This window comes from Brachyistius frenatus, unplaced genomic scaffold (genome assembly GCF_029030835.1).
Source record: "Brachyistius frenatus isolate BFR_SWC_R1_liver_20210118 unplaced genomic scaffold, ASM2903083v1 Contig_9, whole genome shotgun sequence".
Taxonomy (NCBI): Eukaryota; Metazoa; Chordata; class Actinopteri; family Embiotocidae; genus Brachyistius; species Brachyistius frenatus.
In genome coordinates this window covers 3,693,537-3,837,715 of record NW_027210608.1, presented here as the reverse complement: position 1 = coordinate 3,837,715, position 144,179 = coordinate 3,693,537, and the positions used below count along the sequence as shown (strand labels likewise).

Here is a 144,179-nt window from a genome sequence, read left to right as displayed (position 1 = left end):
CCTGTTGTTGTTTTGCGCAGACTTGATTTTATTCAAGCCTCAGGAAGTGGAATAATTTCAATGCAGATGTTTTTCACTGTGAACAGCCGTAGCGATCTGGGGGGAGTCGGATGATGAAAGCGGGCATCGGGGAGAGTGAGGAGTGTTTTCCAGAGGTGGAAAGCGTGCTGAAATGTTTTGCTCAGGCACCGTTGGTGTTGCTTCATTTGAGTTACAATTAAAACAGAGAAGGGGAGTTTGTCCGTAGAATGGCTCAAGTAAAATTGTCTTCGTTAGAAACTTTGACGAGCACTCTGTAGATTGAAACAAAAGCTGCATTGTGACGCGGTGCCAGGCCGAGGCTTGTGAATAGGCCTTTAGCTTGAAGTCCACTGTGTTTTTACCCATTGGATCGATTAAATGTTATTAAAGCCTTAAAGAAATAAATGTTTGGTCATTTAGGTTTAAACATCAATCATCTCAGAAAAGTCAGCTTCATCAATCAAAGTCAAAATTCACAATTTAAATCATTAATATTAGTGCACTTGTCAGGATGTTAAAGCTGAAAGTTCAAAGAAGTGCCAACTGGTAAATATGTGCCTCATGTTTGAGCTTTAATAAAAAAAATAAAAGTATTTCTTAATGTTAATGCACGATATCTGTTTTTAATAAGCTTCATTGGCTTTGTCAACCAGGAGAAATCAAATTAATAAGCTGATAAGCATTTTGAAGAGTATCAGAGTGTAGAGACCATCCCGACATGCACTTCTGCTATACCCTTTATTAATAATTTTTTTTTTTTTTCAAAGTTAGATACCAGTTTTGAGTCAATAAGCCGATGAAGAGACTGGTGGCTGTTGATGTCTTGTTGAAGATTAAACTTGGATCCGAGGCTATTTTTATTTGCTGAGGTGTTACGGTTAAATCAACAAGCACTGACCAATGCGTCGTGCAAACGCAGCAGCAGACTCACTTGATTAATGAGCTGGCATGATGTAACCGCAGGAGGAAATAGGTTAGCGCACCTGGTCGTTTACACAATTTTTCATTCATTTGGAAAATGGCGCAAACGGTCAAAGAAAGCAGCCACTACTCCGAATTGTGCATTTCTTTTAAATGGCTGAATGATTGACTTTCTGCTAATGTTGGCACGACCTTCCCAATAAACGTCAATCCTTTTGACAGAAATATAGCTCATAGGTCATGGCCTACTGGTGTTCTGTGCAGCTCCAGCACCCACACACACACATTCACTGTTGATTTCCAGTTGTCTGAAACACACATGAATAGTTGCGGGGGACGTGATCGCCCCTGCGTGCCTCGACGTGTCGCCTCCTGCAGCGGAGATGCATGGTGTTCAACCAGCCGCTAATATTGCTCTGTCATATATTGCTTTTCTTTTGTCTTTGTCAGTGGTCATCAAAAGGTCAGGGAGGTGACGTGAAGTTGTAAAATGGCCTGAGCTGGGCTGACCTATGGCTGCCTGAGCATTCCTAATGCAATAGTAAGGCCCGCGGGCCAGGCCTGCCAATACCGGGCTGATTATAACGAATCAGGTCCCCCTTAACACAATAATGTGATCAATTTCTCATTCCGCTGAATAAATAACATGGCAGATAGGGAGCTCTGTGTGACCTGCCGTTAACCCCTTGCCTCATTATTCATATCAGTACCTCAAAAGAGAGAGAGAGAGAGAGAGAGGCAAGGAGGCCATGAGAGAATGAGATAATTATTGCTAAGACAGAGTTGCTCTGCTAACTGCTACTGATTGGGTGAATGTCCCGGGACTGTTTTTTGACATCTGCCATCTGAGTGCCACCAATGAAACGGCTTTTCTTTCCTTTGGGGATTTAAAAGGGGTGACAGATGCTTTGCTATCAGCGGTGCTATCAGGAGCTCACGCATACATCCACAGCAGGCTGGACAGGCCAGGTTCTGCTCAGTAACACAATAGGACTGACGGCTTTCTTCCTGCTGTGTGCTTGTTCTGTCTTGGTGCTGGTACACTTGGTAACATACCTGTTCACCAGGTTCACAAAGATATACAGACAAGAGTGCTGCTAATAGGATCATAATTATCCCTGTCAGCCTTGCATCATACATAAGAGGGCTCCTCTCTGACACATTTGAGCTACATAAATCGCAACGCTTCTACATTTACTTCAGGCAGGCACTTACTCTTCAATCTTTGTTCCGGCCTCAGTAATAGAGCTGGGCCTGAGCAGGCAGGATTTCTCTGCATTGTAACCAGAGGCCCCGCGCATCTGTGGCGGGGCCCATGTGGGACCATACGACACTATGGGGTGAAGCTTTGAGCTTTACACGATACCCAGTCGAGCTCGACCGGGAGGATGTGACACGGTCATCGCTCTTCATTTATTTACCTGTGGGTTCTTTTTTTTTCTTTTTGTTGTCACAGTCCTTCTCTGAGTCTGCGTGCGCTTCACCTGACACCCAATATCTAGACCTATTGCTTTCATCTCCTCGAGTATTGGTCTTCACTTATCTCACTCTCATCATCTAACTTTAATCAAGCAAATGGGTGCATTTAAATGTTGCTAATTTCACTTTGGTAATTGCCCGTGTTTAATTAGCTTTGATCAAAAGAGCATTTTAAGTAATTTGAAGTTACGAGTGCAAAGTTCCCCCAAAATCAGAGCACATCTATAAAAACCTTAAAGCCAATGTATTGCAATTTCCTGCATCAGAGGGTAACACTTAACACGAAGGGGTGTGCATTCGACTGTCATGAAGGGATCTTTGTAAGTGTTTATGCCTGTTGTCATGAAAGTGCATTCGGTCATTTGCATAATTTTTTAATGCAAAGTTTCAATTGTTTGAGTTTTTTTGTTATGAAAACTTAATAACCTTAATATTTCCTTGAACCCCACTACAGTGGCACGGGATATAGGGTTTAGGGTCACATGCAATCTGTATGGCAGGTTGTGTTGTCTTTATTAATGTCAAATTAAGAACAAACACATCTCAAACAACGTAAAGTTTTCATTAAACCTGACAGAACTGACAGAATGACTCTTAATCACAACATTAATGAACATTGAAAAATACTCCTTTATGGTCATGACAGGCCTCATGTCGGTCTTACGTTCACTGCTTCAAGAAAGTCTCGTCTGATGTAGAAACTTGGTATAAAGTTGTCATGAGCCGAGTATTTCAGGCAACAATCTCCTCCCCTTTTGCTATCAGTGTGTTACCAACTTCAAAATCCCTGTCACTACGGAAACTGCAGCAACAACCTTCGAGCAGCAACCTTCACGCTGAGAATTACAAGTTTCATGTAACGAGGCAGGCCTGTTTATTTGTTGACAGGGAATTCACCATTTTAACATCAGGGCTCGGCGCTCTTCGTGTTTAACAAAACAAGTTTATCCCAACACTATTTTTCATAGGACATTGTTGCCGCGTGCGTCCAAGGCTTACGACTCCAAAAATGATTGCGATTGGTACCCAACATAGCTAGTAATTGTAAAACAGCTGTCGTTTTATAACCAGTAGATGTCCAACAAAAATGTCATGTCATCTCTCAAAGTCAATGAAAATTAGCATTTTTGTTTGCGTTTGAGTTAACTGTCAAAAAGTTCCAAGAGATTATTGAATCAAATTTTGGCTTGTAATGCCAAATACCAAATTTGTACCAACTAATAGTAAATCATCATCAATCAATCAATCAATCACTCTTTTCTGCGTTGATATATGACTTTGCCTTACAGTACAAAATCCCACCAGATGTCTGTGTCCTGCTACTTTATATCCAGTTCTGTACAGTAAATCCCTCTTGTCTCTCTGTTCACACACAGACCTGATGATCTTAGCATCTGGCCACATGGCTGAATCTCTCTGTGTACACCCCCCCCACCCCCCCCCCACACACACACACACACCTCCCCCTTCTCCATTTGCCCCTTCCCTACTCTGACTGCATAATTCTGAAGCATGTAAAAGGCCTGAATGACGTTGCCAAGGCCCTACACAATTTTATTTAAGCCATTACAGTTCCTGGGAGTATATTCGGGGGAGGTAGGGGGCTCAGTTCCACATGAGAGGACTTCCTCCTCACCAGGCAGTGTTTAAAGAAGAGCAACAGGTGGCTGCTGGCGGAGGGAACCTGAGGCTAAGTGGATGTCAAAGTGAAATTGTGGCTGAATCACGGCTATTTATTTGACCCTCCTCACATCTGCACTCTTCCCCTCTGAGAAGGAGGAGGTGGGAGGGAAGACGAGCAGAGGGGCGTTTTGTTCGGCTCTTCTCCCCAAGTTAATGTGCGGTTGTGGAGGATGTGTGCGTGTGTGCGTGCGTGTGTGTGTGTCTGGTGTGGGGGATAGGAGAAATTGTATATGGTATTAATTACAGCCCTGTGTTCACATGTCCGCTCCCACTTTGTGTTTATGTATGAGAGTAACATCATATGCGCACAACATGAAGAGGGTCAGTGGGATGGAGGTGTTTTTCCACGTGGCAAATGAACATCCTGTTAATTCACTCATGTTCTGATGATGTGAGGAAAAAGGGTAAAAAAAACAACTAAAAGTATATATGTAAATAAATAATAAATATAAATGATACGTTTGTAATTTTAAATGTTACATTTGTAAATTTAGAATTTAAAGGTCATACATTTTAAGCAAAGAAACTTAAAACCAACTTAGACGCTGCCCTTCTTCTTTTATTTTATTATCTATTCAAATAAAGAAAAGTTTATAGGACCTCAACATGTGTCTTTATGACATCACCCTTTCATTTTTGTCCACAGGCGTTCACATTTTCCCTCAGAGTCTCCTTAACCTGCATTCACGAACCAGTTTATTTGCTAACAGTCTGGCAAGAGACTTTCGAAACACCAGTCGTGTCGAGGTTTTTTGGCAGTGAAGAGAGAACAGTGGCCAGGTCTGGGAAGGATCCCTGTCTTTCCTGTTGGCCTCAGTGTTTCCATGCTGTTATCAACCCAGCTGATAATGCGGAGCTGCGGGCCCTTTTTCTCAGGACCCACTGCACACCGCCACACATTCTGATGGCGTGACACAGACCTCCACCACAGAGCCCCCTCTGTCTGAAGCAGCGCACACTGCCAGGCCGAGGCCCGCAGCTGGTACGCATGTTGGTGAAAGGCTCTGCCAGCCCACCTCCTGTTAGCGATATCGGAGGATACAGTCTGTCTGGATGTGTCGCTCAGGTTGCATCTTTTGAAGAGTCTTGGAAAATATTGACGATCGTCACATTAATAGAAAAGTAGAAGAAGAGTCATCAGCACTAAGCAATAATGTGGGAGGGATTCAAAACACAAGCAGAGTGTGCCCTTAAGCTGTTGATCAGCATAATGCAAACATACAGCTAAATAAATATAATTACATTTTCCATAAAGTAAAGATATGTTTTTACCCTTTGACTAGTATCCCTACTGTTTACATGCTTGACATTAATTAAGGGAATTGTATTACAATACATAACTACAACTAATTTCAGTCTTTTTATTTTTGAAGGGTTAAAATGTGTTTAATCAAACGTAAACACTTTACATATCCTTTTTGACTGTCAGTAAGAACTTTTCTTTTTAAGAAACGAGCAATTAATGCTGTTTTCAACTGTATTTTGTTTTGTTTGAAAACAATGGTGATTGCCACATTTTCCTGCTTCCCACATGGGTTGGCATGGCAACCTTGTCAGAACTGAACAACATAACTTGGACCAATCAAAATGCTCCAGTATCAGATTACTTTGTTGAAAATCCTCATACAATACTTTAGACATTACAAGACAGCATAAATGGTTTATATAGACATAATAGATAGGCTATTAAAAAATATTTTTCAATAAACATAAAACAACAAAAAAGTCTCTGGTCATTTCTTTGTGTAAGTAATAGCAAATTATGTAACTTTAGATTCCAAATGTAACCTACTCTATAATGGTTTTTAATTGTTGCCTTTTTCTTACATAATAGTGACCAGAGTATCTTAACTAATATATGATAAATAATATATAATTGAATAAACTTACAATGTGATTATGGTATCAGGAAATGCATGAAATGTTTTGCTTCAGGACTTGACTCAGTTTCAGATTTTTCGAAATAATGATTACAATAGTAAGCTGTGACTGATTAATTATTGATTATCGGTTATTAGTTATATATTAGGTCTATTTCATTGCTGAATTAACAGTTAATGAGTCGTTCTCCGCTGCTATGGCCTGCTGCCTTCCTGCGTGTCTGTAACTAAGTGGGAGGTAGCTGCCAGACTGAGGCACAGTAAAGTTTATTAAACACATCAGCTGGTTTGCAGCAGACCATTACTGAAATGTTATATTCCAGCAATGAGAAATCAACAAATAGGTCTGGGAAATTACAAGCAAGGGGACTTTGGTCTTTTAAACCAGAGAGCATTATGCTAACTTTGAAGGAGGAATTTATTAAATCTCTTACAACAACTGAGGGGCTCTATATTTAACTTTGCCAGAGTACTTCGGACAAGTATTGGCTGTGGTTTCCATTTGGCTCTGAGAGCATGCAGCCTGGTGGCTGCAAGGCAAACTTCTGGAGTCCCCGGATCCTAAATTGAAACAGCTGCAGAGTGTGACACACTGAGAGCGGTGGGGCGTAGGGAGGAGGAGTTTTCATGAATGAAGTCAGTGGGAGGGGGAGGAGAGAGGAAGCTAGATCGGGGTCGAACACTACTACGTAGGTGTGTCATTAAAAGGGTTGGGGGGTGGGAGGTGGGTACAAAGGGTGTGGACTCAGACATGGGTCGTATAAGTTCAGCTTGATTCATAGTATGAGAGGGGAAACGATGTTGTTGTTTACACTGGCTCAGGGTGCACAGCAACCCACTGTGTAATTTGTAGTGTAGTTTGCACAGATCTGCCCCCAGGGAGCCATGAGAGGCTGTCCTACATAGACTGCTCCCCCGCTGCCAGGGCACTGCGTGTCCCAGCACCGCGCAGCCGGCAGAGACAGAACAGAGCACCACTTGGACCACGCAAAGGGATATTAAAGTCCAACGTTGAAATTAAACTTCAGAGTCTGACTTTAGATGAACCTCCAAAGCTATCTAGCAGCCCTCCTCCAGTCGGTGCCAAAACAATATCTGTATAATTAATAACCACAGGAAGAGAGAGAGAGAGAGAGAGAGAGAGAGAGAGAGAGAGAGAGAGAGAGAGAGAGAGAGACACTTTGCCAAGCCAAAGCAGAGCCATGTGTATGACGGTATGGAGCTCGCACACATTGTTTGGATTGGTGAAACAAAAAATGCACTATAAAATACTTTCTGCTGAATCTGTGGAAACTTGCGGAGAGAAGCAAAACGCTCTTTGCGTCTACCTGTCCAATCAGTGGCAGCATGCTAGGTGGGAATGGCATCCAGCTGGTGTTAGAATGTGAGTCACAAACCAAACACAATGTAGTGCAGCAGCATGGTCGTTGTCTAATATACACGTTAGGTGTTATTTCATATATCCAGATTCCTCTTTTGCAGGCAGAAGTTTAAGAAGTTGGTAGAAGTTAAAAGTTCACTTGAAAATAGTAACATTAGTTTTGCATCACACGCGACTGTTTTGGTTTCATACACCAAACCAAATTATTACTTTTGAACCCAAATCTTTTGACCAAGCAGGAAGCTGGCAGACACCTTCTGGTTCCTGTAAATACACAGCTTTTCCCTAACATGCTTTAGCCTGTATACTGCAGGTCTTCAGCGATGGTTACATCTGCATAACATATGCCAAACGTATCTTACAGTGGCGCGAGTGCATTGCTTACATTTTTGGGACGGGTGGTCTCAGTGGTATTTTAAACCATTATTTTTATGAACCCGGGCATTCTTTGCACCCTGCCGGATCCCCCTTTTCCTCCTTCAGTTTTTTAAGTACCTTGTTTTCTAACTTACTTGCATGCCTCTTTTTCTTGTTGCTTTTTGATCATTTTAATATATAGAAAATAATAACACCAAAGCTTGCGTTGCAACCTCTTCACACGTGCCGAGCTGTATGCGACCGTTCTTCCCCCCTCAGGCCGTGCAGAAATGCTTGTGCTGTCCTTGTTGGTGTGTTTCTATCTATCTCACACCTCTCCTCAAGCTCTCCTGATCAATATGGTGAGCCAGTGGTCATCATCACTCATTGGGAACTGACACATGCAAGTGTATGTGCGCACACTCACTCACTCACTCACTCACTCACTCACTCACTCACTCACTCACTCACTCACTCACTCACTCACTCACTCACTCACTCACACACACACAGCATGGCCTTTTAAACCTCTGTGTCTCCTAGAGTAAGCAACAGGACATAACCCATAGAGCACATAATCCATCTGGCTTTGATTAATGGATGTAACATCCATTTTCAGACCCATACAATGCCCCTGTATGAATTTTATCAGCGTACAGTGACAAATAGTGGTTCTGTTCTCTGCTAAGAGCCCTCATTGTTCCTCTGACTAAGAGTCATGCAGATGTCACCGCCTCGGCCAGGCTGCCCAGAGCGACTTGTTTAGAAAATATAAATGTAACTGGCTGGTGTATGACATCATTGTCCCAACAATATAGATGCCTATTTTGTCAGCAGATAATCGGTATAAATGTATGACTTGATACTGTTATGCCGGTGAATATCTATTAATGTCCGGGGTGGTGGCGTAATGGTGCGTTTGTGTTGCTGTGGGCCAAGATCAGCTCTCATGAAATGAAATGTCAGCATTTTCTTATTAAAAAAAATATCAAGAATACAAGCTCACTTTAATGATTTTATTTACATGCAGAACGAAAAGAGTCAAAGTAACTAAATGTGTGCATTAAGTTGACATCCTCTCGGTGTTAATTTGGAAAGTTGCAGAGTTAGAGATGACACCGTCTTTACGGAGTCTGTTGACTGTAATATCAGTAGGCTATGAAGCACTGATCAGGATGGCATGACTGGCTCCTGGATCTGGGTGTCCTGACACTGAATAATGCAGCTTTTTCCTCTGAGGCCTTGTATCCTCCAGGCCCTGTCATTGAAGATGCCCTCTCATCTCATCTCTCAGCGACACATGGAAATGTTCTCCAAGTAAGAGTTTACATCACCCTGAGAGGCTCAGTGATGAGGTTTTTACAATGGTAAACGTCCCGGCCTAAGTGCCGTGCATCTCCCTCTGAGTACGTCTCCTGACTGTCCTCCTAATGACTCAGAAAATATGCACGCCGCTCCATTTATGGGCAGTAAAAACAGTCATCCAGCCGCATGCTAACAGACTGTGAAGAGCGCCATAAAAACTGTCTCCGTCATATTCACTTAGAGCACAGTGCAGACTGGCAGCTCAACTGGCTGTCATAACATTCAGGAGGATTGTCACAGAGCGCCGCGCCATACCTCTCTGCCCGTCACGAGCAGCCAAACATGAAGTAAAACAGCAGGCGTGCCCTCCCCTGCTACACAGGGTGACATGAACTAGCAGCCCCGTGCATAGGAAGTGACACAAACAAGCAGGCCCCAGAGAGGAGGGCCATCAGTAGCGATGATGAGCGACTCTCTGGATGCTCCTTGACATGTGTGGCTGCAGCAGAGAGAGGGTGAAGGGAGCAGAGGAGGGAGGCGGTGGGTGTATGAGTGTGTGTATTGGGGGAGGAGGGGTGAAGGTGGGTGTTGCAGGGGGCATGCGCTAGAACTATGCGCACGACTGCATTATCCGGCTGATTTAGTTATGACAGCTGGTGCCCAAGAGGAACGCAGCAGAGTGGGGGATAGGATCACCCAGGCTGCAGACAAATGATGATGAAGAGATCACTTTAAAGAACAATCTCCATAATATTTCATGCTCGCTCGGCAGCTCCCAGGCAGCCCGGGCTGCAAGGCTAACTGCTCTATCAATTGATTTGATTCACTGCCGGAGCTACTCCTCGCACATAGTATTTCAAATAAATGACACAGCAGATAGGAATGATATCTACATCAATATTAACCCTGAAAAGAACTAATGGATGCCGGCTGCAATTTGAGCTATATCCTGAGTAATGCATGGGAGGCAGAAGGCAGGTGATGGAAGAGTTATAACTCAGGCTTTTCCTGTCTCCCCCCACCCTAAGGCACAAGAGGATACAATTTGACCTACACCCACCCCACCCAACACAAATATACAAGCTACATCTTTCCTCCTCCCTAGGCAACCATTTGTTTTTGTATTTATAAAGCGCATTATGCCAGAGCGGGCTAAACTAAACCATCTCTCAGGCTTGTGGAACATAAAAGCAGTTTATCAGATAAATCACCCTTGACCAGTTGGCTATTAGAGCAGCCAGGAAGTGCAGCCCGGGCACGTATGGTGCTTATAATGATAGCATAGTTGGCTTTTATTAATGCGTGGACATGATGCATGCTCCCGTGTTGCAGTGGTTTAACATGGCTCAGCAATCTTTAACCCGATCCTACTTACTAACCTGCTGTATTATGAATTCAGATCAGGTACGAAGGAAGATATACAGATTATTCCCAATAAAATGACCACAGAGGCTTTCCATACACAGGTCACGACTTGGAGACAGAGTTAGACTGCATGTTAAAGTAAATAACTATAACTGTATTTCTTTTTTGTTGTTGTAAATTAATAACATTTTAAGGAACCCACACTCAAGACAGCAGATGTATTACTTTTTAAAATACCTATTCAGGTAGCCAGGTGTTTAATTCATTGCTGTGATGTATATTTAGGTGGTAACACTTGGCTTAAAGTGATGCCAGAACATTCATCAGCCTGGATGATGTTCACTGAGTAGCTACTGATCACTCCTGTCCTGATATCTGACCCCTGCTCTAGTAAGAAGAGAACTGAACCACACACACACACAGATAGTGGGAAGTTTGTGGCTCGGCGATAAGATGGTGATTAATCACAGTGGTGATGAGTGTGTGTAGGGTTTCCATCCGTGATGCTTAATGAATGTCATCATAACACAAGCGTCTCTGATCGCTCAGGTCAGTGAGTGGTGTTGGGGTGTATGTGATGAGGGTGAGGTTATGTGTGTGTGTGTTTGGGGGAAGGATGGGATGGAGGGGGAGAAGGGGGGGGGGGCGCCTTAGCTGAGACCCCGACCGCTGAGCAGTCAGCTAATGAGTCCACTAGAGACCCACCCAATACCTTTGATTGTGATGCCATGGAAGAGAGAGGAGCAGTGCAATCTTTAGCTGGATTAAGTATCTCTTAAGGAGATCTACTTTCAGCCACAATGTTATCAACCCTTGAGTGTGTATTAATTAGGCCTATTGCAGAGGCGAAACAGGCGAATTTGCAGTATTCCCTCTACTCTCCCGCAGACACAAATGGGAACACGAGCATGCACGCAGAGCAAAACAAAAAAAATTCCTTCGCACATACAAATACAAGGGTACTGTATAACTTTGGAGTGTATTTTAAGGTGAAGAAGCAAACATGTTTAAAGTGAAGCCTGCATGCATGTTGCTGCACACTGATTCGACACCCTGTTACATGTTACAGCCACACATTTGTATGTGTCTTTTGGTATTGTATGCATCATCCTGTTCTCATTAGCCAGGCTTTTGATATGAAGTGATGCATTATCTGCGCACCATACAACAGTTGATTGACTGTGGGCCGGTAATACTGTTTAGCCCCACTTAGAGCAGGCGGACTTTGATGTGAGTACATATTTCCTGGTGAACGGGTTGTTATAATTTCAAACATTCACTGACTCATCATATGGGGTGCTGACATTGTCGCGGTTCACTTGCTTTTTTTTTCTTTTTTTTTATCTCTCGCATGTGGTTCCTGAACGTGAAATCCACAATTTTGATCCTCCCTGCAAGTCATCAAGAGAACCTCTGTTAACTGGCCTGCAGGTACAGTATATTACTTACCTTTTTATCCTGTATGGATAAACCCCCTCAGCATATGCTAGCAGGAGGTATTGCACAAAGCATTGATATACTATCCAGCATGCCCCCCTCCCCCTCCTCCTCCTCCCTCACCCCTCAACTCCATCATAACCCGGATGTTTAAGAAGCATGTCCAACTGGTATGTTTTGACTTGGTTTAAGTGGTGTTTAATGACAATGGACTGACTGTTCTGTTCCAGAGCCGTGTTAAGAGTTTCTAATCAAACGTTCTGCTCCATCAATAATGCAGCGCTTTGGATCCCATGGAGGACTTAATTGTAGGTGTAGGGCTGATAGGGAGAGCCTTGGCTCGGGGTGTCTCGTTGCACTCTTTAATTAGAGACCCCCGTCATGTCAAGAGCAGGAGGCCTGGGTGTTTACTATGCAGCAACGTGCCCAGTACTACTTTGGCAAGAACCCTACTGTAACCCTGCCATCAGCTACCACTCATAGCTGCAAGAGAAAAGGAGGCCGGTGGGGGGAGAGAGAGGGAGAGATGGTGAGGGAGGGGGCAGAGAGGACAAGGAGGAGGGACGAGGAAAGTGAATAGAAAATACAAAATATGTTGAGTTTCACTTTTAAATTTGTATCTAAATTCCCTAAATATTTTTTTTTATAAACCTTTGGAATCGTTGGCAGCAACTAAAATTTATATTTCACCTGGAACTTTGCATAACTTACATTTCTTCTGTAGATATGAGATACAGTCAAAAATTAAAACATTCAGCAAAGGTGACAATAGTGTTTCATTTAGAGTTTGTTGAGCGGCTACAGAAAACCATAGTACATAAGGGGTAGATGTAAATGAGTAGCATTTTAAAGCTTTCTAAAAGTACTACACAATAACTGGGTTTTTTTTTCAGATTTAGAAAGTAGAAAAAAAATCTACAGACAGAAGGTAGACGAATAATAAGTCAATGTTGTCATTTTCTTCAGCTTCTGGTTCCTCTTTCACAAAACTTTTGATGTTGAAACAATCATTTTTTTATTTGTTCACTTAAATACTTCTCTCATGATGTAAGCAATGTGAACATGCCCAGATTCCATTTGAAAGAGTATTGTAGGAATAGAGAGGAGTTGCTATTGCACCAGGCCAACTGTAGAATGGGAAGGAAATCAGAACAACCTAAACCTGTGTTGATCATCTTGTAGTTGTTTGTTCGAGTTACAGTAGGGGCACTGTAATTCATGTTGGGGCTACAGCCCCATGCATTTCCAACCTTGCACCACCTTTTGTATACTACTGCAGAACCTTTATGTTAAATGAGCAGTTAACAATTTTATAGGTTTTTTTGTACATACTTAACCAATGACATACATTTAAAGGGATGTAAACTGATTTTAAAGTTTAAAAGTTTGTTTACAGGTCTTGGAGAGAACTACAACATATGTGAAAAAAAAAACTTCCCATTAATTCCCCTCAAGTGACGTCACTTGAGGGAAAGTCAGTTGGGGCAGGAAACTTCTGATTTGAAATCTGAATTTTAGAGAGAATCTGATGGTGTGATGTAAGAAATAAATGAGTTTACCAGACTTTTGTAGCTGGTACCTCATCTCTGCAATGCAAGCAAAAAGATGGAAAAGAACCAAACAGGCCTGCCTTATGGCATGACCCAAATCTTTTGCAAAAACTTGCAGTTTACGGAGGTTGTAGTTGTTTCCTACAGTGACGAGTATTTTGAAGGCGGAGAAGTACGCCTGAAAAAGTCACCCAATGATATGTTTATAGCAGTAAGTAGCAATAAGTAATCAATTAACAGCAAAAATACAACTATATGATAATATATAATGTATTATTTAGACAATGTAACTAAAAAAAACAAAAACAAATATTGATTCAGATGGAGTGTTTACTTGTTTTATTACAGATGCATTTAAAAATATTTTATTTCTAAAAGTGGCCCAGATGTCTAGTATTTTAGGGAATTTGATCAAATGTATCATAAATGCGTGTAAACTTAACACAATGTATAGATATAACAAAGAAATACAAAAATTAAACAATGACTTCCTTTCACAGTTACAGGTCCTCTTCTTTGGAGTGATGATTAGTTGACTGTGAACATGTCTTTTTTTTTAACAGTAATAAACAAATAAACAATAAACTGACAAAATTAAGTGATAAAATTTCAGAGGGCAGAAAACAACATAAATTCAAGGTGTAAATAAAATCATTAAAATAAAATTTCCTGAAAAGTCAATTGTCCGATATCGCACTCTCTGAGAGAGTCGGGCCATGCTGCGCTTTTTGCCCCCCCCCCCCCCCTCCCCCGTCATGGTTATTAGAGCAATTATCGATAACAGGCAAACATTCCACTTCTGGAGTCTCAGCTCCATGTTTTTTATAAAATCAATATGTCCCCCTGGCCCTTATCTTCCATCCAAACGAAAAATGACAGAACAAATTTGGAGTATGATGGATGATGGTGCCTTCATACGGTCCATGTAATGGAGCTGACGATAAGAAGAGGAGTGGACTTCCAATTAGACAGCCTCTCTTCTGGTGATATGGATTAGTGTATTGTTTGAAATGGTGACCTGACTTCATTAAATCTGACGACTGAAATGAGTGACAGAAAAATTGGGAGCAAAATAAGGACACCTGGATGACATGGCAGTCACCAAATCTGTTGTCCAACCAGAAGCGCAGAACCCATCACTTTTAATATATCCCACAGTGAACCTTGACCTAGTTGTTGCCGACCCGATGTTCTGCTGAAATGCAGAGATACATGCGTTTTTCCGTGAGAAACTTTAAGCAACAAATTACATAATTAGTTTGTTCCCAAATTCTCTCACATTTGACCTGGTGGCCTCGATCCATCTTAATGTTTGCTGGCGGCAAAATGGTCGAGATGAAGAGCTGCAGAAGAAGATATCATTCAGTGTCTAATCATTCTATCAAGCCTCGACGTGCCTTGTGTTTGTGGGGTGTCAGAGATGCAGGGACACCCCGGCCAAACATCAGGTGTCACACTCAGCGCCAATGAATGGACAATGGTTATCCATCAATCTTCTATGTCAGCTTGTCTCACGGCCTGAAACCAACTACAATGTCCATCTCAAGGCAATTTGATCCCTTCAGCTGACTCATTCATCAGCCTGGCCTCATTTGCAATCCAGACTAGTTTCCTGGAGAAAGGAGAGTTGGATTTAAAGGAGAGGATGGGTGCAAAATATTGAATTTGAGTTAACCAATGACCAGTAGTCCAAAATATTGCTCGAAGCACAGTAGGTGAGCGATGGTCTTTATCTAAGTGCCACAGTGGCTCATTTATTTCGTTGATGGCGTGTTTATCAGTCAGGCAGAGTAGGCATGTATTTGAGTAGCTGGAGGGGAGTTCAGAGGGGTTTTATGCTGCAGCGCTGTAGAACAGCCATGTACATCCCCTTCAGCCAACTGACCTCGTCGGGTCATCAGGACTTAAGTAAGAGTGAAAGTCGCTTTAAATGGAGCGAGGCTCCCAGGGACTCAGCCTTGGCTGAGCAGCTGCTGCTTGGCCGGCGACTATTACTTTTCCAGGGGCTGACTTTGATGTTTTAACAATCCATACATATTGATTCAGACTGATAATAAACAATTTGATTAGCCTCTTTCTATAGGCTGTCATTTCAATCACTTTCAGAGCTCCGATGGAGTGGAAGTGAGGGGCTGCCGAGGGAGGGAGGGATGAGGGGAAGGCAAAAGAGATGGAGAGACAGAGAAAGCGACCAAAGCTGAAAGAGAGGGTGGAGGGCGCGAGCCCCCTCCTCAGACAGAAAAAGGAATCCAGCCCTGATTAGGCCTCTGCCTTTGGTGAATTGGACAAGACAGCTGAGCTGCCAGGTTATTAACTCCCTCAGAAAATTCTCAGCCCTCTCTCAGGCCGGCCTGAATACTGCGATCTGGATCGATAAGCAATCTCCGGTGTGTACCAAATGCCTGCTGGATTCATTTGTCTCCCAGCACCCTCTCCCTCCGCTGGACAATACACCTGCACAACTGAGCCCCGCTCCTTCCCTCCCCCTTCCCCCGTCTCTCCTGCTCCCTTCTTTCTCGACTGCTGCTCCCTCTTTCTTCTGCACCCTCCCTCCTTCCTCACCTCTCTCTCTCACGTTCACTCACTGGAGTCTCTGTCACTTTTTAAATAATGACCCTGGGGCTGAAGGAACAACTGCCTACCTCTATTTCATCACGGTGAGTCACTCTCCTGCAGGCCCGGGCGAGCAAGCTGTCCAGGAGAGAGCGAGAGCGGGGGGGGAGAGACAGAGAGGCTGACAGAGCGGGAGGGAGAGAGAGAGAGAGAGAGGGGGAGAGGACGAGTAGAGGAGGGTTTGCCCACAGCGATGGGGAAGGCGGGGGGCCACAGCAGCATCATGACTGACAGAAGCACAGATGTCACCATCAGAGCTCAATCTAGGCATATAAATGACCAGCCCATGGCAACTTTCTAGTAAACATAAAAACACACAAAGTAGCTGTTGTTATGATCGAAATCATACAGATAGAATAAGTCTATCATTATATGGTGCATTAAGAATCAGCCTTACTTCATGTCAGTTTTATTGAGCTGCTCTGCGCTGCCAGTGTGGCAGAGTTTGTTGAATCTGCGGAGAATGTGGAGCTCATTTGAGAAAACTCTCGGCACTGTGCTGAGAACTGTGTTCTGAATCATATACTTTAATGTGCTGTGGTTCAGCAACTAGCCACAGTTGCCAATATTGTCCATTTTGTCGCACATTCGGCTCTCAGAGAAGGCAGCTTCACTCATACTCGGAGCTCTATTACTCTCAAAGCAAGCCCGTCTTTTGTGGAGAAAGTAAAGAAGGATTTACATAGTGATTGTGTTTGCTGATTTGGCAGCGCTTCAGCTGATAACTTTTAGTGATTCGTTGCGGCATTGATCTCCTAGATGGATTTATTGACAGGGTTGGACGGCTGAAGGTGGGGGGTTGAGTTGGTGGGAGAGGAAGGCAGGAGGTGGGGGGGGGGGTGCTTGCTGGTGAGGTGTTATGAAGAGAAAACAGTAGATAGCCACTCAAGCGAGGTGGACAGTGGATGAGCTTGATGTTACCTGCCTTTACTTGTCGGCGGAGTTATTCCCCCGAAGGAGTTAAAAGCCATGCTGCTTCTCGCAGCTCATTTCTGTGTTTTTGTCTTTTCTATTGTCTTTCTATTGTGTCTTGTGTGGCTGCAGAGTTGCGACCCCAGAGGGAATTGTCTGTCAGCATACAATAAAGGCAAGGCCAGCGACCGAGGTCTCCATTCTGCAGGGCTAATTGTCAGAGACATTGCATGCCGCAGAAAACACACTCTATGAAGGATAAACCTGGCGGATGTTTAGATTTTCTTATCACTGCAATCTCTCATCGAGCAAAATCAGGCTGGAGCTGCAGAGATGGTCATAAGCTGAAAGACAGAAAAAAAACAGAGGGAAATGCAGTTATTAAAAGGAGCTCTGTAAATATTTGAGAGGACTTTAATGTAGCAAAATGCAAAACACTCCACAGACAGGCTGCTGTTCTGCGGCAGGGATGTGAGACAGACCAAACAGGAAGTCCCTCAAAAATGTATGTTGGAGTTTTTAATCAGTCAAAGATGGCATTCTCATCAAGGGTTGATTGCACTGGAACAGTTTTAGTTCATAATGTTTTTTCCTTTGAAAGATCACAGGCTGTGATATCATCAAAGAAAAATCCTAATAATGTAATTTGGCTGATAACATGATACAGAAAAGTGATCTCTTGATTGTTGTAATTGCAGTCCTGCCTAACCACAACGTTATCACTGCCATGTGATGAGTCTGATTCCCAAGTAAGCACATTTCACCTAATAAAGTTGTCTATTGTGCACCCCACAGTGCTGCTTTAAAGACACTGAACCTCACCAATTTACTGGGAGTCAAGGCCCTACGGATTCTCACTTTGTACCTTTATCAGCCGTTTTAAACCATTTTAACCCACTCTGTAACTCTATCCCACAGAGCACTTTTTCATTAGCATCTCTTTTTTTCCCCTCTGTTCAAGGTCATTTGTAATGTGGAATCTATAAACCTCTCAATGGAGAAAGTTATTTGAATTCTTAGATTTTAATGACTGAGCTTAAAAATTCCCATTTCAGACCTGCAGTTTTAAAATGATCCTGCAATGTGTATGTCAGCAGATGAAATTACTGAGGGTAATTGCTCTCACGCCACTCTCCTCTCCCTGTCTCTCTCTCTCACACACACACACTTACAGTACAGTGTGCACACATGTATAGCGCACACTCTTTCTATTACATTCTCTCCATAATTTTTGTATTTAGCCAAATCATGTTTTACATATACTCTCATCTCTGGCATCGTACAAGCAACTCTGGAGAAAAAGCTCAAACAACTTTGAACTCGAATTTCCGCCTTGTGGTTGTATGTTTCCACGAATCAGTCAAGTTTACATCCATGCCAACATTCCTACATTTCTAATAGTAGTTTTGCTTGAAATGCCCATCCATAGTAGTTATCAACAAAAACAGGATTTTAATGTTGTTTATGGGATCATGATTAATACAACAATGTTACTGACATATTCTGCTGCTGTTGTCACCAAAAGAAGTTTCTCTTCCTGCGCCTCCGTGTCTTTTTGCACCCCAGCCAACCGCCTATGTCGCTGATGCCACAAGCCGGTCCTGCTTGCTCTTGGTGGTTACCTTGGATGAAGAAAACTCTGTGTTTGTCTCCCTCTCCCTCGCTCTCTCATTGTCCCTTCCTGACAGTGACGGTAATGCGTGAGTAGGTGAGCCACCCTCAGGGCTCTGTACATCCACGTCTACCTCAATATAAATCAGCACTTGTCATCACAGACTCATATCACACGCTCTGATCCCACGTCCCCTCTACAGATTCCTCCTTGTTGTTCGATACCATCCGAGATGCCAGTGGCCAGAGTATTAAACCTGTCCAGTCTCACCGGCAGTGTCTCCCTCTCTGTGTCGCTTTGTTTTCTGCCTCCTAGACCTGTAGGTGCTCCCGCATGGTGAAGTTAAGCAGATGTGACTGCATTAGATTCAGCCCGGACAGCAGCACACCTCTGCTGCCCTGAATCCATTCTATAATTATCCGCCACACCTTGTATCAGGAAGTCAGCTCATGTCAAAAGTGCAAGTGAAAGCTGGGGTCACTGTCAGGAAAATGAGTCTGATGGTGACAAAGGGCCAGAGCAGCCACACAGGAGTGAAATGAGATTTAGATAGTATTGCAGGAAACATGTAGTCTGACTGCAGTAGCGGCTTGTTGGCTGCCATTTTAGCCAGCAAATGTTGGGTTTTCATTGTAAATGTGCTGTATGTGTGGTGTTGTTTATTTCCTCTTGTACTGCTTGTGATGTCCTGATGACAATGGAACCAGTCACTAGGCCATTTTAGAAGTAATTCTGATTCTGACATTATGTGTGTTACCCTTCAGATGAGATGCTAACATGCACTCACATTATATTACACCAAGATTCAAACTATGTTAGCTGTTTCATTGGGCACTAATTAAGCACCACAGCGCTTTGAGCTAAATTCTAATGTTATCATGTGAACATGTTCATGATGAGAATCTTAACATGGTCAGATGAGGCAAGTATAATGTTTACCATCTTAATTTAGCACGTTAACATGCTCATGTCAGTCCATACTAGGAATGACTTTCAAATTATTGAATTGTCCTCCTCCAAAAATAGAAAATTGAATAGTTTATGTGACTTGTTTGCCAGAAAGTGGCAGTAATGCACCGAAAGCTGTTTGCCAACTGCTATTGAATGCTACCAGGCTCCGCTTCGGAGATTTGTCAGGTAACATTGATTTTATATGAACCTTATGGTGGTACTAGAGCAAATGTCAAGGGATCATGAAAGCCATAAGGATTTTGAGAGCAAGAATATATGTACATTTAATGACAATCCAACTAATAATAGTTGAAATATTTTAGTCTGGATCAAAGTAATAAACCAACCAACAGGCCGACTACCATTATCATCCGTTCAGCCACGCCATCAGCATGGTTTCAACAGAATTCATATAGTTTTTATAACAACAGTTTAAGTATGTTGTGCTGTGGAAGCAGTGGGTACATTTAATACTGAAACATGTGGACGTGGTTGAAGACTTGCAGGTGGAAAGTGTTGTTGTGTGACGTCCCGGCACTGTTATAAACCAGGGCCCTTCAAGTGGAGACTGGCATTTTACTGCACAGTATGGACTGAATTGATTTGAATACAGTTAATTTCAAAATAAAGACCGAATGCATTCAATAAATTCTAGTCTATTGTGGGGGAGATAAGGGCTGCAAATATAAACATCATCAAGAATTAAAATTCATTTTATGCCTCAGACATTATGGAGGAGGAGCAGCTGCCTTGGCCCAGATTTATTTTGCCATTCTGATTGTAGCCGCTGATTGATTTTTAAGTTAGGAGGAGGCAATCAGTAAATACCACCCAATCAGGGGCCGAGAACATTGAAAAGATTAGACAATTTGAGGTAATCAATGAAAATATTCTCTGATTTGTAGGTGCTCAATGACTGCCATAAATCAGGCATCATAGCATGCAAGTTAGTTCGCAATAAAAAACAAAGGCCAGTGACAGACAAAGTATGAGAGATGAATTAAAGGTCCGGGGGAGGAAGTGCCGACTGCCGTGGTAATGAGACAGAATTACAGGCCAGAGATTCCGGCCTGCTTCTCTTGCAAAGGCTGTCAACAACTAATGGGCTGCAGCGAGTGATGCTATCTGTCATCCTGCTTCCTGTCCACATATTTACTCACTTATTTATCACCTTGATGCAATATAATCATTTTTAATGTTAAACACCCTCCACTTCCAACAAACACAGACCCCTTCTTGAGAGGACTGGATATGAATACGGACAGGATATTGCTCCTGGTAAGTCAACAGTATTTTACTTTTGAGAAGCCGGCCTTAAACTCTGGAATCACGCCTTAATAAATAAAGGTGACTATCAAATTGGGTGACTTCTAGGTTTTCTTCAGCAAGTTCAGAGTCACAAAACCAATGGGTCACAACATGTGCGGGTCAGCTGCAGAATGGCCAATAAACAAGACATTGACTACATTGTTGGACTGAAGACAGGAAACTTCATGTTTCTCTCTCCTCTCGTCTTCACGGAATATGTTCCCACTTAGGACAGTGGAGTTTCAAGCCGTCTTGGCAGGGAGTTGAAGCCCCCCACGCTCAGCCTTAATGGACTGACTAGACAGATGATTCTGACAACGACCTGCACAAGGGCTTTTGATTCTATCATCCGCCATGGGGTCGGGCAGCTTTATCAGAGGAAGTACCTAAAGTGCCTCTTATTTCATCATCCAGAATGTCAACGAGACGGCATTCTTTTAATTTATACACACCCCAAACAATCACCGCATCATACATCACTTAACAGCATCTGAAAAATCGCTGTTAGGAGCCTAGGCCAGGTGCAGAGTCATTAACCTACGCCATGGATTGAGAGCAAGGTCATGATAGAACACTCCTGTAATGTTTGTCTGAGAGCGGCTTTTGTTACTTGACCTCTTCTTTATAACACTATCTGCACAGACAGAAGCATGCATCAATAAACTCATTTCCTTCTCCCCTCGGCAGCTACAAAGGGTCAAGGAATGTGATTTTGAACTCTAACCCAGCTCAGTTCGGATGATACCTCTTTAATAGTTAACTCAAGATAGTTCCTCAAGATTTTCTTTTTCAGAAGGGCACTTTCTTCAGCTACTAACTCCATTTTTTTTATCATGTCAAAATTGTTTCCTCATTGACTTACCATAGCACAGCATAGCAACTTTGACTAGGCGCAGCGTTTGACACTGTAGATCATAACATCCAGACTGAAAAGCAGTGGGTGGGTGTTTCCTGGAGCACCCTGGACTGGTGCTCTGTTGGATAGGAGTTTTTCTGGGGTGTGCCTCAGGGTTCTTTTCTGGGTCTTTTTTTTATTTCCATTGTATATGCCTTCTCTTAAGCCAATTCAACAGTATTTCTTATCACCATTACGCTGACGACATGCAATTGTATGTGTAATGCAAACCTGATGAGACGGATGATCACCATTTTGGAAAGTTATCTGACTACCATTAGGATGGCAAACAACTTTTTACAGTAAATGCAGACAAGATTGAGGTTCTTTTTATAGCCTCAGACAGCACAGCCCCTAAAGTCCCTTTCTTCAGCTGTACAGTCCAATCATAGAAACCTCTGTGTTATATTTGATCAGGCTATGTATTTTGATCAGCATAATAAATCATTGACACATACGTGTTTCCTACATATAAGAAACGTTGCCAAACGTGTCTGTTGTATTGCAACCGAAACTGGAAACCTTGGTACCTTGTGCGTATCTCTGATACTTTGACAAAATAGTGGTATTTAATGCCAAGGAAAAGAGAACGGGTTGGTAGCTCTAAGTACTATTCTTATTCTTTCGTATATATGATTAAGTGTCCCTTAACAAGGGCACTTTTAGGTTTAGTTATACTTTACCTTACAGTTGTGTTAAAAACTGTTCAGGCTTATGCTCATATGTGAATATCTGAAAAAATCTGCGGAGAATCATAGTTTGAAAGGGACGTTATGCTTATTTGAATTTGTTAAAGTGGCCATAAAGATAGACATATAGAAACGTATTCTCACAGTACACACAAATATAAACAAAGACTACACATACAGTATGGACAGAAAACACCATGACATATGTGTTAATCATGTGGGTAGAGGCATGTATTGGTACAGTACTGACTCCTCTGACTTTGCTTACCCTTGGAAAGCTTTCTGCGCCCTATGATCCAACATCTGAAGAGCTGATAAAAACCCTTCAGTTGCCTCAAAGCAGCTGCGAGGCTTAACATTGTCAAAAAGGGTTTTTTATTTCCCTACCGTTTCGACCTCCTGTGTATATTTTATTGAGCTGTTCTCATCCCACAGCGGCGCACGGCAGCCATAAGCTGCCGAAAATGTATTTCGAAGCTCATTAACACAGGATGGCATGCTTGGTGCATGGAGCATCGTTTTTCAGAGACACTTGTGAAGGAGTGTGAGGGCCACGGCGAGGGGCTCAGAAATCGTTGTTTTTGATATTCAGCGAGCTTTTCATCTTTTTTTCTGCCGCAACACTACATGAGAGGATTAGGAAAGTTAATGAATTATCCTCACAGGGGCCAAGACAGTGTGTGTAAGCTGCACTATCCCACGTCTCATAACATGGAGCTGTTTGAATTTATTGAACCGAGGGCTGAATTTTCCCACACTGTTCTGACTCAGATCAAGATTACACCCAGTCCCCTTTCTCTGTAATCAAGATGACAATATGAAAGTCTTCTTAATCTTCGTAAGTCAGAAATATTGTTAAACTTAACCTAAAGTGAAGGTTGACTGCATAGTGTAATGCTCACAGTATCCTTTCAACTACTCTACAAGTAGCTTGGTATCTACAGCAGTTTCTCTGATCAAATCAAGTGTGTGTCTTGTGTATGTGTGTGTTGGTGGGAGCTGGAGTCGGTGGATCCCCTGGGCAGCTAATGTTGGAGATTATATTCTCCTGAACTTCTCTTAAGTGAAAACAGTCCACAAAAGTGAAATATCGCTTTAAGATGTCGCCTCTTGCTATTGCCGTCTGTTTGCTCACCTCCCAGAGGCAGCCCAGTATCAAATGCACCAGCACAAATGATAATAACACAGCAAGACCTTTCTATTTTTCCAAATTAGGTTGAGCCCCAGATCGGTGCCCTTGAGGCCAGTACAAAGGCTCTAATTCTTCCCCGAAGATTTTTCTCTTCAGTTTTCGATCATATAAAGCAAATATCTCAAATGTGATTTGAATTTTGGAAAAAATTAAAGCTGAAGGGCGCCAGAAGGAGGACCAGTGTAGTGCGGTGGGTGACAAAACACCGCCTCGCTTGCACTCTTTTTTGCAGACATCGATTGAGTCTGTTTAGCTCACTGTCAGCTGGCTACACTGCAAAGCAAACCCTGGAGAGACTGTGACCAGAGTAACTGAGCAGCAGACCAAACTGCCCCCGGGGTTAATTGAAGTCCCTCAAGTGACTCAAGTGCCCTCTCTTTAATGGGTCAACTCATAAAATGTTGGATATCTGAACAGCAATGGGGAAAAATGTATCCTCTCATGTACCCTCATTTTTTCTCATCGGCCCTTTTTCTTGAGAGGGGATCTCGGATGTGGCTGGGCCTAAAAACACTTAACTTCCTGAACTCGAATAACAAAAGAAACATCTTGAGCAGGGTTAGGTTGATGATAATATGGCTGTGTCTTGCTTCCTGTGATTTCTTTTTTTCTTTTTTTTTTGCTGTTACCACAAGTATCTCCTCTTGGTAATAAGGCCAAGTGGACTGTGCTAAGAAGCAGTAGCTTGTGAGACAAACAAAATACCTGAGTAGCCTGGGAAAATCATGGTGAAACTTAATGAAGAGTCTTTATATTGCAAAAGGAACAGTTTAGCCTTATTCAAATTTATTTTATTTTCAAGAGTTAAACAATGGGTTCAGCACCATTCTTATATATGTACCTCATATATGGAGCTGGAGTTCAAAAGCAATTAGTCTAAACTAGGAAACAGCTACTCTACCTCTGCAGACTGGTACCACACCAAAGCATGTAATAAATCGACTGGAGGATACCGTGTTAGTTGGGATGGCAAAAAAAATGTATTCGTTCAAGTATTGTGGTTTTTTTATTTTACAATTTTGAAAGTCAATTATAGTTCCTCAATTGCTATTCAATTTACTATTTATAATGAGCTTGTCTAATAAAAGCTAGCAGCTAACAGTTAGGCCAGGAGCTAGCTGGTTAGCCTGTTAAACAATAACAGTGTGTGAATAAAGGCAACGAGAGAGTTGTAGGTTTACATAAATGGCAGCCAAAAGTCACTGGTTTCCCACATACAAAAAATAAATCCTCATATTTAACAGTGCTCCCTGGAGAGAAAACTGGAAGATAAGCACACAGAGAGCATGAAGCAAGTGTTACTGGAACACAGCATCAGCAACAGCTGACAGTGTGTTCAGTTAATCAATGGTTAAATAAACGCTAAAAAACATGCGCGGAGAAAATGCGAAGCGTAGCGTTCCAAAATGAAGCCCAGCTTTGCTCTGTCGACACATTTTACAGCTGCTCCACCATCTATCAGTTTCAATCAACAGTGATTCCCCTTGCTGCATTGAATCAGAGGTATCTGCAAATTAAATCTTTAAACATCTTAAATCTTTAAAAACTAATTTGCTTAATGCCTCACAACGCCCGATTAAGAGCTCTGTCTGCAATTATATTAGGTCAGTGATCACCAAGTTCAATGATTTACTCTGCAACTGTGCAGTCAGAGTGTGCATCTGGGTGTTTATGTGTGTTCTATGATTGTGAAAGTTATGCCCGAAAGTGGTGAGTCGTTTTGAAAGAACATACTGTAGTTGTACGTGCGCGCGTGTGTGTGTGTGTGTGTGTGTGTGTGTGTGTGTGTGTGTGTGTGTGTGTGTGTGTGTGTGTGTGTGTGTGTGTGTGTGTGTGTGTGTGTGTGTGTGTGTGTGTGTGTGTGTGTGTGTGTGTGTGTGTGTGTGTGTGTGTGTGTATGTGTGTGGTGTTGGAGAAAAACAAGATGGTGAGAGATGATGTTATTGGCCAGTGTTCAGAATGCCTTCCTTGCATCTCTGTCATTTGTTGGAAGATAATCTTGCCATTGATTTGTAAAAATGCTTGAAAATGAAATGAGTGTCTCTCCCTTCACTTATAATCAAAAGGGCATATTGATCAGGTTTCTAATGAAGGCTCATTTAGATAGGGTGGAGAAGGATAGGTCGGTGTATCATATCATGTCAAGGAGTAATAGGATGTCTTTATCTGAAGATTCCCGGATATCGGTAAAAGCAAGCCTTCCATATCTTTATAATTGAAACCTGCAGCATTGTGTCATTATCTAATGTTCTCTGCTTAAAGGGAAATTCCAAATATAATACACTGGCAAATTACTTTCTGCATTATTCCCTTGATGTTTCCCATTTTCTGTGCATAATGATGCTAGATAACAGCAAAGTCCCTTACTTGTTCTGTTTCATTTGATCTGAAAATCAATTTCAGTTTACCCTATTTATAATGTTATATTACTAAGTGATGCTACGATATTCTGTCATTATGACTGACAGTACAAACTGGCCTTTTTTTGTCCTGATTATCTGCACATGCTATAGTAAAGAAAGCCATTTTTTCATGAAGAATTGAAAATATGAAGTGGTAGCGATTTCTGCATCACACAGTAATGTAATTGGTATTTTTAACAAATGAAAGGCAATGCAAAAAACTAAAAAAAAAATCAACAGTAATTGACTACTACTCATGTCACTTAACAGTAGGTGGCTACTGTAGCTGCGGAAGAGCACTGGGCCGAAGGGCAGCTGCCAGCTAGTGAATTGGATATGAATCCAGCTGAGTTACAGATCTGTCCAAGACTGGCCATGGATGGGCCTTCATGGACAAGTCTCGATGATAACTGCACTTATACATTTCTTCTTTAACCCTGTTATGTGAGAATATATCTGTCTGTTACCTACTGAGCAAAAACTCCTATGTTTTGCAGATGACTTACCATTGTTTTTGAGAGATAGCTTCCATATTTCAAATTTTTTTGTTCCAGGCTATGCAATGAGTGACTAATTTTGGGTGACATCTTTCTTCAAGACATTCACAGCCGACTGCAGTATGCAACCGTCGGAACGTTGGTCAGTTCAATATTACAACGATTAGAAAGTTAGCAGTCTGGCTGCTCTTCATGAACCCAGCGCACACATAGTTAGGTTTTGCAACAGTATCACAAAATATATTGAACACGCTGTTGTGATGTCCCTGCATGTTTCAGTGCATTTTAAAATGTAATGAGTGTTTCTTTATTAAATCACCCTAAATATGTATACAGAATGGAAGTAAAACAACATTTTAGATGACAAATTAATGAAACAAAAACAATTTGTTTGAAGTGCAGTTATGTTTTGTGACAAATCCGTTTCTGAAGTATTTTGTATCTCCAGGCCACCATAGAAAATGAAGTACTTTGAGGTTTGGTTAGGAGCTAGACGGCGGACAAGATATAGTACAGTGAGTCTGTACATATTTTGCCAAAATGGTCAAGACTCAGGGCTATGTGCCAGTGCGCTACTCATTGCGCTACACTGGGAGTCGAACCCCTCAGCCTTGCAGACAGCCATTTTTATCAGCTGAGCCAATCAGAGCCATTAACAGTCTGATGTTGTGTCATTATTATGCCACAAAGTCGAGTTCTTGGCAGCAGCATGACCATTACGCAGAGTAAACAGAGTGGTGTGCCTCTAACAAAAGGGTGTTATGGACTTGCCCTCTTTTCTGTTTGTTTCTACAGGCCTCTCACGTGTCCTTGTATCTCCAGAGTTAGCGCTCTCACACAACGTTCAAATCAGTAATGCACTTCCCACAAAGGCCGAAAGTGCCCATTCACACCTAATGGCGGCATGTTAAAACACAGTACACTCAGCCTCCAGGGCTCCATATACTACCCAGAGTGCATTGACCACTGTGACTGCATCCAGAAGGGCACTGTGTTGTGATCAAAAGACAGCAGTGGGGCTGGTGGGGATGGGAGACCAGAATCAGCTCTCATTATGGCTGTGGGACATCCATTTGAGCATTTTTAATATGTGTATCCTATTAGGCAGTTTAAGTGCTTTTTGATAATTGTGCTTTGTACTTTTACAGCACTTCAGTCTATTCCCAGTTCAATTTCCTCTTTTATCGGACGTTTGAAATATTGATCTCTGACAGATAAAAGCAAACACCATAATCTCACTCGGGTGAGCTGGTGAGTGAGTGAGCGCGCGGTGTGAGGGAAATACACTGGGGACCGGTTGCCCCGCCAACCCCTTTCTGTTTTATTACCTTTATTCGTCAACAGAATTTGCTTACTGCTTTGGGATGTTTATGTAAAGCACCTGCAATCTGATAGGTGGTTGATATGACCATCTCTCCCAGTGAACCAACACCACCCACCCACCCCAATCTCTCTGCCAGCCCACCCGTCTCCTCCCCTTCCATCAACCCCCCATGACATTTTGCAAAATGCAGCACAGGGGCTCCCGAGGTGCTTCCGATGATTGCCGCTGCTTAAACTGCTGTCAGCGCTGTCAGGATAACAGTGATTTATCTCCATAGCACTTTATGGAAGTTAGTGTTTTCTGTTAACCTGAGTACTGAAATGCTGCTTGGTGCTGGCTTTCCAGTCACATTAACCTGAATCAATCACGTCTTGATTTTGCCATAAAAGAAAACCCCTCTGTAAATAACACTAGCTATTGGCGCACTGAATACACTAAACGCAATAGCAGCCCTGCTGAGCTCCGGTTGATGCGCAGATATCATTGTTACCTGTTTCCAATATCCTCACGCCAACGCAGGGATTTGATGCTTTGACTTGTGTGCATAATTTCTTCAAATGGGGCAACACTTAATACCAATACTGTCAAGAGACACACTGAACCTGCGGTATAAGGCAGAAAACCATGGAAAAAAAGTTTCAAATCACAATCTTGCAGCTTTGAAACCAAAAAAATGCACACTGATTGTGTATGAAGCGGTATGTTCTTTGTTTCTGAGTTGAATCTGTTCAGTTTTAGACGGCAGGTCCCTCTTGAGATAATAGAAAGGGCTGTTTTGATGTTTAAAGCATTGCTAATCTCCTAAAGCCTTAGGCTACCCATCCCACTGCATATTTGCAGGCCTGTCAGTTTGAGTGGGGATGCAAGAGGATGGTCCTCTGAGCAAATGAATTTTTTCTTTTTTTTCCTTTTTAGCTTTGCAGACACTATTTGAGATTTACTGCAAACATTTGACCACCGGCCTGGTGTATTGACTGCATTTGACAAGCGTAATCCTTTTCTTCTTTCCAGTCACTTCCATTCTGTGATCAATCAGAGCATCAATGCCCTGTAGACTGCTATGAAGTGCAGAGTGTTCGATCATGAGACGGTGTGGACTTTCACTATAATATAGTGATTGATTCATCTTCAAAGATATCTTAAGTGGTTGTTTGGGCACGGTATATAATGCCTTTTCGTTGACTGCAGCCCTTTCCTTTTACCCAGCTTGCAATCCTTTAAAACGGCAACACAAGCACACACATCAAAACTTAACTCAAGACAAATACACCGCATCACTTCTGATGTGATTCATTCCCGCTCACTTCTTGAATTTCTCTTGTTGGACAGAACTTTGATTTGAAAAATGTTCGAGTAGTGTACAAAGCAGACGACGCTCTTTGAATCCTTTTGGATTTTCACCGTGGACGTTCCCCGTCTGAAAATTGCAAATTTGAACCTGAATCACAAACTGAAAACTGTTTGGATTAATCTTGCAGCAACCCTGTACTTTAAGGGAAAGTTGCAGCAGACCTATACTTTGACCAAACACAGAATAAGACCAAATAATAGACTTTAAAGTTGCAGTGAAGGCCAGATCAAACCCACAGGTCTGCAATACCTTTTATGTCCATTTGAGTTAGTGTGTGTTCAGGTTTGATTTACCTATTTCAGCTGCGAGGTTCCTGATCATCACTTTGAGCTGCACTTTAATGCCACAGCCCATTGATAGTCAGCGGAGTAAGAAGTGAGGATGGGGAATATGTTTTCTCACCGGGTCACAAACCTGCTTTTTGTGATCCCATAACAACAAGATCAGCACATTGAAAAAAAAATCCCAGTCCTGAGAAAGTAAAGACTGCGTTGAACAATACAGTGAACTTTTGTTCTCTTAGTGATACGTTTGTCTGGAATAGGTGTATGTGTGTGTTGGGGGGCTTTGGGTAGAGATGGGGGTAGGAGCATTGCAGAAGTATTAAAGGAAGTGTAGTAATTACAGCAGAGGCAGTGTCAGTGACCTCTAGATTGCACTATCTTGTCTCCTTTGTGCCTGCCTTTGCAGCCCGCCTCATTGAGTGAAATTGTATCTTTTCACTTTGGCTCTCTTAAAAATGTGCATGGTATTGGGAGCCAGTGAGGCGTGATGTTTTTTCTTTTTTTTCATGCCTTTTCTCCACCTCCCACTGCACCCCTCCCTCCAGCCTCCCCCAGCTGCCCCTCTCCTCCATCCCCACTGTCTTACTGGGAGGTATTTCATGAACAGCTGGGTCCCGGGAGAGGAGAGGTTAGTGAAAGAAGCGCAGTGTGTATAATTCAATGATTATCAGGTGTGTGTGTATGTGTGTGTGTTTATATATATATATATATATATATATATATATATATATATAAAAATGTATATATCTGTGTGTGTGTGTGTGTGTGTGTGTGTGTGTGTGTGTGTGTGTGTGTGTGTGTGTGTGGGCCTCCCCCTTCTATTGGCAGGTGTCAGGTGACAGGCAGGCCATGTCACTGGCTGTCAGCCGGCTTTCTATTGGAGCAGTCACACTCTTCACAACATTACCATAAGCTGATGAGGAAGGCTCGGGCCCGTCTTGGTGCACACGCTCTGATCTGTAGCTCTGATGTCACATGGGAGACTCAAGACTATGTCAACGCCAAATCACCTAAATCTCAAAACCCATCTTTTTTTTTTCAAACCCTATTTTTAGCTTCCTTTCACCCTAAAGCAGCAGTTTCCACCACAGGAAATATAAATTATACAGACTGGAAGAATTTGTTGTTGTGTTTGACAAAAGCCAAACAAGTAGTGTTTTGTGTGTTAATATATTTGACAACACAAAACTAAGGTTGTCACTGCTTTAGCTGTGTGTTAATTTCATACTTTTACAGACTGTAAAAGTACAGAAGTGTAGTTTTACCAGTGCAACGGCAAATAAATGATTGATTAAGGTTAGCAGTAAATAATCATGACTCATTAACAGAAAGCCATGAAGATACTAAATAACTGCAAACATCTATTGCAAGAGTGTTATATGTTTGGCTTTTTAAAAAAAAACAGAGAATTGAAGGCAACAGAACAAACCTGCTGAGACTAGTGCTGCACCAATTAGTCTGTCAATTGATTAGTTGATCACTATTATGATGATATATACATCATTAATTGATCATTTCTCATCTATGAGGTCAGCTTCTCTCATGAGAAGACTTGACAGTTAAAATGTAGCATTTCTCATCATAAAGTCCATGAACATATATCTACACTACAGCATTTAGTATGATCTACTCTGAGTAGATAAATGTCCTTATTGTGAGGTTCCCTTTCAGATCCTTTCTGGCTGACTCTCTGACCCTCAGTTTAACACGTGTTAACCTCCGCAATCTGCCCCCTAAACTCCACATGCTTGATAATCTTGTATAAACACTGATCCAGTCTGCACAGTTACTAGCCCCACTAATGGGCAGATTGGTTCAGGGGTGTTTCAAAGATGGTCTCGCATTTGCGCTACCTTTAGCATGCTAATTGCTATTCTCCTCCTCAGTGGGGATCCTGTTTGAAATGGAGGGGACATGTGAACTCGGCTCGATCCCTAGAGCTGCTGCTCCTGGCTGCTCTGTCAACATGCCGGGCCGTGGAGAAGACTGGAGGGCTGACATAAACACGAGCCAGGGCTCTTTGAACCCAGCTCCTTTCCTGTCATTTAAACACTATGTTTGTGTCAGAGCTTGTTTTCCATAGCTGTGTGTGGAAGTTAATATCACAAACATGCAATCGTGTTTGAATCTTCTACTCTTTGAAATAATCTGATTGGCACTGCTGCTACTGAAACAATAGTCAAAACCTATATATTGTGATCAAAATGTAAATCTGAAATGAATGTGATACCTTTGCTTGCAACAGTTTTCACTAAAGTTTATATTTTTTCTAATTAATAACCAAATGTCAGCCATAAAGCCTGGTCTATTCGCTACAGGAGATTTATTTATAAAAGGACATCAGGCACTTTTAAAGCCAAATGACACACAAAAAAAATTATTTGTTCAAGTTTTAAAGCGGGCATGTTGAGTGGCAGGTCTGATCGATAGCATTAGCTGGGACAAAATACATAAAAAAGGGAATCAATGCTAATAAAGTGAGCTCAGCCTTACAAGAAAGCCTCTGCCACTTCCATTCACCTCCCGATCGGCCGTCTTCCTTGTCCAGTCCGATGTGAGACATGGTTGACTATCTGTGACACAAGATCCAGGTCAGGGATCATAGCTATTAACAATTATTAATCACCAAGTTCCAGCAAGGCGGCAGCAGCTGAAAAGAAAACAATGACAAAAGCTACTTTTTCTTTAAATTAGAGGAAGGGGGCACATAAAAAAACAAAAGGATCATTAAAGATTTAACATTTTCTAATGCTTTTACAGCGCTCCATAGTGTTCATACCACTACAATAAACCAGTGATGAATAGTGTATTGTAAAATAAAGATTATTGTAGTCAAATCTTTACCTAAAAAGAAGTAAAACACAATAAAAGCACATTGTTTGGAGAAAAGTGGACTGTTAAATGCTGCGAACAGTGATGAATCATGTTCCATCTGCTTCTCATGGTGTTTTCTTAAGCAGTGACCACCGAGGCTCCACTCTGCATACCTGTGCTAACCTCCACACTGTAAGCATGTCTCCCTCTCTTAAGTCTCAAGCACCTGTTAAACTCGGAAAACACTTGACTGCGTGACTGCGCTCTCAAAAAAAAAATCTTGACATAGTTTGCCTGAAAAATGTTTGTCTTTATATACAGACAAAAAAAATTGTTTTATGGTTGAATTAAGTCAAAATGCCTGAAATTGTAATCTGAGTATGAACATTAAAAGCTTGTTTTGCTGTCACAAAATATTAAAGACAGTGAGGATGCAAATTAATATGTGTGTGTTAAAAAGTACATTTATTTTGAAAATACAAAAAAAACGGATCATTTTTTGATTTGTTGAAAACCTCAGTTTCATCTTCTAAAGTCTGATGTCATTTTAGTATTCACTGATAGTACAAGGTTTATGTAACCTTTTGCATCTAGTTTACTTGTGCATAAACAGGCCTCCAAAGATCTCCACATGGAGGACATGTTCCACAAAGCCTGTTTGATTTAATCTACATTCATGGAATAAATGTTCATGGAAATTGAATGAACTCTACTCTTTTTTGTCATACAGAAACTTGTGACATTATATAAACCCAGATCAAATGCATGTTATGAGGCACAAACATGCATCAGCATGTGAACCTCATCCTAACTTCATGTGTGCCAGCGCTGACTGTTTCCAAAGACAAGAAAAAACTGGTTGAACTTAAGTTTGTAGCTGTATTTGTGCGTGTGTGTGTGTGTGTGTGTGTGTGTGTGTGTGTGTCACTAAAACACCCAAACATGTACATATTGGGTGTGTTTGTGTGTTCATGTGAGCGCTGTCTGATTGCGGTTTGTCATCTGGAGCACAGCGCCCCACAGTGGCCCTGGCTGGCACAGGTTTCCTCTCTGCAGGCTCCCCCAGCACCTCTGTGCTACCTAACTGCATGTGCTGTGCTCCAAGGTGGACACTACATTTACATAAAGGTGCAAGCACTTTGCGCCTGCGATCATCAGCTCTGTTTATCGTTTGATCAGCTATGATTGATGCTCTGTTAATACAAATTTAACTTAGCGTATTTTCCCTGCCAAGGGACCCATGAAGAGGTTCAATTACAGAGCAATCTCATTAATTCGAGAGCTTGTTACTGAGAGAGGACAGCGGGCTTTTTTTTTCGTTTTTTTTTTTTTTCATTCTGGAATGCAGATGTGTAAGGGACATAATTAGTAGATAAGAGTCCTAATTCGATCCTGCTGTGTGGCTGCAGAGGGTGTAGCCCTTGCTATGTTTTACAAGTTTCACGGTGTGGAAGTACACTTTTTTATAACCTGCTCACACACACGCACCATCCGTCACACACAGAGTGGGAGGGAGCCCCTTGTAGCTCCCTGGTATTGTCAGCAAAAGATTGTCGCTGCAGATGTACGATTCTTGATAAAGTCTCGGTTGTGTGACAGTTTTAAAGAGAGTGAAGCAGTTGTAAGTGCATGATTTGCATTGATTCAGAGTATAATCTTAAAGCTCTGGTATGATATGTAAATACATTGCTAAAAGTTGAGTTAGATGAGCACAGCAATAGTCGAGGGCACATTTTTCTTTGGTTGAGAAGAAAGCAGGGTGCAAACATCAAACAGTCCTGTGTGCCTGCTTCACAGCACTGCTGTAATGTTTTTATGGCACAGGTTCTCTTTCCCGGCCTTGTCTCGCAGGCCATGTAAAATGTCAGTGAGGTGGAGGGCTGAGCGAGCCCACAGGGCTGCTCCACAGAGTCATATCAAAAGGCCGACCACCTCCTGGTCCAGCACTCAGAGCCGGCTTCATTGCCCTCGTTAGATGGCCGTGTTATTTAAGCATCTCTTGGCCTCTGTGGGGAGACCTGTTATGTAGAAACGGGGGAGGCATCCGCCCTTCATTCTCCTCTCTGAGGCCAGATACGAGCCTGACAGTGCTCATCGCGTCGGTCCACCCACGTCTGGAACTCCCACGCACACCTCCCCTCCTGTTAGGAGAGCGCGCTGTGCAGCAGACTGGAGGCGCAGGCCCAGCCGCGGCACAGCAGGACCGAGAGGCAGGAGCAGGGTGGTGGAGGTGGCAGCTTGGTGTTGAGGGGAGAAGGAGCGGGAGGGGTGCAACCCCAGCGCTGGGTGGCGGATCTCCCCCAGCTGTGCCCGTCTGAGGGGAAAAGCGGCCCAGAGGAAGCTCCATTAGCTGCGGAGCCGGCCCGGGTCCTGAGTGGCCGCTGGGCAGCAGCAGAGCAGAAACACACTCTCCGTCTCCTTCAGCATCACAGACCCTCCACACTCAATTACCTCTCTGGGAAAGAGGTCTAAGGACAATGAACACAGCCTCTGGAGCACTGATTTATATTTTATTTACACAAGTTTTTTTCTTGTTCACAGTGAAGAAAGCTTTTGGAGGAAGAGCACTGGGATTGTACCTGAGTCTTGCTTCTAGTGTGGTCGAGGCCATTTACTACGTGTTTCTCTTTTATTTAGGCTGCTGACTGTGAGCAGCGTCCAGCTTGTACTTTGTCCCAAGTGTTGTATCACTGAAAAAGCAATCAGTGGAGGAACTCTCACCACACACCATGTCTACACAACACAGACAAGTCAGCAGAGGAAGCTGAACTTACAGTATCTGATGACTCTGCTCTGTCTTTTACAGTGCAACACCTGTAAAATGAAGCTGCTCCGGTATCTGTATAAAGCTCTGTATTACTATTTTGTCTCTGCTGGAGAACAAAAGTGGTCCGGCATACTTTTATAGCGAAGGATTGTGTTAACATCAAAGTCAGACATGCTCTCAGGCGCTCCTCCCCACCCTGAGCACTTCAGAGGTGGATTCATTCACATCAGGGTGATTCTTTCTTTTGCCAACACCAAGCTGAAATGTCTTTATTCTGAAAGAGACTCTTCTTTCTCATTTTTATAAACTTCTAGACAACACATTACCAATCGTGAGCCTCCGCTGAGTACTGACCCATTTCTCTGCTAATTACACGTGTAGTTTCTTTCTCACATGGCAGCCCTTGCAGTCAGCTCACTTCTCCTCGTAAAACTGGACAAGGGCACAGATTTGTGTCTGCTCTGTGGCCTCTCTGTGACATGAACGACTCTTATCTCGGGTCTATCTGTTCACCCATGTGATATCGCTGCAGTATTTTTTACACGTGACACTGACATTTGAGAACATGTTTTTCTTCATGCTGAATTTAATATTTTCAGTTCATCTCTTTTAGCCTGATGTCTGTGATTTATTCCTGTTTTGCGTAGAAGGAGGAACACTTTAGAAGTATGCACACGTGCAGCGGAAATTGATTAATTGTTTCAGTATTTTACATGCAACCGACATTCTGTACTTAAGATAAACATCTTGGTTTTCAGGGGTCATGTTTTTTAACCTCTGTCCTTGTGTTCCTTTGAAGACAGAACACTCCCCCGTCTTCTTGCCTTTATTTGTCTGTCGCTCCTCTTTTTTTTGTGTAGTTGATAAGTTTGGCTTTGCGTCCGCATCTCCATGTTAACTCGGTTTGTGTGTGTTTGTTTATGTGTCTCGTAAGTCTTGGCCAGGCAATCTTGGCCCGGTCGCCTGCTGTGCTGCCTGTCATTCTTGCTTGCATTGACATTCAGACTGAGCAGCTGGGCCTCTTCATGTTTTTCAATTAGACATCACTTCAAACCAGCCTGTTTGGAATTTAAAGGGCTGCCTTTCCTTGTTTATACACCCTGGAAACACTGGAAATAAAAATCTGTGGCGTGATGAATTCTCCTCTGGAAAAATATATACGCATATTTGTGTTCATGTGACCTGTGATGCGTGCATGGGAAGAGACTTTTGAGTGTTCAAAAACGGAGTTAAAATACTGTGAAGGTGCTGTTGTGTGGTAGAAAACAAATGCACAAGTAGCAGCAGATCATCAGAGGAAGGTTCGACTCATCTCAACAGGTGTTCCCTCTGGGCACTGGGAAAAAGGCACACGGTAGTGCGACTAAACAACCCAAAAGGCTTGCATTTTTCCAATCACAACAGAGGTGTCATTTACGTCCCCGTCACCAGGCGTGACCTGGACCCAGACTGAGCCCTGAGGAGACACGCTATTGATCCGCACAGCCAAGAAAGCCAGCTGCCACTAAAGCCATGACAGTGGAACTGTACGGCATCGATCGGCAGCGCCGCGGCCCCACCATATTATTTATAGAGGAGAGCTCCATCCACTACTCTCTTATGTCTGATAATTGATGGCAAGTGGGGCCTTGCTTCCTACCCTGACCCCGACAAACTGAAAGTCAGATGGATTACATCTAACACAATTATGATTGATATTATCAGATTACGCCATGCACGACAAGGCATGCTGGCTGAGCAGAGCTGAGGTATTCACTCTTTGGAGAGGCCTCGCTTAATTCCTCCAGTGGGAAAAGTGGTGATTCCGTGGTGAAGGGGTGAAGGTGTGTGTGTGTGTGTGTGAGAGTCCGTGTGGAATATAACCTCAGGCTGGTGGTCCAAGACTATCCAGTATCCTCTTATCCATGAAGCTAATATAAAACATCCGCGTTAGAGCTTCCACCTGGTCTGAAAGCTGCATGTTCACAGTTCCACCTCCTTCAGAAGGTGTGAAAATATCCTCGCAGTTGACTTTGTTCGACTCCAGCAAATTAATAGGTTTGCTGAAATTAACGCTGGTGCATCCCCTCATTGATTTATTTCCACCACATTTATATGACTCCCCAAGCGTAATGATGGGATTGAGCACTTCGCATTTTCTTCCACCTCAATACATTAACATTGTTTTATGGTTTTGTGGGTCTCCTTTTCTTTTGGAAAAAAAAACACTTCCTCCGTCATGGGAGATGTGTTTAAATAATTAGGTCAGAAACTCTTTCTTCTTTTAATATAATTTTCTGCTGCTGCTTTCTCGACCTTCACAGGGATAAATATGTCGAAGATTCTATTAGCTTAAACTGGAGTCGGAGCCTGTGAAGGAACGACTTTCTTTTACATGCAGGAGCTGACGGTGACACTTACTTTTGTATGTTTTGATTCACAGTTAGAGTGTGACTTCTGTTTGCATTCATGTGTGAGCGAGCTTGTCCACGCTCATTCGCTAGACTATGAAACCTCTATTGTAGACGAGGCAGGGTGGAAGCGGTACACTCAGAGAGCTTCAGCAGCACAAACCCTTTCTGTCCCATCAATGACCGGCATCCTGCTCTCAATCCATTTCTTTATATGCTATTATTATGAAGTTTACTTGCATTTTTCCCTCTAATCCAATTACTCTGACCGACTATAATGCGATTTAGACATTGTTTATTATTCAATTACGGGACATATCTCCCTCTCAAACATGCAACGCTTGCCCTTAAAGCCCCTCTTTATGGCTCAGAAGTTTCTGCATACTGCGGAAATCGTCAGAATGGGGAATTGAATTAACATGACAGAAGGAGTAGCTCCTTATGAGACTTAAATTGTAACGACAAGCCAGTTAAAATTAATTTTCCACTCTGATTGGATTTAGTGCCATCATCATCGCTTCACAGATATGTCTATTCTTCATTCATATTTGAGTGGAAAGAAAAACGTAAATCTCACAAATTGGGTCCTGTCCCATCTTGTTAAAACGATGGAGATTTATGGGTCGACTGTAGCACAAGGTCTCAGCCTGTCCTTGCCAACAGCAGCTTCATAAATACACCAACAAAAATGTCTCCAGTAGTCACAGCAATTGTACCAAATTAAATTAAATCTGCATCTGTCTCTCCTGTTAGATTTGTATGTCCAATTCATTTGAAAAACTAACATTCTTATTAGTTACAGAGGTTGGATATGTTGCACACCACAGCATGGACTACATGGTGTTTTAGTGGTTCCACTTACTGACTTACTTTGTATTATCTTGTGTTTTTATACAACTTCCAAACTTCTTTAAGGGGCCAGTGTAGAGTTAAGGGGTTATTTGGGGGAATAACTGTGTACGCCAAGCATTTGGGGAATGAAAGTGCAAATTGGACATCCTCACCTGATGTTAGGCTGTCATACAGTAACTAGAATGTCCACTCGTAAATGAGCGTGCGCAGCATACATTACAAACGAGAGTGTGAGTCTGTACAAGGCAGCGAGCAGATCCAAAGTTCCCCGTAACAGTGTGACGAAGTGGAGGAAGTGATCGGGAGCAGGCCGGCTGGCTGACTCTCCTGTTGGTCTGGCCTACTGGCCGAGCCAACAGCATTTTAACACCTGGAGTCCTGGCTTGGTCCTTGCCAAACACCACACTATAATGAGTTGTTAAGGAGCTCAAAAAAGCCAATTCACCTGATGAAAAGAGAGGCGAGGAGGAGGGGGGGATGATGGGGGTGTAGTTATTGAGTGTCAGCCAAACATAGAAATGCCCCATTCAAAAGATGGTGTGTGTTACAACCCTGTTAGTCTCTATCATCTTAATTTAATGGCCTCTACTCATTTGTGATATTTGATTTCATTTTTCCCTTCAGCAGAGAGAGGCGGTCCTATATGTATGGTCAACATATGGCACATATTAGATTACTCATATATTGTGTTATGTTTCGGCAGGATCGCCTTTCTCATGCAGTGGCTTCATGCAACATATGTTCTCTCCCATTACTCATATCACAAGCTATTGAAGTATATCTGGTATCTGATAGCAGCAGTACTTTATCTCCATAAAGGACCACTAAGCTCTAAGTAACTTTTTGTTCCCCCCCCTCCCCAATTTTTTTTTACTTCGAACTTATGTACATGGAGAGTGGCTGCACATGCATTCACCCAGTTGCCTGCTAACTTCAGTGTGCTAACACGCTCAAAGTGCCAATGCTGACATGTAGAACTAAAATAATGCGTTGAGGAATTAAGCTGCCAACCAAAAAAAATACATCACTATTTCGAAAATGTATCAATCATTTCAGTCAATAATTAATCAAAAAAAGTGAAATAGTGTCATAAATTAATTAAAAGAAAAAAATCCAGCTACATTTGCACTTCCCTTTGTTATATGATATAGTAAACTGAATACATGTTTTGGACTTTTGGTCAGACAAAATGTGTAATTTTTTTAGGATTCAATTTGGTTTGTTTATTCATTTGTTGTTGTTTTTTAACATCCATTCTTTAAAATCAAACTGTGAAAACAGGAGATTATGTTTTGGCTGCATCCACTCCCTAACAATGGGACTCAAATAGGCTAATCTGAGTTTTATTATGGTTTTGTGTTGGTACTTCTTTTGTGAAAGAACATGAATCGATCTCCCCTGTGCTCTCACACACTCGCTTAGTAGACGTTTGAGCAGCAGAGTAACATAATTGTGATTGTCCCCAGTGCATATGTTTTTTTTGCTTCTCCTTTTGCATTTCTCAGCATGCTTTCCTCCCGTGTAACTTTTGTGAATAAAACAACCAAATTTAATAGGTGTAAGTGATTGGTATAAATTATATTTAATTTTAATAAAACATGCAGTTTTGGAACAATAAAGATACATTAAAATAGCCTCCATAAAGTTGGCTCTGACTCAAAACAATGAACACACAAGCTGGGAAGGTGGTATATATATATACATATATATACAGTGAACCCTCGCTATAACGCGGTTCACCTTTCACGGTCTCGCTGCTTCACGGATTTGCATCGTGCATTGAAATCACATTACGACTATATGTAACGTAGATATATTTAATGTCCAGTTCTATCTATTTCAATTGTAAAATAAAGGTTACTACTTCACGGATTTCACCTATCACCTATATATATATATATATATATATATATATATATATATATATATATATATATACACACACACACACCTATCACAATCCATATAAGATGTGAAGCCATGTTGAATAAACATAATAGAATTAAGTCCGTTAATAGACCCATTTCAAAGTCCTACATGAGTTCCTGACTGCTTTGGCTTCAGATGTACTGGCGATAGTAAAGTCACGGTGCATGTTCACGAGTGAACCCAGACATAGAAGTTAACTTAGCAACGGTTCTTGTGCATACTAAAAATAATCCTTCCGGCACCACTGCATTTGAAGATCACTTTTGAGATACTTCACTTTTCCACTATTTATTTTAAAAAATTAATAATTTTAGAGATTTTAGAGAGAATTGCTGCCATGTTTTACATAGCATATTAACACTTGCCAGTTAGCACTAAGCACAACGCACATCTGAGGCCTGTGGGAGTGACATTAATTTAGCGTATATTTGGTACATAAAATTAAGTTTGGGCCCAATGATGAAATTTCATGGCTATCCACAAAATGTTTTTTTGCAACATTTTACTTGTGATGGCTCTGAAGGACTGACCAACCATCTCTAGAGCATAGACACATATTCCAGTGAGACAAAACAAACAAGCAAAAACTGAGATTTGTATTAACTAGAACTAATAAGCAGTTATTGCAATTTAATTAAATGAGCCACAATACTACAAAAGTATTAGTTTTTATAGATTTGCTTAATTTTTTGATTGGCGGTATAAGACTAGTACTACCAATTTTAGTCGTTGTACCTTTAAATGCAGGAGGTTTGATAACGATTATCACATTTTCTTAATTTAACACAACCAAACTGACATTTACAAATGATTTTCTTGGCAGCTGTAGTAAAACTCTGTATTACAGCATAGTGAAGCAACAGAGGAGACAACAGAGTGCTGGGAAGGCTGGCATAATAGTTTACTGAGGGGAAAAAAGTGACATCATTCTGGACGCCACTGGGCACCACAAGCTTCCTGTTTTTTTCCCCTCACAAAAAAACCTTATGGCGGTTTATCTCTCTTTGTATCTCTCCTCAGGAACAGGAAATCCATGCATCAGGCAAACTGTGACACTCCAAAAGAAAGTGATGACCGTAGAGAAAGTCCTTTAAACATAAAACCCATCATAGAAAGAATGATCAAACTGCTGTAATGATTTACATAAGAACATGTTTAAAAAGTTGTATTAATATATATAGACATTAGAAATACTTTATTGTTTTTACTGACAGTTTCAGTGAGAAATAATATAATGCTGCTGAGATGAAATGTATTTCCTTTCACCATGTACGGTGTACCATCCTAAAAGAATCATCAATTGTCACTGTCTTCATCTAAATTGTATTATAAAGTCAAAACGCAGTACAATACATCTTCAGCGCAGCTATTGTGGCAAGTAATTGAACATATCAGTTCACAGAAGCTAATAAGCCCTAGTTTTGTAATGTAGGAATTGTACATTGACAAACGGATTGCATTTATTTCTTTCTGCCCTGCTTATTATCAGTAACTTGTAATATAAATATGCAAATCCGCTGCTTGAACTTTACAATCCTCCGTTGAGGCCATTCATCTCCTTTAAAGCGTTCATTTACATGTGGAGAGCCGCCATGCATCAAGCCGTGTCATTTTGAAAGCAAATATTAATCAATTTTGCATTGTGGATTTGCCCCGGAGCAGTGTGTAATACATGCGGTGTCTCTGCAGGGATGGATGTATGGTTCTCTACTCAAACTTCTGATAAGTGTGAAGAGGCTGCACCAGTAATTGGGATCACTCAGCTTTATCATATTGGCTGCACACAGGCGCTGTCATGCCCCACACTAGGGCCTTTTTTAAATCGTTTTATTTAGAGAAAACAGGTTTTACTCTAATGCTGATCCCTTTTTTCCCCGCTTAGATGCACTCATGTCCAGCTTTTCAGCGTGTATTCCTTCGGTGACAGTCAGACGTATCGTAGCTAACATTAGAAAGCTTATTTTCCTTGCTTGCTGTGGTCAAGCAGCAAATACTGCGCTTGGATCAAAGTGGTAGATACAACCTTTTTAATCGATAATTGCGCTGACTCTGCAGAGCCAGCTGGTATGTTGGCTTATTGGCAGCGGCACATGTGTTAACTGACACTGAATCATCCATACTGTCCAACTAAGACTGACCTTGCCTACTTAGTTCATAATACCTACTGAGCCATCCGTGATAATCTTTCAAAAACAGGCTGAGTCATGCAACCCGATCCGTTTCAACCGACATGAATCTGTTAATGTTGATACCTGTCAGAACTTATTAACCTCGTTCCACTGGGCCGCAGCATGACTATTCGGTTTCACAGGAAGCTACATCAGTTTCACTTTAGTGTAATGCGTTGGAATAACACTGATTTCCTGTACTCGGGCCCATGTAAATTGTTTCTCAGCATCATAATATTGCACTAATGAGCTCCCAGTGTTGTGTCATGTTTTCATATGGCAGACACTGCTACTATCATCTGCTGGTGAGAGACTGTCTTTGGCCTTGTTACAGAGCTGCATAAGCAAAGAAGGATTCAAGTCGTATTTGTGCATCTGCTCGTATTTTCTGAGCTTCTCTCCTCATGGCTGCACTGGCAGGAAAATATCTGAATCTGTTTTGGCAAAAAATTGTATCAAAACTTTAAAATGTGCTAATAAACGGTTAGTCATTTCACCACTTTGGTCCAGTCTAAAATCCTGTATCTCAACCTGTACTGGATGGAGTTCGGTAGCAACATGTAATCCCTTGTCATTCGGTACCAAATTTCGATGCCTATGTTACATTACATCCACACCAACATGTTTTTTTGGCCACAAACCTTTTCTGAGTTATGTGCTCCGCAGTAACTGGAGGCTTCTCTGTGTGCAGCCGGCAGGGAGCCGGCATTTTTTGAAAAATACCGAGACCTAGTACAATGAGAAGGGGATGGAAATAAGCTTGCAACGTAATTAATTTTCAGCATATGTGCAACATAGCAAACCAGTGGAAATCCTAAGCACAGCTGCACTCTCTCTATCTTTGACCAGTGGTGTTCAATCCGACTTTCTGATTGTGTATAAATGCAGCTAGGCCTTGTAGTTTTGTAACAGTACCGCTGAGGCCTTGACAAGCTGTCATACTGAGTAACACCACACACTATTCCATTCTGCTGGTTTTCGTGAGCCGTGTAACACACCTTACCAAGCAATCTGACAGGCTGGAACAACAATCCTGATAAAGCCAGGGTAGCATCTAAGTAAAAACGGAGCATACAGCAAATACAGCAGCCTGCCACCATTTCCCTAAGGGCTCCCTCCTACTCAATAGCGTCAGACACGGCAGACAAACGATGATAAAGTGATCCTCTCATGACTTTGACAGGCAGCAGCCGGGCCGGGCCGGCCCACGCAATAACGCCAGTCAACCAGGCTCAAAGAAGAGCAATGAGACACGCATTTCATCTGCAACACTGCAGTCAAAGTAAACACCTACGCTCGCAATCATGCCCCTAATTATTTCCAGCAGCTTGTTAATAAATAAAAGCATATTGCTGCTGTCAGATCAGTGTCATGGGTCTTTCATTTTAATTTGAAAAATCACAGGATAACAAAAATACCTTTTTAATGGGTTAATCAGTGGCATTAGGTTAATATTGAATTATTCATTATAGTTTACAAACCTGACAATAAAATTAAAAAAAAACAATTTCCATTACCACTTTGATTGGGGAAATGAAATTTGTATTATAATGAGCATGGTATTCCTTATGTTCTTCACACAGCAATGCTTAACTAAAACTATCCTTCCCCACTTCCTCATATACAATCACCTCCGATAACAGAAACGCCGCCATCTAAAAAACTGTATCTTAGTGGACTGAAAGACAATAATTCTACTGGAGGTGGTTAAAAGACCTGCTTATTGTTGGAGATTTTTTTTTATTTTAACACTTGAAATATCTGTCGGTCTGGGTTAAACCCTGCAATAAAAGAGGATCGACTGCTAGTGTTTAGATTCTAGCCTGAAGATGAGCAGAAATGTAGAGAGGACCTGGTTGTGGTGTCATTTGTTGGGAATCCAGCAGCAGCATCAACAGCAAAGAACGTCTTGCTCAAAGTAAAATACACAGAAATGAATTTACGTGTATGGGTCTAATCGCTGCCTTGCTTGGTCCTCAGGGTGGTTTTAAAGCATCTGAAAGGACCATATTTGATTTGAAGAAGCAACAAGGCCAACGAGGAGAGTGGTTGGGCCAAAAGGTCAAGCATGTAATATCAAGGAGACACTGAAATTGTCTCCAGTGAACAATAGCATCCATGAGCAGACTGCCTCCAGCCATTTCAACATGAGCCATCCATTTCTCTGTTAATTATAGTCATATTGCTGTATTGAAGTCCAGCGTGCCTTAACATATTCTTTGTTTTGAGTCCTTTTCGTCTCGGGTAATGGAATGTCAGCTCCGTGTGATTCCTGCGTGTTGCAGTGTTGATCAAAGTGACCTCTGCACCCCTCTCTGCTCTTGCAAATCAATACACGCAGTCAACAGGAGCTGACAGATGCAGTCGCAACATATAATAAATGGACAATTCACCATCACAATGGCAAGAGCATATCTGACAACTGCTGCTCATGGCAGTCATTTTCATGTGATGCCAAGCTGTTGTGTTCAAAGTGGGATTCATTTGCCAGGACTGTCTCACACAGATGCTGATATTACAAGGCTGACTTGTAAGCACCTCATCCCCCAGTCATACGCTCCCGCCGAAGCTGTCCCAGCCAAGTGCTGACAGAGGCAGCGGTATTACAGTTGTATCTTTTTATTGTTGTTGTCTTTCAACGGGAGCTTATATTGAAAGCAATTTTCCTCTTAAGGGAGCAAATTGTTCAAAGAAAATTGTAACTGCCATCGCTTGGAGATGATTGGCTGCATCTTTTGGTGTTGGCAGCCGAGGATGGAAGGATTTCATGTGCGGGAGGGGAGAGGAAGAAGAAGAAAAAGGGGAAAAAAAAAAAAAAAAAGAAGAAAAAAAAGGAGCAGCGCATATTAAAAGATGTGTTGTGAAAAATGAGTGTGAATTTTCACACGCTTCAGATGAAGAAAATGGCTGCCGTTTTGCCAGGTGGAGGGGAAATAGAAATCTGATGTGTGTTTTGTTGATGTGCAAACAGGCAGAGGCAATGTGTTGTGGGGCTGGGAGAGGAGTTGCAGGTTTTATTATGAATTTAAATGTGGGCCTATCAAAAAAAATGGAGACTGGCCATTTCCCTTCATGTTTTGCAGTTTGTAAGGATCAAGAGGATTTTTTTTTTCTGCTGGCAGCTCGCCCGTCACCTGAAACTGAAAAGCCAGTTCGACTTCTGGGTTATGTTGCGGCCTTGGTAGGGGCCCAATATCAATGTCTGCCACATTGCTGGGTATTCTTTAGAAGCTTTTAGTAGTGGTACCTTGACAGCGATGCTAGTACTTATTTCGATACCAATTTAATGGTAAATGGTTGGCACTTCTCTTTGCTTTATCACTTTAAAACTTTTTTTTTACACTGTTTCTCATTTACCCACTCACGCACACATTCATATACTAACGGCAGCGGAGCTGAAAACGTGTTGGTGTGGAAGTTGTGTAGGTATAAAAATGTTGTACCAAATGAATTTTTGGATGCCAGATATTACCAAATGGGGAATCGTTTGCATTGGTTGCATCCTGCTGGACTTAGACTTCGGGTTCATTTTAAAACGACTGGAGCAGCTTTAACCAATCAGTATGTGCATGACTCGACCACTGCTGCAACTACATATAGAAAAAAAGTCTTGACTTCAATGTCATTGTACTTACCCACCTTCGCTGGTCGCTGATTGGTCGCCCCTTTAGAGTGGCTGAGTGAACGTTGATGTGAGCTGCATTTCCAGACTGGCTCCAGGCCACCAGCATCTACTGACACACAAATAACGTAAACCTCCCAGCAGAAATAAGCACATCCTGCTGGTGATACCTGCTCTGTGCATCTTATAGCGTCAGTTCAAACCAAAGACAAGCAACGAGATGATTGGAAACTTGCAACTACTCGCAGTTCGGCCGTCTCAACATTCTGAAACCTGCCACTTTACACCAAAACAACCAGACAAGATGTTGTAACGTCTCCACAGCAGTAGCCGATACTTCTGTGCCAGCTTTTCAGGCTTTTCCAAAGCTGGATATAATTTGTAGCGTCATAAAAGATAAAAACAAAAAAAAAAAAAAAACGATTGGTAATGAGTTACTTGCCTCAAGGAAAACTTGTATGCTGTGAACTTGAAACATGAGATCTCCTCTCGTCTGTCAATTTCTATCATCTTTTTCCAGAGCAGTTTTGTCATTTCTCCTCTAATAAGCAGAACAAATATTATCCTGACTCAATTTCTGAAACTGCCCACCTGCGACTTGATAGTCGAACATGCAACTTTTCTCTGCAACACTCTAAAACCGTTTCGTCTCATTGTGAATCTTGGATCTGAACTTGGCTGTCAACTGTAATATACAATCTTCTGTATTAAAATTAATTAGCAGATCAAGCTGCAGGGAAACTGTTTGTACCATTTGATTTTGAGTTAACATTTCAATCAGATATTAAAAAAAAAAAAATCTTTATTAAACTGTAAAACAACAATAGTGGGTGTAAGCTCTCGTTTTATTGCCAGAGTTCAGTCAGTCTCACTGTAGTTGTTTCTGCTTCATCTCTGTCTGTTCTTCACTGAGCACCCCCCCATCATCATCCTCCTCCTCCTCCTCCTCCTCCTCCTCCTCCTCCTCCTTCACCAACAGGTCCCTGCAGCTGCTGCTAATTGCCCAGATACTGACATTTCTCCTACTATGGACATAATGAATTATGAAAGTGGCAGACCGAGGCCGAACTCCCTCCCTCGCAGGCACACATACACACCTTCCCACACCTCCCAATAAACCTGTTTGTTTTGGGCTCGCTGGCCCCATCCATTAGTTGTTATTGTTTTCTCTAAACATGACATTGATTGAATTTACCACCAATCAATTTCAAATGGTTCTGACATTCAGATATGACCTTAAAGCCAGGCAGTCCAAGAACTATGATTAGGATTAAACTTTTGTTAATGAGGTGATTTCTCTTCACACGGGCCCGGGTGACACGATGGAACAGGAATGGTCAGTAAAAATTAGATCAATTATTGTGAACCAAACCGCTTTAGCTTGATTACCCTTGCACTCGCTAATTTGTGTAATTAATAACGTCCTCTCAGCTGCAGAGAGCAGTTTATTAATAACAATCTATATGTGTGCTCCTTAATGAAATGGCAGGAGCCAGGCCATCCATTCTGCAGGTAGTGTCATAATCAATGGTGCCCAACACACGTTAATTACCGCAGTTATTAATTGTTACAGTTGGACTTGAATGCTACATGCTGTCAGCTCCTTTGTCCTCCTATGTATGGCAATCAGTGGATTGAAAATGGCAAATCTAATTAGCCATTCAGCAAGCAGGCTGGGAATCCAAATGAGACGGTATCAGCTCTGACAGCTGGCAGCCGAGGCGCCGTTCACACTGGGCCGTGAACAAAACCAGCATTATCCACTGCCCCGGGAACAACAGGAAAAGGCATGTATCGCAAACTAATAAATACATTCACAGCAGCGGCCTGCCATATCACACAATGGTCTAATGAAATGCCTGCTTGATGCCTTTGTTTGGGTACAAGGAGTGTTTATGCATTTATCTGTACAGGGAGCGCCTCGTCCATCCAGCAGCAGCAGAGAGTCATTTTTATGAGATTCTGTACCAAGTGGTACTCCTGGTAAAAATATATCTTAATGTGACGAGACATTTAGACAGCGCTATTCTTTCCCTTAACCTATTATATTAATTACTAAAGTTCACATTTTTGCTTTACAAATTACAATGTATATAAATCTGTATTTAATGCTATCATACATTAAAAGTCAACATAATGTTAACAGGACAGGTCATGATTTAAGAAAATTTAAAATAAAAAAATGTCAAATATAATAGATAGTGTTATCTTGTTTTATGTCCCTTACTTTTACCAGCTGGCAGTGATTACAACCCCCAGAAGGTGGCGGTGACGGACCTACAAGCTGTTTGTCAACTGCCATTAAACAACAAAAATAGGAGAAGAACAGCGTGTTACTAACAGGCTCCAGGTGGCACTGTGAGATCAGATGCTGCATTCCAAACAAGCGAAACACGCAAAGACGAACGTCTTCTAAGAAACAAACTGAAACGAGGTGCAGTGCACACGTTGCCAGCTGAAGCTAGCACACAAGAGTAGATCAAAAAAGTCCCCAGACCGTTCCTGTTGTGAGCAAATGCAGCGCTGCACCGTGACATGCACAGAGTAGCGGGAAGCTGAACTTTCGTGAGTCTGTACCCCAAGTTTTGTCACTTGATCAACATCAGCATCTGGGTTACACACGCTTCCGTGACCTGTGATCTGGTGCTTTGGCAATTCCTCCATGTACATTAGTAGAGAGCGCAAATCAAATTATGTGTCAAACTTGGAAAATCGGCAACAGAGACCTTTGAAATGCTCCAGAAAGCCTACGACAATGAAGCAATAAGCCCAGCGAGGTGTTTTGAGCGACGTTCAAGTTTCAAGAGGGGCAGAGCGTCTCTTTCTGTGTGTGTGTGTGTGTGTGTGTGTGTGTGTGTGTGTGTGTGTGTGTGTGTGTGTGTGTGTGTGTGTGTGTGTGTGTGTGTGTGCGCGCGTGCGTGTGCAGCTGTGGCAGGGAGCGGTTTTCAAATGATAGATGAATACTTTCCAGCGAATATCGAGTCGTGGTTTCGCTTGAAATGCCCATCTTTACTAATGTGAAGCTCTTCCTTTGAGGTTTTGCATGTTCTTTCAGCCTTTTTTTTTATCTGTAAACTGTGAAGGTATCCTTTTGATGAAATCTCTGGAAGTGAGCTGAAAAATAAGCTTTCTACATTGAGAATAATACGTTCCCCTCTGACTAATCACGTAATTGTCCTTTGATCCACACGTGACTCTTTCAGATAACTGCACGTCCCTTTGAACACATTTGCCTAATCTGGCCATTATTGCTTAGTTTGTGAGGGAAAATCGGGAGGGAGATTATAAAAGGTCATTGATGAGGGAAGCAGGACATAGTTCAGTTAGCCTAATCTATTCCTGGCAGTCATTTTCTGCTCATTACAGTGAACCGTAGTGCATAGTACACAAAAGAGCACACTGTTAAGTGTGTCGACAAACAGTCACTGCATGTGTGTGCTGTCCTCATAAAGCACATATTGTATCTGATAATGATTTCATCTGGAATTGGTATTTGTTTGCATCATTATTTAAACTATAATGGATTAATTATGAACAGTAATTATGTTACCTCATGGGTCAGGGGTCTTGAACATCAAATGGCAGGATGAACTGACGGTCCCATTAGTAGAAGGTCACAGGTTCAATTCCCACAGCTGGACAGGGAAACAGCAGACACACACACACACACACCATTGTTGCCTTGTAAAACGTATGTATTTCCAATTCTTAGTCAACCAGAATTAGCCAACCAATTAAAATGGAGTTTACATAATTTACATCCATGTCTCTCCAGACTCGTGTAATATATGTCGTGAACACTTTAAAGGAATTTGATCAAATTATTCAGTGTATTTTTAGGGATATAAATGAAACTGCTGAACATTATGATGTTACGGTGAATTTAACTTTTGAACTTGTGGATATAAAATGTCATGACGTCACAACTATTTGACATTAGTGTGAAATTTTCTCATTAGGTAGTTTAGGAAATCTTGAGTTATGGCCACTAATGTGTTTTGTCGAGTCACAGTAACCTTTGACCTTTGGTCACCAAATTCTAATCAGGTCATCTATGAGTTCCCTGACAGAAAAACACAAGTTTCTCATGTTGACAGGTGGGACACGTGATCACATGTATGATACATGTTTACCTCATGTTGTAACATATGATAATACTTCAACATGGGCTCCACACATGACATGTTCCAAAACCACTTGGTTCACACGTGATCACGAGTTGTTGCACGTGAAAACCATGTGGTTTTTCTGGAAGTATCCAAGTGTAGGTTTGTGCCAAATTTGAAGAAATTGAGATATCATGTTCGTGAGAATCAGACAAACAGACATACTGAAACATGACACCTCTACTCACAGCTGTCACCAGCAAGGTTGCATAAAAACATCACCTTTGAAGTTAATATGGTGAATCTACTGAATATATTAGCCAGCTCAATTTAAACAATCTCTGCAACATTTGCAGGAGCTTCCAATTTTCCAAAATTCCTGCAATTTTTCCTCAAAAAATGTTGTCAACAGAAGTGGTGCTGAAAGTATTATGGCATAAAGTAACCTTTCCAAAGAAAACTTGCTTTATTAACAAAAATAACTCACTCATTTACAACGAGCAAGGCTCTGCTTCTTCTCTATCATCACCACAACAAACTCCGCGCTATCCAACCGCCAAAAACTCCCCAAATGGGGGAAAATGTGGTCTTGTCATTAAAATGAGGAATACTGTATGTTAAGTTAGTTTTATACACATTTCAAGTTGTAAGAGATTGCACTTTGTTTTAATGAATACAGTATGTGTTGAATTAATATTAAGTAAAAAGCATCGAAAGCTCTCATGTCCTGTATTCTATATTAGTCACAGACTGTACGTTTTGTAAAGCTATGTTTTTGTAACTTTTAGCCTCATGGTTCAGAACTAAAATATGTCTGTGATCTGCAGTATTCTCATTATCAAAGCAAGTGATTATATATTATTCTTTATCAGGTAGTGCTTAAAAAAAATGGCCTATTTGTTTTTTTTACCTCGACTTGCAATTTTTTCTAATTTGCACAATTTTACCAAAAACATCCCCATTAAAACGACGCAAAATCCATCAACATTTTTGAGAAAATACGGCGCAAAATCAGGCATTTTTCATTGCAAAAATCACACAAAAAAACTCAGCAAAATCCTGGAAGGGCTCATTAGCAAACAGGTGCTTGTATTTATTTATTTTTTTAGCTCTTCAGCTGCAAAATGTTCCAACTGCTAACTTTGTGTTGAGTTTGAGTGTTGTTTGTTCCTTTTACAGTCACTTTTTTTTTTCATAATGACATTTGATACATTGTTGTAATAAAAATACTGATTATAGCTCCTTTTTAAAAAAAAGTTGTACATTAACTAGCCGAGTTAACCTGATGACCAGTATCATTAATTTGTGGTTAGCTAGCATGACATGACTCCATTTCACTCTTTCACAAGCAGTTACACACACACAATGTATATACACACACACACACACACACACAAACCCACACACACAATGTATATATACACACACGCAGACACGCAGACGCGCACACACAAACCCATCCATATTTAAAGTCGACAGCAGCTTGTGTCTCCATCCAGAGAGCACCTGTAAATAATGCAGTGTTAAAGGTGGCAGCCAGCAGGGAATTAGAGGGCGAACAGGTGGATGGATCCCGCAGCCCTCACCCTCCACCCACCGAGGCACCAACCCCACCTCAACACAACACAACACAACACCGCACAATACCAAGTCTCACTCTCAGCCTCCGTAGCCGTATTCTTAACACCACAGGTGCTGAGCTCCAGCATGGAAGGCCCAGGGGGGCCACCGGCCTTTTCTCTCGCCGTACTCAAAGCAGTGATGGGCAATAAAAACACTTCACACCTTAAGTGAAAGATACGACTTTAAATATTTTACACACATTCTGCATATGCAATTTATCCACACCTGGCTCTTAGGAGCAACAACATCTGGTAGCTATTGCTTTAGAGGCAATTAATTCTTCATCCAAGCGGCCAGGTCCTTTCTGGAAATGTGGGAGAGCGACTTATGTGTTACTTCGACGAGGACAAATGTTAAGATTACGCTGCGGTTTATTCACATTTAAACACAGCAGAACAGAATGCCAGTTACTGGTACCAGTAATATACATTTTATGTCAAAAACAACACAAATTTGAATTTAATCGCTGCATGTTTAATTAATTTCTCTACATTTTTTGAAAAAAATAAAGGAAAAGAAGCATCTGGTATCTATTTTATGTATAAATGCAGTAGGATGTACAGTTATAATTAAAAATTATTGTTTGTTAGTTAAATCTGGATTTATTTCAAGTACAATGGCATATTTAAAAGGGAGGATGTGGCTCCAAGACTGATAAACCAATAGAAGGCTGCACTCCCTGATTAAAGCAGGAGACCGAAATGCAAATTTTGTGTCCTGACAACACTCCAGCTGGAGGCACATGTGTCCCTCTACTGATGAATAGAATAGATGGATCTGACGGAGTGTAATTTCGGAGGGGCATGTGTCCACAGAAAAAAGAAAACAGGTCTGTGTAATGGTGAAAAACGACCTTCTTCTGAGCCCTGAGGATAAAAAAAACACAAAAAAACTAAAGCAAAGATAGCTTAAAGTGACTGAGAGAGGAAGTGCTGAGTTATTACTTTTGGCAATAAACATTTAGGTTGATTACACTACTTTGACTTCATCAGAAAGTGACCTTTGAGGACACTAAATAAAACCGGTTACCGTGATGGAGTCAAAACACCACCGAAGTGGTAGATTGAGTTAGGACTGATTGGTTTAAAACCTCCTCACTTTTTCATCTTTAGTGCCGGAAATCACTGCTTTCCTGTTGTCTGAATGGCCTCAAACATTTACCTTCCTCACTGTGCTGATAGGATTCCTTTGTTTACTGTCGTCTTTTCCCATGGGAATGGAAGTGGAGCTATCCTGCATTCCCATGTACTGTATAACAAGAAGAGGGACACCAGGTTATGAGACGGTGTTTATCGTGACCACATTGCCACCAAGGCCTGCTTCCCAACGGCGTGGATGTGAGAAGCACAGCGAGGAAATCTTGGCAAGGTTATAAAAGAACAAAATAGTCCTCAGTCAGTGAGAACGAACAGGGGAGCCAGACGTTTCTAAATCAGCACCAAAATAAGAGCTTCTGTTTTGGGAGAATTTTACAGTTTAAGGTCAAGTGGGTGACCTTAAGCTTGTTGTGGAAATGATTGAAGCTCTCCACGGGACGGGGTAAGTCCTACCCTGCTTCCTTTTTAACCCTCCTATTTGTTTGGGTTTGGCTGTTGTTTTGGGGGACTAAAGAGCTGAAGCTCAGGAGCAGGTGAGGTTAAACTACTGTGATCCTGTTGGCTGTTAGTTTGTTGGGAGGGTGGGGTTAAGGTGTTGGATGGACACTGGTTGGACTGGCTGTTTATCATAAACACAGCCTAGCCCAGAGAGGTCCATCTGCTTTGATTTTATTTAGTGATTCTCCCCAGGGGCCCCGAGCTGGAGCGAGAATAACAATACTCGAGCCCATCTGTTCCCGTAGAACCAACCCCGGCTAAATTACCACGCGCTACGAGCGGCTGGCATATGCTGTGGCATAAAGCTACAAGAGGGCATTGTGCGCCAGCTGTTCTGTTGACAAATACTTATCTGGCACTTCTGAAGTCAGCTTGCTAAGCTGGTTTCAAGTTTGACTTGAAACTAAACAGGGTAAGGTGTGGAAAAAGGCTCGTGTGAGAGGAGGGGGCACCGATGAAACATGCTGATTTATCCCGGAGTATGGTTTTGTCACATTGTCTGGGGAATTGGGTCACTGGGTGTAGACTTAATCTGAACATATAGGGCAGATAGAAGACTGAAGCCAATCAAGTGGACAAAACAGACTGTAACTAATCTCTGTCATCCTCCTGTAAGCAGAACAGCATCTAATCATATTGTTGTTATATGTTTACAAGTCGGAGGATTCAAAGGCCTCTAAATTGGGCTTGATCATAGTAATCCTGGCACAGCGTGTTGGAGATAGGTCTGTCTGTGTGAGACGACAGTAATCCTATCAGTAAAGAATCAGATCTTTCGAGGGGTGGATAATACACACATCAAACATTTGAAAATACAACCAACAGGTTTTATAAGGATTCACACCTACAGCCTCCAAACATTCCCAGGGAACAATAGAAAAATAAAAAATAAAAATAATAATAATAATAATAATAATGCGTGTATTGAATAAAACAATACAAAATGACATCTTCACCAAACACTTGTTTTCCGTGATAGTGTAATAATCTGAGATATTCCCAGACCCAAATTCACAGTGTGAATATATGGGGCTGGCCACACTCCATAGGGAATAATGTATCCTAATAGCTGTAGACCTCAGGTTAATTTAGAAACTATTGGAGCAGCCTTTAACCAATCAGCACTGACCACCATCTGTGCCGTAACCGCTGCAGCTACATTTAGAAAAACACTTGACTTTAATGCCATTGCGCTGTGCACCGAGGCAGTAGCTGAAGTTGTGCCAGAAACGTCTATTTAGCTGGTGTGGTGGAGCCGGTCTTAGAGAGATGCACCTAAAGACACTGAAATGTGACACTTGGCAGGTTGATGCTATGCGAACCACATTTAAGTTATTTCCATGAGCGTGTTCTCTGTTCATATACAGAAATGATCTGACAGGAACAGTAAGTGGTGCCCAACTTAACCCTGTCATCGCACTTGTGTCTCGCAGGTTTTGTTTCCAGCACCGTCTCCACTGCTCAACTGGTCTCCACCCAGGACACAGCACAGACGACCGTGAAGCCTGCTGCAGCGCACTGCAGCAACTTGTTGAAGGAAGGTTAGTGGAAATTATTATCCAGTTAGGAACAGTGTTTTGGGACATCTTTAATATTATTTTTTTTTTTAATAATTATTTATGTCAGTCTCTTTTGGTAAACATCACTCTAAGCTCTTCCTCTGATTCTCCTTTACTGTTGCCCCTCCCCCCCCCCCATGGCAAAAACTACATGACAATAAATTAGAAAAATTCCCAAATTTAGCTTTAATAACCAAAGCAAACTTCAGTAAGAAAAAAAAGGGCTATTTATATCGTCTACAAGGGATGGGAGGTTGTGCATACATGTTTTAAAGTGACTTTAAAAAGTGACTGTAAAGCAGCATCACTGCTGCAAAAAGGAGGAAGATAAACAACGGAGAATCATGCAGTCGCTCTGGAAGTTCATGTTAAAGCCGTTCGTTTCATTTAGAGACCGAGCTATTCTCCCATCACAGAAATTCTTAGTTTAATCCGAAATTTTAATTGGCTAGTTTTATTTGACTGCAGCTCGACACGTGTTTTGTATCTACAACCTACCTACTTACTCTGTGTTGCAGATTGTAAAATAACTGATTTTATTGTGTTAATTCTAACACCGGGCCACTGGCTGAAAAGAATATTTCTGACAGATATATTCCCTCCGAGACCAATGATGATCTGCAACCTGCCGACCTTCTGAAATGCACACAACATGCCGCGTACCCTTCAAAACGGGCTTTATTGTTGTTAACATTTACAGGAACATCACTGACATTAATTTTCCACCCGTTACATATGTCTACACTGTACAGATGCAACAGAAAAAAAACAAAACAAACCAAAAAAAAAAAAATCTAAAACCCATCCTCTGTTGCGAGACTCCTCATAGAGAACAAGGCTCCAGTCAGTGACAAGCTCCAGCAGTGCAGAAAAAGTTCACACAGGAAGCTCCTCTGTCAGAAAGCGGAGACGACCACAGAGCAGAATGGAAGTCGTCAGGTGGAAAGTAATTTATAAAACACTCCGTTACTTTGGACTCACAACTAAATCCATGATTAAGCTGTAATTCGGTTTAGGAAAAATATATATGATGCCAACATCTGTAGTTTGTAAATTTGATCTAATTTGATGTGATATATAAAAACCAACTTTGTATCTTAATTGGTCTTTTGTTGTCTGTAAAACTGGAATATAATGGAATCAAGGACTTTTTTTTTTAATTAAATACATATATATTATATATATATATTATATATATAATATATGTTATATATATTATATAATATATATATATAATATATACAATATATAATATATACAATATATAATATATATATGATGCCTCAAGGTTACCAGCCTTGTGCCTCTTCATTTCCCATCCTTTGTTAACTGTGTCACTATTAACGTTCAGTAGTTGCTATGAGACAACGGAAACTCTAATAACTCACTTCAGTATACAGTGAATGAGGACAAGCAGTGTCCAAACAGTACAGTTTCATCAACCCCGTTTCACTTTCTTAAAAAAGGGACAAATGAGTTTTGTAATATAATTCGAGGAGAATAAATATTCAAATTTGATCTTCTGTTATGTGGCGTCTGCCTGACTGGAAATGTCACACTTTCATGAAAGGCAGCGAGAGTCAAAACTTCGGCCACAGGAGATCTGAGCCGCCGTGCCGGGCAGAGAAAAAGGCTTTGTAAACAAAAAATATAATTTAAATGTACTCATCAACACTTGAAAGTCTTCACATCACACACACCTTAAAAAGAAAATGGCCAGGCTCTCCCCCTCCCCCAGTATTTCACCTCATTGACCCGATGAATCGCATGGAGTGCTTTATAACAGGAGCCATTGTACAAGTCTCCCCTCATGCATCTATCTGGCATCTCCTCTGCATTAGCAATGCAGAGCGTTCTTTACAGCTACACCGGAGGAGCAAATTTGTATTCTGTTACACAAAACTCTGATGTCTCCCAACCAACAAATTAGCACTCACTGTGACTTCCAATGGGAGGGAGACCAACACACACTCCAAAAAAAAAAAAAAAAAGGCTAAATGTTTCCTGATAGGTCCACTTGAGGATGGAGCAAAGAGTGCAGCATTGGCTGAGCAAGTATGCACTAAAACGTGAGACTTTTACAATGGCTACATCTGTCTCTGCAGGACATATACTGTAAAGACATTTACACAGCGTGATGGGGAAACCGGTTCACGAAGAGCAGAGTAGTCTGGTCTTACTGCAACAGCGCAGCAGGTTGACGTCTATACTGCTGATGTTACTACCTGGAGAAGTCTATGCTACTAAGAGATCTTACACGAGTTTTTAGAACAGCACACACGGCTTGGACGAGGATTTGCGCACTGCGTTGCTTCCTTAATGGGCGTTATAGAAAGCTCCCGTCTTTTACAGAGATTAAGAATAGCAGGACTCCTCTTTTCTTAAGGTAAATGAGGTGAGCAGGATCCTCCCACTCGCTCATCTTGTTTATGTTGCACATGTTTTGTCAGCCGCGGCGACGCATCGTGCCCTCCCGCCCCTTCTGCTCCTTCCTCCCTGAGCGGGGAGCGAGTCCTCCTCACGCCTGCCTCTGCTTCATCATCCACCACCGATGCTCAGCTGAGAGACACAGGGAAGCTACATAGGACTACATGAAGAACACAACACTTCAACTAATGCACAGTGCAAATAGGCTTCTCCTCCGTCTCCTCCGTCTCCTCCGTCTCCCCGACCTCCAGAAAGGGGGCGGGCGTTGATGAGAGGTGGGGTGGAGAGGGTTAACTCCCGGACGGCGCCCCTACTGGCAGCCAGCCAGCTGCTCTTCTCTTAGTTTAGTTTTCATTTTTTGGTCTTTCTGGGAATCTCCTAACCCCAGGGAGGAGGGAGGGAGAGGTGGTGAGGGGGTAAGAGGGTTTGGGAGAGGATTCTACTTGTACAGGCTCATGGTCGGGCTCTGGTACATGCACATGTAGGCGTCACACAGCAGGCGGCGGGCCTGGCCCTGGATGCTCTTGGGGTCCAAGGCGTGCAGCTCCTCTGGGGTCATTTTCAGGTAGGCTTCCACCTCCGGACAGGGAGACACCTGCGGGATGTTGAACCCATTCTGCCCTCCTGCAAAGCCACATGCGAGGTCATTAGAAACAACGCAACGGAGCAGTTGGACAGTTTGACTTATTCTTCAAAAGGATAAAACTAGTTTTGATTATAGACAAATCAAGCAAGTCCAATTTAAGAAAACTACCAAACACGACTTCCCGTTCCACTTCTCAGCTTGTCTTTTTCTGGCATTTCACCAATCGACCAATTCAATTTAAAAACATCTGCAAATGTATTGCTCTTGCTGCCATGTTCGATCTCATAGGAAAAATAGATGCACCATAACTCAAAGTCAGTGCACAACTTCACAACGTCATTTCACGCACCGTCGCGGTCGGCCATGCTGTCGAAGAAGAGCCAGGCGGAATCTGCGCTGCCGTACTTGACGAAGGCCACGTAGTGACTGGTTTCGATGCACAGCACGGCGAACAGCTCCATCCTCTGGCGGGGGAAAGTGCCCTGACGCATCGTACCGTCTTGGAGCTCCTTGGGGACAGACAGTTTGCCGTGTCGATGGGTTTTCCTCCGCGGGTGGAGATGAACCTAAATCAGTGCAGGCGGACACACACCGTCACACACACACACACACCGTCACACACACACACACACACACACACACACACACACACACACACACACACACACACACACACACACACACACACACACACACACACACACAGCATTCATAACTGTGGCCTGCTCAGGATAAACAAACGTGTTTTTATGGAACATGTAGCGGGAGATCACAGGATATAAAAGCCTGTGAGGGTTCCTGTTGTCACTCAGCATGGTAGATATGCATTCAATATTATTTCAATAAATGCTCTGCCTGTGTGACCATGTGTTAAACTCTGCAGCAGCAAGTCTTCTTCAACACAACTCCTACTCAGATGGTGTGAATTCTTTGGATTTGGCGCCACCAAATGGATGATCCTGACACAGACTTTCCAACTTGTTTTTCTCTTGTACTCGTGTTGCTGTGACGCCCTCTGTGGTTTACCTGCGTATTGCACTTTTCACAGAACTGTTTGATCTTGCCAGCCGTGATGTCGCCGTCCTCGTAACAGTCTCGGCACTCGTAGAGAGCCAGGCCTCCGCAGATACGACATTCCCTCGGAGCTGGACAGCAAAACACAAACCTTCATCACTGCTGACACTGTACACAAGTGAAGGACTTTCAAAAGTTAAAGAGCAGCGTGGAAAGCAAGGAAAAAAATTGGATTCCTTCATCTCAGCTGAGCTGCAGCGACAGCTCAGTGGACTTTCATTAGCAAACGCCACGCAGCTCTGAATCCCCATTGATCGACACATCACACTTACAGACTGGGGAAAAATATATATATTTATATATATATTAGCCACAGCTCACTGTCTTCAAGAAGGTCTGTGATGTCTAACTCCAAGGAGGGGAAGATTTTGTTGAACATTTTGAAGTCCTTTCCAAAGCGGGGCATCTGGATAATAAGGCAGGAGGGAGCCTGCAGGAGTCAGGAACAACAGAGAGGGGAGAGAAATCTTAAGGAGTCATCAACAAAGCAGCGCCGAACTGAAGACTGAAATGATCCTGTTATTAGGTCCTTCAAAAGAGATGACAATCTTGTTTAAAGAAATACATAATATACAATCAACTGCCTCACACACAAGACACGCGTGTCGTGTGTTATCTCTGGTTTAGATTCAGGTGTACGATCAGCAGAGATGGAACGATGACTAAAATACCGACAGCACAGTATGTCGTTATGTGTAGTTATAAAAACTACTCATGGCGGAAGTGTATTTTGGGGGGTTTAAGGGGAAAGGGAGGGGCGGGGGGTGCTATTTTTGGCATACACTAAAATTAAAGGCTGCATAATTCTTAAACTTTTTTCTTCTTTTTGTTGTAATTTATACCCACAATTATACCCAAAGCACCCTGCCACTATAACCTGAATACATAATACAGCAGCATAAGCTGTGGAATTTTGGTGTAACACGTCTTAAACACTTGACTGGTTCATAAAACAAAATCTGATGAATTTCACGTAGATGATAGAGGTTATTTCTGTCTTTACGCCTTTTGATTGTTTTATTTGTTACCGTGTTGGGGTTTGTTTGGGACATTTTTTTTTGGCATTGTTTGTTTGTGATATTTTGAGATAGTAAGTCAATATTTGAGAAAATATGTCAATATATTGAGATACTGAGTCAATGTTTTGAAATAGGAAGTCAATATTTTGAGATACAAATACAATATTTTAAAATAGTAAGTCAATATTTTGAGACAGGTTCTCATCATGTGATTTTATTGTTTCAACCCACTGGGGGAAACAGGCTTCCATAATTTTTTTTTTAAACTGTGAAACTAAATTAAACTCACCTCTGCAAACTTGAGGTCACTGTTGATGAAGGACCACTCCAGCAGCTGCTGGATGGTGGGAACTCCCACTTTGTCCTTCTTGTCCATGAAGATCTGGTAAAAGTAACAGTCCTGAACCTTCTGACCTGCTGACCTGGAAAACAGAAAAGTGTTTGTTCATTTACCTTCTTTAGTTTTAGTCACATCTTCACTTCTGAAGGGAGAAGACAACGGGACAACTCTTCATTCGTCTTTCCAAAAAATATTACGACCAAAGCGGACCTTTTGTACTTACGCTAATTCATTGGTATCGATTAATCAATCAATACCTGTATAATCCCTGAAATGTTTATAGCAATTTATCAAACCGGTAAAGGCTGGAAAATTGTGTCAGTTCTTTGTATTTTTTTTTTTTAATATATTGAGATTTATTTTAAGCCCGTTTCACAAAATTTCATAGAAATAGAAATAACCTAAATAAATAAATAACTTAGGAAAAATAAGTAGAAATAGTTTTTCCTTTGTAAGCGGTTCAATCAACAGGCAGTTTAACGTTTGACAGTTTGAAGTTTGAAATGTTCGGTGACATCTGTGTCATGTCCCTGATGAACTGTAAAGACAGACTCAGCACTGTTGAAGTACATGTTCCAGATCAATCATGTTATGCGACAGCTCTGAGACTGCTGTGTAACAGCAGACAGGAATGATGACATTTAGATTCTTAAACAAGACGATAGCACCAAAATAACGCCTACAGTTAAACCACATTGCCCACACTGTCCGCCGTCGGCACTGCAGCACGACTGAAACTTGAAATCTACATATCACAGATTTAGACAGGACCGATCAGTTTGTTTTTTTTCACATCTTTTTTTATCCTTGTTCATACAGTTATGAGTGGAGGGGGACTTTAGATTTTTTTTCAAAAGTCAGTTGGTGCTTACCTTAGCTTGAGCAACGGATCCACCCTCAGTATGTGATGGAAAAGGATATTGAGGAACTCCTCGGGGTCTGCAGTACAAAACACGTTAAGATGAGATCCGAGGTAATATTCCAGGATAAATGAACTGTTCAAGCTGAATGAATGTATTGATTGTGTTAAAGTAGTATTTTTGCTTTGTTAGTAATATATTTTTGTTATCCCTAAAACATGTTGGGTTTTTTTTTTTCATTATATCAGCTTATTCATAATCAAATAGAAATTCCCATGAAGTGGGATAGGGCTGAGAAAGCAACACCATTACAAATAAGTTGAGACAATCATCCACATCAATGTACCACCTTATGACAAAGAGCGCAATAAAAAAAATCAGGAGAAAGTGTTGAAATACCAACAGACAAATGTTCTCACTGCCCTACCTTTTTCTTCAGAGGTAAACCCAGAGGCAGCTTCTACCTTCTCCAGGATCCTCCTTAGCTTCATCACTTTAGTAGCACAAACATACCCATGTCTGGAGGACGAACACGGAGGAAGGTAAAAGCTAGATGAACAGCCACGTATTGTTTAGCTTTTGCTAACTAAATTTGCATCAAATGTGCATTCAGGGTTTGTTTTCATTTGTTTAAATTTGTGAGCTCCTATTTAAAGCCCTTCAGTGTTCTTACTTAGAATAGAACCAGAATAAATGGATGTCAATGTCAAAAAGTGGTGGCAGAGTATGTATCAAAGGCTTACATGCGCAGCGGGTTGACGATCTCGGTGCGTAACAGTTCTTGGGTCTCTCTGTAATACTCGACGTCGGTCTTTGATCGTGGCCTCAGCAGAACCGTGTCCAGAACAGAACTGAAGGAGAAAAGACTGCAAAGCAGAATATACAGGAAAGGCATTAGAAATCAAAGGAATCTGTCTATTATCTGGCACACGATAGGTGATATTTAACCAGTGTTACTTGTCTGATGTTCACCTGTTATTAAAAAAAACAGATTGTGGAAAAATATCCATGTTGTAAACGTCATATGATGAATGTAATGCAGTTCGTCCACAACTTCAAACCAGGTCCCAACATAAATAAAAGGGTTTTGGGTTGACTGCTTCATTCAAAAGGCCCTTTGGCGGTGTTGACAGAAACAACAGATGCAGCGGCCAGCTCACAGCTGGAACACATCCTCCTGTCAGAGCCGCTGGTCAAAGTCAAAACAGTTTACTAATCAGCCTCTGCCTCTGGGCAAACACAGCACTGCTGCCTGATGTATATTCAATCAATGTGACTGAAGTGCATGGATGTTAATAGAAAATGGCAAACACTGTAGATGATAAAGTATTTACAGTTGGACTGAAAGAGTACCGACCAGAAGAGGGTTGAATCCAGGTAGCAGGAGTTGTAATGGCCCTGAATGCCTTTCTTTTTTCCCACCATGACATCCAGACCATCATTCTCTGTGCGTGGAGGTGTGTTCTCGTGTACCACCTCACTCAGGTAACCCCCGAACGCTGCAAAGAAAAAACACAGTACGAGTGTAAACGCAAAGCTTTTGGGAACAACAGTTAATCTGATAAATGTTCCCATTCATAAACCGACTGACTCACCGATGGAGTTGCACCTCTCTATGGGGTTGGACGAGTGGTGCAGGGACGGGAAGCGTGAGTCGGGCCGGCAACACTTGAGCTTTACAAACAGAGCTTTTTTGGGTGGGCAGGTGAAATAGCGTGTGCCTTTGAAGGTGCCATCAGTGCAACCAGGGCACTCTTCTTCCTGGAAGAGAGGGTCAGGATCACTTAATCACTACAAGGTACTGTGTATGGGCGCAGTAACAAAGCATGAGGGTTTTACTTATTCTGCCTTCTACTAACAATGAAACATGTACCAACTAAGCATCAATAGAAAACTGATTATTAGAGCACAGTGTTAATGGGAAACGTACAACATTTTAGGAAATATCCTTGTTCACTTTTCTGCTGGACGCCGTGACTTCCTCAAATCTGATCATCACCATGAAGTTGCCAAGCAACCAGTAGAGAATCAAGGAAGTCACTGTGCTCTGTTGGGCCAAAATCTCCAGGTTTATTACTTTTACTATTTTTATACTGTTTTCTGTTCCGATTAAAGAAAGCTGGAGTAACGTTTTGATTACAAACTGTTTAATAACCGAGCCACGCAAGATAGTGAATTAGTTTTTCCCGTAATGACATGTAACTCGGCTCTCAAGCTGTGAGTAACACGATCAACATGGGAGATGAAGGAAATAATGTGTGGAGGATCAAAACAAGCTCTGCTGATGTAGGAATGTTTGTCTGACGTGATCATCAGTCAGGCCGAGCTGGTAGCAGCACCTGCACTTATCTAGAAGAATTTAGCAGTACAAACTTTAACGCCTCAAACACAACAACTGAGGGAGAGTTGTTGCATTTCAGGTTGAACTGCAACCAACGAATAGCAGCTAACAACAGCGGTCACCAGAAGAAATACATATTAAGGCTCGGAGCGTTGCAAACAACATAGACCAGCTTATAATCAGCTGATCTCGATGCCACTAATCATTTTATGTTCTTGTCTGAATCTCAAGCTCCAGAAATGTGTTTATTTTAAGATGTAAAATTGTATTAACAGTTTAAAATAGTAACAATGTCAAAAATATCCTTCTAGAAGAAATGTACAGAAAAAAAAAATTATCTTTTGAATGCAAACACACACACAAACAACTTCATCTCGACAAAGCAGAGCAGTCTTCAAGAGAAGATGTGTTACCGATAATGTTCATAACACTGTCCTGTCTCCCGATATATTAATTTATCATCTTCTCCCCGACATGACACGGTACCTGGGGTTTTATTTTCCTCCACAAAGTGAAACTGAAATCTAAATCTAACTTCCGTGTTTACGGTGCATTGTTGTCTCACCAGTTCCAGACCAGCCAGCGGCTCCAGCAGGCCCGGAGGCTGACCCACCCAACGGATGACACCGCACAGAGGCGGGTTCTCCTTCACCTCCACCAAAGAGCCCACCTCCAGACCCGGTTGTCCTCGGGGAGGCGTCGGAGGCCTCGGCGAAGGAGGGGCGGCGGGCGACGGGGGCTCGGGCTGCTCTCCCATCACCGACTGGACGGACAGGGAGAGGGGCCCATGGCTCATGCTGTCAATGGGTCCTGTTTTGCGATTCAGGCTGAAGGGCAGCGAGTGGAACTTGTTGTCACTGGACAAGGAGGCGGAGGGCGCGACTCTGGAGGGCGGGGAGGACTGGTTGAAGTCGGGGGGCGTGTCTGTAAGTGACTTGGCGGGGTCCTCCCCAACTGTGGGAGAGAATCCAGAAACCAAAACTTAATGTCTATTTGTATCACGTATGCCGTGTTTACCAAATGAAGAAAGTCATCTTACTGATCTCATGCTCAAAAGTTGGTCACAATGTGAGAACTTCAACCACTCGAGATCAGCAGACGGTGTTCATGTTTATTTTAACACAGTTTTTACAATCTCAGCATCTCAGGGCATTTTCACACATGGGCCAAGTTTATGGTTAGTTTGAGGTTAGTTTCCTCTTGGAAAGGGCATGTTTGGTCAAATTTTTAAAAAATCAAACATTTTAAATTATTAATGCAACTCAACAACCTCATTTTCTTCTGTGGTGTTAAAGCCATCACAAGTAACAAGAAACATTGCTGATGAATATCTGGACGAGTAAAAGCATAGGTTTCATTGTTCAGGTATTTAACAAAGACATTTCACTGGTAAGCCGTGGTTGGTGGCAGCGGCCTGCCGCTGATATGAAATGTCTTCCTGATATTTTACATTTAAAAAAAAAGCCAAACTGTTGAGTGTATAGTAGTGATAAAAAAAATAAAAATAAAAAAAATACTTGTGTCTTTGTGAGATTGTAATGTGTAAAAAGCGTTAATTCCTGAAGAAACAAGTTGGTGAAGTGTGAAAATACCCTCAGCTGAGGTGTGATGTTCGGTGTGTAGACTCCATTTCCCATCTGATGGTGCTCTGAAATTAATTTCCGTGTGTTTGTGGTGACGCACTGAAGTAATCAAGAACACATCAATTAATGTACTCGCAGTATACAGATATGTCATAATTTGAGTCAGCCAACTTTGATAATTTAGTAAAGAGAGGTTGTGCAAAACTGCTTTGTGAATCAAATAACAGCTTTTAAAAGTCTGAATACTCCATTTAAAGCCACGTGTTTCAGAGGCGGAGCGCCACCCTGTTTCTGCAGCATCCCTTGTGTACCAGGACAGTTCGGTCAATACATACAATACAATAATCTTTGCTGAAGCTAAAAACTAGAGAATAATCTGACGTTGCCGAGATTCAACACCTGACACTGCTCTAAAAAATATTACTCTGTATGCAAATCCTTAAACAAACAGCTGAGAAAAAAAATTCCCCTCAGGGATTAATAAAGTAACTACCGAAAAAACAAAAACTGGAAGTGAACACTCCAGCTCTCACACAAGTGAGAAGTCAACGAAATGCTCCGTTAACTCTCATAATGTTAACATATTCTAGTCAGAGAAGATTTTGATTCTCTCTCAATTCTAACTTTATGAAAGGAGTGACATAAGATCACAAGTACTGACTGAACTGTCATGACACAGACATGAATACTTCAGTTCACTTTTAAGCTTGGAAACCCACAGCTGATATGTTCTGTCACTGAAAGAAACACCTTCTCTGCTGATTTCATGACAGACATAAAAACACCAGAAGCAGAAAAACAAAAAAAATTTGAAAAGTGACCCTGAAGAAGATGACGATGATGATTACACATTCACAGGATGAGTAAGCAGTTGTGAAAACAGCACATTCGCCATTTATGACTGACCTCTTGATTTCTGCAATATAAACAGTAAGTGAGATTACATGAATTAGTGTTGAAATACTACTGAAGCCTCTCGCATATTCTGTTTTGCAGATAGCAGCACCACAATCATTTGTACACGATCAACTCTGATTATGATTAGTTCAAGTCTCAGACCATCCACGTCATATCTGCCATGATGGTGAGGCACGTAATCACCTTTTCTTGTGAACCTTTTTTGGATGTTTCGTGATCTTGTCCCCAAGTACAAAAGAAAGTTCATAGCTCTTTATTCAGGATTAAAGATAAATGTATACTGTACAGTATACATACAACAGTCATGATCATAAAAGGTTGCTTCACAACTGACAAATACTGGTGATGACATGAGCAGTGGAGTTTTATAAACAGCAACAAATAAATCCAACTTGTGTCCCTCCACCGACAGAAACACAAAACCGACGAGACGACGTGTGACTGAATCTGTCAGTCCTGACACAAGCATCAAAGTCTTTTACTAATGCTTTGGCCTGCAAAAAGTTTCACACCGAAATCTGAATCTTTGAACTGCAGCAGCAGCAAAAACACAAAGACAGCAGCCAGTTAGAGTAATTTGCAGCACAGCATTACTAAAAGCCTTTGGCAACACCAACAACTCCATGCAGGTACAACATCGTACTGAGATGGTGATGAAGGACAAGACTTGGGAGAATGTTTTTGTAGCAAGCTACTGCAACAAACTACTGATTGTGTTTCATGTGTTTGAGGCACTTTGACTTACAGTTTGTTGTAAACAACTCCTTGTTGCTACTACAACTGATCGAGAGAATTAAGATGGCTTTTTGTCCCTGGATATAGTCCCAATAACATGTGACCTACATATATATATATATTTTTTTTTATATAAATATACTATATATGGTGTATATACTGTATATATTTTGTATAGAACTATAATTCTCCCACTTGTTTGAAAATGATCATAAAAGAGCACATAACTTTTCTTTCTTTTTTTAAAGGTACAAGAGGAATTCTTTGACACTTTGACAAGTCCACTCTGGCACTGTTGTCTGAAGCGTTTTAGTCGTCTATCTCACAGAACAAATATAGTTCAGTTTCTACAAATACGTCGCTCCTCACCAGCTCCGAGAGATTGTGTCGATATGCAGCCCCACCCCTCGGGTTTCTTATGTTCCAAGTCGATTTATTTGTCTATTTATTTTGTATTACGCATGTTGAGAAGCAAACAGCCAAAGCACAGAAATCTCCTACTTGCTGCATTTTGGAAGCTGAAAGCCAAATATATCTACAGCAGCTGATTAGGACATCCAGCTTCATATTTCCATAAAACAATAATAAACTAGGTGAATAATCCCTGCTTCTCTCCTGTAGATATTTCAGTGAACATAAACCACAGCTCTTTTGTAACCTGCTGAAACCTATTTTTGTTCGTGGATAAGATGAGCTGTGTTGGTGGTATTTCTTACATTAGCCAGTTTTGGTGAAGACAGCGGACTACCACTCCAACAGCTCCATTTAGTTCCTGCTTAAAGGATAAAAGGAAGCTCAACCACTAAAGTCGACTTGCGACAATATGCTGAGGAGTTATTTGAACTGATGGTCTTTGGCTAGTACCTGACTTTGAACTCATAATACGATTTCTCATGAATAATTTAACTTAGATTCACTAATTATGAGACACTATATGCAAATAATGACATAATGTACCTCATAATTACACTTTATACCAAATAGGCAATATTAGAATATGTTACTTAAGTATGAGATGTTATGATAAACTCTCATCATATGTATTTTTAAGAAATCTTCGGTCATGCGAGTAAAATGATTCAAAATGCCCACATGACAATTAAAAAAATAATTGTGTAGCACATGTTTTGGCAGGTGGGAGAAAATGTACGCTACATTTGGAGGACACAGCCCACAGTACCAGAGTGTATATGTCTTTGAGTCCAGAGGTGGCCCAGTGGGACTGGAACCACTGACCCTGCCACTTTAAATGTATTAAAACTATACAGTACCAACAATAGTGTGCCTCAGTGAAACACATTAGCATGTAGCTTGTTGTGAACAGGAGCTTGCCGGTAAGATGGTTGTCATCCTGTGAGGACTTTTTTTTTTTATTTATTTATTTTTTTTACCTTCATCAATGTACCATGTGCTTTTGGATTTGGACTGGGCTGGGGGATCAAGAGAGCTGCCATTTAAAGTATAGTAAAATTCAGACTTGCTTCTACTGCCACACTGATGACCTAATACTGGAAATAACATAGGTAAATGAAAGAAAAGAAAAAAAACAGAGAGAGATAAACATATTGTGCATGTGCAGTATGAATACGTGTCTGAGATTATGTTTTGTCACCACGTTTCAAAAGGGAACCAAGGGAAAAATATACAAGTAGAAAATCCATTAATCAGCAACTGTAAAAAAAAAAAAGAAATCAGGATAGAGACACATTCACATCAAATCAATGCAGCTTTCTCATATTTTATTTAAAATAGAGGTAAACACGCCTTGTGTTGTTGTTTTTTTAAAGGGACTTCCCACCAAAAGTGCTATATAGGTTTTTCCTTATGTTTATAAGTTTCAAAAAGCTGTTTAATTCTGAAGAAAAGACATCTGTGAAGTATCTTTAGAATTTGTGAAAAGCAGAAGTCTCCAGGACAAATAGCTTTTTTAAGAATCACACCCAGTCAATTTTAATGAAACGCCCCTTTAAGAGTTACCGTCACACCAAGCTCTATCTGTCAGTTAGTTTTGTGTCATAACAGCAGTGCAGTACCTTTGTTCTTTGGTTTGCTTTGGCCAGAGGACGACTTGTCACTGTTGGTGCCTCTGGGGGCAAAACTGTGCTTTTGCAGCCTTTGGTCCTGCATGGAATATTCTGTAAAGCCCAGAAACACATCAACATTAGAGACACAACAGTCCACATTAAACCACCAGGGACTAAAAAACGTCAACAACCCACTCACAATCTAAGTACATTTACATTGACCTATCGTTTTCCTTTATGGTTTCCAGTTTGTTGAAGTCTAAACTGTATTTTATTTTCCTTTGCTGTAGAAAACATGTTTTTTTTTTTAATGTAGGACACTTTATGCTGGTTATTACTTCACAGCCGGTGCATAATGTGACCTACGACTCTGAGCCAGTAGCATTTTTCCATTCGGATTTTGGGTCAACTCTTTACATGGGATGTGATCCCATACAGTCTGGTGTTTACATGAGGCGATGGATTTAATCAGAACAGCTGTGTGATGTGCTTGATCGCCTTTGATTTTGTCTCCAACCCGCCCCGAGCCTGCCTTTGATTGGCTCTAAACATGATACTGTTACCATAATAACGAAGGCAACAAGTAATAGCCAATCAGGTTGGGGTGGGTCTTTGTGGAAGAAAAATGGGGAGAAAAATTGGATTGATATGTATCGTCTGTTCAGTGCAGTATTTGCCATTAATGTGTTGCTTTTAATCAAGCAACAAGCAGATAACAACGCATGACAGGCATCCAAAAATGTTCCAAAACAAACTCAGCTGTGGTCCAGTTCAGCTCGAACGCCGCCATGTTTTAGAAGTGGAGGGAGAAACGTACGTCTGCTTGTATTTACATCAACAGAGGGCATATGCAGAAAGACCGCTGCCAGGAAGTAGAGTTTCATTGTTTACATGGTAAAATGTTTCTTTTGATCAGTTTAAAATCACCCCTTTGCAACCAACTGAGCTTTAAATCAGTTTGGGCCTGTTTATTCTGAGATTTTTATTCTGTTGGAGCTTGTAAGCTGATTTTAATTGAAATATGAGGCTCCATGTAAACCTGGTTACTGACGGCTGAAGGAAGGTTCCACACTGAAGATACTGTATTTTACTGTAAACAAACCATAAGTTATCTTGCCTCTCCCTTTGCACACAGGCTTATGGTTGCAAAGAACAATTTTCACTCTCTAGTTCCAAAACTATGCCAAATTACAAACCACTGTTTGTACCATTGTTTATGGACACATGTTTAAATAGCTGTACTTAGTGATAACATAATGTATATTTTGTGTAGCCTGTCCACAGAGAGCTAAAAAAAAAAAAAAAGGGTTTTAAAGAGAGATGACAAATTTGCTAAATCAACAATGTAAAATCTTAATGATTTCTTGAATGTAAGTCTGAATAGTCAGCGCAGTGGCAGCAGTACACATAAACAAATCAATATGCCACTGTGGAGAACAAAGAGCGAAAGTATCTCACTTGACTTTCAAAAACAAGTGAGCCATCAACACAAAAGGCTCTCTGTTCCCGCTGCAAGCAAAACACAAACTCTGAATGCTCAGAAGGAGCTCAGTGCTGGTCCGAGTGAGGGACCGCTGAATGTCTTTCGGATAACGATAACATTCAACGACACGCACATGGTGTGAAAACGGGGACAAATACAAAATGACTCACCTGGCATTACGTCACAGATGGGGACAAGTCGAGTGTGCTCCAAACTGGCAAAATTACACAGCAGCTTCCCGTCAAACACACCATCCCAGTCCCCGATAGGATTGTCCTGAAAGAGTTGGAGACATGACAACCTTGTAACCCTCTCAGGCGCTCTTGCTCACTCTGAATAAGTTGGTGCCACACGTGCTCCTTCCCCTTGTTTCTTTTAGTGAATACTGACGTCTATAGTCTTGTCGCTCTATCTAAAGATTAATCCTCTGTGTTGTGATAATCCAAACTGCTCATCTCATCTTCTCCACCCAAAAAAAAGATCTTCCACCTGAGGTCCTCCCCGCAGAAAACTCCACTTTCTCTGCAAAGCACAAGCGCGGTATTCTCCTTCTTTACTTTGGGATCCAGGATTGTGCTCCAGGGGGACGATCTCAGATGAGCCAGTGCCACTAGCTAGAGAAGACAGGGCGAGGCTGGACGCAGAGTGAGGCAGAGCAGTGGGCTCTCCTCAGCTGCCTGCTGGCCCCTTGCCATGCAGTTGGGTCATACAGCACTAAGTCTTTACCTCACTCCCCGCGTGACTGCCTGCCTTTGTGTGGGAGGCTCAGATGCACTGAGTGGGCTGCTACGGCTGCTGTTGGTGCTGCTGCTAACGATCAGCAGTCAAATGCCTCAGTTATGTGTTTCAATCTCTCTATGAGTACAATACCATTCCCGCCTGACAACAGTAGTCATAGATACCAGCTACTGTGATCCAAGGCAACAAGACATGTTCCTTCAACATATTCAGGAACGGTCATTACAAAAAAACAAAACAACAACAGAGAGATCGTGACAGAAAAGCTGAAACAATAACTGAGAATTAAAGCTCAAATCTGTCATATACCCTCTAATCATCATAAGCCAATAGCTGAATGTAGATGCCACACTGGCTTGGTAAAAAAAAAAAAAAATTATGGAATTAAATGACAATTATGACAGTTATTTTCCTTCTTCTAAAGCTCATTGATAAAAACAGATATTTTTGTACAGATTAAACAAACTAATTAGCCATCTTTAAAGGTGCCAATTGGTGGATTTTGATACCTCTGGACAGGGTCAGGCTCCATGTCTTTGTGCTCAGCTGAGTTATTTAACTGCTGGCTGTACCTCCATGTGTATCTTAACATATGACAGTGGTATCAATCTTCTAAATCTCTCGTAAGAAAAGTGAACAAACTAATTCCCTCCTTCATGAATGAATGATTCGCAAACTTTGTCAATCAGGACCAGGAGTATGTTTGACCTCATCAGGTCAAAAGTTGAGTCGGCTGCAAAGGTCGTACATACGCTTTAGCACTGAGACAAAAATGCTTCAGATCCGTTTCAGATATTCTTGCTAAACAACAGTGGGAGTCCAGATATATGTGCTTTATCATTTATTTATTTTTTAATGGACTGATTAATTGTAGAATCGGTATGATATCAGAACACTGAAAAAAAACATGATATAGATATATATATATATATATATTTCACAGAGCCCGAAGTGGTTAAATCATATTTTTGTCTGGACACGAGTTCAACACCCCTAAAAGTATTTAGGCACCATGATTAACTACTTGTTCCCGCACCTGCTTAGATGTCCATGTGTGGGTACAATAACCGGTTTAGAGGGAGCTGTGCTTACCATGTCGACTCCCACATAGTAGCCCAGGCTCTCATTGCCCGGCAGCAGGTCACAGAAAATAATGGTGCCTCTCTCGGGTCCCTCCCTGGTCTGCACCAGGACCCTGGAGTTGATCTCCAGTGGGGGAAAGTCCTGATCGTCTTCCACCAGACTGACGTGGTGCACCTCCAGCTCGCCCAAGGCTTCGTCATCGTCATCCTCCCAGAGCTCAAGCTTGTCCAGAGCCACGAACACACCGCACTCATCCTCGCAGCGGAACAGCTGGCGGCCCTGGTAGGAGCCCTCCGTGAAGCCCTGGCCCCGGCCCTCCTCCTGGGACAGGAAACATTATGAAGCAAGTTTAGAGAGTGAAGCAGAACAGGGGCAAGAGAGATGAGCAACTTATTGTCATAATAAAGAGGGCAGGTAGCGAGGCTGCCTGCTCAGCATTCTTCAGTGAAGTCAACATCCGAGAGCTGTGAGAGCATCTGATCGATTACTGCAGCAGGAATACCGCTTGAGTTACTGGGATGATAAATGCATTCAAAAATATCTAGTACAGATACTGAACGCTCTCACAGGTCACACTATCACACACTGCGCATGTTTTCTCACTTGCAGGCTCTTCAGATGAAAAACTGCTGAATCACTATTGTTGCTGACAAAAAGAACACTGATCTATATTTGGTTAGCAGCATAAAATGAGATGTTTATCACGAGCATATGCAAACTGAGGCATTTCTGCTGATCTACAGCTTGAATGCTTTTAGCTCCATCAGCCCACTCAAGAAGACTACAGCTGGACTCAGTAGAATAAAAACAACATTGTGCTGCAATAAGCAGCCCTTTGTATTTTGTTACTAACTGCACTGTACATACGGACCGAAATGAATGGCGTGACATCAAGAACTCAGATTTAGAGTTACGATTAAAGGAACAGAATTAAAATGTTGTCCTTATCTGCTTACATTCACAGCAGTCAAACACACTGCAGCTTTGTTCCAGCTTTCACTGAAACAAAACAACATTTGTAGCCTGTTTGTGTCTCTGAGGTGAAAGTAAAATTGGCCATAAAGGTCACATTTGTGGAATATATGATTTAAGAATTGTTCAGGACAAACTTCTAAGGTTGAGAGTCCAACATGTGCTTCATTAAATCCTGCTTTTTTAAAAAAAGTCGAAATATAGATATAAATGAACAAGATGGCAAAATGTGACCGTCCCACTGCCAAAGACACGAAGAATTGAATATTCAGCCTTTCATTTTGCCACCGCAGCACCGCTTTGCGCTCTGTTCAAACAAATATGGAATAGTCACCAAAGCCGGCCTTAAATAGGCACCAAACTTTTTTGGTTTCAAGATCCATATCTTATTATTGCATGTGAAAATAAATATTGACCTCCAGAGCCAATAACAGTGCAAACTGAGCAGAGCATGAAATTACCAAGACACTCTGTACCAAGACACCAGGCAACCAGAGCTTTGTGAAGATAGGATTTGGGGAAATCTGGGGATCTTTTTTCCTTCTGTTGGGTACACTGGTACGAGTTCCAGGTCCACTGAGCGTAAAATAGCTTTATAATCTCACTCCAGCAAAAACCACAGACTTCTTTCTTATTTATTGTTAAACAGAGGTACAAACACTTCAATGCAAGTGCAGGAGCACTTTTACTAATGACTAATGATCAAGAAGGGTAAGGGGAAATGGTTGTACTTTTGTGCCCAACAAATAAAAGAAGCTAAGAGTGTGTTATTGTGAGGAGTACCGGTCAATGCAGTTGGATTGAAGTTTTGAAAAATGGTGCTTAAATCACCTGTTTTGAAAAAGCTGTTTTCAGTTCCTTGACCAGACATAGATGCAATAACTGGTTTAAATCACCATCATCCGGCCTTCAATAACTGTTTGCTTAAAAAAAAAAGGTATTTGATAGATCTAATAGAGGTTTAAACCAATTTTCCTGTCTGTGTTCTATTTGTCAAGTTATTTTAAGAATAACCTTAATCAGTTTTAAACATCAAGAAAACACTTCCTATTTTTTAAGCATTAAATCTTTGTTTGATTTAAACTGAGTAAGTAAAAACATTCCTCACCAGCAGCTCCACTCCGAACCAGATTCCAGAGAGGGCTCTGTCAGGGAGCAGCGAGCCTTTGAAGCGGACCACACCAGGCAGAGGTTCGTCCCCCGAGCGCAGCTGGACGCGCACCTTGGAACCACAGTCAATATCCCGGACGCGCTCGAGCCGGGACTTGTTGCAGAGCAGGGCGTATCGCTCCTCACAGTTGGTAATGGGGAACAGCAGCTCGGCCAGCTTCTCGTCCAGCTCCAGGACGTCCCGCTCATCCAGGCTCAGCACCACGTTGGTCTGGTCCAGAATGCGGAGGCTCTTCTTGCCCTTACATGGGGGCAGTGTTCGCCCCAGGCTGTTGCGCTCCTGGCAGGCCTGGCCAAGACTGCCACGGGGGATCCTCAGGGTCTTCTGGGGAGGCTTCTCCACCGTACACTCCTTCACGACCACGTAGTAGCGCCAGTCCTCCCTGAAGCCCCCGCTGGGCTTCTCCTGGCTCCACAGGGTAGAGCTCATGGCTGCATGCTAGGCAGGAGGCCAACGTCAAGGCAAGCTTGACCTGTGGTCTGAAGTAAAACATAACATGCGTGACCAACTCAAGCAGAGACATACATCATACAACTACTGTTATAATAGCAAAAGAGAGGGTCACATTATTTTCTAAATTAAAACTACACTAATACCAAAAAAATAGACATAGTTAATTAAAATGTCTTTCCATTTGAATCTGTTGAAAGGCAAACCAACAGAAAATGCCCAGCCAACGACACACACACAATGTAAATCTCTGTTTCTGTAACTGTTTGTATGCTTTTGCTTGGACAGCAATAGTATTTAGCAGTTTGGAAAACGTGTTTGGATACCAAGGAAAGCAAAAAAATAGTAAACGTACCACAATGCATAAAATATTGCACTAGAAAAGATTCAAATATGGGATTACTGCAGCATTGCAATTCAAAACATAAATAGTCTTTCAAGATCTCCCTCCCAAAAACAAATCAAAACCAAGTAACTTCCAAAATTGTTGCTTCTTTTGTCTTCAAGCAGACTTCAGCATAAACACGTGGACGTAGTTTCATTTAATCAGATGTAAATGGTTGCTGTGGAGCCATATTGAAACAAAAACAAAAAAAATAACATGATTGAACATTCGCTAAAACTGACTGAACGACATTGATGAATGGTGACGTCAGGACAAAAACTTGTAGAAAAATATATCAAATTTATAAGGCGGCATCTTAATTAGCTGATGACTGATCTTCAACCCACACATCAGTTATCCAGTCTGCTTGTTGTGGTTTCTTGGGAGAAACCCAACACTAACATCTGAGTCCAGCTGTGTATCGTCCCCTGCCTCTACCAGGGATGAGCAGTGTGGACAACATTTTTTTTTTTTTTAAATCACGATATTTTTCGACCAAATACCTCGATGTCGCTCTTGTAAGGATGACTATCGTGCCTTCACAAAATTCTTACACAATAAGGTTTTTGATAAATAATCCTCAGTGATGTGGATAACATGAGTAAGTGGGTATCGGTAAGTAAATAATAGCCAGAATAAACTGGTAAGTGAAGTAAAATGACATCATCTCACAGTGATGCAGCCTTTAAGACCAGGAAAAGACAACATACCCTCTGATATCACAATACAACGTCCACTATCTAGTTTCACATAACAATATGATCAAATATGAGCGTATCAAACAGTCATCTCGGTGCAGCATCCTGGTTTTAGCAGGACCTCGTGTGATATTATTCACGTCTACTGATTTGAATGCTCTAAAAATAGACGGTGAGCAAACAGGAGACTGAGTCTGACTCTCGGGGCGAGACTAATAGGAGACGAGTGGATTTCCCCCGATCACACCTCAGATACGACGTCCAGCCGCACACATCTCACACATCTCACACATCTCACACTACGTCGACATCCGTCGTTTCTCAAAAGCACGCCAGCAAAAAAAAAAGAAGAAGAAAAAGCTGTTTTGTTTTTTTTACAAGTCACTTGTAGAAACGTTGTTTTGTCACTTACGGCTGTCACGTTAAAAAAAAACAAGAAAAAAAAAACAACAACAACACGTTCATGTTAACGAGACACAACACGGGTCATTTAAACGCAGCCGGCGCGGTGTTTCGGGCGGATCAGCCCGGTAACGTGGTCCCGGAGCAGCGGGGCTGCAGCGTGTCACCGGGCAGCTGTCAGTCAAAAAAAAAAAAGGGGCCTCGGAGAGAGGGAAGTGGCTAACGAGCCGCGAGCTCAAAAAGTACCCGATAGTCGTTCACGCTCGATGCCGGCGACACCGGGACCTTACCTGCGTTACGAGTCGGGTCGGTTAGAGGCTGCGGACGCCTGTCATTTCAAACGCCCGTCGCCATTAGACGGAGGCCCAAGAAAACAAGCTCCCGTAATAACCTCCTGATTAGCTGAATGGCTAGCTGATGCCAGCGTCCTCAACCGGCCGCGGTATCACGCCGACGTGAGCCCGGCGAGCCGGTCAACAGCGAGCAGGCCGGCAGAGGACTGCCACCCTCCGAAGTAGGCTAGCGGCATTTAGGTAAATCTGTTCTCCATGAGAAATGCGTGAAATAATACAGTGTGGCGCTACATCTGTGAGATATATTATTTACAAGAGGCGACCTCACTAAACTTAATGTGTGACGTCATCGCCCCCCTCCGACAAGACATTGGTCGGCCGCTTTGTTCTCAAGCGCTGATTGGCTGTTTGTCGTGTCTATAAAAAAAAAAAAAAAAAAAAAAAAAAAAAAAGAAGTCCCGCTCTGTGGGGTTTTCCCATGGACGGCAGAAAACCTAGTTAGGTTGAAGCGTAGCCTCCAAGCTGAACGATGCTGTCTCCTGTCATCTGCAGGCAGCGGTGGAGGAAGTCATCAGCTCCTGGACAATAACTACCTGAAGAAAAGAAGCGATTCTCAATGATGAAAATTAAATCCAAAAAACACTTAGTTAAAACAAAATAAGAATTACTATCAGCAACATGTTCTTAAGAATAAAAAAGTGTTCATTACATACAAAGGCCCCTCCAACACGGTTATATATATATATATATAGCCTATGTTATTATTATTATTATTATTATTATATATATATATTATTATTATTATTGGAATATTATAATGATGTATTAGAATAAGAGGAATTTATTTGCAGCTGCTTCAATTTGCCACTGCTTTATATACTGTTAGAAGGTTTTATGTTTTAGATTAAAACTATCAATCAATCATCATTTAAACGTTATTTATATAGTGCCTTTCAAACAAATGAAATGTAATTCAGTGCTATTCTGGAAACTGAGACAGTGTAGGATGTTAAAAATGGATCAAAGACAAATGCATACCAAAACAACCAAAACAAACCAAAAATACAACTGCATCACAACTGTTGCTATTTTCAGAACACACAAGTCTATTATTATTAGTATGAGTAGTAGAACATGTAGTGATTGTGTCAGTGGTGCTGTTATGGTGTAATGTGAACCCACACACGACTTACACCTTCAGAAACTCAGTACAAAGGTATTTTGTTTATTTGAATAAACCCTGAACAAATTGAATAAAATAAAATAAATGTAACATTTCACATATGTACACTACACAGTTTCACAGGAAATATTTCCAATAATAAAATAGATATCCAACTTTGGAAATACACAGTGCTTAGACAACCTAATGAAAGATCAGACAATCAGTCTTGGTTCCCGTTGTGTCATTTCGTTGACCTCCTCTGAACTGAGGTCATTGTTTCTCAACCTGCATTGCAAAAGAAAAAGACAAAAAACAATAACAATGCACAGGAAGTTTGGAAATGGAAACACAGTTTAAAGCCAAATTCATATTCGAGCTACACTAATATATGCAGCATCAGCAACAAGTTCTTTTTTGCACTTAAACTAGCAGTACAGCCATGCATTGCTCCATATTCAGGATGCAAACTGATGAGTGTACGCTTTGGTGTGCATCACATACCATATTGACTTCATATGGGTATTGTGTTCAAGGGCTTGAATCAGACACTCCACTCCTGCTCTGGTTATGCAGTTTTCCGTCAACCTTTGACAGGAAATAAGAGGGCGGAGCAATTTTAACACTATGCGGTACAGAGAGTGCTCAAATGTTAAAACAGCCTTTTAGTTATTGCAAATGTCACATGCACTAGTAACTTTAAGAAAGTACAACTTGTCGCCAACACTCACCAAAGCTCCTCCAGTGATGTGCTGTTCCTGATGATGTTGGCGAGGGCACGAGCACCTGCAGTCCCGACACCATTATCTACCAGGCTGCCATGACAAAGAATAATAATCATGTTTAAGTAAAGTAACTGAGGACCTTCAACTACTACTAAACAAAAGGTGCAAAGATGTGCTCTATCCCTGGCAACAGAAACCTACTGATATTAGCACACATGTATTATTTCATACTATAATTTTTGTAATGCATTTTCCACACTGTCAAAGGTTACCTACATGTGTCAGTGTTTAAAGTAAGTATTACCTCAGCCACAACAGAGATTTGCTGCTCTCTAGGGCACTGGCAAGGGCCTCTGCTCCGGCATCTCCTATCTTGTTGCCCCAAAGCCTGAGAACACAAAAAGATTAGTGAATGGAAATGCACCAACAATACCAATGCATGAAATTTTGCATTCAATTTTTACCCTAAGTACTTCAGTGAAGGATTGACTTTCAGTCCCTCTGCAAGCTGCTTTGCCCCCTCTGCTGTTATATTGTTGTTTCCTAGCCTGAAAGTAAATACAGAAGTTAATGTGTTATTCCTTTACACAACACAGACTTAGTTATTAGTGCAGTTCTATGTTAGTGCCACATTTGATGACTGCAAGAATATTCTATATGTGCTGACCTTAAAGAAAGGAAATCCTGCTTGGTCTTCAGAAGATGAGAAAAGTGCTGCGTGCAAGCATCGGTTAGCTTGTTGTTGAAGAGCCTGCAGAGAAACAAAGTGATGACTCAAGGTAACTGATAAAATGTCATTTGCAACTTCTTGGTAGAGTTATTAATCATCTGAACATTACGTACGCAATCTTCTGGAAGTTGTCACACTGGATACCTTTAGCGATCAGTTTGCGAATTCCTTCATCTGTAATATTATTATTTCTGAGGCTGATAAAGGAACAAAATAGACACTTAAGCAGAACAGTTTTTATTCCGTACAATGAATTAATAGCCAAATGGCTGACAAATAAAATTGTAACAAAGAAAGAATTTTAAACTTTTCACACTCACTAAAGGGAATTACAAATGTGCATGCAGGGAAGAAGCTGCTCCACTCCAACATCGCCTACAGAGTTGTTGTCCAGCTGGAGGCCCACAGGGTTTCTTAAATGCTGGAGCACAAAGGCCAGTGCAGTGCACTCCACAGGGCCAATGTTACAGTATGTCAGTTTCAGATGGTCCACCTCCAGCTTACTCATCGCCTCTTTGGCGATACTGCTCTCCTGCATTTCATAGATGCATTTGATAAGCCAGACGAAGCCCGGCATTGCATGCATGCTCTTCTTCTCCCCCTGCACAGGTTGAGGGATGGACTTGAAGTGTTTCTGCATGCCTTTGGAAAGGCATCTCGCCACCTGTCGGATCTTTTTTTCTAACATAGCGCCGGAGCAGCAGTGGAGCCACAGGCTTCGATGGCGCTGGGACAGGAGACCAGACACAAAGGTGGCGGTGATCTGCAGATTCGGTGTTTCGGCTGCTGTAGCTTCCTCCTTGAAAACCTGCCCTTGTTGGTCAGTAGAAGGCAAGCAGGCTCGGAAGCACGCGCTGCCCAGACCTGTGCCCCTCATGTCCTGGAGATCAAAAAGCTTAGAGATAACTGATCGGTTAGCATTACTCGCCAAGACAACGTAGAGAGCAGCGAAGAAACATTGCATTGTCAAATGAAGGAATTCATACTGTTTACTGTGAGTGGAGGACATATCATTGCTTTGTATGAGAAAGCCCATGCAGTTATCCTTCTCAGTTACACCACATGTCTCCAGGTCTGCACCTGAGAAGATGTAACAGGTGCTTGCTATCCCCTCAAAAGCAAGCTGCCCTAAATGCAAGACTGTTTGGAGGTGCCCCTGTAGCCAGCCTAACCTCATGGTGGTCTTTGGGGGGCTTTGGTGCTGCAAAAAGTGCTGTAAGATCATCAGGTAGATGTCTGTGATTGTCTGTGGGCTGCCTTTTCCGCAGCCGAGCAGCTCCTTATGGCACTGTGAGACAATCCAGCAGAGGACCGGACTATGACACAGTCCAAGCAAAGCTGTGTTTGCCTGTAGGGACTCTAATACTTTGGCAGCTACAGCGGCGTCACAGTGATGCTTTCTTACAAAACATTCGATCCCAAATGGGGAAAAGCCTTGCAGCAGGACCTTTTTGCAAAGGTGCTTCGTTAACCCAGGGCCCACTGCCTCTGGACGACTCGTGATCACTTTCCGCACACCCTTCATCAGGGAACCCTGGATTAAGTTGAACAACAGAATATGAACAGGTGCACGCTCGGAGGGGCAGCAGATTCTGTGTTCGTCTGAAAAGTTCTGCTTGAGCTCGTCAAGGCCGTCAAAAGTGAAGAGGATGAGATGCGGATTGTCCAGGATGAACTGGAAAATCTCTCCCTGTTCCCTGTCAGGCCAGCAGCAGTGCTGAAACAGCAACTCCTCGACAGACAGCTCCCTCTGCTCTGAGTTCAAGTGGCGACAGCTGAATGGAAATAGAAGGACAAAGTCCTGAAGGGCTGCCCCCCGAGCCCAGAGCAAGTGCATCCTCTGGAGTAGGGTGCTCTTCCCGCTGCCCGCCTCGCCTGATATTAGTACGGTGTCAGCCTCCTCGTTCACTGTGCCCGCCGTACCGATTACGTCCTCCAGGCCCAAAGGTCCGCAGTCGTCAGCACAGTTGTGAGCTAGTTCTAGCTGGCCTTCAGTGTAGATGTCATCCAGAGACATCTGGCTCGTCCCTCCATACGTACTGAGAAAGCAGGACTGGGCAGACACAGAACTACTCAGCTTCTTCTGGTACTTCAAGAATTCTGTGAAAAGAAGTGTACAAACAAAAGATAAACTAGAATCAGTCTATGAATTAGAACTGAAAATCATTTCTTGTCACTGCACACTGACCAGATTATATTTTGTAATGTCTGAAATGTGGAACATGGACAAATAGTCCTGGCATATTTTTCAATGGGTATTTTTTTAGTCAAGCTTTCATTTTAGAGCTCCACTTCTATATTTTCAAAAGAAAAGTATAAATAATGTATATTTCAGAGTATGCACAGGTTTAAACAAAGATGTGTGTCTGCTTGGTTTATCATGCTCATAGAAATACATTTTCAGGATGAATAATAGCAACAGACCTTTGGGGGGAGTCCCTTTCTCCTGGCTCAGTAAGGATCCGGTTTCCTGTTTTTCTTGAATGTACTGCAGGACGACCGTTGCCGCTGAATTGCCTTTGGATCGGACATGGTCAAGCAGACGCCTTGCCTGATGGTCAACAATTACACATTCGTTACTGGAGTGACAGTTTAACATTTTTGGAAATGCAGTTTTGCAGTAACTGATATCACACAGACCCTCGGCCCACCTGACATTAACATCCATCCTGGGTGATCAGACCATTCGTGGTCAGATAAAAGTACAGATGTGAATGCACCCATGATGCATTGTGGACCCAAAGAGGTCCAAACTGCTCAGACCACATTCGGGGGAGGTTTGTGACACATGTGGCCACATTCATTTAGCAGTGTGAATGCTAATACTTCCTGGGTCACATTTAAGGAACACTTACTCAACTGATTTCCTTTGAATAAACAATGGAAAGGCTGACTGCAGCTCTTGGTGCCACGTTCCTGTTTCAGCAGGTTTGTTGGTTTTGGGTGGGTTTTTTTTCCCTCCACTCAATCGGGTCCTGATGGTTCAGGTTGTATATTCCAAACCCACTGAACTGTGTTCAGATATTTTCAAACGTGGAATGCGTATACTGTATACATTTCTAAAAGGCAGCGCATTAAAATGAGGGTTGGTGCAAGGATGTTCTATTGTGTTCAATGCCTTTTGCTTCAACTCCTCTTCTCCCGTTTCTGTATGCGTTCGTGTGTTAATTTACCGTTATATTTACATGATTTTAACTAAGCAAATAGTTTTGACTGATAAGAATATAAACATAAAATCAGAAACAGCTTGATTTTCTGTATGACACCACTAATAATAAAAAGCAAACGCCGAGATTCAGCATCATGACAAGACAGGCGAAGAACAATTACAAAAAGTTGTCAAGCCACATTTGAATGATGTGTATAAAACTTGTGAGTGCTTACAGTACCTGCTGAGTGGGGGTATGTATAGGTAGCCGCACTTCATCACAATCTGCTGAGGTAAAGTGACCTGATTTAACCAGAGCTTCCAGAGTACCATCAATACAGCCCTGAAGCTTGCAGACAATGCTCGGCCTTTGAGTCAGAAGACTCTGAGTTGATGTGCTCTGAGTTTCTTCGTTTGCTTTTTGATTTGAAGAGCATCCAGAGAAGGAGAAACCAGCTCCCTGCACTTCAGGCAAAACCTGTTCGAGAGCAGTGAGGAAGAGCTCACAGGTGTCCACACCCTTAGTATAAACCAGGTCGAGCAACTGTCTGGCATTGGAATACAGTGCCCTTCCCGGTATCTGAATGTTCTGGTAGTCCTCCCATGTGAGCTCTCCCTGGGCGAGCAGTATATCAAGAACCCTTTCCAAATGTTCAGCTGACCCGCTGCTGCACAGTGCATGCAGGATCTCTGTCCGTTGTTTCAGCACAAGCGCCTGGGCAGACATGCTTTGAGCATGTCAGCATCCATGCTTGGGGATATCCAGCGAGTATTTCTGCTGCTTCCAGTGTCACAACCTGTCACAAAAAAATACCCACATTGTTACTGTACTACCCACCTACTGCTTCACTCTCACATTGTTACTCAGATTTTCATTAGATACAGCAGGAGTATCCTTACTAACACCATAGCTTTTTTGGACTATTTTTTTTCTGTGTATATGTATTACACACTCCTTTAAAAAAAAAAAAAACACAAGAACATACTAAAGAACTTCAACTCTAAAGGCATACAACACACAGTAACGCTACTGTAAAAGGAGCACTTACGTTAGCATCTCAAAGCTCTTTTCCCTCCATCTGTCATCAGGGCAGAAACACTGCAAAACTTCAGAGTCACCCCTTCCTCATTCTTTTGCTGAAAACGAAACTCACTCTGTTCCCAAGTCCCTCCTGTAAAATGGAAACCAAATGCTACCAGCATGTAGCACTTGATGTTTCATCTAAAACATCAACAGGGTGTGCTCGAGTCACTTGTCCCTTGTTTTCCAAAGAAAACAAACGTGTTTCACAGATGGTCTGTGGATCGTGAAAGGTGGTTGAATACAGTCTGCTACATGCCACAGCCCATTGTTCACTGAGATGTGATGGCATTTCAACATCCCCCTGCCTCCTGAGGTTTCCAACGCCACATTTTAAAAACCATAAAGAGGAATTATAGTTTTTTTAAAAAGCAGAAGTGCTTGCATTGAATGGAATCGGTTCATTCGTACTAACACCAAAGACAAAAAGTGCAGGTCCAAGTTGGCAGTTTCTCTGGTTGCAGTTTGGGGTTGCAGCCACAGGATGGAACTGTTGCATAAATAAACCAACCTGGTTTGCTCATGAGCCCTGGACTTTCTTTTTTTTTTCTCTCTATGACACATTTATTTATTTCCCTTTTTTGTCACATTTCTTTGTTTCTTTTTATATCTGAGGTGCTGTCTTCTTCCCGTCATCCAACCGTCTCTGTGCACAAGGCACAGTTAAACTACAGCGGTTTAATTAGAAATCCTTTTATGATTATAGGCTGGGGAGGGATTACTGAAGGGTTTGTTGGAAATATAGATACAATCATCTTAGTATGGTCATAACTCTTCCGTGTTATTTGGGAGTAATACTGTATCCACTGACAACCTGCAGCCGAGGCAGCATGCTGTGCATCTGAACTTCAGAACGTCTTACAACACACAACCACAAAGCAGCTCATGATGTTGCTTCCTTTGATGTCAAGAAGAAATAAGTGCAAGAGGGACTTTTTGGGCAGTCACATGATTTATCATTATTGTTATTACAGCTTCCTCCTGCGTACCATGATTAGTTTATTATGTGTCTTCACCGTGCCCTGTGGGGGGAAATCCTCAAACACGCAAGGGCAGGAGCAATCAAAGACAAACTGGAAGAAAAGTTTTAAAAGGGAGCTTCTTTTCTTGTTCTTCTTTAAGAAACAGGCAGCGCTACCAAGGGGAGTGCAATGCAGAGTGCTCTCTGTCAGGCATCCTGCACGAAGCTCTAAGGAGGAGTTCTGTCATCCAAATCACAGCAGGGGGTCCAGAGAAGTTTGGACGGATAAGAAAGAAGTTAAAAAATTGTCAATAAAGACACAGATGAAATCCCAGAAGACATCTGAATATTTCTGTCCTCTGTTACAGCAGAATTCTTCACACTTTGTGCCAAAGCTTGGAAAATATGCATATAAATATGCAAATTCATGGATTTGGACTACATGACCTTGTTCATTATTAATGAATAGATTTTTGGACCAGTTAAATAGTTATGCTCTTCTAAATCACATTTGAAAATTAGGTTAAAGTGTGTTTCTATGATAGACCCGCAGACTGACTTAAACCTGGCCTGGAGGATCTACTCCTCAGCTTGCAGTTTATTGGGCATGAAAGTGAAGTCCTGGTCCATGTGGACTAAGTTCAGCTCTGTGTGCTCGACTAAAACTCCTGCCCAGCACTAAACAACCTCATCCACCAAACTGCATTGCTGTGACTGCAGTTCAATGCTGGATCTTTCCCGGTCTCCGAGCAGAGATGGAATACTTTGGCTGCAGCTATTTCATCGCTGTGCGTTCTTTCTGTGTACATATCAAAAGCACATGTTGTGGTGAGCTCAGTGTTGGGCCAGGTGCATTGACTGATGTACTGTATGTGTTCTGATTGGTTTGCCAGAGACTCAGAACTCCCATGCCGAAGCAAGTCAGCTCATCGTCGGTGTTTTCTGGTAAATAAACCCAGGAAACGTTGTTGGTTGATAATATGAACATTAAATGAATGATGTACTGTACTGCACACAGAGCAGTACCATGATAACATCATAACACATAACAAATAAGTAATCAATCAATCAATTGAAAACCTTATTTTGTCCTTTTTTATTTTGGTCCTTGTACAACTGGATACACAGTAACAGCACACATACATTTAAATAGTATGAAAAAAAAAATCTGTTAATAGCTATATCTATTAACTTTAAATCAACCTAATAACAATGTCATCTGATAATCATTCCATTGGTGTCAGTACTACGCACAGCCTCTCCCTCTTTAAACCTCTTTAAATAAAGATTCTTGTCAATCAAATTTTCTGTCTATTCACTCAAAGCGAGTCTCTCCTGATTGTACTGTAGATAATGGATGAATGGTTGGAGATGTAGCGTTGATTCCATGTTAGCTGTCAGGTTACAATAAAGACACAAGACTTGTGACATTACATTTTATGTGTTTTGAAAGGTCCTGTGATTAGTAGCAAAGCAATAACTTCACAATAATATTTAAGTAATGAACATTTAACACAAGAGTTACACTAAGGAAACAACAGTGAGGATTCCCAGTCATCTAAAAAAAAATGGCTCAACCAACTCCTCTGTCCAGTGCATTTGTTCATCAAGCCTTTGAACAGAAGTAGTAAGAGGTTCATGTTCACAGGTTACAGAATTAAAAGGACTTTATATATAGTGTCAAGTAAGTTATGCAACATAACAACCTGTAATGTTACATTCCTCTGAGTCGAGACCTCATTACGTAACTTGTGACTTATGTTGTGATTTGATGCTATATACAACTGTAAATAAAATTAAACTGAGGACTAAATTGAGACAAGGGGGGCGATGAATAAAAGTGTATCACCTCATCCTGATTCACGGAGATATTAACTGCAACAATGCACAGATTTAAGCAGACTGACTCATACATTGGAAGGATGGATGTATAATTAGAAAAGGCCTCTCCGTGCCAGGAAGAGATGTGTTCAACAGAGGAAGAGCATGGCATCTCTTTGAGAGCCCACTGGTTTAGTGGGAGCACGTGTGTGTGACCATGTGCGTATGGGTGTGTGTGTCAATCAGGATTTAATTGACAGGAAGATTAAAGCTCACATCTGAGAGCCCCCCTTTTTGCAGGAGCAGCCAAGTTGAAGGAGTCTGGTCTCCAGCGTCTGCCCGAGGTTTGGGGTGCTGCGCTCAAGGTTAGTGCGGGCACCCCGCTGAGCACACGCTGTCTGAGATGGGTCCTACTTGTTGGACATTCATTATCAAACTCTGTTTGCTCCTTTCATCTGCAGCTCTCTGCAGCACTCAACGTAAACTACAGAGGCACCTTGCAGCTTGACATCTCTCCATTCAGGCTGTACCTTAAACAGCATGCTGCCACATCAAAGAGCTGCGGCTGCCTTTGATGTTGCAAAAAGAAAGAGCTCCAATGATCTACTAAAAACCAATGCAACTTTCTGGAGCCTTGTTTTATTCATTTGCTATCTCTAGAAGTCTGGAGTCAGTCTCTAGAAGTCCGCACAGTAGATTTGGATTTTAGAAAAGTTGGACTGTGCTCTTTGTGAAAAAAAAAAAAAAGTGAAAAAAGAAAAGCCAATACCTTTTACATTTTTGTGATGGGGTTTGTGTTTTCAGAATATCCTACAGAGATTGTCATCCAATGAAGCTCAAGCGGACTTCCATCAACTTTGAGGGTGTATATAACATTGCATATCAACTTCCTTTCCTGCTGACTATGACAACTTACAATGAAATACAAGGCTTAGACAGGGTATTGCATTAATTTGTCTAGCAATGGTAAATATGACTGTGACAAGCTTTTTGGGTCAGTTCAAGTAGTTGTAAATGGATGATTACTCAATCAGTGTCTGTGTCTATATATTAAGAATTTAGCTGCTTCATAATAAAAAAAAACAATTCCACATTTTCATCACAACCTTATAATTAATATCCTCAGTGTATACATTGTTAATACCAAAATCCTTCTTACGTTCAACCCTTGGCAGTGTGTTTCTGGTTTAATTCCAAGCTGGACCTTTGCTGCATGTCATTCTCCATCTCTATTCCCCCATATTCATGTTCCTATCTAATAAAGGCAATGTGCCAAAAAAAAAGAACGATTACAATCAACAATGTTTTCTCAATACAAGTGTGGATCAAAAAGTTCTGATACTGCTCCTGTTGCATTTCAATAGAGCGCAGCACCGTGACGTGCACGGAGCACAGAGAAGCTAGAACCTTTGTGAGTAAGTAGTCCAAGTCTCGGCACTTTATCAAAATCAGTTCCTGAGTTCCACATGCTTTTGTGGGCAGTGGTCCAGGTGCATCGGAGATTCTTTGCGCACGCTAAACTAAACGCTATACTGCAATATTCTGAAGTGTCTGAGGGAAAAGACCTGGTGCGCAACTTTACCACAACGACACAATCTTTGCTCCCCACCACCCCTACCCACTGGATTTGGTACCCTGCTATTTATTTATGTTCCCCAATAATTTTTGTGCAATTTCACAGAGGACTTGGGCAGAAGAAACATACAATTGTGTGTAAACGTTTGGGAGATTGGCAACAGAGACCCTTAAAATGCTTCAGAAAGCCTGCAGCAATAAAGTAATGCATCTAGCAAGGTGTTTTGCGAGGCATTCGTGTTTCAAGAGGGCCAGAACGTCACTGTCAAAGACCGAAGAAGGTGAACTCATTCCTAGGGGTCAACACCAAGTTCTACTGTGACATACTGAAGCGTCTGAGAGAAAACCTTCAGAGAAAACAACCTGAACTGTGGTGCGATGGCACACAATGCATTCACTCACAACGCATCCAAATGTGCAGGTTTCACACCCGCAACAACACAATGGTCGCTCCTTTCCATGCCTTCTCGCTGGACTTGGTTCCTAATTTGACACAAACTTCGATGTTCGCTCTCTGCTCGAGTTTTATATCAATAGAGAAATTGAAAATGTGCCTGTTCCACTTATCACAAAAACGTGTGCAACTCAGGTGCTGATAGTTTATAAACTCGTCATACTTTCTTACAAAAGTTAAAGCTTCCCTCTGGTACATGCACAATACCGTGCTGTGGCCCATTCATGTGCAAATGAGAAGTCTCTGGATTTTTTTTGATCGGAGCTTGGTTGATATCCCCAGACATATCCTTTAATAAAGCTGGTGCAACTGAGTTGTTATACATTTCCGGGAGGTACAAGCACTGCATCAAATGTTTGGTCTCAGGATCTAGATCACACTTTTCCTGATGTATGCACACACACACACACACACACACACACACACACACACACACACACACACACACACACACACACACACACACACACACACACACACACACACACACACACACACACACACACACACACACACACACACACACACACATAAAACTCTGAAAATGATCAATCTGTGTTTGTCTTTTTTGTAGCCAGTGAATTTTGCTTGAATCCTCAACAGACTTTTGCTTCGTGCTGATGACAAATGTGTTTTAGCTCTGGATTTCCAGACTGTGACAAATGAGATTAGTTAACAGTATATATTGTCCCGGAGTCAGACGGATACAAATGTTTGCCAAAGACTAAAAAAATCGCTCCTGGACACAAACGGCTCCTTCGTGGTTCGACTGCCTGTCATTCATCTCAAGGATCATAAAAGGTGTTTGCTCTCAGGGCAAAAACTCAATTTGTTAGCAGTTAATTATGGCGCATCTTGAGTCACTTTCATATTGATAATGACTTATTTTTTGATGTACATAAGTTATACACGTATTTGAAGGGCTTGGGAATAATGATGCAACCACTGAGAAGTATATTAACAGCAAAATATTGGATCGCTGAAGGACTAATTTCCCCCCGAGGCCCCGGCTTGAACAAAGCAGTCTCTCAGTGCCAGCTTGATGAATATAGGGTGGATTTAATCCTGCTAATTATAATTTCATCAGATAGAACAAAGCAAATGTCGACAGTGAAAAGTGACATTTAATGCAAATGGCTACTGGGTCAGGCAGAGTGAACTTTAACTCTTTGTCAGCTTGTTTCGTAATTGAATGAACTTGACAATAATTGAAGTGTTTTATTTTTGTCCTTCTTTCCACACATAAAAGACTGCCATGGCAATTAGCTTTAATTCTCTCTTTTCCCTCTTTCTTTTCATGCTCTTGAGTAGGCAGGAACCGGCATATTCCGATCATTTGTATTATCCAAAGCAAATCTGCTTTGAAGTTCTGGGATTCTGTAAGAAAAAGGATCCACTTATCCCACATGAAAAACTGTTCAAAGCTCATAAATTCACTGCAACAGATGTACATTATCATTGGATTTGCCTCCCCTCCCCCCCCCTCTTTGCTCCTGTATTGGTAATAGACTACCTCATGTCCTTCTCATCCCTTAGCGTTTAGCATCTTGCCTTTTACAGAAGCTAGCACCCTGCTGTGCCAATCCACACTTCAAAGCACTCTGCCTATCTGCTGGAAACAAAGCACACAGGACATATTATGGCAGCCTCTCATTTCCTCATATTTAAGTCAATATCATTGCCTTTTTTTTGCCAATGGCAGCACAGAGATAGGGTTTATTTCTACCCAAAAAAGACCATTCCCTGTAACCCATGTCTCCCAACAACACAAATACAACACAGTACACATGCACAGCCAAGGTTTATACTATTATAATGTGGAATTTTTCTGTGGCAGTCACCAAGCTCTTCATAGCTGTAAATATGAGACAACCAGAGACTTGGCTTTTATTCTCTTAAGAATCCCATTGAACTTAACATAGATATAAATAATCAATGTTTAAAATAGTCATTTTGTCTGGATTTACTGCTGAGCTCATCACCTATAATTACACCAGACGTGTATTTTCCATTGTGCAAATTAATATCCTCTTGGGGACAGACTTATTAAAGCATAAGTGAATGAAAATGATTCTAGCCTTAAATACCTCTGTGATGTGCAGCACTGAGAGAGAAGAATTCCCCTTTTGCTGCTCTTTATTTTCCCCAGTGTAAGCTGCCTCTCAGTGTAATTGCTGTTGGCAGAGTTCATCTATGACCAGGTGCCATTTTCTCAGACTTCCCATGTTAAAATCCACTGACCTTTGGTCACTTTACAGTTCAGAATTAAGGAATCCATCAACACGTATAGAGGCATTGTGTTTGTTTATATTGAGAGCTTTGGGGTTATATTATAATATTGCTGATCCATCTTATTACGTCGAAGAGAAGAAGTGAACCTTCATTTGGTACGACTCCTGGAAAAGGCCAGACAGGCTTTGATTACAACATCTAATAAAAGATGAACTGAATAATAACATTATAGTGGTGTCACAGTGGCTGAAAATTTTATAAATCAAGTTGGTAGATCTTTATATCTCGTGTAGTATACCTTAAGTTATCTACATGAATGGGTGTGCCTTTAACTTGTAAAGTAGCTTTTAACAATAGCTATGAAATACTACCCCTTTGAAATGTACAGTGGAAAGATAAAGGTATAAGGTAGCATTAAATGGAAATACTACTAAGTAATGTAGTCTACCTTTAAAGTGCATCTAAGGGCAGTACTTGGGTAAATCCACCAGTGATAAGGAGATGTTCTCAAAGTCGGGTTGCCACTTGTCAAGGGTGAATTAACACTTGATAAATTTTGATATGTTCTGACCCACCGGCAAACAATTATGATTTCACCCATTGGTTTGTGGATTGTTGTTCTGAAGCCTCCAGTTCAGCATTTCGGTTGTCCCTGTCTTATATATTTTGGAGCCAGAAGTGACCATTATTTAGATGAGCTGTGTAGGAGCGAGTAGTGAATCTGATTGGGAATCTGAGGACTGTGTTGGACTATGGTGGAAACCTGACTGCACCACAGGGCTGTCAATCAAACAAACATTCCCCTAATATCTAATTAAGGATGGAATTATTTTCAGATAGAGCGCCAGAAAACTTATAAAAAGGAATGACTTCAGCGAATGACACCATTATTGCAAATAGGAAACATCTATTGACTATGTATTTCACGAGAGAAGCTGAATGGGAATCTATGGAGCCACAGCGTTTTTGCCGCCAACCCCTACAGGCCCTCAGTGGTATTGTACATTGTGACACTGCATTGACCCGGGAATCCACATCCACTTTTATATACAGTTTATGGTGTCAATCAATCAAAGTTCCACTCCCAACTGTTCAGCAGACTGTTGGCTAGCTATCGATCTAGATGCCTGCACACAATGGAAACCTTCTTTAATCTGCAGTCATCAAGTGACACAAAGCCCAAATCAGCCAAACTAAGAAAACTGAGTTTTGCTTCATTGAGAACAATGACAAAAGGCCTCCACGTGTGATCTGTCTTTGGTTGCTAGCAAATGAAACCATGAGACCAGCAAAGCTTTTCCGCCATGTGACAGCGCCCACACCCACACCATGCGTGTAAATCCAAAAACTTTTTGAGACTGAATGGTGTCCCGCCAGAATAAAAGCAAATGGTTAAACTTAGAACAGTTGCAGAAAAAGCATGTCTTAATTGGTGGCTGGGCGGACAGTAAAACGCAAGAAGAACATACACTATCAGCTTTGGTTCATTTATGTGTGTCATCACTGCCCACACTAACTGCAATAAAAACTACACAAAGGTAAGTCTAAGCTTTTGCATGTTTGAAATGACAGAAGAGTCAACTATACCTCTAAAGAGTTCAGAACCTGTGTTGTGACAGGCTAAAATGAAAAAGACTGATTACTGTTCTGTAATCGTTTCATATTAATATCATATAGTTGTTTTTATAGTATGTTTGGTTTAACAGGCGGGGTTGGAGGTCCTTTAAAAGAAAAATACATTTAGTTTAATATAATTTCAAAGCAAAACTTAATTTTTCTTCAGACATTCACATTAATTCCACTTTAATTAAAGGAATGAGCCACTCTTATTTGTTATCCAACAGCATGTCAGGGTTCCACTTTTTTATACCACTGCACCATTTATGACCGAAAACAGATTCTTAGTAACATTATTTTCTCTCCAAATCTGATATGCATCTGTGTGCAACACACGGTAAGCAAAAGTAATACAATATTTCATGTGCACAAAGGAACTCGTTTTCATTCCCAGGGTGTCAAATACGTTGTTTTATCAAAGTCTCTTTTTCGTGTCTTGTAGACATGGTCTTGTGTGTCCACATGACATATATTGTCATATTGACAAGGTGCCTTACATTCAGGCACAGAAAAAAAACACAATGAGGAAAAGATTACGGTTTGGGTTACTTCAGAGAAATCCACATAGACTTCTGCCTTTCACAGACCCGAACACCGGTCTCCCGGGTTTGTTACATCCAACCACCCCAACTTCCTCCATCTGTGGACTTTACTCCTCTTTGTACTTCGTCACAGGACCTTCTTCGAACGGCCTCGTCATGGTGCATAAGACATAAGGTACATTGTATGTAAGTCTTTGACCCCCTAGGGCGGCAACGTCTGTGACAAAATGGTATTCTGTGAAGCCCGAGGAATGAGAACAGTCCGAGACGCCAGAACCTACAGCAGCCTGAGGAGACTAAGGTCCAGCAAAAAGAAAGGGCTGATGCAGAGTAAAAAAAAAAAACATGGATACACACTTCTGTCGAGTTAACAAAGTTGAACTGTAAGATGGCAAGCAAATGTAGATCACCTGTCTTCAGGACTTCAAAGGAAACTTTAGTTTGAGTTTGTAAATCATGTTTACACCCTGAACTCTTTTACCTGACACACTTATGAAGAGTCCCGAACCAAAGAGATTGAGCAGCAGAGACAGGCTCACAGATGAGAGGAAGGACACTGTCTCCAGTGCTGTCATTTCAAAAGGCGTGAATGCATTATCCAAGCGTTACTCTACACTGGAGAAGAAAATCTCCATGAACACCAAGGCTATTACCAACATATGTGAAGAGTTGAAAGGAGCACAGATCAAAGTCAGAGTAAAAAAAAAAAAGAAAAAGAAGAAAATGTAGAAAAAAAAAAAGAAAAAAAAAGGGAAGAAGAAATCTCATGCCAGTGCTACAGAGAAGAGATGATGCAGGAGGATACAGTAAGAAATGGCGCCTTCGGCTATACGGCATCTAAGACTCGCAATGAAGATGTAACGAAAGAAGTTTTGCAGCTTTTCTTTTTCAAACAAAACTGCGGAGGACAAAAGGAACCGTGGGTTTCACACAGCAACAAAACGTGTCATAACAGAGACATTCACACATTTAGGGTTAGTTATAATTGGCTGGTATTAAGGTAGTTTTTATTTTTATTTTATACAAGCATAAAAGACAGGTTTGAGAGCAACATTTCTCACACTGCAATCAAAAATCAATCAAATGAATTTACACTTACAGTTTTGTTGGTTTTGGTCACAGATTAGAGAATTTTTCTTAAGAAACCAGCCTCTTTATTGTATCACAAAGAGTTTTAATTGTGATTTCAGCCTCTTTTGGTTGAAAGTTGAATCAGGTGTAATGGGTAGGATTTATACTGATGGATGAGATAAGAGTTTCTATTGTTGGATTTGATTTGAATCCACAGCATGGCTATACACACACAATTCCCTCGGTCCGACTCCAAACTCTCAACTGGGACCATATTGAGCTACATGGAGGTCTACTGACATTATATTACTCCATTCTTTTGAAATATTTAATGTCATTGGTATGTTGATCCCTTTAGCAGCATATTACCTAGTGGGATACTGCTCGTATCACCATCAACAACACTCTGACCTGCACCAACATAGCTGTAAGGGAGAATTTGCTTGTAATCCAGATCATTTTATTCTTTTTTTTTACTATTTACTATTCTTTTAGTTTTTACTATCAAATTCAATTTTTTTTTAAATTTCCTTTCGAAACCGTTTTTTAGGTTTGAGAACTTTGATTTCACAATAATTCAGCCTACAAACGTTGTTCTGTGTTAAGTTTTTCTTTCGCTCAGCTGTCATGCACTACATTAGTTATGGCAAACATAGCAAGGAACCTTTACACAGAGCAAAGAGGGAATTTATTTGGTTTGCCAAGATCTTAGGAAACTTTTTTTGTTTTTTTTTTACTGACTGACGGTCCCTTGTGCCATCTTTAAATCACTTCTAAGTATTTTGCCTCTGTCTTTGTTTCTGTCCACATTTAATGCAAACAGGAGCTTTTGGCTAACAGGCCGTGAGGTGGAAAGAGAGAAGAAATTGCAAAATGTGCCCAAATTAGGCCTGTTTTCAAAGAAGTCGTCATTCTGCAGGAGTTACGATGATGTTTCATACACTTCTGAATTACTTTCAGAGGATACGTTGGAAGAAATTCCTTTATTGTATTTTAATTTGTATGCACCTAATGATACACCTCAGGCCCGGACTATACTTGCTCCTCCATCTTTGAAATTTAAAAATCACCAGGATAAGTAGTAAGCCCGTCTTATCAAAAGAGGTGACTTCAAAAGTGCATCTGATAGAAATGGATCATATAGTTTGAATATTAAAGCATTTCTTTGAGCTTTGTTACTGCCTGCAAACATCAGAGTTTAAACCCTCACAGAAAAATGATTGCTTTATCTCATGAAACAAAAAAAGCCATAAAGTTATCCAACATTTGTCACTATTTACACTTTGATTCTGAAATTCGTATTCTTCGTATAGCTTATATGTTAAATATTTTTGTGATTTTTTTTTTTATTTTATTTTTATAGTTACAGGTACTTGCTATTTTACTATAGCCCTTAAGAAGATCAGGTCATTACAATTGTAACTACTTTACACCTCTGATATGGATGCCTGGTGCCTTTAATAGCTGAGATGTGTAAAGCAGCAGTAATAATAGTCTGGTAAGCCGTGTTAGGATAACGATGATACAAGTTCTGCGGGTTACTCTGGCTCGCTCACGCAAATAGCCGTGTTCGTGAGAAGAAGCCGTATCACATTGCCGTGAGGCAGACTCTCTGCGGTTGCCTCAACTAGAGATAAGCTGCTAAGCTGCAGATGAAAGTGTGTGTGTTCATGTTGAGAGCGTGGCGTGGTGAGCAGCTGGCTGTGGTCAGCCAGATTTGGGAGCCCTCTGTGACACCGCCAGTTAAGAAGCAGTGAAGAGGAGATTTACGTCACTGTACCCACTCAGCTCCACACACTCTCCTCATCAGTCCAGCTTACTTCTAGTTAAAAACGGGAAAAACCACCAAAAAGTGAAAGCTGCCAGAGAGCACTGGATTTAAATTATTTTTAAAGACAAAAGATATTGAAATTTGGTCTGGATGTACCTTTTCTTTTATTCTATAGAATTTGTATGGCCATAAGAGGCCAAGTTGTTCTCTGAAGTCAGGAATAAAATCCTGGGTTTTGGATCAGATTTGTGATAAAACAGCAACTTGTCTCAGGTCTACCCTCTTACAGGCGTTCTTTTATCTATGGTGTGCACGTGGGTGGCAACTGCTTTTTAAAGGGGAAATCTGTAGAAAATAATTCCCGTTGTGTAATACCACTTTGTACATTAGGTGGCGATGGTGAGTCGCTGTAGCATCCCGCCATTCTGCCCCTCAGTTCGGTGTTACACAGAAATCTGTGACCCGACCGTGTCGGTCGTCAGCTTTAGGAAGGAGGAGTGAGGGTAAGAATATCAGGGCGGCTCAGACATCTGATGGGGGACAGATTTCAGTGTAACACTTGCTCTCAGAGTTTCTGGTCAAAGTGACATATTCTTACCCTGACGTTAGCTAGTACATGTCTTTTACTAGAACTAATAATTGTAAAGTTGCATTATATGGGGCCTGTAGTGGATAAACAAAAAAAGAAGGAAAAAAAAAAAAAGGCAACGAGTTAACACTACAGTTTTCATTTAGCCATCGACCATCGTGGCAAGAAAACAGCCACCGCAAAACCAAATATTGGCGCCCTTTGGCATGTTTTTCAGTGCAGTTTGTTTTGTCTTTAGCTGCACTAAAGATCTATTCTGAATTGTCCAAACATCAGCGCCCCTGTTTGTTTGGTACATGAAGTTGACTCACTTTGGTAGACAGCTACATGACGAGCTAATCAACCTCAACATATACAGCTATTCGTACTTGCTCTGAACCGCCTATCAATAAACTGCTAACTAAACATATAAACACAGAGAAGAAGTACAGAAGTTTTGTGTAAAATAAAAATAATAATAATAAAAAAAGCCTGACTGAACCTCATGGGCACCTGAATTATAGCCACACAGAGAGACAGCTTTGGTATAAGCTCCATGGATTGTTTGACGGTCTAACAGTCCAGTTATGCAGCCGTCCACTAGGATTTGTCCCAGTATGCCTGATTCCCTGAACACCAGACATTACACTACCAGCTGCCTTTACACCAGATAGCCAGTTACCACTAGCAGCTGTTACCTAACTCTTGCTTTGCTTCCGTTTTGTTTAACAGCATCCTTTGTGTGTGTGTTGACATACATTTATAATACAGATTTGAAAAATATTGCAGCCATGTCCGTCTAAAAAAATGTTTTGTACTAGATCGGCTTTTTAACAAAGGTAAGCCACGAGGAAATCAACGTAATAAATACATGTTTTCAGTAGATATGTATTAAACAGTACAGTAAGAGTACAGTGGACTATCGTAATGTTTTTTTTTTTTAGTGTGTGAATACACTGCAATTTTGAATAAACCGTAAGCACACTGATCTTGTGTTGTGCGAAGTGTTGTGTTAGGGAAGGTAATAAAACGAGTTTCTTCACGTGTTCTGTAAATACGACTGATGTTGTGTAGCGTGTAGTGTGTGCTTCATTATTAAACAATGACTCCAGAGGCCGGTCAGTTTATAAGGAACAGGTTCATACTTTAATAAAAGGGTATTTTCCCCTTGGCACAGTTCTGCTATCAAATAAATAAAGCAATTAATCAAATACAATCTAATATAAACTAAACAAAGTCATGAAAAAAATATTAGGAGGGAGTAGGGGGATGTGGAGAGAACAGCTAGGGCTAAACAACTTTCTTTTACAACAAACACTAAGTGAGAGTGTGTCCGTGTGTGCAGATCATTACTCCTCCCTGCTACCTGGGATTGCTGTGGCGGATACTAGCTGACGGTAGGCGAGTGAGATAGTTTGACAGTTATTTAATTATAAATAAGCCTTAAATTCTCTCTATATGATGCTGTTTTAACCTTTCTGCAGTCCACTACATACATCAGATTAAAAAAAAAAATTAAAAAAAAAAAAAAATTATACACGGATCTCACAAAGCAAATTAGTGGTGCATTAGATATTGTATTAACATGGAAAAGTGACTGAATACTAACAACAGGACAGAGGATGGTGAATGTGAAGTCATTTCAATTGTTAGTTCTTGAAATAAAATGTTCTCATAATAACTTATCAAACAGAATTTTAAAAACAGATTCTGGTAGATTTAGAGGGACAGTTGATGACTTGGCTGCTGACAAAAATGACACAAAAAAAACACCTGAACATGACTTTTCTCCCTCACAACATATAGATCATTGAGCACGGTGTGGTAGGCAGAGGAGGGATAGTGCCATGAGGTCTGCTGCCTCTCAGACAGTCTCAGAAAATAACTGTTTTCCCAACCCTTAACACATGCTGCTGACGTGCCCTCGATCAGGCGCATTTGATGTTTCGAGTGCGATTTCAGGGTATTTATAAAATATTTAAAAATAACAAAATCAAAATCAAATAGGGAGTTATGTGTGTTCAACGTAACTCTCTCTGGGTAAAAGAAGTTTAAAAACTGCAACCTGGCTGTAGGTCTCGACTCACCCACATTCCTCCATAAGCCCTCGCTCACCGGGTCAAATCGGACCACCCAGCAGGACCTACAGCCGCCTGCTCGCTGTCCGTTAACACAACGAGACGGCCATTTCCACACCGCATATATTTAGAGGATGCATCAGTGCTGTTTCGAGTGAGGTGAGAGCATCGGCTAAGAAGTTACAGTGTAATGAGGAGCTCCGGTAGCGAGGAAATATCGGTGTGAGGTGAGGAAGGTGAGGAAGGTGAGGAGGCTGAGGCATGGAGCGCAGCTGTGACACCTCCCTCCCCCCCGTTTGCACCGGCGGGTCCCGTGAGACGCCCCGTCTGACTGGTGCCTCTGCTAAAGGACGGCCTGCAGCTGTGACGGGACGCCGCGGGACTGGAATACACCGCATTCCTGCTCACCACAAACACACGCACACCCTGATAACGGCCAAACAATCAAACACAGTGGATGCAGTCTGAACAGTCGTGTGCCCTGGGGTCCGGGACGCACAATCCATGTGTTAACAGCTCACTTCCTGTGCATGGATCGCCCCCCCCCCCCCCAAAGCACAAGGGTAGTTTATCAATGTGATACTGGAAAGTGCTTGAAAAGAGCGCGTGTGCTTACCAAGAATAAAAACGCCCCCACACTGACAGCTCTCAGTTCACTGCTTCTGTCAGATCACAGATCGCACAGGTGAAGGTGAGTGCGCCATCAGCATCTGCACATAAGACTGCACCGGCTGCGGGGCATCATGGGATAGGATAAACAGACAGTCCCCGGTGCTGGCAGGCCAGCAGCAGCGAGTGGTGAGTTATGGGTGCAGTGGAGACTGCGGGCCGGGCCCGGTGTTATCCGGCACCGGAGGAATGAGACAGCTGAAAGAGCCCTCGCCCCGTCCGCACCACAAACAGAGCCTTGTTGGCGGAGCGCTGAGGCCACATGGCGGCACGGTGAAAGACCTGCTGACAGCTGGGGGACAGGAAGAAGCCATGGAAACAGGGAGCAGCCGTGTGACCCCGCGGCCACGACGACAGAGGAGCTACCAGTTAGGGAAAGTGCTCGCCGAGATGTCCATAAAGGGAAACACGGCGCGGGACAACATGTGCGACTGCTAAAAGGTCAAATGGGACACGCATGCGCTGCATAAATAACAAAAACAAACAACAACAAAAAGTCTGCTTCAAGGCCAAACCCCATAGTCCTTCACATCAGTCATTTTGACATGTGAATTCAAGATGGCTGCATCCCACTCAGAGGACGTCCTGTTTTTCTGCACGATGGTTCACTATCATGGTGTCGTGGGACACTTAATATCACCGGAGTATCACTGATGCACCCGTACGTCCGAGACAAAATGTCTACACTAATTATTCCTCTGGTGTGGAACTGAGGCTGTGTGGCTCAACTGCTGACATTTAGCTGAATAAAAAAAATAAAAAAAGATGTTTTGATAAAAACACTACAGGTAGCATAACAAGAGCTTTTTACCAGATATATTTTTGAAATGGTGCCGTATGAAAAACAAAATGATTAAGGGTTTACTGTATTAAAAATACAGTAGACCCTGTGTTCTTCTAAGACTTGTTGTGTCATGTGAGCTGGAGCTACTGAGCAGCACTGTTGAGAGTTGGGATCTTTAGTCACTCAGGCCTAATTAAAGGGTCACAGTTACATGAGGACGTTGAGACAGAGACAGAATGAAGGAGCGTGAGACTGCGTCACTAAGAAAGTAAAAATGAGGCTGCTAGTGGTGTTAATAAAAAATACAGCTGTGAGGGAAAACAAACATAACAGCTTCAGATAGTGAATACAAAGATATCACATTATCGATAAAGCTTATAAAATTGATAACAAGATATACCTTATGTACAGCAAATGTTAGTTAATAAATGTAAGGAGCTTGTTGACATCTCAGTACTGCAGAATGTGACACGATTTCTCTTCTTTCAAAAAATGTTTCCGAAGCAATTTGAAAATATCCTCTGAATGCTTAGTTAAAGTCACCGTTACAACAACAATTAGGATAAAATTAGAGGTAGCAGCGGATTTGGGATCTCTCTTCTTTTATTTGTTTTTTTTTGTACTTTTATAACGTTTCATCATGTTCCTTCTCACTTCTGCTTACGGGGCATTTGCGTGCTTAAATCAGAATCGTCATGTTCATCTTCAAAAACCCGCTCGACAGCCTGCTTTAAATACTCACGCACCCATGAGCGCACTTCAAGTGGTTTTCAACAGACACCAGTGTCGTGACACTCACACATTCTCACATTTTGCACACACACACACACACACACACACACACACACACACACACACACACACACACACACACACACACACACACACACACACACACACACACACACACACACACACACGCGCTACGCCCTGCTCTCCTATCGCCTATATTCCTTCATATATTTTCATTTTTACATCACAGTCTTTCTCGCTCTTGTCCCTCCTCGTCCTTAAAAACCTTTTGGCTTGGTGATCTGGAAGGGATGCGGTGCCGGTTTGGAGCTGTGTAGTTCATCAGGTGGAGGATCACAGAGCCGGGAGGGGTGAGGGGGGGGAGGAATGTCTGAGTTGTTAATTAATTCGGTCCCTCTGTGCCTCCTCTGGAGCCCCGCCCCGATCCTCAGTCCTGTACCTGTGCAACCACGGCCCTGAATCACCGTCGTGCTGCGAGCTTCTGTATGTCCGACTGACCTCTTTATAACACTGGTTAATAACGTCTCAGCACTGGGACCCCCCTTCCCATGATCCTCCTCCTGTCCTCCCCATGTGTCCACAACAAGGCCAGTGCAGGGCTGACAGCACAGTGTTGGAGGAGGAAGCTCCCTGCAGTCAGTGTCTGCTGGCCCGGTTTGGTGTTGTGGCGCTTGCCGGGGTGCTGAGCCGTCCCCGACAGGCTGGAAATTCAGGACTGGTAAAAGTGGTGGTAGTGGTGATGGTGTTCGTGGTGATGGTGATGTTCATGCCGCTGCACCACCTGTGCCAGCCCCCCCTCATAGAGCATTACGCTGGGCAGGTCCCTCACCTGCTCCTTCTCCACCACCGGTCCTGAAGCGGCCAGGGAGCCCAGCGCCCGGTAGCCCTGGCTCTCCTTGTACCGCTGCTTGTGTTTGCGGTAGGGCGCAGAGGACTGATGAGGGGGGGTCTGACTTGGGAGGGCCGGAGGAGGCGGGACACCTCGGCTCCTCATTACCCTGCCGCTGATCTGCGCAGGAGGCGTGCGGCTGTGGGTCTTCGGAGAGCGGAGGGCATGTTTCCCTGAGTCCTGGCCACGCGTCCGGGCGGGGTGGAGGCCATCTGGAACAACGGCGTCCACAACTGTCTGCAAGCGGCGGTGGTGGGAATGGGAGTGGCCATTTTCTGGTTCATGGGAGCGAGAACGAATCTGGTTGGACGCCCGGGTCTGAGGCTCGGCTTTAGTCGGCTCTGCGGTGGGGGCTGCGAGTGAGAAAGATACAAATGTTTATTCTACATAACTGCAAACAAACGGGACTTGTGTCCAGTGTCAAAATACATGAAGTGGACAGTCACAGAGAGGAAAAATCGGGGCAACCCAATGACTGAGTAGTTATGGTGTGTACCACATGGACTTAAACACCGTTAGCAGCTGAGTCAATGGTTTCTTCTGCTCTCTTTCCCCACATTTCCTCTCTGTCTGTACTGAGCCATCTAAAAACCACGATGAGCAGATTTGTGTGCTGCTCTAATAAAGTTCGACTCAAAAAGTCGCACTGTGTGCCTCTGGCAGGATCTTTCTCAACACAGATAACACAACACGACACAAAGCAGCTGTCTGTTAGCGCTTCCCTAACAGAACCAACAATAAAATAATCGTATGTCATCACCGACCATCAGATCAAGGCTGCTGCTTGTTAGACCTAATATTTCACTTCACAACAGCGCGTCCTGTTGACGGGGCTTTAGCCTTGAACACTTGATGTATTGTGCGTGCCTGAGCCCAGATGTTTGTACTGGCGAGGAGCAGCAGTGGGCTGGTAGTTCCACCTAATGGCTCCAAGCAGGTGCCGCAGTAATGAGGGCCCCTGGATGCAGCTTCAAAGGGCCCACGGTCTGCATTTCTCCCCCCCCCCCCCCGCTGGCCCCGGTCCACTCACCGGCTCCGAAGCGGGATGTGTAGTTCTCGATGCCTGCCAGGTCCAAGTAGTGGTTCCTGCGTTCCAGGTTCTCATCCACACAGTGGCGCTGGCAGCCAGGCTGGGTGTGGTGGTCACTGTGGTGGCGCCTGTGGACACAAGCGGCACCTCTCATTAGGTAAGAGTTTGGGCCAGTGACGTTCACTCTGGTAGTGTTTGGAGAAAGTAAAACAAGTGATCCTTATGATCAGGCAGTGGTGGAATAATTGTTAAGAGAAGTGAGATTGTGATTTCAAAAATCACAGGTTTGAATCTCAGCTGGGAGGACTTAAAGATGACTTAAAGAGGACTTAAAGATGACTTAAAGAGGACCTTAAAGATGACTTAAAGATGACTTAAAGAGGACTTAAAGATGACTTAAAGAGGACCTAAAGATGACTTAAAGATGACTTAAAGAGGACCGAAAGATGACTTAAAGAGGACCTAAAGATGACTTAAAGATGACTTAAAGAAGACTTAAAGATGACCTAACGAGGACTTAAAGATGACTTAAAGAGGACCTAAAGAGGACTTAAAGAGGACTTGAAGGGGACTTGAAGAGGACAGTCAGAGCGCTTACACTCCTGTTTACTCCTCCTAATTAAAGAGCAGAAGACTCTTACAGAACCCTAGTGTGAATTCCTCCTTTAACAACCATTGCCCCTAAACCCATGAGACAGTTTCTTTTTCTCTGCTTTAAGAGGTGGATGTTTAAAAAGTTCTTCTTCATGTACACATTACAAGCAGAGAGGAGGCGGGTTTACCTGAGGAGCGCTCGAGACTTCTTGTCGGCACTCTTCGGGTCTTCAATGCACTTGTCATTTTTCTCTCTGGGGTGGGGCATGTCTGCGTATGTGTGAAAGACAGTAGGCTATTATCAAAGAGAGCAACACAACACAACACAGCACAGCACAGCCACACACACACACACACACACACACACACACACACACACACACACACACACACACACACACACACACACACACACACACACACACACACACACACACACACACACACACACACACACACGCCTCAGAAGAAAGCAACCTTTGTTTTGGGGTTTTACTTTGAAGATCTATAGAAAAGGAAAAACAACAATGCTTCATTTATTCTATTTTCAACTCGCAGGCTTTTATAAGGGGTGGAATGAAATGAAAAACATGCAGACTTCAGAAATAGTTTATTAAGGACGTGAGATCTGATGCAGTTTGAAATTAGCATGAAGGCAACCGGCAATATTTTCAAAGCTTGCTCTGTCTGAATCTCTCGAACAGATATTTATAGCCGAAACAATAGGACGCAAACACACAGGAATATATACTTTTTGAGATATTTTTCTCTGACTACTTGTTTACCAAGTCGTCAGTGAGAAAAGTTAAGTTGAACGCCGCTATATTTTCCCAGCAGCTCTGAGAAGAGGGGACCAAGAGTGGAGGGGAGAAGACGGGAAGAAAGGGAACTTTGGAGAAAAGAAAAATGGCTGTGGTTATCAAAAGGACTCGGCACATCTCTTAAGGTTTCTTTCAGAGTATTTGAAGGCGCTGAGGGAGGGGGGCCCTCTCTTGGCTCTGTCACTCCCCCCATCATTAAAAATGAACCCCATTGAGTGGGAGAGATGGAGCGACGCAGAGACTGCAAGGAACAAAGCTCTGACAGGCCTGAAGCAGCCGCCTTTCTGCGTGAAAACAAACACATCTCTGGGTGAGCTGACAGCAGGCAACACAAGGGGGACCCCGGAATGCCCTTTCTTCGCCGCCGCTCCCACCCACTGCGTTAATGCGAGCTTTACCTGCCGCACCCTGCGTACAACTCCTCCACCGCTGGCTGGAGTCGGGAGCCACGGAGAGCTTGACCCGCAGCGTCTTGCTGCTGCTGGGAGAATGGTTGACGGAGGCATCCACCACCTCGTAGATGGTGTGGAGCAGGCTGGTGATGTCCTGCGGGAGAGATGAGGAGAGGACGTGTCAAATCGGAGCTTCCGTTTATCAAATGCTTTGTGTGATAAGCAACCAAAATATCTTTGAGATTTGTAGTGACACTTGTGCAGAAAACAGATCTTCAGTGCACATATTGGACAGAAAAACAAAGATTACAAGAACGCAAGAGAAAGGGAACATGAGAAACTATTCTTGTGACTGCAACATCCAAGAATCTGCAGCTTTATGCATTAAAAACATGCATAATAAATATCATGCTGGCCAAGAATTCAGAGACGTGACTCAGACAACAGTGAAACAGAGAAACACACTGACATCAGTTACTTCAGTGATCAGACCGGGTGGAAAGACGAGTTAGAAATTCCTAAAAAAAAAAAATTATAAAAAAAAAAAAACATCTTTGGCGGCGGCGCGGAGGGCTGACTTTGCTGTCAGGCCTGATGCGAGTCGTATCACAGCTGCGAGCTCCACACCTTCTCTATCTAATTCCCCAAAGTCTCTTCAATAACAATCACATCTGCATATGGAGCAACATCTGTGAACGCTATCAAATAAAAGAGACAAGGACACGTACACGTGAACTCTTACTGTTAATTATATATATATTGAAGTTTGTATTGTGTAGTGTGACTGAGGTTTATTATAAAAACCTCGACTACAGATCAATAAAGATCACCAAGAAACACAAAAAATTATATTAAAAAAATAAATAAGAAGAATTGTTAATAGTTTCAGATTAAAAGGGGTCACCCCAGAACATAAATGATCACATTTCGACGGCTTGATTTGTACGTATGATAATAACAACGATGTCTCTTGTGGCTGTTAAGAAGTTATATTTTGTACTGAAGAGCGTTTTTGTGCACCATGTTGAGCTAATGACTTCCTCCTGGGTGTAGCAACTGCGCTGGATCTTCTCATAGCAAAGCAAACTCTAATTGTCCATAAAAAATCGGAAGTGAAATGAATCGACTCATGTCATGTGCTGTATCTCAAATGTCTTCAGCGTTTCCCTGCAGGGAGTAACACGGCTTCATCACAGAGCTCCTTTGACAGAACTGCTGAGAATTGAACCTGCGCCACACAAAGACTGGGGCACCATGGTTTTTGCTCACTGTACCACTCTGACTCATAAAAAGGACTATTGTGAATTTTTCAGGGACTGGTTCCACATACTGGTTTCAGTCATAGACAAACTGTAAAATATTAAAATTAAAATAAACTAAAAGCTTCCTGTGCCATTTTTGGTTTCCTCCTCTTTTTTACTTGTGTGAAGGGATTAAATTTTTTTTTTTTTAAAAAGAGTTGGAAAAGAAAGCTTTTCTTTCCCCCCTCCAAGCCGCCGCCTGCCGTCTCATGAGCCGCGGAGCCACAGGCAATGCCAAAAAAAACTGCACAGCCAACCATACAGAGGACAGCTCCAGTCTCTTTGCGCTGTTTCAAGTTGTTCTCAAAAAACACAGGCCTTTCTGGATGTTGTCTCAGATCTGTACCAGGCAGACACAAGACACAAGGTGCCTCGCCGGAGCAGAAACACTCAAGACTTTGCTGGTTTGTTTCTTAGGAGTGAGATTGGGTTAGACTCTCCTTATATCTGCACTTTCCTTTTGGGTGTGGCAATAGCAGAAAAAGTGATCGGGGAAGTTATTGATTCATGCCCAGGCAAAGGTGGGATGTTATTGTGTGTAAGTGAGTTGCTGCCCCCGTCTTTTTCTGTGGTAATCAGTTCAAGTTTATGTTTCTTATATATATATATATATTTTTTTTTTTTTTTAATCATTATGCAATTTCAAAGTAAAACAAAATGACAAAATGAAATTAAACTACAACAAAGAAAACTAAATACAGTAAAATAAATAAATCTACTGTGGGGTGGTGGCAGATATTTAGACATATTTACAGCCTGCTTATCATAGTTGTTCACTTGTTTATTCATTCATTGTTTCAAAGGTTGGTTGCAGGATTATTACCTCTCTGGTAACTTTGCCGTTGTTGTCAAAGTCGTAGAGGGTAAAGGTCCACTCCTGCCTGTTATCCTCCTCCACAGACACGGCACACTCCAGCTCCTGGAACAGCACAGCATTGAACTCAGTATCGTACGGTGTGTACGTGGGGTGTGTATTTGTGTGTGTGTCCTGTCATTGCCCTAGTTTCATCCAGAGGGGGGAAGGAATAAACGTCCCGTTCTGTGTTGACACTCACTTCAAACTGGAGCTGTTTCTGTGGCCCTGCGGGAGATTGGCTGTCCCTCTCTTGCATCTTCTCCTCCGCACAGCAGCTGTCTGTCTTCTCCGGGGGTAAAGCCACTGTAACGACACACACACACACACACACACACACACACACACACACACACACACACACACACACACACACACACACACACACACACACACACACACACACACACACACACACACACACACACAAAGATAAAAGAGGGAGCCTGAGGATGGAAACGCTGGGTGCAGTCTTAACCTGAGGACATGTCGTCGCCCTTTTTTTAGGTGCCTCCTTGTAACCACCTTCTTCCGATTTTGGCAGCCGCAATTAAGATGTGTCAAATATTCAAGCGCTCCTGTTCGGAAATAATCCCACACAGCCAAAGTCCTTGTAGGTCATTTCGCACTGCTCTTATTCTGAAATTGTATTTTTGCATCCATATCATCATATTTATTAACAGTAGTATATTACACTGGCATCACAGTGATTTGATGGGTTTAAGATGATACATACACTCTATTCACCAACTTGCAAATCGTTTTGTTGGGCTGCTCAGATACATTGAACTTGTCGGACTATTGTGTGCGGATTATGGTATTTGTAATCAACTGAAAGGCTGAAAAATGTAATAAAATCCAAGCACAGTTTGGTTCTCAGTTAAAAAAATTGTCTTTTGAGCATTTTAGATTTTCAATCAAAGCAAATTGAACCATGACAGTGTGGAAGTCACAAGACCCTGAATCTTAGTCTTTTTTTTTTTTTAAGACATTTTAAGGTGCTTCCTTCAGTACTGAAAATTCACTTTGGTACCAGAATTAAAAAATGGTACTGTAATTAATCAGCACCTCATTTTGCAATGTTTCATCTTAGGTAACCAGTTCATCATTTCATTGTTCCAGAAAGAAGTACTGCTGAATAAAAACTGTAATATTAAGGCTGAAACTCAAATCTAAAATGTCAATCCAATTCAAAAAGTAGAAATGTGGAAACTGTGACAGCACGAATTCTCCAATGACAAAAGCTCTTCAATCAGCCTCACACACACTAATACTTTTTACCTCTTAGCGACAGTATCTAAACTCCCGGTGGGTTCACACCGAGAGCGGATGTCAAACATGAAACTAAACAGCACAACATGCTTAAAACATGACAGAATATGGCAATTGGCATTCGACTCTAAATGGTGGAACTGAAACAACGCGTGAACATCAAACAGGTCTACAGGACGCCCCTGAGTCGGCGGCTCAGTGCAGCAGAGCTCATCATTTTGTTGCAATGACATTCAGCCTACATTACTATCCACACTTAAAGTACAGTCAGACAGTCTGCAGGGAGCAATCATCTGTCACATGCACTTCCAACTGACGGCCAGACCCACCTGTGTGGGTTTCCCTTATCACAGAAGTCATGGTTAGCTTTACTGTACAAACACAGACAGGATTTAAAGTGAGGATGTCTTGGTGATATCAACTGTCAGACCTCAACAATTCTCAAACAATAAATCAATGAACCAATGTGTGAACTCAATGTGAACTCATGTATGCAAGTGGCAAATGTACGTAGCCTTTACTGTTTTTTTGAATCTGTAAGAAAAGTGTTGATTCAGCAGGTTAATGTCTGAGGTCACAGTTAAAGGTGGTGTTTTTTTTAATTTGGATTACACCACATTATAAGGTTGCACAGCCTGGTAGACCAAAATAGCAAGACAGTCGCTGTCTGGTTTAATGTTTCAGTTTCAGCGTTGGATGTTAGCCCAGATCTAACGCTACCGGATATCCTTCTTCGCTTTGAAATCCAGCATGTGTTTGACACACGAGACTGCCGACACACACAAGATGTAACTGAGATTTGGGACACGTACGTGTCAGCTCCTTCGCTGGCCGCTGTGAGTTACAGTTACTCAGACAGACATCCTCGTTTCACCCGTAGATGTTAATGTGTCTTTATCTCAGAAGCTTGTTCTGGCCTTAAGTCAGCCGCCGTGTGTTTCACCTCTGTTCATTTAGCTTTCATCATCATCATCATCATCATCAGCAGCACCCTCCACCCTCCCCCTTCACCCAGTCACAGTCCTGCAGGCTGCACACACCCATAAAGCCACAGAGACCACACCCCTCTCTCCGCCCTCCTCCCGCCACACTTTGAAGTTCCATTCTCAAACCTTTTGGAAGAGGATCAGACCGGCTGTAAAACAGAATCACTAATTAATTAAGCCGAGTCAAATCTGAAACACTGTTTGTTTGCTCGCCAACAGAGCAGACACAACAGCCCAATTTCTTTCCTCCTGATCCAAAGCAGATCAAAGCAAACCTGTCTCATCCCTGGGTAGGGGAAAATGCCAGAAATGAAAGGCATCATCCCAGGGAGCTTTTACCAACTTTTTGGAGAGGAGCAGCATTTGGGGTCCCGCCGTTTGATCATCTGAGGTGCTCAAAGGGAACATTGTGTGCGAGGGCAAATCTGTTCCGTAGCAGCCTCAATATGGTGGCGAGATGCTTATCTCAGAGCTAATGAAATGCCGGGAGGAGTAACAGTAATCTGCTATCACCCCCCCACACCCCACACCCCCTCTCTGACCCCCTCCCCAACACAGACATAAGCTGGCTCTTTATGAGTGAAGCTGCCGCCAGGGGATTGGCTGCACATCAGATCTGAGGGGCAAGACGAGGGCAGCCGAGGCTGGCACCCTCCATGCCAAGCCCGTTCCAGCTGCCCCGCTGCACACGTGCATGCATACACTTTATACACGCACACACAGAAGCGCAGCCAGGTTGGGAAAGCTGCCACAAACTGTGAGCAATCACACCCGGCTTAGCAAGGATACTGTATTACACAGAACTGGGCCTGCCGCGCCTTGGACAGGCAGCAGTGTTGGGTACCAGGGGGATTTTAGGATGGCCAGGATTGGATGGTCTTTGTGGCAAAGGTAACTTTTTCTCCTCCTTTACCGACGAAGCACTCAACTACTCATGAACAAGGTGTACAATAATCCAGCAGTACTTGCTGGGTAGTCCACATGTGAACCTGTAACATACTCGTAATCTAGAACAAGGTGCTGATAAACAGGACTCTCAACCCTTGGTGAAACAAAGGTTAAAGGGGCTTAATAAAAACCTTGTGTAGGCTCTTCTTCCTGCATGCCGGCAGCACTGATGTTAAGTATCCTTAAGACACTTTCATCATTGAGCTGTTCGTCTCTCCACTGAAATTTTTGCAGTAAAGTTCTTTTTTTAATCCCCACAAAACTTTCTCTGGATGTGCTTCTTTATACCGAGACGAAAGAAGTCTTTCATGTGCGTTGATTGTCCTATTGTTTCTGCTCTCCCCTGTTTTCTCTCTCATTTTCTTTACTTTGCTCCACACTGCGAGATCAATGAACAACAGATCGGATCACTCGAATTAAAAGCAGTTCATGTCGGGGACATCATGAATCCTCCACAGCTGTTTTTATTTGGGACTTAGTGATCCTGATGAGGAACAAAATGTCTTGATATACAGAAAATCGGCAATTGAAACTTCTATCAACTTAAATCTGATACTGTGACATTTCTCAACCAAAACAAACAAGTATGACAGATTTGCATTCCATTGGTCCATTTTATGGAAATATTCACACATAAACAATGACTTTTTTTTTAAATTAGTTATCTCACCCTTTGCCTATTCATTATAGTGAATCAACAGAGCTTTGATTAGCAACATCTGTCTTTAAGGGAGGACCAGATTGGCCCAAACTCAGTGACTTAAAATCATTTCAAACTCTATTTATCGGGCACATTATCTGTCGTCCAGTGAAGCAGAAACTGATATAAAAGTACATTTTTCTGCCGTGCCTCCAAATTCTGGGCCGGTCTCGTTCAACGTGTATACCTCTGCCTGCACCTCACGTCGAATCCTGTCTTTAAACGGGAGGAAGAGACTTTCTCCTCCCAGAGCTTTTAATCCAGGATCACATCACATCGGGGAGAAAAGACGGAGGAACGGAGGCACTTTTGCAGTGCACGGCCGGGGAGGGGCAGACGAGAGGCGGGAGGGAAGGTGAAGGGGTCCTCATCAGCACATTGCTGGGGCTTAGTGAACGGGTGTGAAGCGGAGGGGAAAGGATGAACCACTCAATCAGAGAGCCACACAAGTGCCTAAAGGGCAATTCCAAATAGTATTTTTGCACGTTTTCATTCATATCAAACACCAGAGCGGCTATTTTTGCCGGAGAGTGGAACAAAATCATTGAGATGAGCTGGTGTGGGAAATGATGATGAAGAGCAGAGGGCCTACCTTCCAAACGATAGTGTTCATCGCCGATCCCCACAGCGCATGCTTCATTTATGGAGTCCTGAGAAGAGAAAAGGAAAGAGAACAAGACACATACATCACTGTTTCAGGTCATATAAAAGGAGTAGTCGTCATATTTTTGTCACATAAAATCAAACATCTCCAACGGTGCAAATCCACACCACAGTTTTCCAACACAGAGTGACATGCCCCAACTGAAATTACAGCATTTATATATCTATATATGAACAAAGTTTGACAGTTGTGCACTGAGCTTAAACAGCAGCGGAAAGTTTAAGAGGATGGTAATTGCAGGACTGAAACAAACTGAGCAGAAGACTGGCAGTCAGATTTGAGACTGTGAAAGCAGAATCTAAATCATTGCTGCCAGCCTGCAGCAGATTCTGAGAAAAAGGCCTGGTAGTCGGGCTATTTCGGTGATGGACTGTCGTTGCAGGGATACGTTCAGAGGCTTGTTTCTATCCCGGGCCGTTTTTCACCCGGGACCCCTCGCCTGGCAGCCCTGTCTCTTAGTGCATACCTCAGAGACTGGAGGGACATGTGATCCCCGGCTTTGCTACGGAAAAAGTCTGGCTCAGGTATCCGTGTGGCATTGCATTCATCTGGCTGAAAAACCATTACTCACAGGCTGACAAATGCATATACATGCACATACCAGTACGCACGGCCCAACACATCCACAGACCCAACAACAACAACTTCTCCAATGCACACAAACTATTGGAAAAACATTTCTCTTGAGTCATCAAAAACTAGATAAACGTATTAACAGGAGACTTATCACTGGTGATGATTAACCTAAATGTTTAACTTCATAAAATGCCGTCTGGGATGTCCGTGTAGAAAGCATGTGTGTTTACTGTATACATGCTGGTGTGTTCATACATGTGTACATGTCAAAGGCGAGGCTGTGACAGCGTGAGAGGGGATTTCTGGGTAATCCAGAGAGGTAGAAGGTCAGATAGTCCGATCCTGCCCTCCTCAGTGTGGTGCTGGTCGGGCTGCAGCGCCGTGGGTGGCCTCAGGAAGAGAATACAGAAAACTGCAGGACTAAGGCTGATAGACGGATATCCAAAAGCAAAGCAGGGAGCCGGGATAAACCTGTTTGTTGTTGGTGTGAGTGGGTCAACAAACATTCCGTTACGGCTGCTTCTGGGCTTTAAATGCAGGTCTGGCACTGCTCAGTTTTGGTGTGATAAGAAGGCCAACAGTAGTTTTAATGATCATTTCAGGATCACATTAGAGTCAGACAGAAAGATGTTTAGCAATGACGAAAAATTATGAATTAAAAGTACATGTTTGTCAACAATGAAATTTCATGGTTCAAATGGTCTTTATTAATCGGGGGTGAAATTTACATAACTGCATCAATTTCCCAAGAAATAACTATTTAAAACATTTATCTGCTAACCCACCACTCCATCTGTCAAGGAACTCATTTGTGTTGTATTGCATTTGTAGCATTTCTGGTCCTTGCCAAGTTCCTGGTGTAAAATATTTTCTCAGAGGTTTGTCTTTCATTACATATTTTTTTTATGTAAATTGAGAAGTATTGAAAGAAATGCAAACTTTCAAAACAAGGTTGTTTTCTTAGGGTTTACTGTAAAAAAAAAAAAAAAAGGAGCTACATTTAGCTGAAGAAAAGGAGTTCATCATTATAGGTTTGGGAGAAACTAATTGCACAGTAATACCATCCTGTTTATTGGTGGATGTTTTAGTTTCTCATAATCACCCTTTATTTTAAAAGAAAGCATTTAACCCGAGACGGCTGTCACAGGTTAAACGCTGGTTGTCACTGTTAGCGGAGACTCTGCTGAGCAGTTACACACATTTCTCTGCTAAACTCTGCTAAAATTACACAGAATAGCATTACATAATTACGAGACAAAGTTACTGTAAGTCTCCTTTGCCAATACACACACTCACTCAGATGGAAAGGATGGTCACGAAGGAGAGACAGCTGATGCTCAATGACCCATTCAGACATCAAGCCCAGTCAATTATATCGTAGTAACATTCACGCGGGCCTCTGTTGAGCCTCACAAAAATAAAAAATCACTCCACAATAGACATTCCTTTGATTTCTCACGCACATAAAAAAAACACACACACACACCATCTTGAATGTGTTTCAGTTTTTTTGATGAATGATCCAAAATTATTGAGGGGTTAGCCAAGAACATGAGAAAAAGGGAGAGGAGGAATGTACTAATTGGTTGTTGTCTGTGGTGATGGATGAGGGCCGTATTATTAGTATGCTGAGGTTACTCTGGGATCTGCTCTGGTCAGTGTTAAGAAAGAAATATCCCAGGCTTTTTTTTTTCTTTTTTTTTTTAACTCCAAACAAACACGCACACTGGTCCTCTGTTGAAAAGTCTCAGATCACTGAATATATCAGTGATTACTTTGACAGTTCTGCTTGCAGCTTTTAATTGAACTGAATTCAAATTTTTTTGGGGGGTGTCACATATAAAGTCTAAATCTGTCCCACAGAACCACTTCACTGTCAAACACGGCTCTCTAGTTTCTGGCTCTGGCAGTGATTGATCAGGTCGTCAAAATACTGAGCAGGAGCTCTAAAAATAAGAGATGTTTGTCTTTCTGCCTTCCTGCCAGCCAACTGGTCACAAGAACAATGAAGACATTTATTTTTCTAATTCCAGAAAAAGGGATGTTTTTAACCAGAGAAGTAACAAAGAGATTATTAACACCTACCCACCTAGAAAAAAATGCCCTCAATAGCCTATAATCGTAACTTTTATGTTACTCCTACTAAGACGTGATTGACAGAACTCCCACTCTACTACTTACTCTTACTAAACTAGACCAAAACATCTCCATCTTTTCTGTTTAATTTAGTAAATTAATTTCCTTTTTGTTGCTGTAAGTTCCAGTTTTAGTTCATGATATGAGTCATAAACTCCACTAAAGTCTACTTATTTTACAGAAATCAGGGTCTTTTTTTTATGGTAACAAGCTGTAATATAATTTTTATTGACCCAAACTGAAAGTAGCACAGATGGCCAAGCTATGAAGAATATTAAACGCACATCAAAAGACAGAATATCTTTTGTAACTAAAATTATATTATTACACACTAAATAAAAAGTAACAAAAATAGCAGTTGTGGCTGGTTTTAGACTACAAAGTAAGTCAGTGCAGTTCGTTGGGCAACAGAGAAAAAAAGCTTTAACTCATTCGCTTCAGTTTGACGTGAAACTAAAAAGCTTAGTGTGGATTTACCCAAAACTACAATGAAAATGATTTTACAACTAATGAGCAAAGATGAGGCTGAGCTGATGCAACGTTTACAAATGTCGAGTCTGTGAGTCTGAATGGTCGACATCAATGAGAGAACTGGGTCTCGTTAAATTCTTGTTTACATTGAACATGGCCACAATATTCATGACAACCACATGTACGTAAAACTACAAAAAGAGCCATCCATCTTTTTTTGGCTAGGCAATGAGCCACTGTTGGGTTTCTACGGGACCTTTGCTAATTCAAAGGTCGGGGGTCAATGTGGGAGAGCACTTCAAGGGGATGAAGCCTCCAAACAATCTCACCCCCACACCACCAGTGGCTCAACCACAGCTAAAGTAAACAAGTAAAATGTCCACGGAGCCAATAATCATATTGTTAAAATCAGCTCTAAATGATGCAGACGCACTGCTTATCAACTCTGCTGTATACTGGGCGCTGCAGTGTTTGGCCATCTTGTTTGTTATTATGGCATAGGACCCAAACTATGTCACGAAAGCTGGAGCAGGAAGTCACTTTCCTGCGGCACTGCCGGAACCCGGACCGAACCGGTCAGGGGTGCAGGCGTCAGGGCACAAACAGGCATTTTTCTCCTCCACTTCATGGGACCAGCTAAAACAATTTTCCAGACATGATGTTAAATGTTCTGTGGAAACCAGAGCATAAAGCATTTTGCTTTCAATAGCCGCCAGGTCCTTCAGAGCTTCTTCAGGGCCTCTGGGACCAGGGATTGTGTGGCCCCTGTGTGTTTTAAAGTTGTTCAATCCCCCTCACAGAAAGTGATTTATGACTGGAATGTAACACAGAACATAGTGTGCCGGCCCCATTACAACATCACATCTACATTGCTCGCGGGCTCGAAGGCCTGTTTGGTTTGGCCCCTGGAACTATTTGGCAAACCTCATCAATGGCACACTTTATAAATATGGATTTGGATGTGCCAAAGACACATGACCATATTTAAGAAGAATAATAATAATAATAATAATAATAATATTTACAGAGCTAACATCATCTGTGGTGTTATTTCATTAAAAATGTTGACCGCTCAACTACCTTCAGTACGTTGTGTTTACTAAAGTAAATATCAGCTGTAAAACATTATAATGAGGGGCGCTCATTCAACACCTGTCCTTAGATTGATTAGCATCAATCTCAGGAAACTAATAATCAATAATACTCCAATACAGAGCACCAATGGTATTTGATTCGCTAACGAGACAATATTTTGTCAAAACAAATGTGTATGTCGTTATCGCAAAAATACACTGAAATTTCATGATTAGAATTACATCATTTTAGGGCCAACTTCGTCAAGGTTGGCATCCTGAACTAATGATGTAGCTGAAAAGAGCAATCTAAGGCTGCCACTTCTTCAAAAGGCCAACATTTGTTTGAACGTAATTACTGTAATGACCCTTTTGAATTTTAAAGTTCACAGTCTATATGAGGAGCAGACCATTTGAAGTCATTTGCCTGTCATCCAGCAGAGGGCGCTCTTACAAATCACCATCAGATCTGACCTATCGTAGCCCCTATTTGACCCAGTGTGATCATCAGTTGTGCAGAGCCGTGCAGAGTGGACAATCACGACATCAAGGTTTGGGTTCTACACCAAACCAATTGCATGTCATTTCATATTCGTTCAAATGTAATTTTTGGAAAAAGTGACAGCCCTATAGGACTCTGCTCATTTAGACTATCCCAGATAAGTTTGAGTTAAAAAGGTCTGAAACAGCTTTTGCCATTTACTTTCGAATATATTGCAATGTTTTTGTCTTTTTGCCCGGGATAGAGCAAGACAGGCAGAGAAAGGGAGAAAGACAGTGGGCGCATGTTGGCACACAACCGACTGGTGGAGTTACGACACAAAGTTGCCTCTCGCGTCATCCTTACTCTGGCGCTGCAGACTTGACCCACTGGGCCAACTTTTTTTCTGCGAGTCTGTGTTTGAAGCAAAGGGGTACATTAAAGTGCAAGTAATATGTACTTGTATGTGACTGTGGGAAAGTCCCACAAGGCCTCTTGGTCTCTATGCTGTCTGCCTCCATGACCCACCACACAGGCTGACAATTTATGCGGCCGACGACAGCTCCACCTGATCGCACGCCAGGGCTCAGTGGAGGCAGGCCTCTCGAGCAATGGCAGCACCACTGGCACTCCATCAAAACCCAGGAAAAATCTCATTAGGGCTGCGGCTGGGTGCCTCCTGCCCGGTCCTCCACCTTCAGGAAGTGCAACATTAAGAGAAGCCGTGCCGACACGAAGCGGGGAGCGACACATGAAAAGCCATTTAGCCAAACGGGCGAGACAGGCAGAGTGACAGAGACAAGGCTGGATGTGGGAATACCGGCCATGCTTCTCCAAGTATGTCTGCTTCCCCTGGGCTTTTCAGACAGGAGATGGCTGAGGTTGCCGACACTCACATAAAAGCCACCCAGCACTGGAGAAGGTGAAACAGAGCAGAACAGAAAGTGAGGAGGGATTACTCCCACTTGTGCCCCAGCATGTCCAATATCTGTACACATGGATAGATCGAAGACCACAGGCAGCACCATAAAATACCAGGAGAGTGCAGAACATGCGATGCCCCGGTGTCCTTGAACCAGGTGTGTTAAGATACACTGAAGATGTCGTCATGTATTTGTACTTTGTCCCTTAAATCTGGTGGGCTTGGCAGATGAAATGATTATGACGGAGTTCGTCTAATCTGGATAGCAGCCATTACAAAAAGTTTATGAATTACTAATGGAGAAAACAGCTGTATAGCATGGGAATTTTCAAACGCTCCAGTGCACACACAGTCCCAGTGTTGAAAACCAAGAAGTAAAACAACAAAAAAAGCCCAGCTCTTATTAGTTTTAGAGCTGCAAATTAGCTTATAGGTGTAGTGTTACTCACAGAGGACCTCAGGAAAGGAAATACCCATCCCCCTCCACCATCCCAAAGAGTAAACTGAGATACACCGGAGGCAATTTCAAAGGACTGCGCAGTACAACTCCTGGAATCTGGAGCAGAGCCTATCCTGCAACGTGTGGTGAGTGTGGTGGTGGTGCAAGAGGAGAAAAACGGACCACCAGTCATCATCAAACAACAGTTTAAACCGGGGTCCGGGCCTCTCTTCCAGCTCTTCATGCTGGAGTGCTCCTCACCTTCCAGCAGCATTAAACAGCCTCATTCAAAGCACCACGTCGCAGTAAAACATGACGCCCCGAGATGGAGCCAAGATAGAGGGTGTTGATGTGAGGTAGTGAAGTGCCTGTGAGTGAGGCTTCAAAGGGGATCAGTTTTCACACATGAAATGAAGATCTCAGATAATCATATAGCATCGCAGAGCTGACGTGAGACAGTCCCATTTGTGGAGAGCGAGGAGACGGGGCCAATTTGCAGACAACACCCACAGACCAAGAGCCATGGCAAATCAATATCTCTGCATTTCTCTCCAGCCAAACGAGATACACCTGATTCTTTTTCCTATTTTTTTTTTTTTTTTTTTTTACAAAGCGACTATGAGGCCCATCATCACACGATGCACTGAGGTACTCTGTTGAAGTTGTTCCAGGAAAACAGATGCTTAAGTTGTCTAAAATGTCAGAGCTTTACAACAAACAGAGGGGGATGTTTTAAATATGAAGCACCTTGCAGTACATTTAGTGTACACATTGTACTTTTTAGTACAAATACCACACAGCTGAACAACATTATTATCAGTTCAGTATGCAACAGAAAAAAAAGAAAAAAAACACAGCAGGCACAATCAGATTGGAAAATTGTCAAAATGTGGTTACGACAGCAAACTTTAAAACCACACATAGACCTCTAAATTACATCCAAAGCTTTCTCTCCTGATTCTCAGCCACTACGTCTGCCTTGATTTTTCAGCACCTATGAAGAGAGGGCACTACTTAGGTTGAGTGGATAACAAACTAGATAAATAATTGGACAATTATAAGTCCCTAAACTCTGTGGACCAAACAGGGTTAACTTATAATTTGACGTCTCGGATGGAGCTTCAAAGACAGACACCTTCCCTGCAGACTCGGCGGCCCCATGCCTGACACCCCTCAGTCACAGCACACCCACCTCTCTTCCTGCACCCCAGGAAGGAAATTATAGCCACGGAGTTGGAATCCATCACCAGGCAGGTTGGAGGAAGCAGCTCTATGATTAAAGTGTGCATGGTCAGCAAACACACAAAGCTGGAAGGGGTTTGAGGAGGCTGCACATGCCAGAGGGCTTACCGTGTTAACTCTAGTTCACGACACCGGTCATGCTGAGATTCTCAACACATAAACAGATAAACACACACCAGAGACATTTTAGTGAGGCTGAAAAAAATCCCTGCATATGGAGGCGGAGGAGTGGCTCAGGAGAGTTTTGCCCTGTTTATGAAGTTAAATTATATGTGTGTGTAAATTAAACATTGGACTACAGGAGGTTGTGAAGACACGTATCTGTGTGGTGGATGTGTGACTTTTTGTACACGTATTGTTTTCTCTCCGAATTCATTTCTTTTTCTTTTACAGGGCCAACAAGTGCCGTGATTGGACGCGTACCCTTTGTGGAGCGATAGCGCGCAGCCACCAGTCATTTCTCCACATCAGATTAACATTGCAAACACTGCTGGTCACATTACCTCACCCACATCAAAGGCTGCCTCCTGAAAGGCTCAGTGGAATATTAGCAGAGATTTACAGCCCTCATCTCTATGCTTCAGAAACCTGCTGATCTGAAGTAATCTCCCTCCCCCTCTCACTTTTCTGTGTTCTATGTGTGAAGTTGGCCAACACTTTAATGACCCATTTACAAAACTTTTACACCTGCAAAGATAAGCTTTTACAACTCAGCCAGCCCCTCAGGCGCTAAACCCTACCTGTTACTCAAGGTAACGGCCTTTATTAGCTTTTGAAAAATATGTAACCGCAACAATTAACATTTATCACACTGTTTATCAAAGCCGTATCTCACCAGAGAGGAGGAGAGGGAGGATACAATGTGTCAAGATCAAGAGTCTAACAGCGTGATCGCCCCTCCAGCAGTTTAGAGAAGCCCGTCGCTACGAGTGCTTTCATTTCATTTTCTACGAGAAATATTTGACCCGAATTCAAAAAAGTTCACTTGCTTCTTCTGAAACTTATTTGAAAAAAATTACAACGACAAAAAAAACTAAAACATTATCAGCGAATCATAAAGTTGATGTAAGGATAAGCAACAGTTTGCTGTGGTCCTGTGGCTGTAAACGCAACTGTATTCATCAGAATAAAATAAAGAAATACAACCACTGTTACTTCATTTTAATAATTGTCATTTTGACTCTTCTTTTGCTACGTGGCCTGCAGCTGAACTTCTAGTATTCACACACAGGCATTAGTAAACAATGTGAGCAGATGGCATTAGCGAAGGCTGTTCTGTTTTTGTCCTAAACTTTCCTCAGGAGTCCAGAGAGTTAACAGGGAATCTGAGCTGGAGGTGAATCCTTATGACATTTTCTCCGGAGCCAATGAACTCCACTTTGGGAACTTGCATTCCCAAGTGGAAGCTCTGGCTTGGAAGGGAATGGAGACGGCCTGTCGCTTGGCCTTGATTTACAGGGTGTCTCCGCCTGCCAAGAGCAACAAATCACAACATTATGGCCCTCTGAATTGAGAGTGAAGCCCACATCCAAAGAATAAGGAAAAGAGAAAAGGAAAAGAAAGAAAGAGGAGAGAGGGTGTCTCACACAAAATGACACACCTCATCTCCAAAAGCCTGTGTGGTTAGAATTGGATATGTCACCCTTGCAGAAGGAAATTAGTTCGCTCTGAAACCTTTAACTTCTTCAGCAAAAAGGGCAGAGCAGTCCTGCTGGGGTGACACAAGCTTAGGGAGCGCGTGCACGAGTTTCAATCACTATTGCAAAAACAGGATGGATTATACATTCTAGACAAACGGTTGGCAACATGCCTGCTTCCATCATTAAGTGTCTGAGAGTAACAGTGTGCTCCACTCGGTCTGGAGGGTCTTAGTAATTAGTCAAAGCTCTCTTTGAGGAGAGACAGTCCTTCAGTCGTCTGGGTGGCTTCAGACGCCAGTCTGAAGTGTAGCAAAGTGTGGGAGGAACAGGATTTTAGTCAGGAAGTCTACCTCGAGGGCAGCAAGAAAGTGACAGGCACTTCAGCCTTTTACCAAAGCCAAATGAGAGCACACGTCTCTGTAACTTGTCATGATAGTGGCTACAGTGAAAAGATCTCTTTATAATAGCATATATTCATACTGAGGTTTTTTCGCAATGTAATAGTGTTCAATAGTGTCTTGAAAATTGCATTTCCTAAATAAATTGTGTTTTAATTATCTGATCTACAACATTAAAAAGCTGCTGAATGAAAAAAAAAAAATCAAACAAACAAAGCGAAACCTGTTTATAGATATATATAGTAAGTTTTCCTCATGTTATTATCTGATCTACCAAACCTGTTTTGTAAGTTGTTAGGGTGTATTATGAGTGCAGTCTGAGCCACTACGCACATGAAAACAAAGCTGCCGATGAGGAAAATATCATAAAGCCCGATGTTTACAATCAGATTTCTACAATTTCCCCCAAATGACAGATGTCAGAAACATTTATTCAAAGCCAGTTACTAAACATTGCCACTGTCATCAACAGCGGAGCTCCATGCGGTAGGTGGCACTTGTGAAAACCTCCGACGTGTGCATGTTGACCAGATGGGACAGACCTCAACACCAAGGTGGCCAAATTCTTCCTTTCTGCCTGTGCACGCATACTAGATATTCATACGATCACACACACACACACACACACACACACACACACACACACACACACACACACACACACACACACACACACACACACACACACACACACACACACACACACACACACACACACACACACACACACAACACACAAACACTACACACGAACAGACATCCTGCCAGCCACAAGCCACTACCTCAAAACATCCCTCACATCTGACCTTATAACTGTGGACTTAAAATCTTTGTAATTACAGAGAGTGTTTCAACTTAGCAAGTAAACATAGCAGCAGAAATAGACACTTCAACTACTATATAGGAGTGTGCTGGTGCCATAGCACATTTCTATTCATAGCTGACTGGAATTAGTGGCTTGTGTCACAGCTCACTATAATGAACTTGCAGCAGAGTCGGTTACAGTTGCAGACAGCTAGGAAATGGTACTACCAATACTCCTGCACATATTAACACACAGAAACATAAAAATACACGCGCAAAAAAAAAAAAAAAAAAAACCATTTATGAAAAGCTATGGTTAAACATGATCTAATCATTTAGCCTCAACCCATAACTTCCTATTGGTTTCACAGCACAATTGTTTTGTGCGTGAACTATAGTGTGCTACAGCTGTGGGTGAAATAATTTCATCCCCAGCAACTGTAGAAGCAACAACACCGTCTATCAATATTGAAGGTGAAAGGTTTGAAGTTATATCCACGCACCTACCTAATTATCAGTGGAGAGTGACAGTGAAAAAATTGAATGTCATTTGACTTGTGTCAGTTTCAGAGTATAATAAAAGCTTACAGGAGGGAAAGTTGAATATATAGAAAGGACAGATTTTTATGATAAAACAAAGGAAACAGTGTACGTCAAACAGACTCCATCTCTCATACTGTAAACTCTGAGGTAAACTAATCTCAAATTTCAGACAGGGTTGTACACTTTAAGGTTGCACTGCAGTCCCCTGAAGACTTAAAAAAGGAGTGTTGAGTGTTATTAAGTAGTTGGCTGAGGGAGTGGTGGGTTTGACAGACAGGGCAAATGGCCCTTTGGGGAGCACAGGGCTGGTCTGCTCCATTGAGAATCTGCAGGGTGAGGTCCTCTTTGGGTTGTGGCACCTGTGGAGCATAAACACACCAGGGGAGGACAGCTTTCCTTTCAGCCGGGCCGATCTTCTGTTTAGCTTTCCTTCCACTAAAAACATCCCCTAACAGACAATCCAGACCTCCTCCAGCCCAGGCGCCACAGGAAGAACTGAAGAGCCCTGGAACCACGGTCGGTGAGCGGCACAATGCTCTCCCACCTCTGTTTACCTAAATCTACTTCCTCCATTCCCTCCACCTCAGGTGGCCTTATAGCCCTGGTCACCAAAGCGCGCAAACACAAGGAGGATAAATACACCAGCAGGGCTCAGGGAAGCTGTGGAGGCCATCACTGGTGTTTCCCCAGATCAGGTTTATAAGACAAACAAGTGGAAGGGAATCATGCTGGGACTCTGTTAGCGGTGATAAATGAATTCACGTATTATGGTAAACACATGGGCAATGTGTGTGTGTGTGTGTGTGTGTGTGTGTGTGTGTGTGTGTGTGTGTGTGTGTGTGTGTGTGTGTGTGTGTGTGTGTGTGTGTGTGTGTGTGTGTGTGTGTGTGTGTGTGTGTGTGTGTGTGTGTGTGTATATTTGTGAGTGCCTCTGTGCTTTGTAGGCACAATCTCATGAGAGCTTGATAGCAGCTTCATGCAGATGTTGATCTTGTCCTATTTGAGAGCCACTTTGAGTGCTTAGTGAAATTATTCAGCACTTACAGCATGGGCCAGAGCGCAGCCCGCAGGGGAACCCGATAAACAAACAACAGAGAATTATTCAGGGTTTAAACACTTAAACACCCACTTCAGCAGAGTCTTTAAAGTGGGTGATTAAAACGGGCACTGAGCTCCCACAGAAAACCCAGAACCACCACAGAGGCCTCAGTCACCGAGAGTTTATCAGTGAAACCGAGAGTTTCTCCCTGTATATATACATATATATAAATATATATATAAATGTGCACATTTATTGTGCTGTGTATAGAGCATGCAGTTACTTTGCTGGTGTTTCTAAGGTTTTGCAGGTTTGGTATGGCAATTGCATGACACTTACACTCAAGAGCTTTCCTTGCTGATATCTCTGGTCTATCTTTACTCAAATATGAAAGGAAAATAGTTTATGACCCTTTTTAAAATGGCATTAGTGTGTCTAAGAGCATATTCACACATCAAAAGATACGTCAAAAGATACTACAGATACAGATACATACAGATATGTGAGATTTACAGCAAAGATGATGATGTCTAGCTAATATAAAACATTTAGGTGAATTGTCTGCTCTGACTTCCACACTGTTTACACTATTTAGTATAACACAAGCCTGTCAGTGGCTTTCCATTTCAATCCGGTCAAGTTTTAACACAAAAGAAAACAAAAGAGCAGAACGCGCTCAAAATTGATCTATTCTTTAGAGTTGTGAGATAAATGCCACCCTCAAGTGAGGAACAAAGCCTTGCAGCCACAGAGACACTTTGATCAACAGCTATCCGTTGCTCCAAACTGAGCATATATTTGGGGAAACAAAGCACAATCTCAGCTGCTAATCCCCTGAGATTCAGAGCACATTCTCGTAGAAGCCTTTGATCTCTGAAGTGCATCCGGACAGCTGACTCCCGACATATTGCACACTTACACGCACACGCATGAAAAGATATGCACATAAATGAGCATTGCGCCCTGACTATTAATACGGCAAATACACCGTTTTATTTCTTACACCACCAACAGTGACAGGAGATGATGGCTTTTACAAATTTTAAACCTTTTACCTGTTAAATAATTCAGAAACTAAACAGATTCAGTCCTGCATTTCCTAAGATCGGGTATGTGTGGTATAATGGCCAGTGAGAAATACAGAGGGAGAAGCGGGGGAGGGAAATGCTTTCGCTTCCCCCCCCCAAAAAAAAAGGTAGAAGGAAAAACCTGATCAAATGTCGACATGCCACTAGAGCTTTATCTTACTCTCAACCAGCATCTTTCTTTCACAGAAATCCTTTCCAGAAGGCATCATTCACAAGCTTTTAGTAATCTGTGCGACATACGATGCCTGATGTGACATTAAAGCCACCTCCACATCCTCGAACCTCCCAGTCCCCCAGCTACGTTGATGTCAGCCCAAGACTTCCACCGCATCTTCTCATGGGAAAAAAGGAAAAAAAAAAAAAAAAAATCACAGAGCCCCTCTATGGCCAGGTGCTACCCCTCCTCCCAAAGGCGAGGGCTTTTCTTCTCTTTAGAGTGTGGCTCCAAACTTTTCTCCCAGCCTCTTCAAAGAGCAACAACAGGCCCTTGGTCCCTTGGGAGCACAGAGGGGGTAGAGCCCGGTGGGAGAGGGGCATACGTCACACAGCACGCACAAGAGGCCAGCCGGTGGGAAAAGAAAACGCACAGGGAAAAAGACAGAAAGCAGGAGAGAAAGAGGATGAGGAGTCTGTATTTGAAAGGTGCTTTCAGCTTCGAGACAAGGGCCCTCGCTTTGTGGAAAACGACAAGGAAAGAAAAAGCACAACAGCAGAAGCGAAAAACGAAGGGGGCGCAAAACCTGCCACGTCTTTTATCAGACTTGGAGGCTGAGGGAATGCGTTTAAAAGCTTTAGGCCTATTTCCAAAGAAACCTTTCTACTTTCAAAAAAAACCTAAAAAAAATCAAAGACCTTGCAACCAACTGTGAGACAAGGGGGTTGGGGGCAGAAGTTCCACTGTGATTCACTTTTGAGTTGCATTCTGTCGTCAGATGTACCTTTGCTTTTGTCTGTCTTCCATACAAACTGATGGAAGTTCAGTGGAAGAAAAAAAAAACCTAAGTTTTGGATTTGTAGGAGCAGCAGCTCAGGAAGACTTGGAAGAGGTGGAAGGAGGGTGGAGGGGATGGGGGTGGTCTTTTTACTACACAGAGGGTAAGGCTTCACAGAGGAGGAGGAGGAGGAGGAGGAGGAGCCATCAGTGTCACTACAGACACCTCCCTGCGTGGCCCACTTCAAATGCAGTCTCATTTCATCAGCAGCAACCGTCACACAGGGCCACAGGGTAAACGCAACAAACAGATGGAGGTTAGGAAGGGAAGATGGAGGAGAGGGGAGCACCAGAGGAGGGGGCGGTTTTAACCACAGAAAGGGGTAACTTGTGAGGAAAGCCATTAAAATAGAATACATTTGAAGTCAGTCCTGACGCCCGACAACCATAATGGTCGTGTCTTTTATACGATGCCAAAGGAAGCAACCTTATAAACTCGCCACCAGAAATTTGAACTACCAAGTCCTATGTTGTGAAAATCTTCGGCCATATCGATGTCTATGTCAGCAACAGAAATCTACAGGCCGCACAGAACACATCGGATTTATGGGTGGGTGTAGACACCATGCTGTACACAGGGGAGAAAGTGTGCTGAGGTTCATATGACCTGGATCTCATGTGTTGAGACCCGCAGATCCACCTGTCCACACCACTCACTCACAGTCCGCCCGGCTCGACCAACCGACGGCGTATCTGACCGCACACCTCATGAACGGCTGCAGAGCACAGAGTCTGCATGGAAACACCACACAGTCTTTTAGGTGCATCTTTATCTTCTCTGCATACTCAACAATATCAGAACCATTAATAGAGACAAACTAATGTGAGCCGCTCCTCACCACAGTGATTTCTTTAGGATCTGCATTGCTCCTACGGGGAATAAGGTTTTGGGAAAGTTTGGATCAAAAGAATTCCAAGCACGGACTCCCCACTGTTGACACCCGACCCACATTCTCCCGGACCCTGGTTCAGCTGGGGGGGGGGGCTCAAAGAACAGCGGCTATAAATAACTATCTCACCAGGTATTCCATACAATATAGACAACTTTTAAAGCTAAGAGAGCAGACTTGCATTCTCTCACGTAAAAGGTTAGCTTCTGTTTTTGTCTGAGAGCACCGTGGGGTCGAGCTTTTAAAGCTCTCACACAACGTTAAGACTTCTAATGGGATACGGCGAAGATTTCCTCTAGCGAAGGGGAATAGATTCAATTTGAGGAATAATTCAAAATTCTACATCATTTTTAACAGGAATATTTTCTAGAGCATATTTTTCAAGAAAAATAATCTTCACACATTGAATTAATCAATAAATATTTTGGAAAAGGTTGGGACTCTGTACCATTTGTGTAATTCTTCTTAAGAAGGCAGAAACATCAACACATCAAACATCAACTTATTTAGCATGGTGCTTACATAACTATGAAATAAATATTTTTAAGCTTTGGGAAAGCTACTGAAAATTACTGAACGTTACGTCACATCTCAACACTGCTCGTAAACTACGCTGCCACAGATTGATGAAAAACCGTGACTTTACATCATAAATCAGTCCCTCTAGGATTTCACCTTCTTTGTGATTGTTATTGTCAAACATGTTTGTTTTTGCTGCAGATTTTCTGAAAAGTTCCAATGCAATTTGCAGAAGTTTAGGTCTTTTTTTTTTTTTTTTTTTTGCAATAATTTTGCACAAATTGGCAAAACTTGCAAGCCGAAGAAAAAAAACAGATTTTTTTTTTTTTTTTTCAAACTAAGACCTAATGACAAAACATATGTAATCACTTCCTGTATTACTACGTAGACTGCACATCCCAGAAATAAATGGAAATACTTTAGTTTGTTTTTATTGAATCCTTGACCCACTAAAAGTGACATCGTTTTATAGAAGAAGACTCCATCTTCTGTAAAAATGCCAATATTCATGTTATGCATGCTGTATGCCTCAGCACAAAGTATAATCTCATAAAACTGTAAAGCTGTAAAAAAAACTCAGGTGGTTTAACACGTACTGTATGATAAGAATAACGCAGGGAAAGGCAACGATCGGTGACCTAATTATTACGATAAGACGAGATTTCCCGTGAAGCCCATCACCACCACTTCAGACACTTTTTTTGATGTAAGGATGTAGTTTGTTCTGATCATGAGAGGTTAAAGAGACTTGTTCACTGTAAATGAGGCGTTTTCTGTTTGGGAGAGGTTTACTTTGTGCAGAAGAGCCTTCAGCAGAGCTTCTTCTGAGCACTTTTAATGCGGTGAAAATTACAGCAGACAAATGTGTCAGATATTGATTGAATTTAATTACACAATATCCCGATTTCCTGGAGGGAGTGGTCATTATAGATTTACTTCAATTAATTTAATGATCACGAAACAAAAGAGAAAAGCACCAAAATAAATTATGTGGAAACACCTCTCTTCTTTTATTCATTCTCCCTCTGAATTTTAAAAGCCATTAGCCATCCAGACTTGAATTATTTATACAAGCTGAACTACGCCAACTCTAAATTGTTCAAAAACATCCAGCCCTTTCGGCAGGGGCCCCTTCCACCCTGGGCCAAAACTTCACACACACCGCTGTTGTTGGGAAAAGAAGCACGTGAAAATGTCGTGGAACAAAGTAATGAATGTTTGTTTTTGTGGTAATAATTTATGGTAATTGAATGGTAATACTGTGGGTTCAAATGCTTAAATTGCCCAAAGCATACGAACCCCACTAAACACATGAGCAGCGACGTAAATAGAAGGGATTTTCTGCTGCAGCAGCGTCTTCATGCTCCAAAGGGAAATATAGATTCAGGTGTTTCTTACAGTCACTCAACAAAAAAACGTCCCTTAGACACAACACCTGCTTTGAGAACCAACGTTTTACTATATGAATAGGTAAACTGCAGCGCTGGACACGTTGTAATCATCAACTATAACACCACGTAGGTGCCAACCTCCCAATACCCTGTAACACACTTTAACCTGCACTTTGTCATAAATAACCCATCATGCAACACAGCTGGAGAAAAAACAGTGGCGGACTTTAGACCTGATGTAGGTGGGAATTGGAAAATATTTCTGTTGTCTAAGACTTCCTCAATTTGTTGTTTGCCTACTGCTCACCTTCATGCGGATAACTCCCCACACCAAAGGCACATTTTTTGAAAGGATCTCACCCCGCGTGTGCACTTGTGTCGAGCTTGCGTGATAACCAGTATAAAGACGTGGCATAACATGACCTTTACGAAAGAACTGCTGCATCTTAACGGAGTATTTCATCATAATGAGCAAATGACTGGCAAAAAGGAGGGAAAATGAAATCGACTGTTTACTACGCCAAGCAGCTACATGCCGCTGATGATAGGATTCTCCTTTTTCACAAATGGTGGGCAACTAAAGGAGCTGTCAAGTATTATAAAAGGAAAATCCTGCGACGCAAATCACAACTGAATATTACAGTAGGTACGTCAATGTGTTCAAAATGAAATAGATCCTGGATTTTTGGGCTGTATTCAAGAGATAGATGCATTTCTTCTGCAAGTGTCTGGATCGTGGGCGGAGGAACTGATTTTCCTTCTTTTTTTTTTTTTTGATGGGCTCCAATTCCTCAAACATGCTGCCTTTGAGGAAGGCATCGCTAACCAAAGAGGCTTAAGGCTCCTCTGAAGCAATTCCAAAGGATTTCCCCACTTGACAACAACAGCCCAGTGTTTACGGTACTGCCAAAATACAAAACAAGCATGACCTCCAACATTTCTCCCCAGCCTTTACAATCCACACTTGTCACCAGACTGTCACACTGCAATGCTTTCAACTCAGGCTTGATCTATTGTTACCTAACAAAACAAAACAACAACAAACCCTCAGATCAGTGCTTAGGCTGATCATTGGTTCCCTACGTGTGTGGATTAGAGCTCAACCAAAGCAGTATTAAAATGTATTGTTTAATTTTGTCAGCGAAACAGGACAACAACAACAAAAAAAGGGACTGCAACACATGAAACTGAGATGTTCCTGTTCACTTCAAGAGCTTCGGAGTACATTTTAAGCTTGCAAATATCTCCCTGCCTAAAAAAAAAACAGCAACATTTACCTCCCTGTGTGCAGCCAACATGAACTTCTCCCTCCACCACTGTAAAAAGTTTATCAAAAAGTTTGTGAGGACTTTGAGACATCGGCAGAGGACGGACACGAGCTGCAGCCTTTAAATGTAGCCTCGTGCTAAAGTAGTGGCAAGGTGAAGCGCAGCTTTAAAAAAATATATATTAATTTTTTTATTTTTTTTTAAACGCCGCACGTGAAACGAACACAAACATCGTAAAGAGGCAACACATTTGATATGAAAACAGCAGGAATTTCTGCTTCACTGTAAATAAACCGGTGGACAGAGTCTCACTCACCCGCGTCGTCAAGCCGCAGTTATTCTTGTGGTGACAGTCCTGCTGCTCGAGGCGAGAGCTCGTGCAGTAGTATTTCTGCTTCACGAGCCAGTCGTCGATTCCCTTCCTCGCCAAACAGGCATTGACTACAAAGCTGTCGCCTGAAAACACACACGCGCACGCACACACACACACACACACGCGCACACACAAGCGCATTATTAGCGGCTACAAACTACGTTTCCTCGGTGCTGCAAGCAGTCCCGTCTTCAAAGAGTCGGACAGCAACGCGCTGGAGACGGAGATGAGACCAGAAACTGCTTCGCTGTTCTCAAAACTGACCCAAATTGCTCAGAAAATATGAAAGTGCATGACACAAAAGAGGGAAAGAAGAAGTGCGCTTACCTTCAGGACTCTCCCTCGGTTTACAAATAGCGGCTTGAGAGAAAGAAAGACAGGAGACAATGAATGTGTTACTCGAAAGTATCGCAGCAACTACAGCTGTGATTTTCCTCTCAGGAACAGGAACGCTTACCATGTTTCGAGTGCAGTTTACCCATTTCTATGCATCGAGTTGGAGTTGAAAACCATCAGATGAATATAATCCAAAGAAAAGAAAAAATAAAGAGAGGCGGGCTGCGATATCCAGACAGAGGAGCGTCCGTGGAGACGGAGAGCAGACTGCGCTCGGTACAGGACCGCACGACTGGGAGCCAAACGAGCCTTTGATCCAGAGCGCCGCCGCTGACAAGACACACAAAAGACAATAGGCTGTGCGACTTCCTGTCGGCGCTTTCACAATAAAACCCGTGGACTCCATGGGACGTAAACTAGGCATGCGCCAAACGAAATAGAGATGACATACAGTGTTGAAAAAGAACAAATACTTGCATTGCGTTCATGCTCTTACATATTATAAATGTAAAGCCAGAAAATATCAACAGTGCCTTAATTTGTTCCCCCGCAATTTTTAAACTTTTAAACGTCTGTAAACCAAAAATTGGTGCAGTTAAACTGTCTACTTAAACTATTAAAGTAACTGATCAAAAACAACCCCGCAGCAACCCGTCCGTGTTGCTGCTTAATATATTTTTATTATGAAAATAAAAAGTCATGACTTCCGGGTTCAGGTGACTTCTTCTGGCTGACTTGATGCAGCTCGCTCAGCTCTCCCCGCTCGTGTGTCTCTTCAAAGCGCTGAAGAGATGTCAACAATAAGATCAGGATTTAGAGCTACGTCACCCCAGAGTGCCAGCAAGTGCGTGTAAACGCTCTGAACTTCCCTGCATTGTTTTCAGTCGTTCTCATAAACGGGAGTCCTGGGGACTTCGTGTCGGTGTGCCGTGGCGTCTGCAGTTTTGGGGGAAACCATGTCAGTTCAAATGGATCCAAATCAAAACGTGGAGTTTTTAATGTTTTATTTGAGGGCAAGTGGAAATTGAGCAAAATGCAAAAGAAAGTTTCTAGTTGTGAAAATTGTCTCTCAGGTCAGCTCTGATACATTTTCTACATCTGACATCACAAATCATTTGCCACAAGATCTTTGTCACAACACCTCTGCCGTCGCATGCCAGCATAACTTGAAATGGGCTCCCTCTTGACTGTAATATAAACCATATTAACAATTATCCTGTCACATGGGTTTCCTGGGGACAAAATGATATCACATGTGGCTCTGTGGTCAGTGCACATCTGTGTTTGGGGTCTCTGACATGAGAATAAGGATCTTATTGGAGTGAGGCAGCAGATGAAGGCAGGCTAAGATTCTTTTGATGTCTTCATAAAACAGAAGCTGCAGCGCCATTTCATGCCGGGCTGCCAGTAGCTCAGTGTGACAGTAATACAACACAGTGGGCATCATCTTGTGACAAAAGAACTGGTAACGCTCCAGACATTTTCTTAAGAGATGCCATACTAATGCTCCAATAATTATCAATGTAAGAATAGACTTTGACATTAATCACATTCTAAAATTGATTATTTATCTCTGGTTGGCAGTTTGAGTTTTCCCCCAAAATACCAACTGAGTCGATTGTATGATGTGAAAAATTTGGAAATATGTTTCTGTTCAATAAAAAAAAAAAAAAAAAAAGATACACTATACAATGCAATGTTTTCATCTTTAGATTAGTATGCTCATTGGAGGACCAGGCTGAACATGTATAATGTGCTTCCATTGTTATATAAGATAAAAAGTTTTTGTTTTTTCATGAGAAACTATTATGTGTTTTCTACTTTGAAATAATCTGATCGATCAGCTTCGATGAACTAATAAAAAGAGGAGTCTCCTTGATATGCTGTATCAGTTTCATGAATGAACACTTGAATACATGAATAAGACACAAATGTTATTTAAAAAGGTTTCCTGAGAACTGTCGCCTGCATGGTGCAGGCAGTAGTGTTTTATGTGTTTTCAAAATAGGTTCCTTTTTTTATTCCAAATGCTGGATGTCTAAAATTTGTCTTAACTTGTCATTTCTGAGTCATGGTGTATTTTATTCCTTTTTAAGTCTAAAAACAGGGGAATATTACTTCAGTTTTGGGACATCTTATTAAAAGCTAGAAGCACTTAAAAGCAATGACGTGCTGACGTACTCTTACTGGCCCCTAAATTAACATTGGTCCCTACTGTCAGGATGTCAGAACTGTGTTTAAGTTTACAGGCCATGTTGTTTGTACCTGTGTGTCTCACAGCATTGCTATCAGCATGTCAAGCACACACACACACACACACACACACACACACACACACACACACACACACACACACACACACACACTGGCAGAATTTCATATTTACTCTATTAAGTTGAATGAAAAAAAGTTGGTTTTGTTTTGTGTGCATATTTCGCATTTTACACCTTTTATCTTTACACCATTATCTTCAACTCAGGACTTCACAAGATTCCTGCAAGTCTTCCTCTGTGGCTCTGGTGGAAACAAAGGACCCAATATTAACAGATTAAAATCCTAAACCCCAAACAAAAGAATAAAGGCAGGATCCTTCAGTGTGTTAAGGTACCTTTGTGCAGTCCTTCCTTTGGTACAGACCAGTTCCTATCTGTGGCTAACCTTAGAAATAACTCAAATAGGAAGTACAATGAGGTCTCTGCATTCATCTACGCTTACTGGTATTTATCTACTTATTTATATGCTGGTATTATAGTTTATGTAAATTATTTATTGTGCTTTATAATATTCCCCACAGACAGTATATGTTTTACATTCTTTACTTACAGAGCAACTGTCAGCCACACATGTTGTAGAAGCGGAGTTTCATCAACTTTTCTTTTGCCTTGTCTCATTTGGAGCCAGGCGATCACCGTGAGAGCATGTGAATGTTGATGAGCAGGACGTTTCAGAGGAGATGCCTTTGTTACATGTCACCGGAAAACTTCAACTTCCTTACTTTTGTTTGCACTATCAGCAGCAACTTGTCAGTGAAAACACAGGTTGCTCACTCTGACCAGTTTGTCGAGTCTACACATATACCGTACATCATATGTTTGAGGCTTTATAGAGGGAATTTAATGCACAAGCTTCCTCGCAGGAGAGGTTCAATAAATTCTGCAGTCAAGCAGCTAATAACCGCAGGTGATATCCAAATCTAAAGTTGGGATGATTTCTGTCAAAGTTAAGATCAAAAACCTAATTTGGCCCCAATTTCCAGGGAAGGACGCTCCCGTTTTTGAGGTTGAAGATACACAGCGGACATATGTCCCTAATTCAGACCCCCAGTTGCATTTCTACAACACAGTGGTTTCCGCATCCTGACTCTATCATCACATGTTGTACCAAGAGGAATCAGGCTCCTCTTTGAACTAGTCTGCCACGGACACACAGATGAGCTTGTTATTATAGCAACTCGCCTGAATTTGCTGGGAAAGAAGGCCTGTTCCTCTGACACACTTCCTGTCCTTTGAAGAGGCCAACGGAGAGATGGCTTTGCGGGCCCTATTTCCAAGCTTCGCCTTTGATGCTTCTGAGAGAAGGTGGTGGGGGTTTAAACCCTTCGCATGGACGTGAACCCCCAAACTTCCAATAACTCCCCATTATTGTGGGGATGCAGCTATTTTGGCCCGACACATCATCAAATCAGAGAATGAATGAAGTAAACATTCAGCTTTTTTTGAGACATTTGTCAAATCCAGTGGAAATCTGTTTCTTGATTTCTGTGATGTTTCTTCCTTTATGGCGAAAAAGCTTCATAGAACAAAGCCAAATTCTTCAGACACCTGCCTGATTGATGTAGGTATTTATTGGCCAGGGGGAGCGCCTACCTTGGTGGCCAACTCGGGCTCATTCCACCATAAAACGGGCATTCTCCCTGGAAACAGGAATAATGGGGGGCATTCAGACAGCCAGATTCAGGGGGATCTAATGGTTTGTCTGTGTTTATGTCCTTGTAACAATGTTAGGGGGCCTGATGCCTGGAGAGCCCACCGGAGGGAATGCTGCCTGGTGGTGAGGAGGGGGATGTGAAGCATATAGAGGGAGAGAAGAGCAGCTGCTGGCCGCTTAAAGCTCAAACATGTGACTGTTGCCTTTATCTTGAGGAACAAAAGGGCATGGATGTTGTAAAGGGCAGAAGACAATCGTGACTGAAGTACAGTGTTGATTCCTGCAGCGGTTGTGACTCAGCCCATTGTGGCGGCCCAGCATGTGATGTGTCAGGCGAAGGGTCTGCAGGGAAGGGAAGGCAGCCTTGCATGCGTTGGCCTTTCTGTATTTTGCAAGTAATGGAAATAATCTGGATTCAGAATATTCCTGGATCCATTTTTTTTTTAAATGTTGACCTTATATAGCATTTTGAGTAAAATTCTGGGTCAAATGGGATGCAACCACACTGTTAATGACAGCTTTGATGTACAATGTTGTATTTATTCAAACTAACTGGCAGGTGGCAGCTCCTTCCTTTTAAACATATCATGTCATATTATATGGCAGGACAAAAAGCAATAAAAAAAATATATATAACAGGCACAAAACTTTGCATTGGAAATTATCAACAAAACCTCTATTTTACTATTTAAAACACTCCGCATTATATATTAAAAATCCCTTGTTGTGTAAAAAGTGAAGTTTTCACCAAAAACTCAGGAAGTAGTATTTTACGTAGTTATAGTAAGCCCTCTAAGCTTGTTTTGGTCTTAATTTGTTTTGTCGTGGTGGCAAAATCTTTTATTTAACCGCACAAAATTAGCAGAAGTGGTGAAATAATAATGTATGCAAACATGAGTTTTGAAAAAATCTTCCAGATGGGACTTTCTTATCTGAATAAGACTGCTGATCCTGTACTTTACATTAATGGTTTGTAGTGTAAAATAGGGGAACCCTTACCATCCCACTTAAAAATTCCTTTTTATCTTAACAGCGGCATATAAAACGCCCTAACAGGGCCTGAAGCCCACTGACATTTCTTCTTTTTTTGGCAAAATGTGTCTGCAATAAAGCAAGTGATGAAGACAGTGAATGGTGTGCACTCACGTGCAGACTTTTAGGGGCGCCGCTGAACGACTAGTAATTTTGCCAACATCGAAAAGCTCTCAAAATTTAGGCCTAAATAATCAATAGTTTCTGCTTCTGTACTTCTCTTTGCTATCTGCACTCGGCACTGACTGCTTTTTTGAAGCGGTGGGGGTGTAGCCCCATCCAGAACGAGGACACAATTAGTGTATTCAGCCGAAAACAGTGGGGTTCCCCCTTTGATGTGGGGATCAAATGAAGGAGCTGTGTGTTTTTGTCCAAAATGACAGGCTTGCCAGGTTTACTAATGGGTAGCTAATAGAAAGAGAGGTTTATGATGCTCATTAATTACACAGTCTGTCATGTGTTGGAAGGGTAGAATAGAGGAGATAGAGGGAAAAAGAGAAAGAGAGTGGGGTGCAGCAGAGGAAGCAAAAAAAGAGAGTGGGGGTAGTGGCAAGATGGCTGGGTGAACTCTGAAAGGGGAGAAATTGGAAATGAGTGGAGTGAAAGAGCAAGGGCAAGGAGAAGATCTCCTAAGAGATCCGCACAAAACCTGAGTTGATGGGAAGAGAGGAAGGAGAGGAAGAAGAAGAAAAAGGAGAAGAAGAAGAAAAAAAGAAATGAACAGGGGGAGATAAAATAATCCTTTCCCAAAGATAAGAGCAGCCACCAAGACAGGAGCTTCAAAGAGCAGGAGACACTCTCATGGGAGCGTGCCATAAACCTTTTCCTCATCTTCAGAGGAAAATTCAGGGCCTGATCTGAACACGCCCAAGCTCTCAGCACCCACCACTCTGCAGGCGACCGAGGCCCGGCGACTCCCGGGGTGGCATGCACACTTCCAAGCAACTCTGTCTTTGAACTGTTTGGACTCACGTTGAGTGGCAATGGTGATCTGCACATAAGGTGCAAATGTGACTAGTTAATGAAGAGAGAAGAAAAAAAATCAGAGCCTGTCACTCCCACCACAGGGAAGACTAGTGATCTCTGCTATCAGCCTCAACCAGCACAACTCCTGTGAACTCTCTGTAGATGCAGTTTGTCATTTCAAGCTGAGCCGCTAACAATGCCCTTGCCAACAGTAGCCTATCCTTTGTGACAGAGCAGAGGTGTGACTTGTGGGATGTTGCTAGTGGATGTCACGGTGAGTTTAGGGTAAATGAGACTGTCATTAACACTGAGCCCATCCAGTGACCTGTGAGAGACCAGGCCGCTCTCGTCCCCATAGGGCCAGGCACCAGTGGGGCCACTCAGCCAGACAAGGTTTATTTAGCTAAGCTGCAAGTCTCCCACACATAGAGGCCCGCAGTGCCATGGAATTCATTATCCTGGGCCATTAACGGGCCGCTGGTGTTTTGAATAGTTTCAGCAGGCTTTGAAATTGCACTCTCTGCTTGGGTTCAATCGCAGAAGCCACGATCAAGTTGCGTGTCGAGCGTTATATCATCTTCGGGGCATTCGGCTTGAGAAGTGAGACAGAGGTCCTCACAGGAAAACTATGGCAGGCTAATACCCAAATATTTAGCAGCACTTTCCCCCGTGAAGAGGCTTTGGTTTGGCGCAGTCAGGCTTCCTGTCCACAGACATGTGACCTTTCACCTTCAGATCTTCCATCCCACCACCAAAGTGAAGACCAAAGTTGTAAATGCTGCAAAAATGAGCTGAGTCGCTGTAATGTTAACGTTGAAAACGTGCAGGACGGTTTCTCTGTCTGGGAAAAACAAAAATCAAACCTCTGCTGTAAAGGCACTGAGGATATCACGGGTCGTCATCTTTGCAAGTTAGTATGGTGTTGAACAAATGTTCCTGACATAAATAAAGGTGAAGTCCACTTGTCCACTGCATTGGTCACTGCAACCCAGATTTTTTAAAAAAACAACAACTTTTAAATTCTGCAGAAATGAGCAGAATCACTTCAATGCAAAGGCTGAAATTTGCAATAAATGTTTTGTGTATTTGCTTCTTTGTGCAGCTGTGGCATACTAAGCTAGAGAAATTGAGACTATGACCCAAACAGCCTAAGTGTGGGAACGAGACGTCAGCGGTTCATGATAGTGCTGTAGTCAAGACAACTTAAAGTCAGGACCAATACAAGAGTGTATTGAGACCGAGACAAGGGTTGAGACCAAGTCAAGACCAAGACCAGACCCACGTGATTTCCACCTTGCATGACACTCTTACAATAAAATGTGAAACATGCAAACTATAGGTACACCTCTGATCTCCATATACATGTGAGTATAGTTCACTTGCACACCAAACTAGTAGGCAAATAGCTGGAGAGCAACTGAATGTCGTGCTCTGAAACATACAGTGTGTACAAAAGCAGACTGCTAATGTTAGCAAGCTCTTTTTCTGATGCTTCCTTTAGCTGCCGATGAAAGTTTGATGTGGTCTCAACTGTCTCAGTGAGCATTGCATTATTTGGCGCATCAAAGAAGATTTGACCAACATCTCCTCCCAGACTCACGCAGCTTCTTCACTTGTCTGACATTCACTTTCTTGGAGCGTGTGTGAAGGAGGGTGGGGATAGCTGTTAACAGTGACATTAAAATTAGTCCTGTTGTCTGAGACCAAGATAAGAGTGAGGAAAAATGTGGGAGATTCCAGGACGAGACCAAGACTGTCAGAAAGTGGTCTCGAGATCAAGACAGATCTCGGGCAGGACAACAGGGGTTCATGCAGCTCTCCAAATAGTTGAAAATCAGATTTCTTCTGTGTCATGAATATGTGTGACGTAGTGAGTTCTTTGTTACTCTTAAGAATTCAATTTGGTTGTTTTTAATGCACGCATGAACATAAAATGTCCCTGAAAACTGCACTTTTAACAGAGAAGTTTATTGCCGAGAAGTGATCAGGTGCACAGAAAGAGTCATACGTTCATAAATCCACAGAAAAATACAACATTATATATGTCACCTTCTCAAAAGAAGTAATCCAAAGAGTATTTCATGACAGTGTTGTGTCTGTGTTCTTTTTATGTGTTTACTTAAAAAAAAAATAAAAAAAATAAAAAAAAACATCTTGTAACGCATATCATTTAACCAGACAAAAGCTGCAGAGTGCTGTCAGCAGAAACAGGCATGCCTCAAGCAGCATTGTAAAGCAAGTACTTAAAATATGTTTTTTTCCGCAACAATAAAACATTTCTGAGTTGGCTCACAGCCGAGCCCGCAGAGTTCTGCATGTACAGTAGATACTTAGCAAGAGAGCAGCAAGAGAGCAGCTTTTCAGAAGAAAAGCAATAAAAGCAACACTAATTCTTTACTAGCTGGTTTCTACCTCTATAAAATGTTTAAACTGCTGTACGATACAATGAACAAATAAATAATAAAGCATACAGATTCCTTTTATAGCGCTCCTTGTGTCAAAAGCCAAACCAGTGTAATATGGTCAGACTAATGACAGAACAAAGTTTGACTTCAAGTTTTCAACTCTATGCAGGCTTCTTTCTTTCAAAACTGTCATGGTTTTGATCATTTATGTATTGAGAGAAATCGTTGGGGAGTCTCAGCTCTTTCCCCCATGACATATTTATGGATATGTTACTACAGTGGACAGTTTCATTGATGTTCATAACGCTAAGAATATGAAACTAAGTTGTGCCAAAGAAACAACAGGTATACTCACCAACTGACTTCCCTGCTAAAACAAGTTGAACAAAAGTGCACAGCCACAATTCTGGCTCTGTGAGGCTGTGCAGCAAAGCTACACACTAAATGCTAGTATCAGCTCTCACTTACCAGCAATCAGGGGCGTAGTGCTATTTGAAGTGTCACGGTGCACCTGACTCGCACACACATTGAACGTGCATATTTGTTTGTAAGGTTGTGTAAGCATAATTCCTGGGCTGGGAAGTTTACATACATATTTTCATGACTCAACCATATAATCACTCCGTTTTCATTTCAGCTGTTCTGATTTATCATCTGAAGTGTTATTGTCCGATTTCTGTTACTGCACGTTTCGCAATAAAAGCCCTGTTAAAAAATGGCAGGTTTCTGTTTACTGGAAAACCAGAGGGCTTTTATTTAGAAACAAATATGGGAAGTGTTGAGTTTATACCAACAGCAGTAACTTTAAGAGAGCAAATGGGAGCAAATCAAGAAAAGTGCAAACATCTAATTTTCTTATTGAAGAAAAAAAATAAATGGTGGAGCATCATTGTGATGGACTGCTTTTTATTTGGTACAGTGTTAATTTTGTCACCAATTTAGTTGAGCGTGTTAGCATGTTAACATTTGCTCCTATATACTGCTTTGGTGAGATGCGACAGTAACTTAACACCGTGTGTTACACTGCCCTCTCTGGTTGAAAGCTTCACGCCTGTCACCTCAGAAGGGAGCTTTGTCTGTAGCTCCATCCAGCAGGGATGTCACGGCGTTCCCTGGAGTAAACCACTAATTCAACTGGCTGGAACCAGGAATTTTACCCCAAGGAGATAGCAGGGTATAACTCTAAAACTATGGCTGGGTCTTTATTTTATCTTTTCTTTTTTTCACTTTCGCAGCACTATGTCACACTCTCCGGTTGTACAGTGCGTACTTGGACTGTGTCCTCCACAGGAGGAAACTGCTGCTTCCTCCAGAAGCTGATAAAATGCTTTCCAACCCGCCTAACTCTTTATACAGATGTTTGCCTCCAAGGGTTTACATGTCTGCTGCCTACTTTTTAAAAAAGCATTGATTTTCAATACACGGCTGGTAAAGCTGGCTGGACACGACAGTGCAGAAATTGTCCTCTTTCAAGGATAACCAAGGTTAGTTGTTAGTCCTAAAAAAATGTGTTTTTTTTAAAACATCAAAGGTGTCAAATTTTTGCCTGTGCCAGGAAATTACCATCCAAATCATCCTTTCATCATGTGAGGAGGTTGAATTTTTAGGGTCATGTTGAAGAGTAAAACAAAAATAAAATTTAAGGTGCAGGAATTAAACTTAATTTGACATACTTGAATTTGTACACGACTTTTACATATTAAACACAAAACCTGGAACGAGGCAACACTTTTTGTTGAAATTCATCAGGAATCCAATTTTAAAAAGTTTTTTCATCTGCACACATGAATACACATTTAGAATATTTTAGTTGTAATAGGAATGTATAATGATGTTCAGTACACTGTCACTCGGTGGGGCTGTGAGAGCCCCGGGCTGAGAAGAGGGGGCATTCACCCAGTGATGCGTTACGTGAGATGCTTTCCAAACAGTGAGTGAACTGACCCCTGAAGCCGGGTCACCCCATGATGCCCCTGTGTCCAGAGAGGCTCCGCCCACTCCCGCGAGACAGGGCAGTTGGGTCTTTACAATAAGACAATTCTTCTCCGTAATGAAGTCTTGTTCCCAGAGAGAGAAAGGCTGGCTGGTTGGATGGCTTGCAGTCCAACCACTGACTCTGAAAGTGGGGGTGGGGGTGAAGGTAAAGAGAAGGGGGAGGTGAAGGGTCCATCATGTCATTCTGCTGGAGATTGTGCCTTTTGTTGCCCTAATACAAAGAGAAAACTCAGAGTGGAGCAGGAACTGGAAATAGCACATTGGTTATAGACCCAAAATGAAATTTTAATGATGCATTTCATTTCATACTGACTTGTTTTCACATATACTCAGCAAAACATTTTTTTTGTGTTTGCAATCATTGAGAGAGAGATAGAAGAAGAGGAAGAAGAGCAAGAACCGTCCCCCTCCCCCCAGGCTACATCCGGTCTGTATGCTCTCTGTGATCACTTCTACCGTGTTTTAATGCATCTAAAATCACAATATTGTTGTTCTCATTTACATATTTTACTGTTTTGACTGTGGCATGTCATTGCGGCTCATGAATTTACTTCTAAAAATATATTTATTGTGAATCTTTGGCTGAGGAATGCACCTTCCGAGTGCTTTCTGCTTTTCAGATGTGTTGTATCGGTGGATGAGTCAAGTCTGTCTCTCTTTGCATGATGGGAAACAAGTGGAAAGTGTATGGGTCACGCCAGTTTCTGATTAAGATTGTCAATGGTGGTGATAAATGTTCCCATCACTTGTTAAAGTGTTGTGTGCAAGCTACTCAATAAAAGGTGCGATCAAAAAGTTTAAGACTGTTGTGCCTGAATGGAGCGCAACACAGCGATTCCTATGAAGCATCGGGAAGTTAAAACCTTTGTGAGCAATAGTCCAAGTGATGTCACCAGATCAACATCAGCACCTCAGTTACCCATTTTTGTGACCACTGGTACGTGTGCATTTGCAGTTTTACCATTGACCTGAAACTTGGAGTAGATTTTCATCAAATGTTGCTTCAGAGACAGAAAGCCTACGGCAATGAAGCAAAGAGGAGCAGAGCATCACTGTCAGAGACCAAAGAAGGAGTGTAAGGTCAAGGGTAGGTTTCCTTTCATATTTACAGGGTTGTGCATCGTGAATTTGTCCCCCAAAGTCAGACTGTCAACACGGAGTTCTCCTGCGACGTTCTGATTCAGCTCACAGCGCAAATGACCTGAACATTCGGACTGGAAAGCTGAAAGGTGTCTGTTTTGACTGCACTGGGAGTGGTATATCATTACACAAGAGGGCTAATTTGAAGGGAATAGGGAGCCAGATTTATACCAGGAATGATTATTGGTTGTTACAGGCTATTTCTGATCGCTCCTCATATATGCTAACCACCTCCGTAACTCTTATCTGCGCTGAAGCTTTGCACTTTCATTGGGTCTGATTTACACAGGTGAAACACTTGGGTGCTTCCATTTGCGATGAAAGCATCAAATCCCTACATGAATGGAAGTGTTTAGCTCAAACCATCTTGGATAACGATACACAGAGAGCATGGGATGGATAAACAGCAGAAACTCACCAGTGGTGCACATCCCCTTCGTCCATGTGCAGAGGAACATCCAAATCACCCATTTTTAGCCTGCCGACCAGAACAGACTCAAAAAGGAAACCTCTGTGTTATCTGTGTTGTTTCTTCTCTTTTGTATCTCACTTTGATGCACGATGGCTGCTTGCAGAACTCTGACCTTAAAATGATAGTGCTGCTTAATCCAAGATTAGACATGTTTTCTCAGGACTAAGTACAAATCTGCCTCCATCTATCAAAGCTGAAATGCTTCTGAAAAATTGAGAAACAGCTCAGGATAAATCAGCGAGGATAAAAAGACGTTGACATAGAACCAAAAACAGCAACAAATATGAAAAGGCCACTCGTGGCGTTCCATTTTTGACCCCTCTGGATTTTATGGTCTTCTATACTTGGCACACAACGACTCAGGGGTTCAAAAACAAGTCAGTCAGATTGTCTGTTCTCACACAAAGTCAGTGGGAATGGACGGACAATAGACAACATAGTTCAATTCTTTCCTACTTGGACTGCTGCTCATCCAGACCTCGCTTGCTGTGTCCTCCATTTCCACAACCACAACACTGCCTCTAATAATATCCTCTAATCCCTGCGGATGCCTTAATTTGAAGCAAAGTGTCGCTGGATGAACACACTCACATCCACACCTGGTGGCGAGCCTCGTCGCCGGCTTGTTTTCTCGAGGTCTCAGGTTGTTCCCTCTCGGGCTCACAGCAGTTTGAAGTCTTTTCCGTGGAGGAGTTTGCGAGGCTGTAATTGGGAGCAGATGAGGAGGCCCCTGCGTGCCTCCATGGTGATGTCAGCCCTGGTGGAGGGAAAAGGATTGCGGGATACGGGCGGTGGTGGGTGGGGGGCGGGGCGGGAAGGGGGGGGGGGGGGGGGGAGCGGATACACACGGTGAGCCAGAATGTCTGAGAGGCGGCCGACTCTCTGCAGGTCTACAGGTGAGCCGAGCCAAGGCGAACACACAGATATCAAACATGAAGAAACATTTTGCAAAAGAAAATTCCTAATTAAAAGAGAAAAGGGTTGGATATTTTTCTGACAGAACATTAAGGTGAACATGGAAATCATACCCTCGTTATCTGGTACTGGTATCTGAAGAAAAGGCCTCTTTGTAATTTTAGACATAAATATGTTGCAAAATGTTTTCACCATCCATTATCGAATCAAAGGCAGACCTGTGAAGCCTTTTTTTTTTTTTTTTTTTTTTCATTTTAAGCATTAGTGAGGCTGCTTTTTGTTGCGCTCCGCTCGTTGAGATTCTGTGATCTAAAATGTAAATTCGTTAAGCACTTTGCTCTTATCCTAGTACACACAAACTGTGCCCACCTAGTGCTGCCCTGACCCATTTCGCTGCATGCAGGACATTTGCATGAAAGGAATGAAACTCGATGCCAAAATAAACATCAATTAAAGCTGTCAAACACCACCAAAAACAGCTGCAGCTTTGAACAGCTCGACCAGCAGGCTTCAAAAGCGAGCCGTCTTTAAAGGGCTGCCTCGCCTGTACCAAAGGCCAGACTGGAATTAGCACGGTCTAGGTCGAAACAGAAATTACCTCTGCTAATGATCCGAGACCAAGGATGATTTCAGTAAATCTTCTGTTTAAGCAAAATATTTTACATGTGTCATTTACCATTATTTAAAGTAAACATGCAATAAGCCACAGATATTTGTGAAGCAAATGCAGCTAAAAAAAATAGGCCTCCATGTGTATTTTTCAGATTTAAATACAGACAAATATGTGTTGTTGTGAAAATGCTTATTTTTCATGCTGACACAGCACAGTTCTGTTTGTTGTTTGCAAATGTAGACTTAAAATAAAGCACCGCAGCTACAGTTCACGTAGCCAAGGGTGGTGTAAAGAGAGCAGACAGGTCCTCAGGAGGAGGGGAAGCAAACAGGTATTTGTTCACTCCTTCGCCCAAAGCACAGGAAGAGCTGCAGTGATTTGTCAATACAGGTTTTTGTGTGATTTTAATCTATTATGGCTCCTCTACTCTTGTCCATTTGCTCATACAGAGCTCCCATTGAGTAACTGCCACGGCTCATTACTGCTTCAATACCAAACATTTTTTTGCCTGGACAGATTGGATTAGGTTTTGCCTGAGATCTCGCTTCTCTTCCACACAGCTCACACTGGTGGTGTGTGAGGCAAGGGCAGCTCTTGACCTTTTGGAAAAGTAAGGTGAGAGAAAGAGAAATTTACAAAAAAAATCCGTTTTTAATCGGAACAGGGATGAGATCACCGGCCCAAAACTGAAAGAGAAGTGAAACGAAGCCACGCTAGCAGCTCTAAGAGGCTGTACTTATAAACAGAGGGGTCCCTTGAGCTGAATGCCCACGTCAGCATGGGCTAAAATTTACAATCAATTTGCTCACAGCCAACATTCATCAGGTATAATGTTTATCATTTTCACCATTTTGGTTTATCATGCTAACATTTGTTGTCAGTAGCAGAGTGTCATTAGTTTTACAGGTATTTGGTCATAAATAAAAGTATTAAGATTCAAATTTTGACCTGATGATGGTGCCAGATGAAAAGTCACCACATTTATTACAGTTCAACTTGTGGGGGCACACAAAAGTTGATAAAAAAAAAATGTCATGACAATCCACCCAATCCTTATGGAAAAAACATGAATTTGCCATGTTCTCTATGACACGTATGACATATGTTTACCACATGCTGCAACATATGATAACATGTGGAAAATATGTGGAAAAGTTTTCACATGGTAATCTACTTGGGCTTCACACAATATACCATGAAAATGTTCCCAAACGACAGGTTTCCTTTGGGCAAAATACATGTTCCATATGTGGACAATCACATGTGTAGGTGGTCCCATGTCTCGTGAGTTTTTGCACATGGTTGATTAATTGAACCAAAGTGATGAAACAACTGTCCACACAACTGTGTTGTCAAATTCCTTTTGCAAACCTTGATCTTTGGTTTTTCCTTTTAAATAATAACTCTGCTGTTTCTAATTTTGTTTATCAGTATCTCTTCCAAATGAAAGCAGACCGTGTTACATTTGCAGTAGTTTCCCTGATGT

The 144,179-nt window shown here is 42.1% G+C and overlaps 3 protein-coding genes across 5 annotated transcripts; all 3 read right to left on the bottom strand.

The window, feature by feature from the left end:
- Positions 1–56,091: 56,091 nt before the first annotated feature.
- cyld (cylindromatosis (turban tumor syndrome)) lies at positions 56,092–76,749 on the bottom strand. 2 transcript variants are annotated; one of them, XM_069690385.1, is made up of 17 exons: positions 76,414–76,749; positions 74,126–74,667; positions 72,055–72,366; positions 70,395–70,500; positions 68,751–68,852; positions 68,109–68,225; positions 64,047–64,435; positions 62,736–62,901; positions 62,498–62,639; positions 61,884–62,006; positions 61,568–61,659; positions 61,153–61,219; positions 60,230–60,362; positions 59,243–59,351; positions 58,874–58,992; positions 58,197–58,413; positions 56,092–57,885 (listed from the first exon to the last, which is right to left on the bottom strand). In XM_069690385.1, the coding sequence occupies exons 2-17, from the start codon at positions 74,615–74,617 to the stop codon at positions 57,701–57,703; spliced, it is 2,871 nt and encodes a 956-aa protein (XP_069546486.1). In that variant the 5' UTR covers positions 74,618–74,667; positions 76,414–76,749; the 3' UTR covers positions 56,092–57,700. The 2 variants fall into 2 exon arrangements, with proteins under 2 accessions (XP_069546486.1, XP_069546487.1); XM_069690386.1 differs by lacking the exon at positions 68,109–68,225.
- Positions 76,750–77,625: 876 nt separating this feature from the next.
- Positions 77,626–82,972, bottom strand: nod2 (nucleotide-binding oligomerization domain containing 2). The gene is made up of 10 exons (XM_069690384.1): positions 82,423–82,972; positions 81,458–81,584; positions 79,354–81,133; positions 79,147–79,230; positions 78,971–79,054; positions 78,768–78,851; positions 78,608–78,691; positions 78,310–78,393; positions 78,083–78,166; positions 77,626–77,866 (listed from the first exon to the last, which is right to left on the bottom strand). Exons 1-10 carry the CDS (start codon positions 82,906–82,908, stop codon positions 77,794–77,796), a joined length of 2,970 nt encoding a protein of 989 aa, XP_069546485.1. The 5' UTR covers positions 82,909–82,972; the 3' UTR covers positions 77,626–77,793.
- A 17,395-nt stretch (positions 82,973–100,367) lies between these two features.
- On the bottom strand, positions 100,368–129,531 carry nkd1 (NKD inhibitor of WNT signaling pathway 1). Of its 2 annotated transcripts, none has more exons than XM_069690382.1 (10): positions 129,350–129,531; positions 129,220–129,252; positions 128,836–128,975; positions 110,537–110,594; positions 106,241–106,344; positions 106,009–106,104; positions 103,891–104,038; positions 102,860–102,941; positions 102,078–102,205; positions 100,368–101,400 (listed from the first exon to the last, which is right to left on the bottom strand). In XM_069690382.1, exons 1-10 carry the CDS (start codon positions 129,372–129,374, stop codon positions 100,868–100,870), a joined length of 1,347 nt encoding a protein of 448 aa, XP_069546483.1. In that variant the 5' UTR covers positions 129,375–129,531; the 3' UTR covers positions 100,368–100,867. The 2 variants fall into 2 exon arrangements, with proteins under 2 accessions (XP_069546483.1, XP_069546484.1); XM_069690383.1 differs by having other exon boundaries at positions 103,900–104,038.
- Positions 129,532–144,179: the final 14,648 nt, after the last annotated feature.

Excerpts from the sequence above, each read along its gene's own strand:
- cyld (XM_069690385.1), bottom strand. The coding sequence starts at position 74,617 with ATGAGCTCTACCCTGTGGAGCCAGGAGAAGCCCAGCGGGGGCTTCAGG. Across the intron at positions 60,363-61,152 it reads GATCCGTTGCTCAAGCTAAG|GTCAGCAGGTCAGAAGGTTC; the intron begins GTAAGCACCAAC and ends TCTGTTTTCCAG. Across the intron at positions 58,414-58,873 it reads GTGAAAAGTGCAATACGCAG|GTTCATCTCCACCCGCGGAG; the intron begins GTAAACCACAGA and ends GCACTGATTTAG.
- nod2 (XM_069690384.1), bottom strand. The coding sequence starts at position 82,908 with ATGTCTGCCCAGGCGCTTGTGCTGAAACAACGGACAGAGATCCTGCAT. Across the intron at positions 81,134-81,457 it reads GAAAGGGACTCCCCCCAAAG|AATTCTTGAAGTACCAGAAG; the intron begins GTCTGTTGCTAT and ends TTCTTTTCACAG. Across the intron at positions 78,167-78,309 it reads ACATCACTGGAGGAGCTTTG|GTTGACGGAAAACTGCATAA; the intron begins GTGAGTGTTGGC and ends TTCCTGTCAAAG.
- nkd1 (XM_069690382.1), bottom strand. The coding sequence starts at position 129,374 with ATGGGTAAACTGCACTCGAAACATG. Across the intron at positions 128,976-129,219 it reads ACCGAGGGAGAGTCCTGAAG|GCGACAGCTTTGTAGTCAAT; the intron begins GTAAGCGCACTT and ends GTGTGTTTTCAG. Across the intron at positions 101,401-102,077 it reads CACATCCCGCTTCGGAGCCG|CCCCCACCGCAGAGCCGACT; the intron begins GTGAGTGGACCG and ends TCTCACTCGCAG.